The sequence below is a fragment of the Emydura macquarii genome, unplaced genomic scaffold (genome assembly GCF_026122565.2).
Source record: "Emydura macquarii macquarii isolate MOO-44397 ecotype Brisbane River unplaced genomic scaffold, CSIRO-AGI_Emac_v2 contig_1692, whole genome shotgun sequence".
Classification (NCBI taxonomy): Eukaryota; Metazoa; Chordata; order Testudines; family Chelidae; genus Emydura; species Emydura macquarii.
The window spans coordinates 1,198,997-1,340,612 of NW_027131829.1; the positions used below are offsets into that span (position 1 = coordinate 1,198,997).

Consider the following 141,616-nt stretch of genomic DNA (forward strand, 5'->3'; position numbering starts at 1 on the left):
CCATGCCAGGCAGAGCTCATTCAGACCCTGCTTCCAGGGCATCCTGCTGTCCAGGCTGGGGGGCCGGGAGGAACCGGTGGAGATGCTGGCAGGCTTCCCCCGGACACGGTGACGGTTCGTGGAGAGGCGTGAGGCTGGCCGTCAGCTGGCACGGGCTGGGTTGGAAGATTGCAGCCCTGGGGTTTCCTGTGACGCTGAGGCTCCGGTGTGTGGTACTCATTTCGGGTCAGTAACCAGGCCCACGGTCTCCAGCCCAGCCCCCGGCTGGCTGTGAACCTCACGGCTCTGGCCCAGGGCTGGGGTTGTTATGGCCCAGCCAGGTTTGCACCCCAGACTCAGCCCAACTCACCTCACAGAGTCTCTGGCATTTCCCACAGGCCTGGAAAGCTGCAGGAGCCGGTGAACGATCAGGAGGAAAGAACCTGCCCGTGCCTGCTCCACGGGGGGCCTCAGAGCAGGGAATGGTCTTAGTTTAGCCCCCATGTAAGCCAGTGCTTTGGGGAGGCCTGGCACCCCTTGATCCAGAACCAGCGCCCTGGGCCCAGAGCAGGAAGGGGCCCATGCAGTTGGTGGGCTGGCCCTGATCTCAGCCCTGCAGAAGGGATGGGGTGATGGCTAGGGGACAGGATTCCTCTCTGGCAGAAACGTGGGAAGTCCAGCTCCTCGCCAGAGATCCCCACGCTCCAGGCTCTCACCCAGGGACTGTGCTGGTGGCTCATCCAGGGAGCCAGTGGGGAAGTCGCTCAGGGCGGCAGTGATCGGCCAGAGGCCAGAGAGCGTCAGCGATAAGGACTCTGCTCCCAACCCACTGAGCAGCTGCCAGCCATTTCCACGCACAGCTGCCTCGAGAGCCTGCCCCGTAGCGACGGGACACCGATCCCCGGAACCAGCTTCTCCCGCCAGCAACCCGGCGGCTGCGCTGGGAGCGTGGCGCAGACGCTGAAGGCACGGCTGGGTGGAGCGGGAGCAGCTCGCTCTCAACCAGCGTCCGCGCCGGTGCTGGCCGGGGCCCACATTCACGGCGGGGAAGCCCTCCGGCCCGAGTCTGGGCAGCCGCAGGGAGTTCGCAAGGCTCCTGGTTTCCAGGCAGGATGCTGGGAAGGGCCAGGTCTCCTCTGTTCCCTGGTGGAGCTTTCTGAAGATGGGTGAGATGCCAACTGCATCATCCGAAAGTTGCTGAGAGCGAGCTGGGCTTTGTAACGTAGGCCAGGCCCAGCGTCCTGGGGACCGTGCAGAATGGGGGTGCAGGTCACACCCCTGCCCCAGCAGGTCGGGGTTCGGGTGACAGCTGGGCCAGCATTCCCTGCTCTAGGAGCACAGTGACGTCCAAGGAGGGAGGTATTAGCCTTTTTGTACAGGGGGGCAAACTGAGGCACAGGGCAGTGACTCACTCGGGGTCAGAGAATGACTCGGGCTCAGCCCCAGCGCCCTGGTCTGCGAGTGAGACGGGCGTCTGTGAAGGGTCCATGGTGCCAGGCAGAGACTCCAGCTGGCAGCTAGATGGCAGCAAATGACTGTGACAGTGACACGCTGGGCTCGGGGAGGCCCAAAGCCCAGGGGAACCCAGGCTGTGCCCCGCGGGGCTGAGGAGAGACACGTCAGCGCCCCGCACGCGGGGGAGGGAGAGCTCCCCAAACTTTCAGAAAGGAGCTCAGCAAAGAGCGACAAGGCCTAGCGGGGCGGGACATGCTCGGCCCCTCCAGAGCCAGGGAGGGGCAGCGATGGGTGTGTGGTGTGCGACCCCCTCCTGGGTCAGTCAGCCCCCCACAGACGTCTGCGGAGCAGCCTGGTCCTCTCACCCTGGCAGGACTCGTCCAGCGCGCTCTGCCGCTCGCGTCTCCCTCAGCCGGGCTGAACTGACGCTGTGACTGGGGCTATCACGGTAGCACCGCCGAGCTCCGGGCCTGACCCCATTGTGCGAGGCAACCGGACCCCCCCGCTGAGTCCTGAGTCAGGGAGCAAGGCCACGCGCTGTGGATAGACCAGGAGAGCAGCCGCGTGGCTAAAGACCTGGCTAGAGATCTTTCTGTAACTAGATTAAACCTCCTGACAACCCCATGGACAGGTCAATAGCACACCCATTCTACAGGTAGGGAAACTGAGTCACGGAGTGGTGAGGGGATTTGCCCAGGATCACACAGCTGGAAACAGAACCCAGGAGTCCTCACTCCAGATCTACTCCTCCAGCCCCCTCTGCCCACGCAGAGAAGCAGATGGAGCAGAAATTCAAAGGCTGTGTACAACTGCTGGAAATGTGGCCACGGCACTACGGGCCGGGACTGTGCAATGCCGGCGCTGGTGCGCCTGCCCCCACGGTTACAGGGCGCTGAGAGAGGCATGGCGTGGAATAACTGCCAGCGTAATTGCTGCCATGCACGGGAGCCGGCAGGGACTGCGGAACTTGACTGCTCCACTTGCTCACTAATTCTGGCTAAAAGAAAAGACTCCATTGATTTGTTTGCTGAGCCTTGACATCGTTAGAGCCCTTAATTGCCTCTATCGCTGCGCTGTGCATTGCTTAGAAATTACTTCCACTCGAGTGAGCTGCTGGGCGGTCGGATGACATGCCAGATGATTAACCCCGGAATAGTTTTCTGCAGGGCCGTGCCGCGTGCTGGCACACAGGGTCTATGGTAGGATCCAGGTTATTTCACTGGCTACCTGAGGTGGACCCACCCCAAACCCGACTTTGTCTAGACTCGACCTCTCACTAGACTCACAAGCTCACAGATTCGTCCCCTCTGGAGCAGGCAGCCAGGAGCAGGGGAGGGCTGGGGAGAGTGGATTTCAGATCAATTCTCTAATTTGTCAGGACAGGAGACAGGCCTGGAGCAGAGAGGTAGATCTGTGCGCCATCAGCATAGAGATGGCGGCTGGATTGCTGTTTGTGGATGAGAGTCTGTAGAGATAAAGGGCAGAGGGAGCAGAGAAGGGACCGGAAACAGCCCCGTGGAGCCCCGTGGAAAGCCGGCGGGGCATGAGGAGATCCTGAGGGGGAGAAACAGGAGAGCACAGAGTCCGGAGGATGAGGCTGGAGCAGCGGGTCTGAGCTTTGGCTAGGAAGAGGTGGAGTGGTTCAGTGGCACCAAGGGGAGGCAGCTGCATTGGAGGGGGTCTGGGCTGACACGGGAGGGGAGGGACGTCAGACAGCAGGCTGGCTGGGCAGTGGGGAAGGGAGATGGGGCAGTGGTTCGAGGGCTGGTGGGCCGGGATGTTTTTCTCAGATAAGAGAGAGGAGGGCAGGTTTGTGTGGGAGGCGAGCGAGACGGGGGAGGGTGAGCGTGGCCTGAAGCGATCTGCAGCTAGGATGGGGTGCGAGGGGCAAAGCGAAGGGTTAGAGGAGCGTGGATGAGATGGGGAGGAGGGGGAGGCGAAGAGGAAGGTCACCTTAGAGTTGATCAATTTGCTCTTGGAGGAAATTGGCAAGACCCTAGGCAGAGCAGTAAGAGCAGGAGGAGGGCGAGTCGCAGCCGGCGTGACGTGGCTGGGACTCTGGGCGCGGGACCCAGTGACGTCGGAGATGTCGATTGTTCAGCTTTAGGAAGATGTCGGAACTGAAGCAGGGGAGAATACATCTGCAATGAAATAAATCAACTGCAGAGCCTGGGGCATGGGCAGTCAGGCCTAGTGGTCAGACACCAGGACGCCACGCCAGAGGCAGAGCTGGATTCAGCGTCAGGCTTGCATCAAAGGCAGGACCGGAGTCAGAGGCAGACAGCCGAGCTGGCGCCGCACTGGATCCAGGGACCAGCATCGGGGCCTAGCCAGTGTCAGGACCAGGGGAACGGCGCCGGGGACCAACCCATAACCTCGCAGCCAGAGGTTGTGGGTCTGTTACAGAAGAGGGCGGGTGAGGTTCTGTGGCCTGCGATGTGCCGGAGCTCAGACTAGATGCGTGCTGCCCAACCCTATCCCACAGGAGGGCCACATGAACCTCAGCTCACCCTCGTGTGGGCCACACAGATTTCAAGTCGCCTGTATTGAGTTATAGTTCCAGTGCTGCTTTTTTTGTGTGTATTTAGGTGTTGCTCTGTCCAGAATTGTCTATCTGCACACCTGTGTGAACGAAACATGACGCCAAAACGCTAATGAATCGGCCGCCTGCCTAGTGTGCTGAAGCAGGCTGTGGGCCGCGTGAAATGCTCTGGTGGGCTGTGAGCAGGGGTGGGACTAGATACCGCCTGAGGTCCTGTCCAGCCCACATCTTCTAGGGTTGTGTGATCAGTGAGCGTGATGGTCCCTGCTGGCCCATCCAGCAGCAGGGCAGGGCTTTACTCAGGTGCTCAGACATCTCCCTGTGCCTCCATCCGGCTTATGTAGTGCATCTGGGCCAATCAGTGGGGGCCGGACATTTGCTCCAATCAGGAGCTTTGTGGGTGGAGTCTCTTTGGGCCAGAATTCCGCTAGCTCCTCCCCTGCTGGACCCAAAGAGCTGCTGAGCAGCGGTTGTGGTCTGGGCACCACCTGGGGACCTGCAGGCCCGGGTTCAAGAGCTGCGATCCCGCACATCAGCCTGCTCGTGAAATTTCCAGCATTGACACTCAGCAGAGCTGGCGCGCAGGGAGTGGCTGCTGGGCGTGAGCCAGGGCCGGGGGCTGGCGGGGCAGGGACCGTGTGAGGTGCTAAACAGTCAAGGGCGGAGCAGTGTGAAGCCTGGAGAGTCAACAACCACCTCGCTGGAAGAAAGGACCCACAGGAGAGAGCAGAGAGGACGCCATCGTGGCTGGTGGGCTGGAAGGAGAGCAGGGGCTGAGCAGAGGGGGAGACAGAGTCACGTGGCCAGCCCTGGCGTGAGTTAAAGCAGGGCTGCGAGCCCAGTGCAGAGGGCAGGGCGAGGAGCTGTGCAGCTGGGGTCACATGGGCCTTCACCATGACCGTGACAGCCCTGAGGATGTGTGGGAGACCGTGTGGGCTCAGCCCCAGGGCAGATGTCTGTGCGGGTGAGGAGGGTGTGGATGTGAGATTTGGGGGGACCTGAGATGTGGCGAGGAACAGCTAGAGCGGTGGGAGCTGTGGAGGGATGAGGGGGAACAGAGCAAGAGGCGCTGGCGGGAGGAAGGGGGTCGGATGCCGTGATTACTGGGGGCAGTTCATGGCCTGTGCTATGCAGGGGGCAGACTAGGCTAGTGCTTCTCAAACTTGTTGTCTTGGCAGCCCCTTTCACACAGCAAGCCGCTGAGTGCCACCCCCTGAGAAAGTAAAACACGGTTTTTTATATTTAACACTGTTTGAAATGCTAAACGTATAAGCCTCTTGTTTAAAATGAATTTACCTTTTCTCACTGCTTTTAATTAAAACTAAGGTGCATTCTTATCGAATGATTGGTATAAGCAGAAAGGGTTTTTTTAAATCGTTCCTGTTAAGTAGAATTTTATTTGAATACTTGACAGCAGTTAATCACCATAGCAGCAAGAAGATCAGTGAGCTGGGTGGTGCTGTTTATTTGACACAAGAAGTTTTATTCTCGGCGTTGTGTTGAAAAGGGCGCATCTGATGTTGTCCGTCACATCGAGCCAGGTCCGGGATTTTGTCTTTCTTGTGAGCAGGCTGGAGAATCCGCTCTCACATTTGTAGGTGGTGGGAAACGGCAGGAGGAGTCTCGGGACCTTTTCAGACACCAGCGGGTATTCACTTGCAACTGAGCACCAGAACTGGTTTGGAGGCAGCTGTGTGAATTTTGCTTTCGCTTCATCATCACTGATTATGTCGATAAACTGTTCCTGTGCGTGAATATCCTCAGTAGGAACTGCTCAGCCGTCACACACGCTTCAGCAGGGAATGAAGTGCTGCTGGTAGCGCGAGAACTCTTCATGAAGGGCTCTCAGATAGCTGACTTGAGAGCACTATCAGTGGTGACTTCCTCCTCTTCGCTGAATGAGGAAAGTGTCAGAAACATGCCGTGTCTGTCTGTGTCCAACTTCCCGCACCACAGATCCAGCTTCATCTGGAAGGCTCTGACTTTATTAGTCAGGTCTATTAATGTTGAACATGTTCCCTGCAGCAACAGGTTGAGGTCATTAAGGCCATGAAAGATACTGAGTAGCTATGCCAAGCAGAGAAGCCATTTCTTCTCGCTGAACTTTTTGTTCAGCTCTTATTTCTCTTTTTGCAGGAAAAACTCGGCCATTTCTTCACAAAGTATAAAAATGCGCTTTAATGCGTGTCCCCTAGGAGGCCATCGGACTTGAGTGTGGAAAAGCAGAAATTTGTACTCACCACCCATTTTGTTGCAGAGCTCTCGAAAGAGACGACAACTCAGAGCATGCGCTTTAATGAAGTTCCCTGCTCGGATAACAACATCCACCACAGCATTCAGGCACATTGGCAGCGTCTTTGCAGCTAGGACTTGACGATGGATTCCACAGTGTGCGACAGTCACGTTAGGTGAGACACACTTTGCCTTCTGCTGAAAGCCAGACCGTGCTCCATCATGGCTGACGCGCTGTCAGTGCAGATACCACAGAGATTTTTCCACTCAATGCCATTGCTGTCAAAAAAGGCATCACCTTATTGACAATGGCCTGTGCTGTTGTGGTTAGCTCAAGTTGTTCACAAAATAAGAACTGATCCTTAACGGCCCCGACGTTACACACCCTACAAATACTATCAGTTATGCTTGGTTAGTCACAGCAGTAGTTTCATCAAGTTGCAGGCTGAACAGACTGAAAGCAGAACGTTGAGTTTTGTTCACCGCTTGTTCTTGGATATCTTCAGACGTCCCACAGTCTGCATTTCACAGGCTCATTCGCCATAGGAAGCATATTAAGCTTCTGGGCCGTATCACTGCCATGCGTAAGTGACACGCTATCTTTGCACGCTGGCAGAACAAGCTTCTCACCTATTGCATGCGGCTTCTTGGCACGGGCGATCGGCAGCGACACAGCATAAGAGGCCTCCACAGCTGGGGACGTTTGCTACCGGAAACTTTCATCTGCATCAAGCCTGGCTTTCCCTGTCACTTCTTCTCCGGGCTTGAAAAAATCCATGTTTTGATTTTTATGCTCAGGACGTCTGGTTCCAAGACGTTTGCATGGGTTCATCGATTCAGCAGGCAAACCTTTGCGGCAGATGACTCATTGCCGTTTTCCAATGCCAGTGGCAACGATGCGGGTGAAACCGTGTCCGATGTACGACTCAAGCTACTTTCGCTTTTTAGCGGTTTTAGCAGTAGGGGTGGCCAGTCGAAAGAATGCGCTGGGGTGTCTGAATGTTACATTAGAAATGCCTTGGTTTTGCCAAGCTTCGTGCTCTGATGGTCTGTGGTTTAATACAGTTCTGCAGCTGCTGGGTAGTCAAACCCTCTAATGTTGTCTCACTCCCAGGGCAGCTTTAGGGAAAATGGTACCCCGGGTGAGCTTCTATTTTGATGCCCTTTCTTTGGAGGCGGAGCAGGGCAGGGGCTGGAGCTGGGCTGGTGTGGCGGGGGCTGACGCAAGCCCCAGTTTGAGAACCCCTGGCCGATCACAACAGTCCTTCCCTTCTGACCTTGGAATCTCTGACTCTGTGCACAGCGGGGCGTGCTCAGAGCACGGGAGGGGGCGGATCGACACGGGTGCACAGAGCCAGTTGGACGCACACACACACCTGAGAAACGCGATGCTTGCTCTCCCTCGGCTCTGTGGCCTGTGTTGCCCCACCCGGTTAGAGTAGGGGAGGGCCGTGGCTGGGCTCACCCACTGGAAGGATCTGGGCAGGGAGGGTTACACCCAGGACAGGTGTAGGTCCCTGGCACTTGTAGATGTGTCTTCCCCCTCCGCTGGCTGGAGCGCGCTGTCTCACCCTGCCAGCTCCAGGTGATAAGGTCTCTGGTGCGACGGGCTTCTCGACAGCCGGCTTTCTGCCCCGTACATCGCCAGCTCCCGGTCCCGTTTCTCGTGTCTGATAGCGCTGCTTCTCTGCAATGCTGGCAGGACATTGCAGCTGGCTCCACAGGGCAGCTGGACTCGAGCTGGTCCTTGCCGTGACAGCACGGCTGCAGGCAGGGCGGGTGAGTGGCTGGCAGCCTGCTTCCGCAGCGGGTGTGCCACGGAGAGCTGCCGGAGAACACTCCAGATACCCGCCTCTTCCCTGGACGTCTGAAAGTGCTGCTGCTTGCGTCTTCCTGGGGCGGCTGCAGCCTCGGAACAGAAAGTGCTGCTGCTTCCCACAGCCCAGGCATTGTTACCCGGAGGCTGGGCGTTTTCCTGCTGCCTTTCCTGCTGGGTTCTGCGGCATACACCGGCCCATGAGGCCTGCATTCTCTGGCCTGCCTCCTGGTTCTTTTAGCTGGAGCTTACGTGCTTGCTCTGCACTAGTGGCTGTTACTGTTTTGAACCTTCCCCTGGACAGTTCAGCTGCCGTTCTTCTGTACAGACATTTCTCTCGGGTTTGATTTGTTTCTCAACATTTCCAGCATGTCCTACAAACAATCCTGTCTTTAATCAGGAATTGTTCATGTCGCCAGAGTGAAATGTGGACTCCAGCGGTCTCATCTCAGTAACGTAGCTGTTCCCTCTTCTGCCGCTTGGTTTTGGGGAAAAAATCAGGATCTAGCATCTCCGTGTGTCTGGAGTCACAATGCTCGTCAAACCCGTAGACATGTGTGCGCCATGAACCACGAGCGCTGCAAGTTATATTGGCATGCCACTGACGTTAGCATATAGCCGGTGCACGTACATACCTGGCTGCTTGCGCCAGCTCTGCATGTGTTCGCCCGGCACCCTTGTGACGGTGCAAAGTGCATTGCACCATGGATAGGTATCCCAACCTGCCACATGTCGCTGTCCAGCACAATGCACTCTGGGACATTTTCACAATGTGTTGCAGGATAGAAATGACTCACCCAAGGATCTCTGGAAGCTAGAGGGTCAAGCCCCCAGCATTCAACTTTCTCCAGCCCAGAATGTTGGCCATATCCCATCATTTGTGTGTCTTTTAAGAAAAATTCCACAAAGCTGCACAGCTCTTTTCAGTGTCTGCCATCTCCGAGAGAAGCACAGAGCCTGCAGAGTGTGGCTCTGGTCTCAGGAACCTTGCAGATACAGGCAGTCGAATTCTCCTGGACTTGCAGACCTGCAGGAAGTACAGCAGCGACAGGGCACAGGAGGATTTCATGGAGGACAGTTCGCTGAGGGACGTAGCACAAACCAATGCAAGGCTGTTGGTGGAGCTGACTGGTGGGATCGCATCATAATGCAGTTGCGGGATGACGAGCAGCAGCTGTGGAACTGTCCACTTCAAAAGGCCACGTTCCTGGATCTGGGCGCTGATCTCGCCCCAGGCCTCCCGTGCAGGGACACCCAAACGAGAGCTGCACTGACAGTGGGAAAGCGAGTGGCGCTCGCTCTGTGGGAACGCGCAATGCTGGATTGCTACCAGCCAGTGAGAAATCATTTTGGATTTGGAAAATCCACAGTGTGTGTAGGGGGTGGGGGCATTCATTGTTTCCTGCTACACAGGAGTGTGACTCTTGACAATGTGCAGGCCGTGGGTGATGGATTTGGCAGCAATGGGGTTCCCGAATTGTGGTGGGGTGATAAATGGCACACACAACCCTATTTTGTCACCAGCCCAGCTTGCAACAGAGTACAACAACAGAAAGGGCGACTGCTGCGTAGTTCTGCAAGTGGTAGTTAATCAGTGGGGGTGCAACACCGATATCAGAGACGGTGCATGACACTTGCATCTTCGAGAACACAGGATGGTTCAGAGAGCTGGCAACTCAGCCACCCTGCTGGCTTTAAACGCCGGGACCGAACGCCTCGGCCACACTGCTCCGAGGAGAACCCAGCGCGGGAGCAGGGACGCCTCGTGCAGCAGACGCTGCCTGCCCGCCAAGCCTCAATGTCCAAGTGCCCCCCCGGCGCAAAGCTGGGCCCAGCTGCAGCGCTTTGCTTTGCTTTTAAAAATACCTACATAAATTACTGGGGTGTGTGTGCGTGTGTGTGCGTGCGTGTGTGTGTGCACTGCCCGCCACTGGATGGAGCCAGAACAGTGCACGAGTGTCCCCGGCCCTGGAGCACTGACAGCCAGGGGAGTTTCTCCTTTGGCTCGAAGGGCTGGGCCTGGAGCAGGAGGGTTTGCATTCTAGCCCCAAAATCTCATACTCCATGAGTTCAGCCAGTCACCAGCAGGGATCCGAAAGAGACACCCTCCCCTGCCCCCAAAGATGTAGTCGGGTTTTGAAATCACCTTCCTCTGAAGCATCAGGACGGCCACAGGTGGGATCTGGGCCACTGGCCGGGGAGGGCCAGGGCTCCGAGGTGCCCCTGCGCATTCGCTCGCTCAGTGTGTGGCTGGCTGGTTCTTGCTCGCATGCCCAGAGTCTCACTGGTTGCCACATGTAGGCTGGGGAAGGAATTTCCCCTGGGTCAGATTAGCAGTGGCCTTTGGTGGGGGGGTGTTCACCTTCCTCCGCAGCGTGGGGTGCAGGTCACTGGCCAGGATTTTCCGGGTGTGTCTCACGTCATCATTTCCCTGCCATCACGGGGCCTCAGGCACTGTGTTCTGTCTGGCAGAGCAGTCTCGGCTCCTGAGGGCTGTGATGCTTCGGGGGATGTGCGGGGGCTGGGTGGGGCTGGTGGTGGCCTGTGACATACAGCAGGTTGGCAGACGTTGCGGATAATTTGGACGGCTAATGTTAATATTCATGGCTATTTTACAGCATTTTCCCCCAGTTTGTATCCATTTAAGGTATCCCAGTTGCACTAAATTCTGGTTGGGCCAACATCACGTCATCATACACCAAGTCAATATCCGGCAAGCCAGCGCTGAGAAAGGCGCAGGCAGCGCTTTTCTGACTTTGCCGCTGCGCACGTGTCGATTACTGGCGAGGTTTGGGATGTGTTTACCAACTGGAAGGCCGGCCCTTCCACACCTGGCTGTACGGGCGTCAGGCCAGCTGAGCTGGGCTCCCTGCTGGCTTTAAATGCTAGGACCGAACGCCTCGGCCACACTGCTCCGAGGAGAACCCAGCGCGGGAGCAGGGACGCCTCCTGCAGCAGACGCTGCCTGCCCGCCAAGCCCCGGTGTCCAAGTGCCGCCCCGGGCGCAAAGCTGGGCCCAGCTGCAGCGCTTTGCTTTGCTTTTAAAAATACCCACATAAATTACTGGGGTGTGTGTGTGTGTGTGTGCGTGTGTGTGTGTGTGTGTGTGTGTGTGCACTGCCCGCCACTGGCTGGAGCCAGAACAGTGCACGAGTGTCCCCGGCCCTGGAGCACTGACCGCCAGGGGAGTTTCTCCTTTGGCTCGAAGGGCTGGGCCTGGAGCAGGGGGGTTTGCATTCTAGCCTCCTGTGCCCCAGGGAGCTGCCAGTGCTGCTGCCCTGCAGCCTGGGGACCTGTGAAGCACCAGGTGGCTTCAGGTTTGTTACAGGATCTGCTCAGCCCTTCCCAGCTCAAAGGGGGTAATTTACAAAGCCGTGTAGGTGCCTCTGTCCTGTGTGATGCTCCACAAAACCCTGGCCTGACCCTGTAGCCATCCACACTCACAGGCTAGATGCTCTCCTAGCACCTGAGTTTTCTGCCTCTGGCCACATGCCTGGCTGCCTCCCTGTCCCACCCAGGTGCGTCTCTCACCTCACTCCTCCACCATTCACAGCCTGCGAGTAGTCAGGCTCTCAACGCCTGTCACACTCAGGGCCTGCTCTGGTAAGTGTGCCCAGAGGCTGCCTTCCAGCCTAGGTCCCAGTCAAGGTCTGACCAGAAGAGGAGGTGGTGGCCACCCCCTGACCTTTGCCCCAGTGGTCGGCACACTCCTCCGGGATGCTGGACGTCCACGTTGAATCCCCCTCTGCCTGAGCAGGAGACAGGTGTGAGGCTGGCTTAGGGGGACTATTTAACATCAATATGTCAAAATCACAACAGTTCTTGTGAGCTCGGCCATGTCCGGTACCGTTAGAAAGGTGATAATGTGCTAAGGATGATGATAGTGTTTATGTGCATGTGCCATATTTGTACTGGAAGTTCTGGAGGTGTTGGATGTGTCTGTATTTCAACTTGCGCTGTGTTTCTGGGCGACACCCCAGGCAGGATGGCAGCAACACTAGCCTGGTTAATGGCCCATTAAGGAAACTCACAGGTACAATGGGCCCAGAGGAGAAGCTGGGGCTGCACCTGATGAGTCACCAGGACTTACTCATGTGACCCTGGACTCCATCTTATTTCTGTACATTTCCACAAGCAGCCTGGCACAGGCCAAGGGACATAGAAGGCAGCTGCACCAGTGACCACCACATCCCTTGTCTTCAGCCTCCTTCACCTCCCCCTGCTAGATCAACTCATCTGCAACTGAAGCTGTGAATGAAAGGACTGAGACCCAGCCAGGTACGGGGTGTAACCAGAGGGACTGTACCAGCCTGCAACCTCCACCATTCTGCTGAGATCTGCTACAGACGGACTTTCAAATCATTTGTATGCATGTGATTGCTTTAATCCTTTAACATTTCTCTTATACTTTGTTTCTCTCCTTTTATGATAAACCTTCAGTTTTAGTTACTAAAGGATTGGCTGGCAGCCTGGGATTTTGGGTAAGATCCAGACTTACATTGATCTGGTGCTGTGCCTGATCCTTTGGGGTCAGGAGAACCTTTTTGGTACAGAGCATAGAGTTTTAAATAACTGGTCTTTCTACTGGATCTAGTGGCTGAGTGGGAGCCAGACACTGAAATGCAGTAACGGGGGCTGTGGATATTTTTGTTTTAGCTTCTTGCTAACCAGTGTGGGGAATCAGAAACATTGTTTGGGGCTAGTTGGGAAGTCTGACTTCAGTGTCACCCCCCAGTGCTGGGAGAAGCTGCTCTCCTTTTGCAGCCTGCCCTGCCCTTGGCATTTTCAGATGGTTACCCTAGGCATGGACGGCTCACAACAGGATTTGAGCAGAGGGTTTCCACTTCTCAGGAGTTCCCTAACCAGAAAGCTAGGAGCTCTCCTGAGCCAGGGGCTCCCTCGATCTCTCCTGCTGAAGCTGTTCCATTGTAGACGGAAGAATGAATCATGTGGGCCAGCGTGAGAATGTCTGTAGCCCTGGGGTGAGGGCACTGAAACGGGAGACGTCAATTCAAATGTCTCCCCCCACAGTTACCCAGAAAGATGTAGGGCACCGCACCTATACCCTACCAAGGGCTCCAGGAGTGACCTAGTTAATGTAGGTTTCCCCCCCCCCCTTCCCTATTGAGGGCTCAGGGTGTAAGGCACCCTGGGGCCTTGGCACATCACATGCTGGCTGCCAACGCTCATCCTGCCTCACTGCCTGTTCCTCCTCTATCTTGTCTACAGACTGAGCTCCTGGCTGCAGGGGCTGTCCCTCCTGTTGCGTTTGCACCAGGGGACCTCAGCCCTTATTCAGGACCGTAGAGCAACCCAGGAATAAGTAGTAATGGTGTGACTGGCACAGCAAGTCTAGAACAGAACCCAGCGACCTGCTCTGGCCCTTTGCCCACGCTGCCCCGTTCTGAACAAGCTCGCTCCCAGGCAGCACAGATCTCACCTACAGCTGGGCACAGGTGGGGGGGATCTGGCTGAAGCAGCCAGCTGCACCCGCAACCCCATTTGATCTCCAGGAGAACCGGACCCAGCAACCCAGGCCCTTTAAAACAACAGCAGGCAACTCTGACCCACAGCGACACGTTTTAATTGCTTGTCTGCCTCACCTTCCCAGCCTGCGAGAAAGGAAGGCAGCGCGGCTGTCTGCTCACTCTGTGAGCTTGTTAGCCGAGGCAACGGCTTTTCCTAGGCGCAGGAAGGACGGATTGAGTGCGAGATGTTGCAGAAGTGTATGCAGGGAGGGGGAGGGAGGAAGGTCTTTGGGGTGAACAGAAAGTCTTAGCTAATCTCCCCAGATATTTATTTTTTCCCAGCTCCCACGCAGATGGGATCAAAGTGTTAACATCGCTGGTGAAAAACGTCAGTCACTGCAGCTGCAGGGAGGCAAAGCTGGGTCCCCCCCAGCCCCCTTCCACCTCTTAATGAGAGGAACTAACTTTAAGGGAGCTGAAAGTTTTAATTATAATCTTCCAGCCTCCAACACTGCAAAGCTGGGTGCACAGGAGCAGCTGCCTCTGCAATCCAGCTCTCTCCAGCCTGACACCAGAAGGGTCTGAAATAATTAGGTCAGTGGAAGTTTGTAACCCCCCCCCACACACACACACACTTCCCAGAGGGGAAGTTAGGAAGCAGCAGATCTTTAACCAAACCCTGGGCTGGTTGTCAGGAAGGGTTGCATCAGGAGCAAAGAGGACAGCTCACTGGGGAACGAGCCTGGCATTAGCACACGCCATAGATTGGCATAGCTAAAATCCTGGGGGTTTTGCTGCGCCCCTCTCAGTGGAGTGGAACATTTTTGTGAATCTTCAGCTGGATTGTCTGGGCCCAGGGCTTTGTGCAAGAAAGTCTCTCCCCCAAACGTATGCAGTGGTATGGAGTCGGGCTGGTCCCAGGATGTGGAGAGACAAGGGGGGTGAGGTCAGATCTTTTATTGGACGAACTTCTGCTAGTGAGAGAAACAAGGTCATGAGCCGCACAGAGCTCTTCTGCAGGTCGTTCGCCCTCCGTGGGGTCCCAGAGTCCAGGCTCCAGCTGGAGCCCAAATGACTACACTGCACTTTTATAGCACCACAGCTCGAGGCCGCTGCCAGGCCCCCAGGGGAGTTTTATTGCAATGCAGACATAGGCTCAAAGCCCCCTGTGCCAGCACCGACGTGTTAGAAGGAAAAGAAAACCAGGGCCCTGGAAAGGTCCATGCGGAGCTATGGGAGGGAGGCCCAGTTGGACTGTGCTGGGTTCTGGGGCACAGAGTATGTCAGGGAGTCGCTAACAAGACTCGTTCCCCCCCCCCCCTTGGCCGAGGCAGCGCAGAGTGCTAGTGCCGGCATGCTGCGAGCCAACGGCTGGAAGGGGCCGGACACTGACGGCAGATTGAGCAGCAGCAGGGGCGGCTCCCATAGAACCAAGCGGCTGGAACATTTCCCACTGCAATTCCCAGGGAAGATAAAAGGCCCAGCCGCTTGTCCTTGCTGAGCCCCCCCCGATTCGGGTTAGCAGCAGCCTGGCCACTTGCACCCCATTCGCTCTTGCCTCATGTTTGCCCCAGCGGCCCCAGAAAGGTTCCAGCTGCAGCATTAAACAGAGCAGGGGGCAGAGGCCGTGGCTGAGCTTTTCAGAGCGCCCGGATCCTGGGCAACAGGCTCGTTAAGGGCTCATGTGGGCACCCACATGCCTGGCCATCTAGGGAGACGCAGCAGGGCCCGTACACTAGCAGATCTGTGACAGGCTCTGCCTGGGGAGGGACGTGCGAAGTATCACACCTCAGAGCTTTATTAAAAATGGAAGTGCTGCAGCCATCTGTTAGCACTAGACACCGCCGAGGAGTTTACAGGGGATCTAGAGACAGAAGGGCGATAATCCATCTGTATAAAAATATACGGCTCTGTCTGACTGGAGGAGAGCGACACGGCCCAATTGTGCGCTCAGGAGGCTGCCCAAAGCCCAGCTAAGAAGCTGGCCACAGGCTGTTTCCAGTAGTGAAACCAAGCCAGGCGCACCGTACATCCACAGCAACTCCAGTGACGGCGCTGGTGTAAGAAGTCCCGTCTCTCTCTGTAAATGCGGAGATGAAGAGCAGGATGGTCCCATCCTGCAAAGCGGGGGAAGGATGAGGAGACGCTAGGGACAGGGCTGCCTTCAGCACCCTCATTCATTGCTAGGCTGCCAAGAGAGGCAGCAGAAACAGGGAAGCAGGGAGGAGACTGTACAGAACAGCGGCTCAAAGCCGGAGGGGAGAGTGGCAGCTGAGGGCCAGGGGAGAGGGCCAGGAACATGGCCGCTGAAGGGGGCGTGTGTCCATCTGCACCTGGGGAGGAGAGGAAGTCCATGCTCCAGGCATAGAGGGTTAGATCCACTGTACGTTCAGTCCCAGGCCTGCTCTGGCAGGTCGTGCTAAGCCCACACAGCCAAGAGGCCCATGCATTGACCCTGAGCTCCAAGGACACTTCAGTAGAAAAGCTTCATGACCTGGGATCTGGGTGCAGCCAGCATTTTTCCACCCACTGCTTCTAGATTGGTTCTGCTCCTTTTGCCGGGAGCGCAGGAAGGATGCTCTGGAGCTGAAAACACACAAACCAGGAAAAGAAAAGCAGAGGCCTGAGCATCACTGGCGGGATCGCCGGCACCGGCAGCCTCAGAGCTTCCCAGACCCGCAGCAAGCCCCCACTTCTACAACGGGAAATGCCGTTGGGGCCTTCAGCAAGTGGCTCCGTCCCAAGCTCATGAGACAACAGCAGAGCCACAAACAGAGGCCTGGACCCCAATTCCCACCCCCTGGCTCCAGCCAGCAGATCCCACATCCTTCCTTTATAGACATACTGCCTTCCTCCCCTTGTGCTACACAGGCATGAAAGCCCCAGGGCAGTGCCAGAGCTGCCACCGAACACAGGAGGAGGAAAGGACATCTCCTCCCCTCCAGCCCGCCAGGACCCAACAGTGCTGCTCCCACAGACGGGCGGATTCAGTGCGGCACGGCACGCGGCAGCCTATGGCTGACCATGCTCTAGGAGCAATGGCTGTGCAGTGGGGATGGGTGCAGGCACCCAGGGAGGACACCCAAGGGTTTGCTTACATTTTCATCGTTTATGAAGCCTAAACTTCCCCAGTCCAAGAAGGGGTCCTTATCACGGCAGCACCGGCATCGCAGGCACTATTCCCTGTACCCAGCCTTGAGCAGAAGGGCTGCTGCTCAGATGTAGCAGGGGAGTTTCACTGGGCACCTGTACTAGCCAAGGCCCCGAGGTTACTCCCATAGCATATCCTCATGACGGAAGGCACGTGGGGCAGACTGGGGGACCTCCTTCCCCAGCCTGTCTAGCCAAGCACTGAGGAGAGAAGGGGTTACCTGGGATACTCGGGGTCTGCAAGGACTTCACTGAGCTGCCCTGGAGCCTGGCAATTCGGCTCTGGCTCCGCAGCCCACCCAGTGAGCGGGAAGCAGTGCTGGAATGGAAGACAAGGGCAATTAGCGACACCCACTGAAGAGCAGGAGTCCATCTCCGTCCCAGCCCCCAGAGGCAGGGGGATCCTGGACAGAATCAGTCAGTCTAGGCTCTGGGGCAGCATTTACCTTCACCCTCCCCAGATCCTCAAGATCAACCCTGCAGCCCATTCCCCTGCCTCAGCACTGGGGGGAGAAGCCTGTTACAGGAGAGGGAGAGCAGGCAGCTTGGAGCAGTCAGGCTCAGAAGGCAAGCACAAGAACAGCCAGCGTTGCACTGAATGCTCCAGTGGTCTCTCAGACAGCTGCTCCTCCATGGGCTTCCCCACACAGCAGCTGGGGAACCAGAGAGGGAGAATATGGATGCCCACAGTCCACCAGCTGGTCTGGGGCTACCTACCTCACGGAACGCCGCTTCTTCTGTCCCATTGCTTTAGAGACCGATGAGGATGGCTTCGGGATGCTGCCGGGTGGGATGGAGGTGCCCTTCATGGGGAACACTGGCATGGAGGATCTGAATCCAACCAGATAACAAATTAATACACATGCAGTGAGACGTTCTCTCCTAGACAGAATCTCAGGCCCATCTCCTCTGGTCTGTAATTGCCATGGAGAAATGGGACATTCATCGAGGGGTGAACTCCATGAACATTCAGGGAATTGGGATCTCACTCACCAGCTAGATGGATGAAATGCCCAAGCTTTATAATCAACGTTTCAAGCAAGACCGCAGTCTCTATAGATTTCAGTAGGAGACTGAAGTCAGGCTTCCTGGGCTCTATTCCTGGCTTGCAAGGTGACCTCAGGCAAGTCACTACCCCACTGGGCCTCAGTTTCCCCAGATTCTTCATAAAGGATATTCTGGAGTGCCTACTTTGTCACCAAGCAGGTTCCCAGCCAGCATTCACAGACCAATACACATTTGGTTTATACAACCCAGCACAAAGCTGAGTCATTTCTGAAGTGCACATGCAGGCAGGAGTTAAAATAAAGATGGTCGAATGGAACAGTCTCATCCCTCGTCTATCCGTATTTGCTAAATGCTTTAAGAAGCATTCAGCGGAGAGGCTGGTACTGCTGATTCTAACAAGTGTTTAGTGCTGGACAAACTATTTGAAGAGGCGATTCCTCTAGGATCTCACCAGGAAAAGACAAGGAGGAACTGATTTTTCAAACACTTTCCACTTCTGCATAAACCATGCATTTACAAGGTGGGATTGGTGTTTGTTCACGTAGCTGACTGGGAGTTTTGGACACACGAGCCTATAAGAAAGAATTTCCTTGTAGCATTGTGACTCAAAGCCACAAGAAAATCCTACTAGGGCAGATGAACCAGAAAGTGAAATCGACTAGAAGGCAGAATGAAATTAACCAGCCCAGTTGCCCATGGAAACCCGCCTGCACAGTGAGTGGGTTAGTCAGAGGTGTTGAGCGATGGTGGAACTCTTAGATAGGCGCGTCCCAGCAGCACTAACCTGGGCATGAAGGGACCTTCGGGCTTTTGTAAGATGCACTGGACGTTTTCCCAGCCAGGGAACCCTGCGGCACTGAACTTCACAGGATTGGCCACGCCAGACGAACAGTTGTCTTCAGCAAGGTCGAAGGTTATATTCAGGTCTTGGATGGTCAGCGTAGCTGGAGTGCAGCAGTTCTGGGCAGCAGATGTTGTCAGGGGCATCCGGCTTTTGGTGACAGTTGATGGGCAGGGTTTTGGGACGCAGTAAGACGCTAGTCGAGGTGGTGTAGCTTCCTTAACAGTGGGGGTGCTGTTATTGGTTGTCACCGTAGGAGCAGCTGAATCATTTGAGCTTCTTCCTCTTCGCAGGGCAGGAAGGGAGGATTTCCGCTGGCGCTTTGCCTGCATTTTGGGGGTGGGAGAAGTTCCTGTTCTGGATGGGCTGCTCATTTCTGACCGCTTCCTCTTCTTCGTTGGCAGGCTGGGAGTCTTGGACAAGGGACTGGGGAGCAACACCAGCTCCTGAAAGGATGGCGTCACAGACCTGGGCTTCGGGGCAGCATGCTCTGTGGCCGGTGCACCCTGCAGCATGGCGGTGAAGGGCACCGCTATCACTGTGGGTAGGTAGAGTGTTAAGGGATATAGCCACACCTGCCCTTATCCTCTTAAGTACCACCCTCCAGAGCCGCCATCCAGGGCACTCGCTAAGCAGCACTACAGTAGAGACTCCTGTATGCCCCCCATCCCAAAGCAGGTAAGAATGGTCATGCTGGCAGTCATAGACTTTAGGAGTCAGGTCTTCCGGGTTCTCTTTTGAGCTCCCAGAGAGACGATGCCCAACTCTCTGGATATTAGAAAAAACTTTTTCCCTAGGAGGCTGGTGAAGCACTGGAATGGGTTACCTAGGGAGGTGGTGGAATCTCCATCCTTAGAAGTTTTTAAGGTGCAGCTGGACAAAGCCCTGGCTGGGATGGTTTAGTTGGGGTTGGCCCTGCTTTGAGCAGGGGGTTGGACTAGATACCTCCTGAGGTCCCTTCCAACCCTCATCTTCTAGGATTCCCCAGTGATTCTAAGGCATTGTCATGGCCTGGTGTGCTTGAGCTTGCTCTGTGAAAGCAGCTCTCCGGTTGACACTGAAGGGGGCTGCTAGCAGGCCGGTCTCAGTGAGGGGCACTAGAGGGTCACATTTGCTCCCTCCCCACCCCACAATCCAGAGACCAGGCATGACAGCCTCTTCTGCCCAAGCCAACCAAAAACATTGCCCTAAAACAAGTCAGTCTAAAAAGAATAAGTTTAAAAGAACATTAAAAAAAACCCTTTATTCTCCCAAAGCCGAGTTGTCACCTTGAAAAGGGGGAAGTCCCTGAGACTCTGAAGTCCATTAGGGACGTTGCCATTGATATTGATTTTACAGGGCAGGTGCCTATGGAGATGGGCGGCAGTAGCTAAGATAGCCAGATAGCTAAGATGCTCTTTTCCCACCCTGTTCCTGGGTGAGGGGAAGACTTTCACAGCCAGCAGCTGGAAGAGCTCTGATGTCACTGGGCTGAGTTTTGTGCACACCAAGGGCACTGAAGTCTAAACATAATTAAAAATAAACTCTGTCAAGTCTATAAGCCTCGCTTCCCTGATCTGTACAACCAGAAATACTGACCTTTCGTACAGCAGAGAGCAGCCTGCAGCACCTCCCATGTGTGGCGCTGTGCACATTGGTGTATAATTGCACTGCTGGATCTACAGGTTTGTTTGTTTGTTTGCAACAAAGAATGCTCTGCCCCTTACAGAGAAAGCTTCAAACATGACCCAAGTGTAACCAATGCTGTGACCTCCTGCGCTCAGAACTCTTCTGCTCACAGCTGCAATGGTTTATCTCAAGTGTGATTTTCAACAGATGTACTTAGCTGGGGGAGAGGCTGCGGGGACACATGATTTTGGTTTTAAACCAGTGCAGGTGTGTGTGTGTGTGTGTGTGGACAGACGGCATGAAACAATAACTGGGGAGTGTTCACTGCCCCCATTTAGTCCAAAAGGAATGTTGCTTCTACAGCATTGATAGGTGGAGACACAAGCCCTGGGTGGGATGTGAGCGTGGCCACTGACTGCAGGGATTTTCGTAAGCATTACACTGCAAGCAGCAGGTAACCGAGTCTGCAGCGTCTGGCAGCGCTCTCAGTCTAGGGGAGCCCTAGGAAAGTGATGGCAGTACCACGCCTGCCTCTGGGATGTCATCCGTTCTGCTCACGATCTGCCACTGCACCAAGTCCGAGGGTCCCCAGTGCTGCATCCACTCGGTTGCCCACCCACCTTCAAGTTGCCTTTGTCCTCAAAGTGCATTTAAGTTGGATCCCAGTTGCTGAAGCCCGGGACTGCACACTTCTCATCCAGCTGTGCTCCCGCCTGCTGGGGAGTTTGGGCAGCAGGGGAGGCTAGGGAGGAGCACCAGAGCTCTGAGGCAGGCAGGCACTCCCACTGGGAGGGAGGAGAATAACAACGGCCCCAGAGTGTGAGCCACTGCACGGAGCGTTCCAGGCTCCTCTGCCCCGCACACACTTCAAACCCTGAGGGGAAGGCAGAAAGTAGGGTCAAGCCCCAGCTGTTCTGGAGAGCACCCCCTCACGAGCTCACCGTTATCCGACTGCTGCTGCACCGCGTGGGCTGGGGTGCTCTCGCTGGCCACCTCGGATCTGCCCAGAGGCCCAGCTTGCTCTTGATTCCTTTGCACCAGGTATTCCAGTTCCGCAAACTCTGAGATCATGTCCGGGGTTAGCAGGTTGGCAGCCTTCAGCAGAGAGTATTGCCTTTGTGCAACGCGCAGCACTGCATTTACCAGCCTGGGACGGAAAGTTTCGCCGATCAGATGAACACTATCACCAATAGTCTAGCAGCGTTGCATGCAAGAAGCAGTTAGTAAATGGAAAATAGTGACCTTAGCCTAGGCGTTAAGGGCACAGCCAGCACCTCTCACCCACATACCACCTATCCGCATTGTGCCCAAGAAGCCCAGACATGCCTCTTCCATTCCAGGGTGCCTCTCAGGGCCATGCAAGAGCAGAGACTGTTACTGCAAGGGGTGGCCAAACGTCACAACTCAGCTGTGTTGCAGCTCGCTGCCAGGCCAGGCCTGTACATGAATCGGTCAGTGAAACCAAATCCAAGGTGGTAAGAGCTGGCCAGACTCTTCAGACTGCAATAGCAGAGGAGGAATTGCTGCTTGGTGAGTTCTCCAGCAACAGAACTCTGTGGTCACCCCTTGGTTCCAGAGCTGGTATCAGGGGGCACTTGGGACTCTGGACTGGGCGTTTGGCTCCTCTGGGCCAGGCTGGGAGTCAGACTTTGCCAGGTTTGAAGCTAATTTGACCCAGTTCAATATCCGCCTCCTACTAAGCGTTACTTTCCAAAGGGACCCATTCTGGCAAGCTGCTTGGGGCGGAGATCGCAGCATATTGTGTCATGGGACCCACCCCAGGGCACAACCTATCGAAGCCCAGTACATAAAGAGAGCTTCTTTGGATGAATTCTAGCACTCTGAAGTTCAGGTTCATATACCATTTGCCATACTGGGAATTCTGACTCTGATCTGCTGGCAAAATCTGTATTATTGGGATTCATGGAGAAAGGACAGTTACAGTGGAGAGAGAGTCCCACGAGTACCGTAATATATACCTTACGTGGGCCAGATCGTTATTGTTCCTAAGCACCATGACCATCTATGGCAGCTTTGGCACAGAAAAAAGGAGTCTCCCGCCGCCCATGGCACATTAGCCAGGACCTTTGGTTTGTCTCCCCCTGGAGCATTTAGCAGAGATCACCTGTTATGATCAGGTCGGGGTATCCCATATGATCAGTTTCCAGTGGGCTATGGTAGGTGCTGTCTTTACAGGGCAGGTAACTGTTTAAAAGCAGAGCTCCCATATCCCTATTAACTGCTCCTCCACCTTTAGGATCGCCAGGAGGAACACAAGCATCCAGCAGGCTGGGCACTGCCCAGTACTGCCGCACAGTTCAGTTCACCGCAGAGGAAGGAGCACGTCCCTTTTCCTAGGTGCACATGTGTGGGGGAGAAGGTGAAGGAATACTGACCGCTCTATCTGCTCGCTGGCCAGGCCCTGGAGCAGAGAGTTTGGGTTCCTGGCTTTCCGCTGAAGATCTGTGGCACGGTCAGGAAGTTCCTTCTCTGGAGTCTGAGTGGATCACAAGGAGGCATGTTAGAATCTAAAGCTTTTGCTCAATTTTAATGGAGGAGAGAATTTACTATGGAGCAGGAGAGGCCACGGCTTTAGTACAAGCTGTAACTGGCCTCAGACAGTCAGACACAGAGTGCAGAGGGGGCACTGCACATCACCCTTGCACCGCTCACTGAGCTCAGGACCTGGTACTGCATTACGACGCGGAGAGCTCCTCGGCTGGACCCTCGTCTTAACATGCAGAACAAGATGCCCTTGGGATGGCCAGGAGCCAGGTGTCCCTAGAAAGCAGTCACCCCGTGGGGCTGGGCACAGCTTTAGAGCAGCCTCTTGTCCTTTCCCCATGATGATGCTCCTCTTTCAAGGCCATAATTCACAGCTTCTCTACTTCACCTGCTGCTCACGCCTCCGCCGAGTTATTGCCATATCCCTGCTGTTCCTCAGCAGTGGCTCACTACCTGTGGGCTCCCCTTATCTCCCCCATTCCCTCCAGACCTGCCGAGCACTCCTCTGCCAAGCAGCCCCTTCCCTTACCTGTCCCACTGCTCCCAGCTCCTGTTGCTGAAAGGGGGGTTTCACTTTCAGCTCCTGCTGCTGTATCCCCATTTCCTGGATTCCCTGATCAGGGACTTCATGATCCAGAGACACCTCTTCGGCAGCCTCTGCTGACCTGTAGCAATCCAGAGGAAGAAGCAGTCATAATAACACAGAGACCAGCTTTTTAAGAGCTGTTGCCAGAGCAGATTTGGGTGGAAAGTTGTCACCACTTAAAGACTTCTCTGGGGAGGTCAGAGGTGGAGACCCTCACAGAGACCTTTCTGTTACAGTCAGATTTTGTAAGTCTTTTTTTGCACTTAATTTGGCAAAAGGCCTCTGTGGAACACCTTCCCTCTCGGTGAGTACTTTGCACATCTGGGCTCCGGGGAGAAGCTCTGGTCAGACCAAACTTGAGAACCTCTGGCTGCATGACTGACATGCTAATGTGCTTAGGGAGTGAGGAGGTGTGGCTGCATTCCCGTCCGCTCTGCTTTCAGACACATCGTTTGGGATCCAATCAAGAGTCAAATAAACCCTACCAACCCTTGGTGGGGGAAGCTTGGGGGATAGGATGAAGCATCCAGCACTGTCCACGCTCTCAGGACGAGATTCTGATAGTCAACAAAACATACCTGCGCAGCTCCATCTGCTGAGGGCTGGAGTGTGCCAGAGGAGCTGGCACCTGGTCGTTCCTCTCGTAAGCTTGGAGCTTCTCTTGCAGATTTGCCACCTACAAGGTAAATTCCACCCATTTAGATCCGATTCTTCCACCCATTCACCAGCAGCTCCACAAAGCTACACCTCCCGTCTGAGAGCAGCAGGCTACACACTGCAGGAGCGTGGCACTCAGGACTTGCCGTGTTCGTCCTTCACCTGAGCCCCTAAACAGCAAGGGATGCCACATAATGGTCCCCAAGCACGTCTTCCGCTTGCTCGTGAGCCTTAGTTATGCTCACTACAGAAACAGCAGCCGGAAGTTAGTGCATTTCCAGGAGACCCCTCCCCAGCTCCTCCCCATGACACCTGGAGTCCTTGGAGAGCAGCCAGGCACCAGCCCTGTCTTCCCCCAACAGCAGTCTGCCAATGGCACGCTTGTAGCAGACTGCAGACCCTGCAGCAGCTTCAGGGCCAAGTGTTCAAAGCTGGTAGTTAGCAGAATCCAGCCATTGCACGATCCCCCCACGTGGTTTTAACGTTCAGTTCAGTCTCACTCTGCCCAACATTTCTCAGTGCTGTGATGCTGTCTAGCAGATTGCCAGCCCAGGCTCGAGCAGCACAGCAATTTACTTGTGTGTATAGCAAAGAAATGCTAAAAGGTCCTAGTGTCTTCAAGCCTATTCACAAAGGGAGATGTTATCACGTTACATTTACATGGCATATGCTCCAGTAACTATATTTGCTCTAAATTCATGAAAACTAATGAAATGCTAATGTTATTGTCTTCACTTACCTATAACCTTTTGTTTACTATCACGTTACATTACGTGTACCCCTCGATCAAAAATGTGTGTTAATGAGAATTTACTTGATGGGTAAACTGCATGAAAACTAATGAATGATACTTGTATTGTTTTCACTTATCTATCTTTATTAGAATGTAATGTCATGCAGTTATGTATGTCAATGGCTCTCAACCGTTCCTGACTACTGGATCCCTTTCAAGAGTCTGATTTGCCTTGGGTACCCCAAGTTTCATCTCATTTAAAAACTAGTTGCTTACAAAATCAGACATAAATATATGTCACAGCACACTATTACTGAAAAATTGATTACTTTCTCATTTTTACCATATAATTATAAATCAATTGAAATACTATTGTACTTATATTTCAGTGTGCAGTATATAAAGCAGTATAAACCAGTCAGTGTGTGTATGAAATTTTACTTTGTACTGACTTCGCTATAGTGCTTTTATGTAGCCTGTTGTAAAACTAGGCAAATATCTAGATGAGTTGATGTACCCCCTGTGAAGACCTCTGCGTACCCCCAGGGTATGTGTATCCCTGATTCAGAACCACTTATGTATGTCACTGCAACTAAATTACTGTGAATGCAAAAGAAGTAAAAAGCTAACTTTAAAGCAAGGATCGCTGAGTTCAACAATGGGAATAGAAGCTGTCAACTAACTGTCTGTGAGCGAGGATCTATAAATACTTGTGCAAGGGCAGGATCCTGCACCTCTCAACTGTTCTGGATTCTCACAGGGGGAACACTGAACAAGTGGACAGTGACCCCCAGAGTTATTGTGGGTAACCCTGAGAGACTTATGGAAATCTAGCAGATCACTACTTCTCTGCCGTCATACTGGACTTACAAACTTCAACTCACCTGCTAATGTACTTTACCCTCTCAATAGCTCTGATTTCTTTGTCTTAGCTAATAAATCTTTAGTTATTTACTAGAGAAATTGGCTGTCAGCGTTGTCTTTGGTGCAAGATCCAGAGTATCCATTGACCTGGGGTAAGTGACCGACCCTTGGGGTTGGGAGTAATCTGAGATGATTTTTGGTTTTAATAACCTTTCATCACACAGTCCAGTTTGTCTGTGAGGTAAAGAAGGGCTGGAGAACCTAAGTGGACTGTCTGTAGCTCCATGGTAAAACTAATATAGTAATCCAAGAGCACACCTTTGTTACTGGCTTGGTGAAATCTAATTATAGACTCTACCACCAGTTTGGGGTGTCTGCCCTGTTTTCTGACAGTCTGACCTGAGACTGGCACTCTCAGTTGTAAGCCATGCATTCTTACTCTGCCCCACCATTTTCCAGTGTGCTGTCGGTTTACTGACCACTTGGCTTGTAGAAGAGGCTGGGGGAAGATGGAAACTTGGGCAGCGGGTAGGGGACACTAGAAGCTGTGGGGATCAATTGGGCAGTTCACACTTCAATGCCACTGTTTTTGGCTGTCCTCCTGCAGATTTAGGCAGGCAGGGCTACAGCAGTTACACACCATTCACATCAGGATGCTCTCTTCACAAACAAGGCAGAGAACGATTTCTTACTGGGTTCTGGAGCAAGTGCTGCAGGGTCACAGAATACATGGGCCCCTGGATAAGTCCAGCAACAGAGCTCTCTTTGCAGCCCCAGAAGAGTCTATTCCAGTCCTCTGCTCTTCCTTAAAGAAAGTCACAGCCCACTGACTGGGCTAAGCAGTTCTCTGGCAGCTCCAGCAGCACAGCCAATGCTCCGAGCCTATCACAGAACTCCTGGTACTTACAGTCCCAGCGTAGTGCTGGTCTCTGGCAATGGCTACAGAGAGAACTGCTCCCTAGCCCCCGGCAAGGCACCTCACCTCTGCTTTCAGCTGCTCACAGATAGCTGCATATTTACTGATGTGGCAGTCCAGGCTGAGCACGTTACTCTTCAACTGCAGGGTGGAAAGGGGTGGGAGGGAAGAGAGAGGGTTAAAGAAACGAGTGGAACAGCACTGGCTCTGTGGGAGAGAACTGAGAGGCCAATATTTTGCTGTAACATTAGTTCCAGCCATTCTCTGGGTTAGTTTAAGCAGATCTGTTGGGATACCCTGTGATGCAGGGAATGCCTTTAATGGACAATTTGAAAGGAGAAATCTCCTTTCATGGTCACTAATGCTGCTCATGAAGTGACACTTGACTTTAGCCAATGCTCCACCTTCCCAGTGCAGCTCAGTGTGGAGCTGCATCACCATCAGCAACCCCAGCTGTGCTTGTTCCCAAAGCAGCACCCACTCGGCATAGATACAAGGACTAGAGAGCTCAGAGATCTAAATGAGCATCTACCCGTGGGATAACTGAATCAAGACCCCTTTAATTATCCAGAGGCACCACAGTAGGTTATGAAACTCACTGAGCCAGCTCCTGGCCAGCCCACTCACCAATGGCCTCTCAACACAGTGGCACCGTACAGATACAGGCCTGTATACAGATGTGTGGGACCCACCGACAGTTTGATCTCCTTGGCCCGATTGGCATATTTGAGCGTGTTGTAGGTGTCCTCATAGGCGAGTCCAGACGGACTGATGGCAGCAATCATGATGGTCCGGCAGTTGCCCCCAAGAGAGTCCTTCAGCAGCCGTGTGAGCTTACTGTCTCTGTACGGAATGTGGGACTTTCTGCTCTGTAGGGAGAGATTCATCTCATTTGCCAAGCATCTCTAAGAATCCTAGTGTTCAGATGTCCTAGTGCTCAGACTCATTCCCATAAACCTAGGCCAGGAAGCAGGTGCACTAAGAGGCAGTTATTCCAGCCCTGTTTTACCACAGTTAATGTCCGAGGCTACTCATAATCCTAGGAAGTCTTCCTAAACTTGATGTGTCAATATCCTGCAGCAGGGAGTTCCTTAGGTTTGTTAGACAAGGAAATACCTTATGTCAAGTGTCCTTTTAAACATATTGCCCTGTGTACTGCAGGAATGCAAGGTGGTTTTCCAAGGAAGGTGTGCTGTGGAAGGGTGGAGCAGGGGATTACCTTTGCATCAGCCAGAGCATTGATGACATTAATCAGGGCCAGCAGTGAACGGTTGATGTTGGCACCCTCTCGGAGCCGTTCCCCCTTGGCGTGGGTGGTTGATGCTCGCTCTGAGCCTGCCAGGTCAATCAGGCTCATCTTGGCCACCTGCAGGTCCTGAGTGAGGCCAACGACACGGTCCTGCTGCTTGACGTAGATCTGCAAGGAGAATGAGGAAAGATAAGGCAAGGTCTGAAGAGCGGCTCAGCCCAGTCGGCAGGCAATGTCACATGGTAGGGGACAGCCCAGAACTGAATAGGAACTCCCTGGGGTCGGAAAACGCTGCCCCCCAAAGGACAGGGAAAGTTAGTCACTTTCCTAAGGGAAAGGCAAAAGCCACCAGGAGGAGGGGAGGGTTTTCCATTGCGGCCAGCTGGAAATCCAGGCCCTAATGACTACACCTTCCTCCTGGCAATGTGCCCTAACCAGGACTGGAACTGGCTAGTCAGTGTCCTAGGTGCAGCACAACAGCAGATTCAACCTTGAAAGATGCAGCTAATCTATCTGAGGAGAAACATCCCAAACATCTATGCTTACTGTGGATAGAAAACTCTGGAAGCAGGAGTGGGGAGAGCTGGAGCGAATGACAGCAAGTCAGAGACAGTGTGCAGTCAGAGAGATCCCAGTCCCTTTGCACAGTCCGGGAGTTACAACGCTCTGAAGAGAAATTGGAAGGGTTCAGAGAAGAGTAGCAAGTGACCGGTCGGCTGCAGGGACTGATTTCCAGGAACAGATTGAGAGCTAAGGATGTACAGCTTGGCTAAACGCTGACGAAAGGGAAGGTGGGGAAAACTACCTACAAGTAGGCCCGTTGTTCATTGCAATACACAGGGGCACAGGGATAAAACCAAAAAAAGGAACATTTAGGCCAAGTATTACAAAAAGCTTCTTGACCGAGATCTAGTAGACAGTGAATGAGTCTCCCAAAGGAAGGGGTGGAGTCTCACCCAGCACTTGAGACATTTAAAACTATATTGGCTGCACTGCAAGAGAATCCTGCACTGGCAGGGCAGAGAGTAAGTGGATGACCCGATATGTCTTATCTAGCTGCAAGAACACACTAATGGTCCAGCCCAGGATCATGTCTGACAGTAGCTATTGCCAGATTCTTCAGAGGAAGACATCCTCCTCCTGCTTCACATGCTAAACAGAAGAAGTAACAACAGGAGACCCTGCACGACAAGACTGCAGGAGCTTTCTTCCTTGTTTCTTTATCTGGCTCAATTTAGGCAGGAAAGCCTGAAGATACTAGTCCTGATAACATCCTAGTAGATGTTGCTGCTGCCACTTGCCTGGAAGACTGCATGTGAGCGTGAGGAAGTAGCATTGGCATCCGTGGGGTGCTGCGTGCGGTTTCTGTTCCCACTTGCCAGCATCTCCAGGAGCTGCTCTGCTGATTTGGGCTGGAAAGGAACACAGAGAGTAACGTTAGTACCATACAGTGCTTCAACGGGGAAGTCTTTGCAGCTCACACCTATATGGGGAAGCTGTGCCTCCCTCCTCCCAAAGGACCGGTGTCCACTAGTCAGTGCATTCAAACTTTGGTGGGAAAGGTGCGTATAGGGCTGGGAAAAGATGACACACTAATATCCCTTGAGACTGAAGCCCTATTTATCCACAGCATGGCGACAGCATGGGCAAAAGCAGAGCAAGCTTCCCCCATGCTGCTCTGCCAACGTACCTCAGCTCTAATCTTGAGGGATCATCTCCATGACAGTCCAGAGCACTCTCCATGGCTCATTCAATCGTTGGCGCTCTGATGAGAGTGCCAACAAGCAGGTCAATTGTGATGAAGATTATTGTCCACTGGAACTAGACTAAGACCAATCTCATTTCACACACAACTGCCATCAGATGGTAACGTTGGTCAATTACTCTGCAACTGGGCTGGCTCCAAACACATATCCTGTGTGAATGGGGCTCCATATCCTATTATGGATCTCCTGAACCACGTGTCTTAGCATGACACAGAGTCAGGGACCCATTGGTGCCAACTGCCAGAGGTATAGGGAACATAAGCATTACAGGTACGTCTGGTATCTACACACTGGTTTGCCAAAGGCTGTCAGGTAAGGTCTCTGCGGAAAGCCTGTTACACTGGTCCTCGTAACCATTGTGAAATGAACATCTGGAGTTATGTAAATACACTGAACAGTCTATACATAAGGTCTGTGACGTGGGGCTGGTCACCAGATGAGAAACAGGTTTCTTTCAGGCCAGAGATGTTTATCTTTCGGTCTGTCTACGTGTAAATTGAGTACTGTGTACTTCAAATGAAAGCTTATTTACAATCTGAGCAAAATGCTAATCAAGTGATTGTAAAGGCTCTAGGGGAGATTATAGACAGGAAAACATATTCTTCCAGGGTTATCCTGTTTCCAAGTACAGACACTGGATTTCTGGGACTATAACCATAGGTAACTTAGGAAGTAAGATGACAGTATGCTTGTTTCACAAACAGAAGACCACAGCCAAACCTGACTGAAGTACATTGGAAGGACTTGGGTGAGATTTTTCCTCTATATGACATGACCATGTCTTGTTAAGTTTAGGCGGCAGTATGTGTGCTATGATTTTAGTTTGTATGTATATCTTTATTTCCAATATTTGTGCTTGCTACCTTTGATCTTCTGTTTTCTAGTAAATAACCAGAACATAAGCACGGCCACACTGGGTCAGACCAACTGTCCAGCTAGCCCAGTGTCCAGTCTTCTGACAGTGACCAGTGCCAGATGCTTCAGAGGGAATGAACTGAACAGGGCAATTTCAAATGATCCATTCCCTGTCCAGTCCCAGCTTCTGGCATTGGGAGGTTGAGGGATATGGGGAGCAGGGGGTTACATACCTGCCCATCTTGGCTAACAGCCAGTGATGAACTGAATTCTTTTTTGAATCAAGTTATACTTTTGGCCTTACCAACATCCACAGCAAGAAGTTCCACAGGTTGACCAACTTCCTTATGTCGGTTTTAAACCTGCTGCCTGTTAATTTCAGCAGGTGACCCCTACTTATTGTGTTATGTAAAGGGTAAAAAACACTTCCCTAATTCACTTTCTCCATACTATTCATGATTTTTTTGACATCTCTCATACCCCTTAATCATCTATGATGAATGGGCCCAGTCTTTTTAATCTCTCCTCCCATGGAATCCGTTTCATACCCCTCAACATGTTTGTTGCTCTTCCTTTTCCAATTCCAATACATCTTTTTTGAGACAGGGGCAACCAGAACTGCACACAGTATTCCCGCTGTGGGTGTATCATGGATTTATATAGTGCCCTATATCAAATAGGCATCATTTTGCACTTATCAACGTTAAATTACATCTGCATTTTGTTGCCCAGTCATCTAGTTTTGTGAGATCCCTCTTGTAACTCCTCCCACTTTGCTTTGGACTTAACTAGCTGAATAATTTTGTTTTGTCCACATACTTTGCCATGTCACTGTTCACTCCCTATTCCTGCTCACTTCGCAATAGGTTGAACAGCACTTGGCCCAGTACTGATAATGGGAGAGCCCCGTTTCTCCTCTCTCCCTTGTGAAAACTGACCTATTATTCCTACCCTTGGTTTCCTATCTTTTAACCAGTTATTGATCCATGAGAGGACTTTCCCTCTTATCCCATGACCACTTACTTTGCTTAAGAGCCTTTGGTGAGGGACCTTATCAAAGGCTTTCTGAAAGTCCAAGTACACTCTATCCAGTGGATCATGCTGGACAACATGCACTCAAACAATTCTAGTCGATTGGTGAGATACTTCCCTTTACAGAAGCTGTGTTTACTCTTCCCCAGCATATCATGTTCATCTAAGTGTCATTTTGTTCTTTACTACAGTTTCAACCAATTTTCCTGGGGCTGAAGTTAGGTTTACGAGCCTGTAATTGCCAGCATCACCACTGGAGACCTTTCTAAAAATCAGCATTACATTAGCTACCCTCCAGTCACGTGGTACAAAGGCTGATTTAAGGGAGAGATTACATACCACACTTAGTAGTTCTGCAATTTCATATTTAAGTTCCTTCAGAGCTCTTGGATGAATCCCATCTGGTCCTGGTAATTTATCAATTACTCAGTTTGTTCCAAAATCTCCTCCACTGACACCTCAATCTGGGACAGTTGCTCAGATTTGTCACCGAAGATGAAGGGCTGGGATGTGAGGAGTCTCCCCCCCCCACTTTTGCAGTGAAAACCAATGCAAAGAATTCATTTAGCTTCTCCACAATGGCCTGGTCTCTCTGAAGTGCTTCCCTTAGCACCTCGCTCATCCTGTTGCCCCAACACACTGGCAGGCTTCCAGCTTCTAATGTACTTAATTTTATTTTTGTCTTTAGCTCTTTAAATTCTTTCTTGGCCTGCCTAATTATACCTTTACACTTCACTTACCAGAGGTTATGCTCTTGTCTATTTTGCTCACTAGGATTTGAGTCCCAATTTTTAAAGGATGCCTTTTTGTTTCTAACTGCCTCTTTTACTTTGTTTAGCCATGGTGGCAGTTTTTTGGTTCTCTTATTGGGTTTTTTTTTTTATATATTATTTCAGAGTAAACATTTAGTTTGAGCCTCTATGTATTTTTAAATAGTTTACATGCAGTTTGTAGGCACTTCACCCTTCTGACTGTTCCTTTTAATTTCCATTTTAACTAACTCTCTCATTTTTGAGTAGTTCCCCTTTTTGAAGTTAAATGCTCCTGTGGTATATTTCTTTGACGTTTTCCCCCACTTTAACAATGTTACATTTAATCACGTCATGGTCACTATTACTGTGCAGGTGAGCTATATTCACCTTTTGGACCAAATCCTGTGATCCACTTCAGACTAAATTAAGAATTGCCTCTCCCATTGGGATTCCAGGACTAGCTGCTCCAAGAAGCAGTCATTTGTGGTGTCTTGAAATTTTCTCTCTGCCTCCTGTTCTGAGGTGACATATACCCAGTCAATATGAGGATAGTTGAAATCCCCCCCATTATTAATTATGTGTTTTTTGCACCTTACTAATCTGCCTGAGCATTTCAGTCATTATCATCAGGCTGGTCAGGTGGTGGTAGGATATTCCAACTGCTTTACTTTTAATTGTTCAAGCATGGAATTTCTATCCATACAGATTCTATTGTACAGGTTGATTCATTTAAGATTGTTACTTTGCCTCTGTGCCTTCTGTTACATAAAGTGCCACTCCCAGTCAGTATGACCTACTCCATCCTTCCTGTATATTTTGTATTACCCGATGCCATTGATCATTCTCATTCTATCATGTTTCCACATTTCATTAATATCCTCATTTAATGCCAGGCATTCTAGTTCTCCCATCCAAGTGCTGTGTGTAAGCAGAGCTGTGTAACTAGTAAGCTCTGATGTGCAGTTTTTGGGAACAGAGGAACTGGAAATTCTGTGAGTGCCCAGTGGATCAGGGGCTTCCCCAGGAAGACGCTCGGAGGACTTGGGAGTGGATGTGTGCCTATCATTAACTTCTAAAGAAAGAGTGGGGCCTGTGGAAGCCTGGAAGGCAGTGCTTGTGTTGGTGAACTGATCCACCACAGGAACAGACAAGACTTCCTCATGCTATGGGTGAGTGGTAGCAAGGTCCCTCAACCCTGCGTATCCCCAGGAAGCATTGAAGATTTGCCTGTTCCTGAAGAGCTGGTGACTGGGTAAGGGCTTACGCAATGCAACTTCTCCTCTGCTATATTTCCTTTATTGAAGCCCAATTAGACCTGTAGGTGGGCCTAATCCGTGCACTCATTTGTTGTAAGGAGTCTTTATACATACCTGGTGGAAGGAGAGACCCTGTACCACTACCCCTTTCTCTGGATCCTCCCTGATTGCTAGAGGGCCCTTCGGCTCCAAGAGGTCATGAATCTGCTCATTGTACACCTAGAACAAGGAATCAAGAGTAAACATCCTCCCAGCATCCCTAAGTAGCTAGGTGCAGAAGACCAGAGAAAGGTCTTTTCATGGGGGGAGACAGATTACAATAGGAGGGGAGAGAACTTCTTCCAAGGGAGGAAGAGCTGATTCTCTGGAAAGGCTTTACACAAGTTCCACGAAGAAGAAAACGTAATGAAGCGCCATATATGCAAGCACCTAGTCCCAAGGACAGCGTGAGATGGTTACAAGATCTTGATCCCATGTCACTTCCACTGCCCTTCTAGAGCCCCTTTCATCCAGGAATCTCAGAGTGCTTTACAAACAGGAAGCCTCACACCCCTTAAATCATCCTTGTGAGGAAGAGAAGAGTTGCCACATTACAGATGGGGAAGAGAGGCACAGAGAAATGAATCAGCTTCTTCAAGTTCACGTAACCAGTCAGTCGCAGAGCTAGGGACAAACCCTGTTCACCTGTTATCACTGGCTATTTCTAGAGTTTCTGTGAGCAGTCAAACTGGAGATATTAGAGAGAAACTGCACCAACAAGAAAGCTCCGTATAGACACAATACGCTGTTCTGGACTCAGTAATGGTCTAGGGAGAAGGGACTACACAAGTGAAAATTTCCCTCCCTAATGCACAAGGGAAAGCACAGGAGGTCGTTGTAGAGTATTTGTGGAGTAGTGCAAGGAAGCCAAAGAGCAAGTAGGGAAATTGAGACATAATTTCTCCTTTTCCACCCCAGGAGATGATAGCATTTCCAGGAACAGCTGAACAAGTCAGCAGCATAGCGTTATGGAATCTCAGTGGCTTGCTGGCACCATATTCACCCTGTGGGGGAGAGTCATGCATTCCTAACTACTTCACCCCAGACACTCCTCCTTTAAGATGGTAGCAGATGGAGGGATAGCCTGGAGCAGTGTCAGACACACAGTACCTCCTGGTAGGAGATGAGCACCTCGCAGCTTTTCTCCTCCTTCCTTGCCTCAATCCTTTTATAAAGCTCCACCATGGTGAGGTACATGATGCCTGGGCTCTTCTCAGAGCCCAACATGGTGTAGGTTTTCCCTGCACCTGTTGCACCATAGGCAAACACTGGAAAGAGAAAGACAAGATGCACTAGGAATTCAAAGGCCAGAAAAGACCATTATAATCTCATCTGTCCTCCTATATATAAGCCAGAGAATTTCACCCAATAATTCCTGCATCAAGCCCTCTGTGGCTGAGCCAGAGTCTATTATTTTTTTTAAATAAGATGCTCTGTATTGATTTAGATTTCAAGTTACAGAGAATCATCCAATGCTTAATTACCCTCATTGTTAAAAATGTGCACCTATTGTTTAGTCAGCTTTTCCACAGCTTCAGCTTGCAGCCACTGGATTTCGTTATACCCTTTGTCTGCTAGATTAAAGAGCAATCTAATATCAGAAATTGTGCCCCATGTAGAGAATTAGACATGATCAAGTCATCTCAAACCTTTTCTTTAATAAACTAAACGGATTGAGCTTCCTAAATCTTTCACGATAGGCAGATTTTCCAGACCTTGACTCATTCTTGCAGCTCATCTCCGAACCCTGTCCAATTTTTCAACATCCTTTCGGAAGTGTTGACATCAGAACAGGAGATGGTATTCTACTGAGTTCTCCCCCGTTAACAATACTTTGTACTTCTACAGCCTCTTATTACAGGATCTCAAAAATACTTTGCGCAAGAAGGGCCTATTGAGAGAGAGCCAGTCACAGGTCTGTGCTCACAACATACCCCAAAGAGAGCCAGAAATAGAACCTAGGAGTTCTGATGCCTAGTCCCATGCTCCAATCACCAGACAACTCCCCTCCTGTTTTTACTTTTACCTGCACTAATGTCTTCACCTCAAAGGAGAGCTCCATGTTTAGTGAGTCCTATACGAACTCCTTAGCTCTTGAACCACTGCAGTGCTGCAGTCTGCAGAAGGTTACAAAATAACTAACTAGCTAAAAGACAGGAACATGGGGGCAAGGGAGAAGAACCAAGTGAGTGGTTACATTGCTACTTCACCAGGTTTTAGACAGGGCTCATTTGTAGGCTGCTCACTATAGCCTCCAGGAATACAGGACTGGCCAGGCCCAATCCTCTACGGAGCCAATCTAGACTGGGTTCTGTCTCAGGCATCAGCTAAGTCACTAAAGTTTAATTGTGCAGACCAAGCAGTGGGGAGGTCACTCTTTCGGGGGAATCAAACGAATGAAAGAGTGAAACAGCCTCTTCTAAGGGCAGCAGCTCCCCGCAGATTACAATGCTGAATGAGACAAAGATTCTTTTCTCCCCTCCAACTGCAGGCAGTCAGCACAGGCCCTGAGCAATGGCATTTGCCAGTCTTCACTGTATATTTAACCCTGCAATGGATGCAGTTAACTCTATGATGAAGCCAGATAAAATGCTACAGCGGGGCTCCTTACCAGAGCAGTTGTATCCGTTCAGCACCCCATTCAGGATCTCTTTAGTTGTGTGCTGGAATACTTCCTCCTGTGTAGCACTCTCACCAAACACCCGGTCAAACACAAACTTCAGGTCTTTGCCCTTCCGCCTGGGTGCATCATGTGCCCGGAAGCCTGCAAAAACTCCCGATAGGCTGGGTTCCTCAGGGTCAAACACCAACACGCTGTCATCAATCACCTGTACCACAGCATGACGACTCCCTTCCTGCTCCTGTTGATTCTGGGGCCGTACCCGCACCACCACTGCCACATTGCCCTCTTCTGTGGGCAGGACCGACACCATGATGGCAGAGCAACTTCAGTTATAGTCAGCACTGCATCCAAAGAGGGAAGGAAAGCCACAGTCAGAGGCATGACACTGAACTCCCATCACTGATCATTGGATTCACACCCTTTCAACAATGCAAAATCACAAATGCCCTTCAAGAAGGGCTGGCAAGATGAAGGGATCCAAATTAGCAACCACTTTGGGAACAAACTCTCTCCTCCCACGTCAATAGACTCCTTTGTTTAAAAATACTGGATTGCTGTTTGCCACCATATGTTCTTGACTATCCACCTATCTGAGAATGAGGGGGATTTGATAGCAGCCTTTAACTACCTGAAAGGGGGTTCCAGGGAGGATGGAGCTAGGCTGTTCTCAGTGGTGGCAGATGACAGAACTAGGAGCAATGGTCTCAAGTTGCAGTGGGGGAGGTCTAGGTTGGATATTAGGAAAAGGTTTTTCACTAGGAGGGTGGTGAAGCACTGGAATGGGTTACCTAGGGAGGTGGTGGAATCACTATCTTTAGAGGTTTTTAAGCTGTGGCTTGACAAAACCCTCGCTGGGATTATTTAGCTGAAGTTAGTCCTGCTCTGAGCAGGTGGTTGGACTAGATACCTCCTGAGGTCCCTTCCAACTCTATGATTCACCACTCACACACTAGATAAGGCTCTAAAATGTACAGATCTAATGTACAGTCCTGCAGACTGAAGCCTGCCTACCCCCACTTCCACATGCTCCTCTACCACTGGTGCTCAACCACCGCAGGGGAAAGGAGTTCAGTCCTTGGCCTTTCTGCTGTGGCTATTGATATAAAGGTGCTGCCAATTGCAATGATATTTTCTGTACAAGGTCACCTGTCCAAACACTGGACTGAAATCTGCCCAGGTCATTTCACATACGAACAGCCATACTGGGTCAGACCAATGGTCCACGTAGCCCAGTGTCCTGTCTTCCTCTGGTGCCATCACCAGATGTTTCAGAAGAACAGAACAGGGCAATTATTGAGTGATCCAGCCCATTGTCCAGTTCCAGCTTCTGGCTGTCCAAAAGTTTAGAGACACCTAGAGCATGGGCTTGCATCCCTGACCATTTTGGCTAGTAGCCATTGATGGATTTATCCTCCATGAACTTATCTAGTTCTTTTTCAAACCCAGTTATTCTTTTGGCCTTCACCACATCCCCCGGCAAGGCGTTCCACAGGCTCACCATGCATTGTGTTGAAGTACTTCCTTTTGTTTGTTTTAAACCTGCTGCCTATTAATCTTACCAGAAGATCTTTATTTGTTGTGTTATGTGAAGGGATAACTAACACTTCCCGATTTACTTTCTCCACACAATTCATGATTCTAGAGACAATCCTAACCTCACCTTACTTGTCTCTAGAACAGTGCCAGACTTTTCCTCTCTCCTCCTATGGAAGCTGTTCTGTATCCCTCCTCATTTTTGTTGCCCGTCTCTCTACTTTTGTGATTCTAATACGTCTTTTCTGAGCGGAATGACCAGAACTGCAGGCAGTATTCAAGCCGTGGGCATACCACGGATTTACACAGTGGTACTATCATCTCGTGTCTTATTATCCAGCCCTTCTCTCATGGTCTCCCTTTCCAAGGTCAGGCAGTCACCAGCCGATCGCTATTTGCTGGTTTCTGCCACTCGGGGCTGGATTCCGACTAACAGCCTTGAAGACTGCACCGGAAGAGGTGTCACGTGGAGATGTTCCTGCGGATCCGTATTAGCGTCTCCACAGAGCAGGCACCGAGCAGCAGACTTCCGAGCACGACGGGCCCTGGCGGGGCTGCGGGGCACCCCGAGATCCAGCGAGGTGGGCGGGGGTTGCGGGCACGGCCCTGCAGGGCAGGGCGCAGCGAGCACCCAGCGAGCGGGGAAGAAATACCGAGACAGGCGGATGTCCCGGAGGTCCCGGCTGCAGCCGCAGGCGGCCCGCACGCACGGTCTGCCGGGCAGTGACGGACGGACGGACTGACTGACTGACCCCCCGGACACCGGCCCGGCCGCCTTGCAGGCGTGACTTCCTTCACACCCGCCGCGCCGCCAGGGGCCGGGCCGGGCTCCCGCGGGTTTGCGGAGGGGCTGGAGCGCGTCAGGCGGGCCCCGATCCCGGCCGACCCAGGACAGCGCGGCCCGGCCCGGCCCGCCGGAGCCCGGGGAGGGCAGGAGGGAGGGGATCGGCGGCCGGGCCGGGGCCAAGCGCTCCGGCGGCTGAAGGCCGGTCACCGTCACCCCGCGGCGGGCTCCCCGCACGCCCGGCCCCTGGACGCGCCCCCCACTGCTCCGGGCCGGTCGCACCGCGCGGCGGAAGGCCCCGGGCCCAGACCCGGCTCCGGGCGGCAGAGGCGCGGCGGCTCTTACCGTTGGGGCCGGGGGCGCCCGGCGCTGCCTCCCGCCTGACTGCCGTTCAAATCACCCGGCAACGCCCAGCCGCGCTCCCTATTGGTGGCCAGCCGTCTTCTGATTGGCCCCGCCCCGCCAGGGGGCGTGTCCCTCTCTCTCACACACCCAATAGGCGCTGCGGCGCAGGGCACGCCGGGAGTTGTAGTTCTGGGCGGTGGGGTCCTCCGGTCCAGCTGCCAGCGCTGCAGGGAGCGGGGGAAGGAAGCGCTGTGGCCGTGAGCGGGACAGAGCCTCCCGGGGACGGGCTGAGCCGGCGGAGGGACGGGGACGGGGTTTGCACAGCCAGGGCTGCCCGGCCCTGTGCACCAGCCGGACACAAGTGCTCGGCGGGGGGCGGGGGGCCTGCGAAAGCCCAGCTCCAGGTCCTGTGAGGGGCCAAGGGTTCGCATCCCCTGGATGGAGATAGCCCGGCTGGGATGTCCCTTGTATTTGGATCGTCCAGGGAGTGCGCTGGCCACAAAGCCCGTCCAGGGAGGCAGGGCCAGACACTGTGTGTGGAGCTGACCCAGAAGTGAAGTGGGGTGAACATGCAGCCCAATAACGCGCACACTCTGCTCTCCATCCTCCCAAACTAAGGCAGGTGGGTCTCTGCCACTGGCTGCTTCCGCAGCAAGTTTTCTTCTTGTCTTCCTGCCCCACGTGCTGCTCCACTCCTGCTGCACCTTCCCTCCACTCCCCTCCGGTCACTTCCAAGCCCTTTGTCTCATTCTCCCACTCCCAGCTTCATGGCGCTGCCCAGGCTACCTTCTTCTCAGACCAGTCTCCCTCTTTGCATGAACCAAACAACCACATTCATCCCTGGAGTCAGCAAATGCAACCACAGTGAAGTCAACGGCTCTGCTTCAGAGCCAGGAGGGTTAGAAAGACATGATGTGTTTGACAGGGGCCCTTTCTGCTCGGTATAATCCTTCAGCCAGGTGTTACTAGTGGCAACACGGGCCTGTCTAACAATATCTTGAGGTTCCACTTAATCTGGTGAAAATAAATAGCTCAGACCCCCCGCCTAAAACTTTTTCTCCTATTAGGTTTTAGGAATTAAAAATGTAAAGCACCATTATCACCTTCCTGCACGTGCAGCACCTGAAATACTCAAGACCAAAACCCCTTGTTTCAAGTAGCTTTAATACATCCAAGACAATCAAGAGAAGACTCCCTGAAGAAACCCTACCTAAAAAGATTGAAAAAGAGCCCAGAATTCCCTGGTAAGTGTGACCTGACTAGCCAATCCGGGCCCACGGCTGTCCAGATTTGGATGTGCCACTTTCCCTATTGGACAACTCCCGGATGTTTTCACACTCCATTCCGCTGCCAAGTATCTCCACAGGCATGGCACAGTCAGAGTGCAGAATTCCAGATTGTTCACATCTGGGGACATTAGGCAGCCCCTGAGCTGCATGGAAATTATCCCTGCCTCAGTGTTCCCCATTTACCCAGAGAGCAGAGTGTGCAAATTAGCCCACGGCAGGTGCCATTTCCTCCATTTTCCCACTTCACCTGTCGAGGGTGCCAATAACTTTGGTCTTCACGCCTCCCAGGCCTTGTGCCATATGCATGGTTTGAATTCTGTATTGGTGGAGGGGGGGGGGGGAAGGAAGCTTCAGTCAGACTACCGGGTCCACGTGTGGGGGGCAAGCAAATTCCATGCCTGCCTGAGGCTTGAAGTTTGGGGGGGCAGCAATGCTCCCCCAAACTATACCCATGCCTTGAGCTCACATCTGCTAGAGAGCACCTGCCATGCACAAGAAAGAAGCATTTCTTAGAGTCATAGAATCCTAGAAGATGAGGGTTGGAAGGGACCCCAGGAGGTATCTAGTCCAACCCCCTGCTCAAAGCAGGACCAACCCCAACTAAATCATCCCAGCCAGGGCTTTGTCAAGCCGCAGCTTAAAAACCTCTAAGGATGGAGATTCCACCACCTCCCTAGGTAACCCATTCCAGTGCTTCACCACCCGCCTAGGGGAAAACATTTTTCCTAATATCCAGTTAGTTAAAGGCTGCTATCAAATCCCCCCGCACTCTTCTCTTTTGCAGACTAAACAAGCCTAGTTCCCTCAGCCTCTCCTCATAAGTCCTGTACTCCAGCCAGCAAGAGCCCTGGGTCTCCCGGCTAGCCCTGGCTTGGATGCTGCGTGCCCACATGCCCGGCTAGGCCTGGCTCAGTGAGCCATGCAGCCGGCAATGAGAAAAATCAAGGAAAATATTTGGCTCAGTTCTGACAATGTTTGGAATGTGTCAGCAAAGCAACAACATTTTGTTCCAGGTCAGCAAATGTGTTCCTGTGTGATTGTTATCCCTGGAGTTAGGTCACCTGTACGGGAGACCCCGGTTTGCGTCCCTGCTCTGGTGCAGGGATTTAAACTCAGATAATCCTGCTTCCAACCCACCAGGGTGCAGGCCTGGCTGGAGCAAGTAGCTCTCAATCTCACCTGTTGAAGCTGCTCCGCTTTAAATAGCCACATCAATATTCACTGGGCCAAACAGAGAGAAACAGCGAGTCTGTGGCCTGGTGATAGAAGCACTCACCTGCGAGGAGACATAGATTCAGATCTCTCCTCTGACTCAGGCAGAGAGAGGATGTGAATCCCACTGCCCACCTGTGTGTTTTAAGCACCAGTCTGTGGCATTGTTCTCATTCATGCACTCTCTGGCCCAAGAACTATTTAGTATTAATACAAAGTAGAACCACTTGCCAGGAGAAAGTGCGAGTCCTCTCCTGTAACACAGCCTATCGCCAGCGGTCACGCTGCTCATCGAGCAGGGGGTGGTCTCAGCGATCAAGTCCCTGCTCCAGCATGGAGTCAAACCTGGGCCTTCTCTGTTCTGGGCAAGCAGCCTAACTGGTGTGAGGCTATAATGGGGGCTGGGGGTATCCTTTTTTACTTGTCTCAAACAGCCCTGAGAAACATCTCCCAGCCAAACCGAATCGGGTCAGATTTGCAAATGGTTTCAGGGGGACAGAAATTGCATTTTTCAGTTAATAAATTATTTGTCTGAAAAATTTGCCCAGCTCTACTCATGACCATGGTCCCCATGTCCTAGGTTGAGGAGACCATCAATCCTAATGGGAGTGCTGGATCTGTACCAGAGATTTTAGCCCCCTCCAGCGCACACTATCACAGCAGGAGATGCCTCTGCGGTGGGGGAAGGGGATACAGATGGAGAAGTGTCATTTTGGCAACAGCTATAGCTTAGCTCTGCTTTTAACATGCTCCTGCTGTGTGTGCTTCTCTCATTATCACCTCGTGGGGAGAGTTAAAGGTTTGATACCTGTCCGTGAGATGACAGCATCTCACACCTCCGATTCTGGAGCGTCAAAATATCTCTTTCCATTGCCAGTGAAAATCACCCTGTAAGGGAAGACGCGTCTCCGCAGCCAGCAAGCGTGAAGGATAAATTTGGAGCGGAAGGAAGGGGAGGCACCATTTTGGAGAAAGCTGTTCGTGTTCCACAGCAGAGCGGTGTGGATCGGGCTGCCTGGTTCCAAAGTAGCTCTCGTTTTGGGTCTCTTGAGTTCTGGGTGCCCAGCTTGAGACGTCGTATTTGGCGTGGAGGGTCAAGGTCCGTCCCTGGGCCTCCCTTACGCTGGAGCCAGCTCTCAGGATGAGTCAGAGCAGCCTCAGAGGTTCTCGAACTACATTCAGCTGCTGAGGCTTCCAGATTTCCTTTCAGCAGCTGGAGAACAGCTGGAGTGCAGCTCTGGGGCGGGGCCAAATGCCAGGAAGTGGCACAGAACCACTGTATTGATTTAGGTCATGGGGGGAGCCAGATCCACTGGCTTTGTGGCCAGGCTGTACCACAGGGTCTGTCTACACTGTGATTAGACGTCCGTGGCTGGCCTGTGCCAGCTGACGGGCTGGAGCTAAGGGGCTGTTTCATTGCATTGTGGAGCCTGGGCATTGGGACCCTGTGAGGGGGAGGGCCCAGTTGCTGTGGAAGTCCAGCTCCGGGTAATGATTGATCCTTTGCATTCCCCTAGGGCTTTTATTCTGAAGAGGTGACATTGCTGCAAAGACTGGGACTAAACTCCTCTCATCTTCCTTGTGCAGTAGGGCGGGATGATCACCTTTGGTTCAGAGAGGAGCTATGACTTGCCCACAGTGTCAGGGCCAGAAATAGAACCCAGGAGTCCTGACCGCTAAGCCCCTGCTGTCACATACCAGCTGACCTGGCGTTAGTTTGGCCGTCACCTTATGTTCAGTGTGCATGGTGCTGGCTTCTCTGAATAACATGCTGAGCGGTGCCGCCGGTCGCCTGGCAGTGGCAATGCGTGTGCCTGGCAGTGTCTGGGGACGGTGGTGCAGCATAACAGAACACAGGGGACCGAATGACACACAAACACGTCTGCAGGCTCGGCTTGCTCCAGGCAGCAGTGTCTCACTGGGGCTGTGTTCCCTGTGAGCTAGTCACCAACCCACCATGTGTTGTGTGTGCCAGCTCACCCAGCCTCCATGTCTGAGTCTGTGCTCGGGGGGGGAATGAACCCATCCCCCAGGACTGGCCCAAGCACCTATTTCTAGGTGTGTCTTGGCTCCATTTGGGGAATACAGCTGAGATTGCTGTAACTCACTTGGGGTCTGGGGCCAGAACAAGGGAGGTGCAGAGATATCTCACACCGGAGCGCGTCAGAACTTTCCCCAGAGAAACCTGCCTGGATTCCTGCTGGACTGCAGCGGACCCGCTCCGGGACAGCCCTGCCAAGCCTGGCTTTCTAGGCTCCCTGTGTGGAGCAAGGGCTCTGAGGAACTCCAGGGTCCCAGCTGCATGGCATCCCAGCCTGCAAACCTGGGACCCTGACTCTAATCGGGGCTGGGCTCTCGGGTCTGCAGCAGGTAGTTTGGAAGCCCACGCCTGTGCAGCTGGCAGCCTGCAGTTCTGGGGTGGGCTCCCAGGGTCGACGGCTCTGGGCAGGGGCAGAGGCAGTCTAGGCTGGCCTGGGGGCCGCGTGGCAGGGCTGCCCTGGTGCTGCAGACAGGAGCTGCTCAGCTGCTGAGTGAAACAGACCCGTCCTGCTGGCAGCAGTGCTGGGGAGCTAATGTCCTTTGGGAAACACCCTGCAGCGGGGACTGTGAAACAAACGGGTGGGTGGGGACAGGACCCAGAGCGACCCAGACAAATGGGGGAGTGGTAGATACACTGGAGGGTAGAGACAGAATACAAAATGACCTAGACAAATTGGACAATTGGGCCAAGAAAATCTGATGAGGTTCAACAAGGACAAGTGCAGAGTCCTGCACTTAGGATGGAAGAATCCCATGCACAGCTACAGACTGGGGACCGATGGGCTAGGCAGCAGTTCTGCAGAAAAGGACCTGGGGGTAACAGTGGATAAGAAGCTGGATATGAGTCAGCAGTGTGCCCTGGTTGTCAAGAAGGCTGATAGCATATTGGGCTGCATTAGTAGGAGCATTGCCAGCAGGTCGCGGGAAGTGATTATTCCCCTCTATTCAGCATTGGTGAGGCCGCATTTGGAGTATTGTGCCAGTTTTGGGCCCCCCACTACAAAAAGGATTTGGACAAATTGGAACGAGTCCAGCAGAGGGCAATGCAAATAATTAGGGGGCTGCAGCACAAGACTTATGAGGCGAGGCTGAGGGAACTGGACTTGTTTAGTCTGCAGCAGAGAAGAATGAGGGGGATTTGATAGCAGCCTTTAACTACCTGAAAGGGGGTTCCAGGGAGGATGGAGCTAGGCTGTTCTCCGTGGTAGTAGATGGCAGGAAAAGGAGCAACGGTCTCAAGTTGCATTGAGGGAGGTCTAGACCCTGTCACTGGTTCCGATGGGGTCTGTGTCGTCCGTCTATCCCAGCTGTCGGCAGGATCACAGGGCTGTACCAGGGCAGGTCTCTTGGGCACCTCTCCTGTTGCTCTGGTTGGAAAGTCCAGCCCCGGTGGGTCGGAGAGGGTGAAGTGCTGCTAGCCAAGTCTGTCCCCCAACAACCTCATCTCACCGCCATGCTTGCACCTGGCAGATTCCCCCGTCCTCCCTGGCCCTGCTCAGGGGAGCGTTCTCAGCGTCCTGGTGTTGCCCGTGGCTCTGCACCGCGGTGCCAGGAGCTGGTCCTCCTAAAGGGACAGGGATGCTCGTCTGCACTGGATCACTGCAGTGTGCACATGGGGCCAGTGTTGCAAACCAGCCAGCAGGAGTCTCCTGCGAGCCCTGGGTCTCCCGGCTAGCCCTGGCTTGGATGCTGCGTGCCCACGTGCCCGGCTAGGCCTGGCTCAGTGAGCCCTGCAGCCCCTGGGGAGGGAAAGCTAAGGGGAGGGATTCACTAAGGGAAAGTCATGCCTGACCAACCTGATTGCTTTCTATGATGAGGTGACTGGCTCTGTGGATGTAGGGAAGGCGGTGGATGTGATATACCTTGACTTTAGCAAAGCTTTTGATACGGTTTCTCACAGTATTCTTATCAGCAAGTTAAAGAAGTATGGGTTGGATGAATGGACTATAAAATGGATAGAGAACTGGCTAGAGCATAGGGCTCAACGAGTAGTGATCAATGGCTCCATGTCTAGCTGGCAGCCGGTCACAAGCGGAGTTCCCCAGGGGTCGGTCCTGGGGCCGGTTTTGTTCAACATCTTTATTAATGATCTGGAGGATGGGGTAGATTGCACCCTCAGCAAGTTTGCGGACGACACTAAGCTGGGGGGAGTGGTAGATACCCTGGAGGGTAGGGATAGGATACAGAGTGACCTAAACAAACTGGAGGATTGGGCCAAAAGAAACCTAATGAGGTTCAACAAGGACAAGTGCAGAGTCCTCCACTTAGGAAGGAAGAATCCCATGCACAGCTATAGACTGGGGACCAACGAGCTGGGCAGCAGCTCTGCAGAAAAGGACCTGGGGGTAACGGTGGATAAAAAGCTGGATATGAGTCAGCAGTGTGCCCTGGTTGTCAAGAAGGCTAATGGCATATTGGGCTGCATTAAGAGGGGCATTGCTAGCAGGTCACGGGAAGTGATTATTCCCCTCTATTCGGCATTGGTGAGGCCGCATTTAGAATATTGTGTCCAGTTTTGGGCCCCCCACTACAAAAAGGATGTGGACAAGTTAGAGAGAGTGCAGCGGAGGGCAACCAAAATGATTAGGGGGCTGGAGCACAGGACTTATGAGGAGAGGCTGAGGGAACTGGGCTTGTTTAGTCTGCAAAAGAGAAGAGTGAGGGGGGATTTGATAGCGGCCTTTAACTACCTGAAAGGGGTTCCAGGGAGGATGGGGCTAGGCTGTTCTCGGTGGTGGCAGATGACAGAACAAGGAGCAATGGTCTCAAGTTGCAGGGCGGGAGGTCTAGGTTGGACATTAGGAAAAAGTTTTTCACTAGGAGGGTGGTGAAGCACTGGAATGGGTTACCTAGGGAGGTGGTGGAATCTCCATCCTTAGAGGTTTTTAAGCTGAGGCTTGACAAAGCCCTAGTTGGGATGATATAGCTGAGGTTAGTCCTGCTTTGAGCAGGGGGTTGGACTAGATGACCTCCTGAGGTCCCTTCCAACTCTAATATTCTATGATTCTATGATTCTATGCAGATGTGAGTGAATCCGTCCCCTGGGTCTGCTCCCCTTCCCACACCCTCACATCCTCTGCTCAGTCACAGCCCAGACGAGCGCCGCTCCCCAGTGTCAGGCCATGTGGGAGGAGGAAACAAGGCATATGGAGGCAGTGACTGGCCCACAATGGCAGAGCCCGCTCTGGCTCCCAGTTCCCTGCTCTAACCACTAGAACACACTGCTTTCCTGGATCAGCCCCTGCGTCCCATTCCGTGCGCTGACTGCAGCAGCACACCGTCTCCCGGGGCCGGGATCCTGGCCCCTATTGCTCCAGCCACTGCACAAGGCTTCCTCCAGGCCTCGAGCCAGAAACGACCTCCCAGGGCCCTGCGCTGCCCCCCCCAGCACTGCTACAGTGGGGTGCTACAGGAGTACGCATGGCCCTCTTGTTACTACACCAGGGAGCAGCGTCCGGGCCGCTGCTGGGCAAGGTGCAGCAGAGGAAGAGCTTTCCATCTCCATGCAGTCCTAACAAGGGAGCATCTGAACCCCGCAGGGGTCACGCCCTCAAACCCAGAATCCTCAGTGCCTGGCCTCTCCTTCCCCCCAGTCCTTGAAGCCTCTGCGTGGGCCCCCAGCTGGCCTGCGCCTGCTCAGGAAGCGTCTGGCAGCCCGGGGCTCCTGGGGACAGCTGGCGAAGCCTAGGCTGTCTGGTCTGTTCAATATCGGGCAGGCGCTGCTGTCGGATGGACTGCTGCGTTCCCCGCCCACGCACCTCTCCCTGCACCCTGGCAGCAGCGAGGTCCGGCCGCGCGTTCCCCGGGCAGGGGACCTGTGTGCAGACACTGAGCTGCAGGCCACAGGGGAAGACCATTTGTCGTTGCCAGTTGGAGGAAGGGGCCCAGTGACGGAGCAGCCAGTCCATCGGGCAGCATTGCCCAGTGGGCAGGGCACTGGCAGGTCCCCAGAGATGTGGAGTCTGGTCTGGCTCTGCCACTAACTGTCTGTGTGACCTGGATTGAGCAGGGGCTGAGAGCCAGGATCTGGTTCTTGCCCTGGCTCCGGGAGGGAGCACGGTCTGGTGGCTGAACGGGGAGTCAGGACTCCTGGCCTTGCTGTTGTCTCACTCGGTGACCACGGGCAAGTTGCTTCCCTCTCTGCACAACAGGCTGATGCTTTCCCCACCTCCGCCCCATGCTTTGGGATCCCTGACTGCAGCTTTTCCAGCCCAGCTTCGAGGATTCTCCTTTGTTTGCCATAACCGGGGCAGCTCTGCTGCTTTGCTCATTCTTCCCTGCATCTCCCAGGCCGTGTGGCAGGACCAGCCTGAGCTGAGGCGCTTGGCCCTGACAGGGGCAGCACCACCCGGTGTGGAGGACACTGGTATGGCAGCCAGGAGACTTAGGTTCTGTTCCTGCCACTGACTCATTGGGTGACCATGGGCAAGTCATTTTGCCTTCCGTATGATGGTGACAACGATCCTTCCCCTGAGATCTAGGAAGCTGATGGGAGGAGAGGGACGTGGGGAAAAGCTGGAAGGGAGGCAGATTGCCCTGCTGCTCTGGTGTGGCAGGTTGCAGGGGGGGGGGAGTGGAATGTGGAGGCAGCTACGCTCTGTATGTTCCCATCCCCGAGGAGCAGCTCGCTACCTCCAGCCCCAGAGGAATAACAATAAAAGAAACAAGCCAGAGCCCCCGGCTCCACTCACCTCCTCTGGGCCACAGCCGCCTGCCTGCAGCGCTGCAGCCTGGGAGATGTCAAGGGGCAGGACACCCAGAAACAAAGGCACGCCCGTTAGGTAGCTGAACGTGGAAGAGCTGGGCCCAGCCAGTGACCCGAGCCTGGCTGTTTGGTCTCTGCGGGTCCATTTACACTGACTCTCAGAGCTTGGGTCACCTGACGGGTCCGCGGGACTGTGGCTGCAGGGTTAAAAATTGCAGTGCAGACATGCGGGTGGGGCCGGGGCTCTGAGACCCTCCCTCTCACGGGATCTCAGAGCCCCAGTTCCCGCCCAAGCCCAAATAGCTACACTGCAATTTTTAACCCTGCAGCTGGAGCTCCGCGGGCCCGAATCAGATGGCCCGTGGCCATGCTGTGGGTTTTTCATTGCAGTGCAGATGTACCCAGAGAGTCCAGGGTACCAGCCACGGGGCCGCAGGAGTGAATGTGGCCATTCGAGAAGGACTAATCCTGGCTCGTGAGTCGGTTTCGTTGCTAACTGAGGGAGTCACTTACATATCCGAGGCCTGCTCTTGGCTCGGTCTAGGCGGGCCCCGGGCATAATGAACCCATCCGCGATTCGCATGGTGCTGCGGCGTGAGCCCGGCCCTCCTGGGTCAGTGGGCTAACCCTCCCGCTGGAGGACGGCCTGCTTCATGCTCTTCCATTCTGAGCAAGCAGGGCTGCGCCGGCCGAGGCTGTCCTGCACCTCCCTTCCAGGGCAGCTGCAGGAGGCCTCCCTTCCCAGGGCATCCCGGGGACCCATGGCAACGATGCTTGTTCCAGAGCAGCAGCGACGTGGAAGGGTGTTTGGCTGATTAAGGGCCAGGGCGACACTGTCCAGTTATGGAGCGAACCAAAAGGGTCGGGAGGTCAAGGGATAGCTACGGATTGACAGCTCGCTACGGATCGCCTGGCTAATTCGGTGGACATGATCTCAGCCCAGCGTGGTGATGGGTGCAGGAGGAGAGGACTGCCCAGTGGCATGGACCAAACAGTGGAAGGGAGAGAATTCCCAGTGGCTACCAGGAGACCTGTTCAGAGTGATGACCCCCATGGACAGAAGCGCTACCTCTACGGGGCAGGCTGGGACAGGCAACGGGAAACGTGCGGAGGGGGACTCACTAGATCCCCTCATACAGCCCGCTAAACACGATTTTATTGGTTAAAAATCGACTCTGCCCTGTTACACACTGGCTCCCTCTTGTGACTGAAGGGAAGAATGCATTGACTGGCCACATTGACCACCGCTACGCATAGAACAGCTTCAGTGACCTTATTAACGTCCGTGGTCTGCACCTGCATGCACCAGAGCTGGTTTGAGCTCCTAGGGTGAGAGTTCCAGATCTCAGCAACCCATGAAGACACTCGCCCCTCCCCCAGGCGCTTAGGAAAATGAAATGGGAGCTGACCTCTTGTGACAATCCAGATTCAGCAGCTCAAGCTCTGAAGGCCCCAGGAAAGCCAGGCCACCAGGTCTTGGGATTTCACCATGACTCTCACAATATGTCGGATTTTTCTTAAAGCCCCAAATGCTCGATTGCCGGAGAATCTTCGCTGAGAACATAATGCAGGTCTCAGCCTTTGTGGCTGCAGAAGGAAGCTGGAGCCGTGACCCCGCACATCCTACAGGCTCTGAACCAGAAGCAAAGAAAAGGAACCCCGCACCGATGACTTGTAAGCCAATCTCCTGACTCCTGAGTTTTGACCGTCGCGGGCTGGCAATACTGGGGCTGTTGTGGCTGCTGATGACTGATGACCGGGAGCACCATGGCAATGGGGTCTGCAGGCCCCACGCTGAGCCTGGGCGGTGCTTAGAGCCATGTACACCCATTGGCCAGCGAGGCCCTGCCCCTCAGCAGGCGCAGGGCATGGTCCCAGTGGAGGGATGCTGGCAGCCCAGGAGAAGGGAGTGAGCTGCATGTGTCCCCGGGAAGCCAGGTGATGCTGAGAACGGTGCCCAGTGTGGCAACAGCCCTGTGAGGGCCGGTCTAGTGTCAGAGAGTCAGACTCCCCTCCTTTCTAGGGGTGAAAGCCTAAGGGAGATTGACTCATTGAACAGGACACTGAGAGATGGACTGAGGAGCTCCGGGTTGGTAGGAAGTGGCCCACGGGAAACACTTTGGGGTAGCTCATTAACTGAACTGGACACTTGGATAATCTCTAGGGCTGGGACCTGGTGGAGTGGATGGCCCAGGTCCCTCCTCCTTCTCCCACTTCTTCGTAGCAACCAAACACTGGGAGAGCAATCAGAGCACCAGGGGCGACTGGGGCCGCAGCTGGGGCCCCCTCTGGGACTACTAGGCCTGCAGAAATTGTAAGGCCAAGAGCTAACCACTAGGACAGATGGTCATCAGACCTTCTGGCTACAGAACTGGCGGAGAAGGCGGGCAGTGTAGGCTCTTGATCTGGAAAAAGACCTTAAAAATTGTAGCGATGGAGCTGGACACGTTGCTAAAATGGGTTGTCGAGAATCAATAACAGCAACAACGACAACAGACCCGGTGCTGCTGCAGCTGGTGATGCAGCAAAAACAGGCTCTGTAACAATACCAGCAGGTGCTTTGGGAGGTGGCTACACAACCCAGGGAAGAAGAACGGCTCATGCAGCAGGTGGAGATGCTGCGGAAGCCTCAGCCAGAGCCATCTACCCCGCTGGAGGCGTGGCTAGACCCAAACCAGCTCCCAACCTTTCCCTGATACTGACAACAATGGGGCCAGGCGACAAGCCCGAAGCATCCCTGGTGACAGTGGAGAAAGTTGCCATGGTGGCCTGTTGGCCAACAGAGCTGGGCAGTCCTGCTCGCACCGGACTGACAGGGCTGGCCCAGGCTGTGTACTGGAGCCTAGGTACAGTGGGTGTGCAGGATTATTCCCAAATCAAGCCAGGCCATCTTGGATGTCTTTGGCATCTTCAATAAGACTCACTGCCAGAGATTTCAAGGAGAGAAATTTGCACCTGGAGCCCAACCAAGGGCAATGCACAGACCCTAGAGGAACACAGCTGGTGGTGGCTGCAGCCCAAGGCAAAGACGGGAGTGCAGGTGGCAGTGAAGACTGTGTTAGAGCCGGGTTCCCAGCCTTTCTGGCTCGAGGGCCACAAATATCAATTTTACAGCCCTGAAGGGCCCCCAGTCCAGCATCTCAGAAAACATATTGACATATACACCGCGAAGGACTGCAAATAACTACAGCTGGAAAGGGAACATTTTGATACTGCTCTGCTCATTTCTACAGTCACTATTTTACACCTAGAAATTACTCACGGGAAGTCACGGTAGGCAGACCAAACCGGAAAGCGCTGATTCTTAGCGTCCGGCCCCTCCTTAAGCATGGTGGGTCCTGGCTGCTCTGCCAGCAGCCTCCCCCCACTCCCGCCTACAGCCAGATGGAAGGAGTTCAGCCAGGAGGCTGCGTCCTCGCTGATCTCCCGTCCCCTTGGCTGCAGCAGGGAAACCGCACACGTCCTGTAGCCCCGTGCGCTCCACCTGGGTCCCTAGGCAGTGGCTCCCTTCTGCATCCGGGGGACGGGAGATCAGAGCTCCCCTCCCTCTGGCTCCAGCAGGGACCCAGTGCCTAGGGACCCAGGCGCAGTGCTTTGCCGTGCTCCCTGCTACAGCCAGGGCAGGGCAGCGCCGATCTCCCATCCCCTTGGCTGCAGCAAGGAGCCTGCACCGGTCTTGTAGCCCCGCAGCAATGCGCTCCGCCGGGTCCTTAGGTAGCAGCTCCCTTCTGCAGCCAGTGGGAGGGGAGCGGCGGGCCACCTTGAAAGACCCCACCAGCCACTTCTGGCCCATGGACTGCAGGTTGGGAAGCACCGCGTTAGAGCAACTCCAGATCTTCCTGCCCGGAATACTGGAGTGGGTGATATGACATTGACTGGAAACTGGTTGGAAGCAGTGACATTGGCTGAGAATGCTATGCTGACTGATGGGCCTGCCCTCAAAACACCAAGAGAGGGCTCAACGTAACAACAGCCAACTCAGATGACCAGGGGAGGAGTGAAGAGGGGAAACACGAGAGAAACCTGACTGCCCATTCTAAAGGGGATGGGACCAACAGAGCAGGATCGACCATGGAGGTTTATCCCCATGGACAGATGGGACAGGAAGGTGGTTTTTGTGTGGTCTGCGGCCTCCTCCACTGACCCATGGGAATACTATTAAACATGGGAGCCCAAACAGTTGAAACACATTCCCAGTCTAGCAGCTCCTTCGTGTGCGGTCAAGTGGACCACTTCTGACAAGAGCGTCTGTATATGGCCTGCAGCTATGGACAAGTCTTGGTAGCCAAATCCAGAGCTCACAAGAGGGTATTGGAGAAACTAGTGGTTCCAGTAAAGGTTAATGGGATCAGGGTCCAAGGCGTAATAGACATGAGCTGTAGTGAAACAATGGTCAAAGAACACCTGGCCAGGGATGAGGGAGAACTTTCAGGCATCATATTCCTTTAATGCATCCATGGGGATGAGTGACTGTACCCATGAGACAAGTCCAGCCAACAATACAGAACTGCCTGGACACCAATCACGAGAGAGTAACCAAGAATTTAGCCTACCCCACCCCATGATAATTGGGTGAGACAAGAGGTACGTCCAAAAACTGATGAAATTAGGACGAGAATGCATCCCCAGAGGGAAAAGAGGGAGAAGTGAAAGATGCAACAAAAAGAGACCCCACCAGAGGATGGTCAAATGTGGAGAGACGATGACTATGGGGAAGGATCATCAGCATCCTCAGGTAATGGCCCCAAATCCAGTAACGATGGAGTTGCAGCAGTAATTCCCGCCCTTGCTCAGCCTCTCCCCTGAAATGTGGGGCGAGGGTGGGCCAGCCGTTGGTCTGGGACTTGGGGCAGCTGGGGCAGCACTTGGACCACTCAGCACTCTGGGGTGGGGCCACCCGGCGCTGAGGCCACCTGGCCAGCACTCCGGGGCCCGATGCTCCTGGGCTGGGGCCACACCTGGCCGGTGCTCTGTGTCTGGGGCCATGCCAGGCTGGTGATCCAGGTCTGCCCAGTGCTTAGGTTGCTCGGGGCTGGGGCCAATGGCTCGGCTGGCTGGCAGGCTGGGTCTCAGGACGGGCTGGGGCTGGTGGCTCAAGCCAGCTGGGGTGGGGCTCCTCCAGCTGCAGTAGGGGGGCTCGGGGCTTTGGCGAGGGAGTGGACGAAAGCAACGTGGTCTCAGGTGGAAGGGGCGGGGCTATGGGCTAGCCTCCCCGAATGCGGGATTCATGTGCCCAGGTCAACGATGAAGTACAAGAGCCATGATCATCCAAACAATTGCCTCACTTTGAATAGCAAAGGGAAAAATATACTGGGTGGTGAAAGACGCATAGACCGGGGAAGTCAGGGTGCAACGCCTTGTTCCCAAGCGAGGTGTTAAAGCTAGATCTCACAATACACTGCAGAGGACATCTCAGGCAGAGCCAAACACCGTAACGGATGCCCCTGAGAAGCTGTTGGCCGGGTATGCACAAGGAAGTGTGGGACTATTGTGCTTCATGCCCTGAATGTCAGTGGACGAGCATAGGGAAGGTCCCTAAGACCCCCGCTAGTGCCCCTCCCTGTTGTACGGACCTTATGCCAATGGATCAGGATAGATTTAATAGGCTTGCTGGAAAAAAGCCCAGCAGGGCACCAATACAGCGTAGTGATTATGGTCTATGTTACACACTACCCCTGCTCCCCCAACGTGATACTCATCACACCGAGTTGGTGGAAGGATTCGCCTGGGGAGGGATTCCTAAAGAAAGACTGACCAGGGAACTAACTTTCTGTCACGCCTGCTGTAATGAACTGTGTAACGTGCTGAAGATGAAAGCCCTCAGACATCTGCTTATCATGCACAGGCTGGTGGAGCATTTTAATAATCCCTTGGAAGGGATGATAAGAAGTTAGTGGCCTCCAGTCCTCATTACTGGGATCAGCTCCTACCCTCTCTTCTGTTTTCCATATGGGAAGTTCCCCAAGTTTCTACCGGATTTTTCCCCATTTGAGTTATTGTGTGGGGGACAAGCCCGGGGAATAGCAGAGCCGATTCCTGAAACGTGGGAGGGCTGGATGGGAGTCAAGGTCCACCAGCACAGTACAGTGTGTGTTCTGTTGAAGAGAGACGCTCTGGGTGAGTTTGCAAAGGAGAACTTGCTGAAGGCACAAAACGCTCTTTATAACAGGGGTGCCTGTTTCTGAGAATTCCAATCGGGGACCATGTGCTATTTCTTCTGTCTAGCCTCAAGTCCGAGCTGTTGCCCTGGTGGCAAGGGCCCTTCAAAATAGTGACCACAGATTAAGACGTTTGCCAGGCCAGGAAGAGGAAAGTCACCCAAATATGTCAACTTACTGAAGGCATAGAAAGAACAGGAGGGACTCTTCGTCTCTCCGTTCCCCTGTGAGCCAAAGCTTGGTCCCCATGCAACAGGGGCTCCCCAGTCAGGGACCGTATTGGTTGGGGAAGGTCTATGACCAAAAGAGGGGCAGCAGATACACAAACCCTTCAGCACATTCTCCTCCATGTTTTCAGCACCACCAGGCCAGGCGCACCCAGCGTTCTATTGCATAGAGACGCGACCCCACCGGATCGTGTGCCACCGTTATCTGGAAACCTGCAGGAGCCTGTGCCACAAGAGCTACAGAACACGCTGGCTGGGGGTGCGGGGGGGGTCGCCGAGGAGTCACCCAGTGAGTGGGGAAGTCCGAGAGCGCTTGCACCCAAACAGGACGGCTCAACGCGGTTCTGCATGGCTTTTCGAAAAGTGAACGCAATATCCAAATTGGATGCCTATCCCATGCCGTGGTTCAACGAATTGCTGGAGAGGCTGGGCGCTGCCAGGTGTGTATCCACTCTTGACCTATCCAAGGGGTACTGGCAGATTCCCATTGCCCCTGGATCCAGGGAAAAGTCACCCTTCTATACAGCCCTGGGCTTTTTCCAGTTTAGAAGCATGGCCTTCGGGCTGCTTGGGGCTGTGGCTACATTCCTGAGGTTAATGGATAAAGTATTGCACCCACAGTCAGTGTACAGCCGCTTACAATGATATCAGCATCTACTGCGAGACATGGGACAACCACATAACACAACAGGCCTACAGGCACTCCCGTGAGGGCGGGCTGACAGCTAACCTGGATCAAAGTCAATTAGCCAACCTGCACGAGAACTGTCTGGGGTGCATCGTGGGTGGGGGGTGGCCATTAATAGGGAAGGGAAAGGCCTTGTCAGAATGTCCCATCCCCTCTATGCAGAAACAAGTGCATTGCTTCCTGGGTGCTCTAGGCCACAGTTTCTCAACCTGTGGTACGTGTATCCCTGGGGGTACGCGAGACACAGGCAGGGGGTACCCGGGGAAAAACAGGGTGAAGGGGAGGCAGCTGGGAGGCGGGCGGCAGCCACTAGCTTCTGGGGGAGGCGGGCAGCAGCCCCCCGTTTCCTGCCAGGTCCCAGCTCCGAGGTAGGAGCCCAGTGGCAGCCTCCTGCATCCCGCGAGCTGGCCTCACAGCTGGGTGGCAGCCACCTGTGACCCAGCTCCGAGCCGAGAGACAGCGTCCAGCGCCCCGGCTTGAAGACGGGCAGCAGCCGCCTGCCCACATACCTGGGTCCCAGCCGGCGCGGAAGCCTCCTCTGCCCCAGCTCGGATGGGGTGGCAGTCGCCCACCTCCCGGGCTGGCAGCCAGGCAGCAGCCGCCTGCAACTTACCCAGGTGTCAGCCTCCTTCCCTGGCTCAAAGCCCAGTGCCCAGAAAACATGTCAATTTCACGGCTCTAGCTGATCAGTGACATTGACAACTATGACAGCCCCAGATTTCACCACTTATCCTCTTTTCCTGTCTCTCTCTCACCCCTTCCTCCTCTCAAATCTAGGGCATAAAATTTGGTGCGGCGCTTTATATTCCCCAGCATTGGCATGCCGCTCAAAGCCTCCAGCTTTGGCCAACGTCACCTCTAGCCCAGGTACATACTTGAGTTGCGCACTCCTGGTGTAACGGTAGTAATCTTACCCACACTAGATCTGACATCTGTCCTATCACGGCCTTGTGTGCGCAGCCCTTCTTCCAACCTATGGCTCACATCACTCTGTAAATGTAAGATCCCGTGGAACACTGAGTGCTGGGCACTTATTCAAATTTCAGAAGTTAGGGGGGACTTGCTACTTAAAAGGTTGAGAACACTGCTCTCGGCGATTCGCGCCCGACTGCCATGATAGCTGCACCCTTAACAGACCCAATGAAAGACGCTGCTCCCGGGAGGGCCTGTGACAAGGCCCCTGGGCACTAAAGAAAGGCTGCTCCAGGAGCCCATTTTATTTCACCCCAACTTTTCAAAACCGTCTATTTTACAAACGGCCACGTCAGCGCCACGCTGCCGCAAGTCGCGGGGGGAGAGGTGCACCTGTCCTTGTCTAAGCAGGGCCCTGTTTCCCTGAGCAGTCACCTACTCAGTGCTACAGAAGGAGGCTCTGGTGGCAGAGTGGGCTGTGGAGGCCTGGGTTACTATCCGTGGGGCCAGCCATTCCAGTTAGTGCCGGGCCGTGTGACCCCACAACGGCTACTATCCAGGAAGGACCATGACCCCCAAGTCATGTGGTGGGATTTGTCCCTGCAACCGTACCGCTTTGAAGTACTACATCGACCCGGTGCAGATCATCCCAGTGCAGATTGTGAGGGCATGAGAGAGGTGACAGATGTGTATGCAGATCGGTCGGTCGACTGAGGCAGTGTGCGCAGCCTGCTGGTTAGGGTGAGGTGGGCTTGTCCTGAAGGGAGCTCACTGAACCCCAACTTCACTCCACTGTCGTCTTAGAGGCAACACGTTCAGTGCTGGTGTGAGGTGCCCTCCTGCTATCTCGGGAGGGAGAAGGCCCCTCTCCGTCCCAGAGCAGATGCAGCAGTCTTGTCAGCCTGCCCCGCAGGGGAGCACCTGGAGGAGCACAGAGGGAGCTCTGTCCCTGTGGCTAATTCCCTCGAGTGCCTCTCGGCTGGGCCTCTCAGCTGGGGCCCATCGGTGCTGACGGCTTCTGTGACGTGAGCCCGGCTCAGGGAACAGCACGACAAGCCACCGGCTCATTTTACAGAGGTGACCAAGAGCCACCGGATGGAGCCACCTTCAGCCGCTTCCAGCCCATTCAGAGGGCCAGAGACTGGGCCAGCAACCAGCAGCGATAGGCCACGGCCCCTTCCTGCTGGGATTCGTCCTCTGGCTCTCCCCAGGGCGCTGGGCTATTCGACTCGCTGAGCGCGTCTCCCCACCAGTGACCCACTGCCTTTCCTATGGTGCCTGAGCTCACAGGGAGGAGAAATCAGCCCCTCTTGAGTGGTTCGAACACACGCACTGATTGTCAGAGCTCTGGGCACACGGGATCCCAGTAACGAGCGAGTGCTGCAGGTAGCGGAACTGGTCAGCGCTACACGACTCATGGTGTCGGACGCCATCAGGTGGTCAAGGCCCATCTATTTAGAACACATCACCGGGCATCGGCCACGCCAGGAGAAATGAGCCATTGAGGAGCGATGCCAGGAAAGGACCCGAAAGACTTTTCTGATGGATTGGATTTACTGAGAGACAATCTACCCTCAAATGCGCCATGGCTGAGGGACAGCCCACACTCATTGCTAGACTGGCTTGCCACAGGCTACTCTTTGGAACATTTTTATGAATGATGAACCTGAATATTTGGACGCTAACGTTTTAACGCTATTGCGAAATGTATTAACCTTAATTGGGGCTATTGTAGACTATGGACTATATGACTTTTATACCAAAGTCTCTGCTCTTTTGGATAATTGAAGCATTATACCCAGATGTTCAGAAACTCTTTCCTTAACCTGGGTATTAGATAACTTAACATTAGCTTTAATAAACACTTTTAAACCTGGTAATGGGGCTGCTCCTGTGGGGCTCAGAAGAACGTTTTGTACAGTGAGCAGAGTTTCAAATAACATCTCACCTCACTGGACCTAGTGGCAGGTTCGGAGCCAGAGAGTGAAATGCAGTAAAGGGGCTGTGTAACTTCTTGTTTTAGCTTCTTACTAACCAGAGTGGGGACCCAGGAGCACTGGTTGTGACTGGCTGGTGATTTAACTTCGGTGTTAGCCACCACTTCTGGGAGCATCCGCTCTCCTTTTTGCAGCCTGTCTTGACCTGGGCATTTTCAGTGCGAGCTAGTCTAGCCCCATCGGGTCACATCTCTCCTCACCCAAGCCCTCGGAGATCAGCGTGTAGAAGAAGAGACCAGGCTCGGGAGAGGTCACAGCTCTTATTTACCACGGATTTGCTCTTATATTGGTAAGAAAATGATTCTCCACCCCCCGCCTGGCCCCCAGCCCATACCCCAGCACTGGTGACAGGACGGGCGGCAGTGAGGGGATTGGCACGGCCGGGACACGCGCCGGACCTGCGATGGTTTGTGCCGAAGGGAGGCTGGTACACTCCATTCTTTGGGGGCTGGGCTGCAAGACCCAATACCCTGCAGCACTCCCCAGGAGAGGCCCCCAAATAAATAAATATACACACATCTGGTATATATATCTGTACATGCTGGGTGGGGGGCCCAGACCCCCCAGCAAGGACTGTAACACTGGGGAAGGTCTGGGGAGACCCAGCATCCGAGCCAGTGGGAGGGGATGAGCTGCTGGCTGCCCACCAGGCTGGCGCCGGTGCTCACCCCTCTGCCCTCCTGGGACCCAGCGAGGATCCCGCCTGCTCCCGGGGCCCAGACGGAACCAGCGAGCAGCAGGGATCTGGGAGCACCCTGCAGCCCCCCACCCGGCTCTCCCCATCGCAGGAGGAACAGCAGCCAATGGAAGCAGGAGGCAAAGTAATAGCACGGGCGCCGAGTGGGAGGGAAGGGGAGGGCACAGGTGCCCGGGGCAGGGGAGGGCATGGGCATTGAGTGTAGGGGAGCGAGGGCACAGGTGCCGACTGGGATTAATACCCAATGTGCTGGTCAGGGATCCAAGGGGTCAGGCTAGTGACAGGACAGGTTCTATTACAGCGGCTCATTCTGCCCCTCTCACCCCCCCATGGCCTTTCCCTAGCATCTTCCCCTCAAACCCTCCCCCCCTGATTGAGGGCTGTGAGTGACTGGGGCTCAGGAGGGCTTCGTGGCCACTGGGAGGGCTCATGGAGGGCCAGGTGGCCCTCAGGGGGGTGCAGTGTTCACGGGGGGCCGTGTGGCCATTGGGGAGGGTCATGGGGGGCCGTGTGGCCCTTGGGGGTGTGGAAGGGGCTCGTAGGGAGCTGCATGGCCATCGGGGAACAGGGTTGGCGGGGGGCCATGGGCCTCAGGGATGGGGGTGGAAAGAGGTTCATGGGGGCTGCGTGGCCATTGGGAGGTTCACGGGGGCTGCGTGGCTGTCAGGGAGGGTGGTGGAATGGGGCTTGGGGGGCCATGTGGCCATGGGGAGGATGGAACAGGGCCTGCGTGGCTACCAGAGGGTCATGGGGGGCCGAGTGGCCACCAGGGGTGGGAAGGGAAGGGAAGGGGGGCAGGCGTATGAGTCTCAGTGTCAGCGGCCAGACGCCCTCCCCAGTACTCCGTGTGGCAGGGGGGCCGTGGCCAGCCCCCCTGGCCCAGGCTCTAGGGATGGGCCCCGCCCCGGGCACCCTTCCCAGTCTGCCGGGTGGTGGCGCGGGCGGCTCAGTCCGAGTAGATGATGAAGCCCGAGAAGGTGCTGTATTTGTTGCTGTTGCCCCCGTGCGCTTTGCCGCCGTCCAGTTTGACGAAGACCTCGTCGCCGGCGTCCAGGTGCAGGATGACGCTGTTGCTGGCGTAGTCGTAGTTCTGGTCGGCGTCCTGCGCGATGGCGCTGGCCCGCACCTGCGGGAGGAGAGAGAGCGCCGTCATCGCCTCGCCCACGGTCCAGCCCCAGCCCCTCGCTGCGGGGGTCGCGCTGTGTCAGGCCGGTCACCTTCCCTTCCAGGTGAGGTCGATCAGGGCCCGGACCCCTGGCCTGGCTGCATCCCTTCCCCGAGCCTGAGGCCGGGCCCCTGCCTGCCCAGCACAGTCTGCTCCGGCCATGCACTGCTGGACCAGCCCCTCACACTGGGGCGGGGACATAGCCCAGGGCCAGGGGAGGCGAAGAGGCACGTGGTGTTTGCACACCCGCGGCTGGAGCTGGAGACCTGCAGGCGCTGGCACAGCTGCCCGAGGGCAGGCAAGGGGGGACTCTCCACCAGTGACCGGTTTTCAAGCAAGGCTGCTCTGGCGATTACTGGGGTGGCTCTGCCTGAGCCAGGCTGCAGGGGGTCAGGCCGGACGATCTGGTCTCGGACTCTCTGAAACCGGCAAGGGGGAAAGCGGGCGAGGGAGCCGCTGAGCCGAGAGAGCAAAGGAGAGGCCAGGCCAGGCCAGGCCGGGCCGGGAAAGGGAAGCGGTGAAGAAGAGCGGACAAGGCTCCTTAGAAGAGCAGGCGAAGGAGCAGCGATGGGCCCAGCCCGGCCAGGAGAGGGACACGTTCTAAATGGGGAGGGAGGCAGAGGCGGCAGGTGCCTCTTGCGTTTGGGGAGGCTGGTTCCACCTGGGGGCCCCACCCACGCACCCTTCAAGGCCCCGCCCATGCTCCGCCCCTTGGCCCCCCATGCCAGACCCCCCCCGTTCATGCTGGTTCACCCCCTTCCCTGAAGACACCCCCGCCTGCCACTCACGCCTCTCGGCCCCCCACCCTCGCTCTGCCTTCTCCTGGAGCAACTCAGCTAGGGTCAGCGACAGTGGGGATGAGAGGTGTGGGCGGGGCAGGGGGGGCCGAGAGTTGTGAGAGGGGGGGCCAAGAGGAGCAAGAGGTGTGGGGGGCTGAGAGGTGAGCGAGTGGCGCATTGGGAGAAGAGGCGGGGGGGGGGCAGGCAGAGGCAGAGCAAGGGGGGGCCCTGGCGGGAAGAGGTGGAGAGGGGAAGGGAAGACGAGCAGGGTGGGGGGCAGAGGCCAAGCGGGAACTTCCGCCGGTGGCACCTCCCCAAGCCTCTGGTACCCGCCACCCATGGGGGTGGCGAAGCCAATGGCGCTGCGGGAGGCGCTGGCGCAGTGGAGGCTGCTGTTTCTGCAGAGGGATGCCGGAGAGGTGCCATGGCCCTGGCCCTGCCCCGGCTCGGCGTGCAGCCTGACCCCGGCACAGGCAGGGGTGGCAGCGGGAGAGTCTCTGCCGAGAGTGCAGGGCCATGCCCCGCACCTGCGTGTGCTCTGCTGGTCACTTGGACCAGAGAGCCTATTCTGAGTCCATGGAGCTGCCGGGGCAGGAGGGGCACGAGGGCGTCCCATCCACGGCCCCAAGCCCAGCTCCCTGGTGGGAATGGCGGTTCCGCTGTACACGGCCGCCCGTCACCATAGCACCTAGGCACCTTCCACATGGAATCAACAGCGAGAACAAAGTCGCTAGGCATCGCTGGCCCTGGCACGCTTCCCTTCCTGCCTGTGGGGGGCGGTTTGCGGTTCACATTTGGAGTCGGGCGTTATCTATCTCCTGTTTCAGTCGCTGATTGTTTTTCTGTTGAGATGGGGGCTGGCTGGGGTGTTGTGGGGTGTCGCTGTTGCGAGGGTCATGAAAGCTTTCTGTGAGACAGACCCAGCCCGACAGCTCCCAGCTAGGTTGTCGTGTGATTTTTCCAGTAGCGCCTAAAGGGCCCAGCCCAGATCAGGGCCCTACAGTCCTGGGCCCTGCACACAGACACAGTTAGATACAGTCCCGGCTCCAAACAGCCTACGGTCCAACACCAACAAGCCAGGCACAGGATGGATCATGGACCCCCTGGGATAGACGGAGACTGAGACACATTTGCATGCTGGCTACCAAGCTGCTTTGAAAATCTGGCCCCTCTGGAGTTGCCCAAGGTCACAGGATGAGTCTGTAGCTGAGCAGAAAACAGAACCCAGATCTCCTGAGTCAGAGAATCATAGAAGATTAGGGATGGAAGTGACCCCAGGAGGTATCTAGTCCAACCCCCTGCTCAAAGCAGGACCAACACAAACTGAATCATCCCAGCCAGGGCTCTGTCAAGTTGGGTCTTAAAAACCTCTAAGGATGGAGATTCCACCACCTCCCTAGGTAACCCATTCCAGTGCTTCACCACCCGCCTAGGGAAAAAGTTTTTCCTAATGTCCAACCTATACCTTCCCCCCCTGCAACTTGAGACCATTGCTTCTTGTTCTGCCATCTGCCACCACTGAGAACAGCCTAGCCCCATCCTCCTGGAGCCCCCTTCAAGGTAGTTAAAGGCCGCTATCAAATCCCTTCTCATTCTTCTCTTCTGCAGACTAAACAAGCCTAGTTCCCTCAGCCTCTCCTCAAGTCTTGTGCTCCAGCCCCCTAATCATTTTCGTTGCCCTCTGCTAGGCTCTCTCCAATTTGTCCACAATCTTCCTGTAGTGGGGACCCAAAACTAGACACAGTACTCCAAAGGAGGCCGAGTAGAGGGGAATAATCACTTCCCTCCATCTGCTGGCAATGCTCCTAGATACGCAGCCCAATGTGCCGTTAGAGTCTCAGTCTGGTGCACAACAGCGTCCAGCAGTGGTGAGATGAGAGAAGTCCCCTGTAGAAATAACATCTGTTCGCAGACTGAGAACCGCAGCAGGAAGGCTGCGAATGTATCCCTGTACAATATATCCCTGTACAATATATCCCTGTACAATGAGGCTAATAAAACACGGGCGGCTGTCTTGGCTCGTTGATAAATACAAACCTTTGCGCTACAGTTTGGTTCGAATAGCTCCGTGCCCTAGTTCTTTTAGCGCCGTAGTGCATAACACTTCGGGGGATGGGGGGAGGGAATGTCATTTTAGTAGTGGACCAAAATAAAAGTGAGGATAATTTTCAGTAATTAAAAACCCAGCAGCTCTGGAGAGCAGCAGGTGGCCTGGCTAACATGGCTGCCTGACGCCTGAGCTCTGAGGGGTGCAGTAGAACGTGAGAGCCTGAGACAGGAGGCCTAGTACAACAGGCCGCGTATGAGGCCTGAGGCTGGAGCTAAAGCAGAGTTAGGCCCTGCTGCCATAAAGCAGAGTTAGCAGGAGTCAAGCTGGGAGCCGGCTTGGAAGTTCCCAGAACTGGCAAACCCCACATTCCTGAGAAGCGATAGGCACAGAGCACTCAGGCAAGCACATTCCAGAAAGGTGGCACCAGAACACCCTGACGCCAGGCATGGTACAAGTGCACTCCCCAGAGATAACAAGGACATGCTCCCCCTTCTTTTAGCTAAGGTCAGGATGACAGGATGATGGATAGAAATGTTTTGATCGAACCATCTGGCACAAGGTGATATCTCACCATGTCAGAGGGGCACTACGTAACTTGTTTGTATCAGTGTCTAAAAGAGGGTCTCAAAGGGAGTGTCCTTATCTGGCCTAGGGGAAATGGGGAGTCCAGTCATTTTCTGAGCCATGTCCATTGTCACGGGCAGACATGTATTAAGTGTACTTGTAGCATGTTACGGGCACTTTTTACCGTGCTGTGTTGGCAATAAACCTGGCCTGGTGCCTTCGTTACTGAAATGGATCTTGGGCCTTATTGGGCAATCCAGTCATGGTCTGCTGTATCGGCTATCTGCGCAGCATACACACGCAGCTAACCCCTGGGATAGCAAAGTCAGCTGCCTCCAACGATCCCCTCAAACCTAGTAAACTCTCCAAGAAAGGGTGCACAGAAGTGCAGAGGTTGGATTCTCCAAAACATCTGAAAATTGAAAAAGATCCCTCCCTCAGAAGAGGGTTTCCAGCTGCCACGAGGAGATGGGAGAAACGCTAAGTGAACACATGGCAGGCAAATCAGGCAGAAAAGCCAGGGCTGAAGAAAACCAAACGGCTACCAAAGCAGACATGTCTGAGTTTGAGGATCTGACAACCAAGCGTTTAGCAGTAAAGAAGGGAGTTACTGACTTGGAAGAGCGAGTCACTGTGCCAGCAGAGACTGGCCTAAGAGAAGCAAGTGAGGGAGAGGCAGAGTTTCAGAGCCCCATGGCACTATGGAGCAGAGAGAGAGATGCTGCTGAAACTGAGTGAGAACGAACAAATTCTCTGAAGTTATTCAGCTATATCTGGAAGTAGCAGGCTTGCCAAAGATAAACAAAATTGATAATGGAATGTTAGTTAACAAAAATAACAGAAGAAGAAATCTTAAAGGCAACAGCAAATATGCAAAGTGGTAAAACTCCAGGATCTGATGGCATTCCAGCTGCATATTTAAGGAGGTATTTGTGGGTCCCTTGAGAAGTACCTTCAGTGCCATTCATTTAGGGGAGGAACTTCCACAGCCTGTGAAAGAAATGACTGTTGTTCTCCCTGACGTTGGAAATTAGCCTAGATTCATAGATTCCCAGGCCAGAAGGGACCATTTGTTGATCATCTGGTCTGACTTCCTGTATAGCACGGGCCACAGAACTTACCTTGTCTAGCCCATAGGCCCATATCACTGCTGAATCTTAACATAAAGATTTTAGCAAAAATACTAGCTTTCCTATTGCAGTCCGTGTCCTCAGTTTATATAAACTCAGATCAGACCAGGTTCATTAAGGATAGACAAATGTCAGACAATATTCGGAGAGTACTTGGAATCATCCATAATGCCAGCACAAAAACGGATCCATTTCTTTTGATATCACTTGATACAGAGAAAGCTTTTGATACAAAAAAGTGGAACTTTCTATTTCAAGTCCTGTCCCATATGGACAGTGGCCACAGTTCTGTAAATGGATAACTGCTCCTTACGCCAGGCCAGAAGTAGCAGGTTGAGGTAACGGGGTGAAATCTCCCTGTTTGACTCATGCAGTGGGACGAGGCAGGGGTGTCCATTGTCTCCTTTACTTTTTGCACAGAGGATGGGGAATGATGAATCCATCAAAGGAATAAAACGTGCAGAAACACATCAGAAAATAGCTTTATATGCAGATGATGGAATACTATCTTTATTTAATTTGAAAATTTTCCTAAAAGTCATACCGAAAGAAATCCAGGACTTTGGGAAAGCATCTTATTTTAATGTAAATTATGCCAAATCTGAACTGCTAGCTGTACACTCCTCCCGAAAACATCTGAGTGCCAATAGGCAACAAATTCTAAAAGATACCTGGGAATTCAAATCTTCAGAAGACATCTATGATCTGTGTCAGCAAATGAAAAAAGATCTAAAGTGCTGGGGAAAGTATGCAATTCCTTAGTTAGGAAGAACAGCCACAATTAAAACGAACCTTTTGCTCTGTCTTTCTTGATTTAAGATTTTTTGTAGTTATCCCAGATAAAATCCTACCAGGGACTCAGAGGATGTTGTTAGGATTTATATGGGACAAGAAAAGACCAAGAGTGACTGTGGATACTTTGTGCAGACCTATCAGGTAGGGTGGACTAGGAGCTCCCAGTATTCGATGGTACTATCAAGCCAGCCAGTTCAATGTGGTAGCGGATCGGGGGACGTTCTAACCCAATCAAACACTGGGTCTTTACTGAACAAGGAAATTGTGGCAGTGTAAACAAGGCGAGGCTACCATGGCTGAATTAAGAAATCATGCCCTCCAGAAATGTATACTGTCCTTTAGCAAGGCTCCTCTCTGGGTTTGGGATAGCGCTAGAGACAAAACAAGTTCTTTTCCTTTGCCAATAACAACTACTGCAGACAATCCAGATCTCCAGGCTTTGTCTATATCAGTGCTTATGCTGGCAAAACCTTTGTGAAAAAACACACTCCTGAGCGACATACATTTTGCCGGCATAAGCGCTTGTGTGGCCAGTGCTATGTTTGCGGCAGACGCTCTCCTGCCAACAAAGCTACCACTGCTTGTTTATAACGTGGCTACACAAGCGCTCTGACAGCGGCACAGCTGTACCGATACCGTTGTGCCGCTGTAAGTTTTAAGTGTAGACTAGCTCTAACCCAAATCACAAAGCAGAGAACTTTAAAGTCGTGGAATACAAACAGCTAGCAAGCTATCCGGTAAAGAAACGCTTCTAACTTTAACTGGCTGCTCTCCCACGGTACTAGGACTTTAAAGCTAGGCATTACGTTTCTCAACTTTCTAGAAAAGCTGTTTTATACAGAAAGCCAACTCCAATAGAAGCAATAGCACCTGGTCAGTTAGGAAACAAAACAAATTACAACTAATTGATATCAATGCTTGCAGACAACTTTCTTAACAAAAAAATGTCCAAACATGACACACGGGGAAAAGGACCTGGCTAGACAAATTATCCCAGAAGAATGGGGTTTGATTTGGAAAAGAGGACCAGCAACCTCAGTCTGTAGCACAAAAAAAGAAAATGTCTTTAAGATAGTGTTTCAAGGGTACTTCTCATCTGTCAGATTAAAGCTAGCTAGATAGATAGATTTAGATAGATAGATAGATTGTGTTAAAAGAGGAGATTTTACACATTTATGGTGGCCGATCATTAAAGAGCAGTGGGACGCAATCTGTAACCAGATATCACAAATGGTTAGAACTTTATTACCAACGATCATTTGGTAATGCTTCTGGGGCTTCCCAGCGAAAAGGTTACAAGGGATAAAATTAAGAACTAATCTCTCATCTGCTAATAGCTGCTCAGCTGCTGATAGCCTCCCCTGGAAAAAGAAAAATAGTTCAACCCTAGAGGAATGATTCAAATAATATGGGAGGTGGTTGTTATGGAAAAATGAATGCACCAGTTATGTTCTCAGCAAAATAGACAGAGGGATTCTTAGAAATCTGGTTACCGTTTATTCAGCGCTCAGATAAGATACATTCACCTTTGCAAAAAACCCAGCACACCTGTCCACCTTTTTTAAATATTAACATTTGCTAGGTTTGTTAAAATAAGTGTAATCAGAGATATCACTCCATTTAATAAAATCACTAGAAACAACATGTCATGGGTGCTCACCCTATAACATGGCAACACCCTGTTAAATAGAGCACTCCAAAGATGATGTTGCTGTGCGTCGTTTCTCTAAACCAAAGCTCGCTGTTGTAATTAGTATTTTTGTCTGTGATAGTTACATGGCTGGATTTTTAAACTTCCTAAATAAAGACATAGTTTTAAAAAAAACACCCCAAAACCACAGCACTGTCCCCAAAGTCTCATGCCTCAAAGAGAGGCATCCAATTACCCACAAAACAATTCTCTGTTGGGCTTGGATTGCAGTGTGAGAGTGTTTGCAGAGAGGAGACAAATATTTATATATTCAGATGCACAGTGATGTGCACAGCGACGATTCAGGTATAGAGCTGTGTGCAATGCATGCATAGCGATGATTCAGGTATAGAGCCGTGTGCAATGCATGCACAGCGATGATTCAGGTATAGAGCTGTGTGCAATGCATGCAGCCCCTGCAGCACTGAGATGCCCAACGCACTAGCGCCGCCCTAGCACAGAAGATCCAGCTACTGAAACGGACGAGCACCTTCAGACAAACTCCACCAGCCCATGTCCACTGCCGAGCACAGGGAGATGCACAAGATACAAATGAACAGGGCAGAGGAGTTCTCCCACCCCTCCCCGGGCGAGAGTTTTAAAATGATTTTTATCTTGTGCCCTTTTCTTGACAAATGTGCATGACAAATCTGCACCTCGCTGGACTCTCTCAGACACACAGAGTGCACGGCACTATTAAGTGTCTGATTCGCCACCCACGCTCATTTTACATTTACACTGCTGTAGCCCCCTGATCTCAGCAGCGTTACTCCCCATTTACACCTATGAAACGAGGGCGGAATTAGGCATCTGGGGCCACATTTTCAAAAAAGCTTGGGCAGGTTTCCTCTGAAAATCTGGCTCTGGTTTCTCAGATAGCTACAGACACACACACTATTATTTGTGTTACAGCAGTGCCTGTGTCCGGGGCCCTATCCTGCTAGAGGCTGCACTGGTCCCTGCTGCAAACAGATTAGAATCTAAATGACAGGGCAGACAAAGAGGAGGAGTAGGAAGAATCATTACCCCCATTTTACCAGTGGTGACCCAAGCACAGAGGAATTATGGCCAGGATCTAGCAAATCCCTTAAGCCCATGAATTCAGTGGGACGCTTTATGTGCTTAAAGTTAAGCACATGCTTAAGGCCTTTGGATCAGGGCCTCAGGATAGATTCACAAAGATTTCTCAACACCTAATGGGCGGGATTTACCAAAGCACCTAAACTGGTTAGGTACCTGTGTCCATTGATGTCAATGGGAGTTAGGCACCTAACTTGTTTATATGCTCCCTAAATCTATCTCACCTGTCCTTACTGAGGGGTATCTCACCGGACGGAGCTATGAGCAGGGACTGCAGTGGAGGGTTGACATAAGGCAGGAGGGGAGGGAGGGATTTAAATTGCAGCAGGAAAATATTGAGGTTGCCTGTTAGGCTAAGGACCAAGAGCCAGTTCCAAAGGCGGTGTAAGGTGGTGTAAATTACAAGCCAGGGAGCGGGTGGAAGGGAATCTAATTTGTGTAACCACCTGGCCGGGGGAATGAGGGAACTTGCTCTAAGAGCAGCTGGGCAGTGGCAGCATCACAGCTGAATATTGGGCTACCATCTTGAGCCGCCTAGTCCCAGGAAGCCAGCCACACACGGGAAAGGATTCAGGGGAGGGCGATTCAGTGATCCGACAGCTGATGGGATGGGTCCCAGGGGAGAGTCGGAGCACTGAATAGGCAGAATGTAAGGACATGTCAGGAAGGCTGTGATACCGGCATGCAGGGTAAACAGAGGGCTAGTTTAGTGTGTCCCGGGGGCGGATAGCTGGTACTAATGGAATGAAACTGAGCACAGGAAAATGTAGAGAGGCATATTTCCTGGAAGTGAGAGCTGTGGCCACTGGAGTCTCTATCCCAGTGGACGCTCCATTACGTGGGACATTTAAAGCACGCAGGGATATGACCCAGTCTGTATTTTCCATCTGTGCTTTCAATGGACCTAAGAAGCCGCCAAGGTAACCTGTGGAATTACAAAGCAGCCAGGCTTTGAAGCATCCCAAATTAATGGCCACTTTTCAGAATTTGAGCCTTAATTTCTATTTCAGTTTGTACCCTCCCCCATCGAGAACCTCACATATCGATCTCACGCTGAGTCCATGCCAAGGGAACGCCCCATCAGCCAGCCCCCGTGTGGCATGTTAATAGTCCTCAGACTGTGCAATAGCAGACATAGGGAGGGGACAGAAACTCCTGCACAAAGCTGTGACAGTGCATCCCCGGCCCGGGCAGTCCAGTCCACAGCCGCGCACGCAGTGGCACTGCTAATGGATATGCCCCGGGTTTTTTTCTTTGCTCTTTTATTTTCAATCAGCAAATGCTGCTGTCACCTTGCCCCGGGGTGCACATGATTTTACAAAGCAGGCAAGACACGAGCAGAACTTGTCAGCGTGAGCACAAATGATCTCATGGGAGGGGGAGAGCAAAGGTCGGACGAGCTGATGCCCAGCTCACCAGGGACTCCAGGCACCCGGACGCAGAGCAACCGCCAAGAAACGAGCACTAGCTCATCCAAACAGCACCCCCAGCACTGGCTTAATTACCAGTGTCACGGCTGGGCTCAGAGCTCGCCCTGCCCACAACAACTCCAAATGCCAGAGACGCAGGGGGGCAGAGAGGGGACAGCATGCAGTGCTCGCCAGAGGGACACAGCCCGGCTGAGTGCCCAGAAACAGCACCCGTGGAAGCCAACTCTCACCTCTCTCTAATCAGTTAGGCAGGGGAAATGGGCCAGATCCCTCCCCGGTGTAACCTCAGTTTGGCCCCACAGCAATCACTGCACTGTTCCGTGGAGCCAGACCTCGCATCCAGCTGCAGGCGGGGCTGCAAGGACAGGCTGGTGAGCAGAGCAGCAGGCAAGGCTGGGGGAGTTGGGGGATGAACCACTGGAGTCGGCCACAAGTTCCCCTTTCTCTGGCACATGGGGGGGGAGGGAGGTTCTGACCTGGGTCACCTGGACAGTCCCAAGGGAGCCCAGGCCTGGGGAGCAGGGCTGGGCCATTGGAAGAGCACCGCAAACATCCCCTCCACGGAAAGTCGTTGTCCAAAAGCATCTGTGAATTTTTCCATCGACGAGTAATGAAGCTGTGCACAACGAGCAGTGTGCGTGTGCGCGTGTGTGTGTGCGTGTGTGTGTGTGTGTGTGCGCATGCATGCAAAGGGGGGAAAATCACAGATTTGGAGGTTTTACAGCCAGAAGGGCCGATTATGGTCTCCTGAATAGAACAGGCCAGAAACGCTGGGGTTCCTGCAGCCAGCCCAGAACGTCTGGCCCAGCTCAGCCTTTTAGAGAGAGACGTCCCGTCTTGGTTAAAGGGCTCCAGTGACAGAGAATCCCCAGTATCCCCGGTAGGTTGCTCCAAGCCTTAATTACCTCGCGGTTAGCGATGTACACCTTGCACAGGAGCGAAGGGTATCCCATGGCCACACAATACACCGATGGTGCAATGGCAGTTAACAGCTGCTGCCAGAGTGGAAGGCCGGCTGTCACAGAACGTGGTCCCAGTGTGCTGTGAGTCCAGAGGGCCCAGGTATAGGGCACAGGCCTGCACTCACTGTGGAAGGGGAATGCATTAGATCACCTAACAGATTCTTTCCATTCCTGCTTTTCAGGGATTCCTGGATCTAGACCTATGACCGGGTCTAATGGTTAGTCCTTCTGTGTCAAACGCTGGCAGGACCCATCAGCGCTGACTGTGACACTGATGGCTGCAAAATGCCATAAAGGATTTGACCGTGCGGTGTGGCTGGGGGTTTTCAATCCCCTCTGGCAGCGGCTGTTTAAAGTCAAGAGGACGTGGGGAACCAAGATTTAATAAAGGGCTCTTCAATCTAGCAGAGCCAGGGGTAACACCACCCAAAGGCTGGAAGTTGAAGCCAGACAAAGTCAGATTGGAAATAAGATGCAAATTCTTCACACTGAGGTTAATTAACCACTGGGAAAACTTTCCAAGAGTCGTGATGGAGCCTCCATCACTGGCAATTTTGAAATCAGGCCTGGCTATTTTTCTAAACGATCCGCTCCAGGAATGATTTGGGGCAGGTCTCTGGCCGGTGCTATAAAGGAGGTCAGACCGGATGATTGAATGGTCCCTTCTGGCTTGGAATCTATGAAGCTATGAAAGCGTGGAAGCGGGCAGCGATGTACTTGCACCCCTACCAGTGCCCCTTCCATAGTCCTGGGTGACGCTGAGAGGCAGAAAAAGGGGGTAGGGACCCTCTTCTCCCACCCCTGGGAGGCATAAAGCTCATCGGGGAGATGCCAGCCCAGCTCTGCCTTGAGGGCAGGGCTGAATTAGCACAGGGGCTTTAGGGGCTGCAGCCTGGTGTCTCAGATTTTGAGCCCTTCCCCCCCAGACTATATATCATTTCCTGCATTCTTATTCAGTTGGCGGCTGTGGGCCAGATCCGGCTGCAAGGGCTTCCTGTTTGGTCCCTGGCACCAGATGTGAGCCATCACCTCCTGGGGAGCAGAGCTCCCCCTCCCCGCAGGAGCCCAGCCTATCCTCACTGGGAGGGTGGGGGAGGAGGGAGCAGAAGGACTCTGAAGCTCAGGGCATCTCTATTCCCTCATCCCTCCACCTCCTGTGAGCAGAGTGGGCTAGGCTCACCACCCTCCCTGGGAGAGGGAAGCGGGGGACCTCACAGCAGCTTCCTTCCCTCCTCACCTGGCAGACAGGGGTGAAAAGCCCATGGGGGAGCAGATGTGAAGCTGCACGGACTACAGCTGTTAAGGGCTGGGCAGATGAGGGGGCTAGAGGCAGAATCATGGGGACTGGGGCGGGGAGGTGAATTCACGGGGCTGGGCAGATGCACTTCAGTTCATTTTCCCTATTTACCGTCATGCCATGTATTTAATCTGGAACCTTTTCATCTACATTCAGACAGATTGGAGCTAGACTGTGTTGATACCTGGCAATTTACAGGGGTACACTTTTAATCAGGCACTTAATCTGATGCTTATGCAACATAAAGGGATCCATAATTGACACGCTTTCATTAGCTTACTTGCTGGAGTGCTGTACGCTACCTTTCTGGAAAAAAAGTTGGGGTGAGAGTCAAAATTTTAGGCCAAAAGAAAGGGAAGTGAGATGTCCTTTCATTTCTCGTGAGTGTAATTTCTAATTTTAATGTCAGAGTTTTAAGAGAATTCATATTAACAGCATGCTGTTTTAACAGCATTACCATGTATCTGTATAATGGTTTGTTTACAAGATTTCACTGGAACATTGTCTCCTGGAACATTTCACCTTTTATTTTGAGACTGATATACACAATCCATCACATCACTCATGAAAAGTTATGACCCCCGGCTGGTGGCAGGCCCACTAGAGAACAAACACCTGAGGAGCCTTTTGGTCCTAGAGAGCACCCCTTTGCTTGCCAAGATTTGCTATTGCCTTATCCAAAGCACCAGAAATGTGACTGGATAGCACAGCTGAACCCGAACAGTGACACCTACTTCCTGCAAAACATCATCCCCAGTGGCCTCTCCATCTATTACCCTCTGACCATTACCTACAACTCCAAACATGCTGAACAAGTCCAAAAATGGACTTCAGAAAAACTGAGGAACCACTTACTACACCTCACATCGTCCAGAAGGGACCACCTCAAACAAGAAATGATCGCAAGCTGGAAGAAAAAAATCAGGAAAGTCACCTGGAAATCATGCATGAAATCCAAAAACAACAATCAGAAGAACTTGGTGACAGCCATCCAACACAACAACCAAAACCAACTACAACGACTCCATAATCCACGGAACACCACCTCTAGGAGAAACCATGGCACCAGTGCCCACCACCTGGACACTACACGACACCCGAACATCACTGGTTTATCTAGACCACCCCTAACTGGAGCTGAATTATCTGAACGGTCTACAGGACTGAACTTCCACTCCACCACAGAACCTGGTGCCATACTAACTTGCGGAGAACTAGAAGAATTCTTCTGCCGATTCCACTACAAATAATTCTTTCACAACAGTGACGACACCATTCACAATCACCACATCCCCACCAACAATCGTAAGAAAAAGGAAACCTCTGACCGGACACCACAGAGCAGACGTAACCACACCATTGATCATTACGTTGATTGCTTCAGGGAAAAATTGACGGTGAAATCCTTAACAAACATCACATCCATCACAATCTCTCCACCAGTGGGAGGAAGCTATACTGAAATCTAGCCACCAGAGAGTGATCAAACCAGCAGACCAGAGGGATGCCATTGTAGTCTTCAACTGTGGTGAGGTTAATGAGGCAACTGACAACTCTCCAATACCACCTACTTAAAGAAGACCCACCCCACACTTTACCCAGGAATTTAAGGATATGATCAAATCCTTCCCCAGACAACTCCAAGAGAAACTCTACAAATTCATCCTCCACAAACCCACCCCAGGGACCTTCTACATGCATCCCAAGGTACATAAAGAAAGGAACTCAGGCAGACCCATCATATCTGGCATAGCACTCTTACTGAAGGCATATTGAGACTCATAGAAACCATCCTCAAACTGCTCTCCACACAAAAGGACAGCTTCCTCCAGGACACAACCGACTTCCTCCACAAACTACACAACATTAACAGCCTCCCTCAGAACACTGTCCTCGCCACCATGGATGTCTCCTCCCTACACACCGACATTCCCGACAATAACAGCACCACTGCCTGCCTCAAATATCCACAAGACAATGGACAATCCTCAGCTATTCTCCCCAAACACATCACCAAACTCATCCATTTCATCCTCACCCAGAACAATTTTACATTCAACAACAAACACTGTGTCCAAACCATGGGAACAGCCGTGGGTACTAGGATGGCTCCCCAATGTGCCAACCTCTGCATGGGCCACCTTGAAGAAGAATTTCTGGATAAATGCACCACAAAACCAGCGATATGCCGGTGACACACAGAAGATATTTTTATTCTCTGGACAGATGATTTAAACTCCCTCATAGATTTCTACTACAACTTCAACAACCACCACTCCTCCCTTAAACTCTATCTGGGACACCCCCACACTAGCATCAACTTCCTGGACACCATGATCAGCTTTAACAATGGATCCCTACCGACAACTAACTATATACAAGAAACCCACAGACCACCACACCTACCTTCACAGATCCAGAAACCACGCCAAACACAGCAAGAAATCTGTTAGCTACAGCCAGGCACTCAGATACCACAGAATATGCTCCGAGGAGAAAGTCGGGGGTACAGTTGGGGTTGGTCCTGCTTTGAGCAGGCAGTGGGACTAGATACCTCCTGAGGTCCCTTCCAACCCTCATCTTCTATGATTCTAGATATACACCTTAATATACTCAAAACAGCCTTCACCACACAAGAGAGACAAGGTGGATGAGGTAATATCTCTTACTGGACTAGTTTCTGTTAGTGAGAGAGACACGCTTTCCAGCTACACACAGCTCTCCGACAGGGCTGGGAAAGGTACTCCCTAGCTGCTTGTAGCAACCCACTTTGCAAACCATCCTTTGTCCCTTCTTGTCCATTCCCCCTTGCCTCACCTCTACCCTTCCCTCACCGGTGAACTCACCATATTAGGGACGTGCGCCAAGCTGTGTGCTAGCCAACGGACGGTGAGAAAGAGATGTGCGTAACTTTTGTGATTCACGGCTGTGAGCGCACTCACAGTACTGTCTCTGTTAGTTGTTTGGCTTCTGCAGATGTGCCCTTGAGGACTCATTCCTCCACACCGGAGGAGCACCTCAGTCAGGTAATGCAGCGAACCAGGAGGAGTAAGGAGGATATGTTTTGTGAAGTGCTGCAGTCAACAGATACAGCACACAGCAAAACAAGATTGTGGAGGGAGACAATTAATGAAAGGCTGAGGCTGGATAACCTGGAAAGGACACAGAGGCAGTAGCAGATGATAAATGGACAGGAGTGGATGATTAAGCTTCTGGAGGGCTAGACAGAGATGCTCAAATCCCTCATTACCCTACAGTCTGAATACATCCATGCATGACTTCCCCCGCAGTCAATACAGAACTCTGACCCAAGCTCTTGCCAATTTCCACCACCGCTTTCCTTGCATGTTCCCAGTCCCTTACAGAACCCCATGCACTCCACGCCCAGGGACTAGTTTCCCAACAAAAACTGGAGTTATTCACAGCTGTGAAAGCCCTAAGTGAGAGCCTGTTCCTCATTGCCATGGCCTGTTTGACAAAAAATTTGTGTTTTGTTCTGTTACGAAACTTGAGCCTTTGACATAAAATGAATCTCTATTTGTGTCATACCCACGTCAGTCAGTGCTAGCATTTAAACACAGTGACTATAGGAAGGAATATTTGCTCAGTACAATTAATGCTCAGGAAGCAACCACTGCAGTGGTCATTCAAAGGAGCAAGTAAACACTGCCTGGCCGAATGCATCCCATAAAGACACATTACTGGGAATCATTGTCAAAATGCTCCTCCCTGATTCGAATAGCCTCCCGCTGCATCTCTCTAATTACCCTTGAATCTGACTGTTCAAAATCAACAGCCAGTAGATCTGCCTCTGTGCCCACCCCAGGGAAACTTCTCCCCCTTCACTTCACAACTATTATGCAGAGTACAGCAGGCTGCAATGACCATTGCAATATTTTCCGCAGTGAGGTCTAACTGGCCAAAAAAAAAAAAAGCGCCAGCAACCTTTTAATTGGCCAAAGGCACATTCATTGGCCAGTGTTCAGAAAGATGTGTGCATCATGCACCTTTCCTGACCACCCCACACTGATGTCAGTGAAACAGCCCCGCTGATCCACCATCGCCTGCAAGACCATGGAGGGGTAGCCCTTTAGGTTGATGGTCAGGGACCATCTATCACACTGCCACAGTTAGGGAATCCCATTGCCTCAAAGCCATCAATTATTTCCTTCGCCCAGCGTGAGGCGATTAATGGACCTGCCCATTTGCATCACTGCAACCCCCACGATGGATTTTCCAACTCCAAACTGATTCGCGACTGCCCAGCAGCAGTCTGAGTTGCCAGCTTCTACACGAAAACAATGAGAGTCCTGTAGCACTTTAAAGCACTACAGAACTCTCGTTCCTTTTGCTGTATACAGACTAACACGGCTACCCCTCTGGAAAGCTTCTACACAGTGATCACCACTCACTTTTCCACAGGGAGGGCAGCTCTCATTCTGGTATCCTTGTGCCGCAGGGCAGGGGCAAGCTCCACACACAGTTCCAGAAAGATGGATTCACGCATCCGAAAGTTCTGCAGTCACTGCTCGTCATCCCATACATGCATTACGATGCCATCCCACCACTCAGTGCTTGTTTCCTGAGCCCAGTACCGATGGTCCACCATGTGCAGCTGCTCCACGAATGCCAGCAGCAATCTTGAATTCTTTCTTTCCATCAACCTTAGTCTGGACCAGTCCACACAAGAAATCCACTTCCTGGACACTACAGTGTGAATAAGTGATAGCCACGTAAACACCACCTTTTACTGAAAACCCATCGACCTCTATATATACTTACATGCCTTCAGCTTCCACTCACGACACACCACACGATCCATTGTCTACACACAATCCATTGTCTACTGCCAAACCCTAAGATAGCTGTTCTCCACCCGTGCATTTTCTCCAAAAAAGGAAAGATGTCCTTTAGACAGAGACAAAACTAGTTGTTTGTATATAACTTACAGGTAAAAATACTCCATCAAGTTCATGTGGCCTGAGAAACACGGCCTTAGACAGAGACAAACACTTACAGAATCTCTATCAAGCATTCTTAACACTACAATACCCACCTAGGGAAGTGAAGAAACAGATTGACAGAGCCAGACGGGTACCCAGAAGTCACCTCCTACAAGACAGACCCAAGAAGGAAAACAACAGACACCACTGGCCATCACCTACAGCCCCCAGCTAAAACCTCTCCAACACATCATCAAGGATCTACAACCTATCCTGGAAGATGATCTCTCACTCTCACAAACCCTAGGAGGCAGGCCAGTCCTTGCCTACAGACAGCCCCCCCAACCTGAAGCAAATACTCACCAGCAACCATACAAAAAGAACACTAACCCAGGAACGTATCCTTGCTATAAACCCCGTTGCCAACTTTGCCCGCACATTGACTCTAGTGACACCATCACAGGTCCTAACCACATCAGTCACACCATCAGGAGCTAATTTACATGCACATCCACTAATATGATATACACCATCAAGTGCCAGCAATGCCCCTCTGCCATGTAAGTTGGCCAAACCTGACTAGATGACCTCCTGAGGTCCCTTCCAACTCTAATATTCTATGATTCTATGATTCTATGAAAAGAATAAACGGACACAACTCAGACATCAGGAATGGAAACATTAAAAAACCAGTCAGAGAGCACTTCAATCTCCCTGGACACTCCGTAACAGACTTGAAAGTTGCCATACTTCAACAAAAAAACTTCAAAAACAAACTCCAGCGCGAAACTGCAGAGCTGGAACTGATCTGCAAACTTGACACAATCAGACTGGGCGTGGCTAGCCCACTACAAGAAATAATGTTCCCTCTTTTGACATTCACACCTTCTCATCAACTCTTGCGAACGGCCTCATGCACCCTGATTGTATTAACCTCGTTAACACTCACCCTCCTCACTGTGATGTAACTCACCCATCCTTGCAGGTGCATATCTACCTACCAAACTGAAGTTTCCACTTCATGCATCCGACGAAGTGGGTTTCTGCTCACAAATGCTTATGCCCAAATAAATGTGTTAGTCTTTAAGGTGCCACAGAACTCTCGCTGTTTTGCTAAAAATGATGAGGGGGCTGGAGCACAGGACTTATGAGGAGAGGCTGAGGGAACTAGGCTTGTTTAGTCTGCAGAAGAGAAGAGTGAGGGGGGATTTGATTGCAGCCTTTAACTACCTGAAGGGGGGTTGCAGGGAGGATGGAGCTAGGCTGTTCTCAGTGGAGGCAGATGACAGAACAAGGAGAAATGGTCTCAAGTTGCAGTGGGGGAAGTCTAGGTTGGACATTAGGAAAAAGTGGAATGGGTTCCCTAGGGAGGTGGTGGAATCTCCATCCTTAGAGGTTTTTAAGGCCTGGCTTGACAAAGCCCTGGCTGGGATGGTTTAGTCAGGGTTGGTCCTGCTCTGAGCAGGGGTTGCGGCTGGACGACCTCCTGAGGTCCCTTCCAACCCTCACCTTCTATGACTCTAGGATGCTCTGCTGGCTGGGGCAGGAACTCCGAGCTAGCTCCACCGAGGGGATTTAGACCTGCACTGCAACACCTGACGTGGAATCCACAGCCCCGAGGCAGGTGCCTTGCCGCTCTGTACCTGCATGCGGAGAGGTAGGCAGCTGGGGTGGGATTCACACAAGCCAGCAAGCGGAATGGGAACCACCTACACTAGCCAGTAGGAAACACCGAGGAGAGGGGGGTGGCCTAAGCCCTGCACCTCAAAGAGACTGAGGCAGCTAACTGCGGGCTGGAGGGAGGTGTCTCCCTCGGCTTGTGACTGTCAGCCAGGAACCTTCTCCTGCAGCTGGGAGCCAACCCGAGGGGACGATACCCCAATACCGACACCCAGAGAGCGGCCCTGGCCCAGTGGTTCGGGTGCGCGCGAGGAGCTGGGAAATCCACTCTCAAGAAGCCCCTTCTGCACATTAGAGAGAGGGGGAAGTGACTGCGGGTCCCCCGCCTCCCAGGTCAGCTGCCCAACCGCTGGGCTAAGTGGCGGGGGGGGCACCTCCTGCTCCTGCAGGCCCTGAACCAGTCGACCTCAGGCCCGCAAGTGAGAGGCAGGGATGCCTCGTTCGAGGGTCCCCCGGGGGCCCGGAGCCCGAGTGACAGGCTCCCTGGCAGACTGTTAGGCACCGAGGGGACTTCACCGCTGGCAATGTAAGCACCTAGGGGACCGCAGGCACCTGCAGCGTTCGGTGGCAGCTGAAGCTGAGCAGAGGTTTTGAGGATCTAAATTCTGGACTTAGGCAGGGCAGTCGGCTGCCTAAATCCCTGAGAGCGAGGACTCCTGGGTTCCATTTAGCTCCATCCTGGCCACGCTGGGCAACCTTGGGAAAGTTGCTTCCACTCTGGGCATCTTTGTTTCCTTCTCTGTAAAACGAAGGGGATGAATCTTGCCCCCTCTCAGAGCGCAGCTTGGATTTGTTAACACTCACAGAACACGTCGAGAAGGGCCAAAGGGAAGCTCCCGACCAGCCCCACTGCAGGTGCTGTACGTCCTCACAGAGCTAACCAGCTCTGGGCTGCTTGGCAGGAGGAAAAAATGCTGCCCCCGCCCCCTGGCCCTGCATTCAGACCAGAGCTTCTGCAGAATCCTGCCTTCGGGAACCTTTGCCAGCTACCACAAACCCTGCAGGGATGAGGGATGAAGGAGGATGGAAAAGGCAGAGAGCAAGTGCTGGCCAGGTGAAGCTCCGAGCCCCCAGCTGCTCATGTCCACCTTCGTACAGCTAGACAAAGGGAACGGAGTCAAACCCTGCTGGTTTGCACAGTGCCCTGGGGAAGGAAGCCCTTGTGGTGCATCCTTGCTTCAGAAGTTCCTTCCCTGTCCTTACGAGGCTGCTGTCAGCACTATGGCCAGGATGGGCAAAAGAGCTCAGCCCCCACAACTGGGGCCAGATTTTCCAGAGCTCAGTGTGGTGGGTGCCGAGCATTTCTGAAACTTGGCCGTGTGCACCCAGGGGAGCTACAGCCTCAGACCTTTGGGAAATCTGGCCCTGACTTAGGTGCGTGAATGGGAGCTGATCCCGTCTGGGCACTCGGTCTGGGTCATGGCTTCTGGGCACTGAAAACCTGGCCCTGGGCCCGGGGGAAGATCTGTACTCACATGACTGCAGAGACTTTGGAGGCTTAGTTCTAAATCGGCACCTTCCGTAGCCGTAGGTGTCACAACACAGCAGCAGGGTTTGCGTTAGTGGAAATCTGTCCTTTGGCAGTAGGTCAGCAGTGCTTACAGATCACAAACCCAAACCGGCGATAAACGAGCGGTGTTAAGATTGCAAAGCCAGGCCCTCAAAAGCAGGAAATGTCAAAATGAAGGTTCCTGTGCTAGCTTACGGGCCCCCCGTCCATATGTGGCATGCTAGGCTTTAATTACAGGGCCACATACTGCTTGTTCTGCAGGACTCCTGCCGCAGGAGGGCACAGGATGGACGTCTGCAATTTCCTACGTGGTTGGTTGGTTGGTTGGTTGGTTGGTAAAAAGGAAACTGAAAAAAATTGAAATTCCACCATGTGGCATCATATTGACCCTGCGTACGGATCATTAGCAGGGTGGGGACCTGGAGCCCCACAGACCTTCCTCCCTCAAGCTACTAGAGTTATCTGTGAGAGTAGTAGGCTGTTATCATTAGGGGTATGATTCTGTCATGGAGGCCACAGCTTCCAGGACCTCTGCGACTTCTTCCCCAGGGCAGGACTGGAGCAGCTCCAGGGCCACCAGAGCAGTCAGCCCCGGCCCACTGTAGTAGGGGCTGGGGTTGGCCCCCCAGAGCACAGCCCCCGGCAGCTGTTACTCCACGCACCCCCTCCTCCCCCCCAGGATATTTTTAGTAAAAGTCAGGGAGAGGTCGTGGGCTTCCGTGAATTTCGATTTGATTTTGTTTAATGCCCGGAATTTTACTAAAAATGCCTGTGACCAAATCGTAGCCTCGGTTATCATTTAAGTGCCCACTCCCTGGAGGGGGATGCCCGCTTTGCCAGTGGTGCACAGCTGTTTGCTGACTGCAGAGGTTGGGACCCTGAATTCCTGGGCTCCGTTCTAGGTTCTGGAAGGGAATATGCTTTACTGGCCACAGCCCCTCCTGGCCCTAGCTTGTCCCCTCCAGACCACCCCTTTTGGACCTGTTCTGTCTGTATCTATCCCCACCCAGCCTCGCCCTGTCTCCTGCACTTCCCTGCCTTCCACTTAGGTAGCGTCTTGCTCCTCGTGGCCTGGGCGCCAGCAGGGGGAGCACAGAGAGCACAGGTGAGGCAGGCTCCCTGCTCTCTGTTCTGGTGCCCGGCACCAGGAGGATACCCGACAGCCGGGAGGAGTCGTTACAGGAAAAGACCTGCTCAGCACTGCAACCCGGGCTGGGGCACGCTCAGTACATGGCATCTTCAGATAATCTATCTGCCAAACACTAACAAACCTCTACTGCGCATGGGTAAATGCTGATTTCTCAGAGGCTTTATCATTTGACCAAATTTGGGCAGATTTTCACAGGGGTGGCAATCGGCACCTCCTTGACCCTGCAGCAACCCCCTGCCACATTTCAAGTCCCTGTTCCAAAGCCTGGAGACCCAAGAGCATCTCAGTTAAATGGTTGTGGGAATGTGTAATGTGGGCAGACTCTGCATTTCCCTCTCACTTCGTTCTCAGAAACAGCTGAATCATTTTTGCTGTGACTTTCCAAAAAAATTCAGCCTGAGGCAGACACCCAGCATAGGAAATTTCAGCCCCAAGGAACAAAACTTGGCAACATTATCAGCCATTGAAAACAGGGGTTTACAATGGAAAAGGTTAGGCAACCTTAACTCCAGCTCCACTGGCAATAATATTTTATGGTGATATTAACCTACAGTGACTTAATGATCACTATTAAAAGTTTGCATAGCAGAACTATACAGCTTTTTTCTATGTAATTGGAGAGTGAAAGATATATCACATGAACTGAGAAGAGCGCTTAAAAGAGAACTTCCTCACCCATTAGGAATCACGGGGGACTATGTTGCATTTGCATAAAACCAACATGATTTGGACTAAGGACGTCTTGGAGAATTGTAGGCACCGAGAACCACAAAGGAAAAGGAAATTAAGGGAAATCTCAAAAGCTGGGGATTGGAACAAAATATTTTATGTTGTGTCCTGACTTGGCTTCCGATCATTAATAGCTGAAGCTTTCGCTAAAACTCCAATGTCCTGAGTCTCCTCACGTTTGAGTGGGGGTAAATCCAGCATAATTCCCCTGAAGTCAGGCCCAGCGCTAGGAGTTGGGATGGTCTGTGTGCCTGCTAAAACCACCTACTCAAACAGGGAAGATGAGGGTTATAGCTGCCTACGGCTTGATATATTTCAGGGTAAAAGCTGTGCAAACATTTCAAGCTGGCTCTGTAAATGACGGGCTTTAATTTCAAAGTATTTTACCAAGATCAAAGTTCAGGTTCTACACACGGCACAGTCCTTGGGAGAACATTTGCTTTTAATTAGCAAAGTCCATTCACGGGCTGCCTGGGCCGAACTCCTTCCCTGAGCCCCAGGAAGCTAAAAGCAATGCTGCCCCAGCCCACACCGCCATGCCTGAGTTAACACACTTGATTCAGTTGTGCACTTTCATTGTGGCCAGCAGCTTCCTGGCCACCGGGTTGGTCCCTATTTTGCAGAGGGGAAGATCAACAGCAGGCAAGCATGCAAGGGTTAAAAAAATAACCAACTAGCCACAGCAGCAGGAATGTTTCTCGCTCTGTCCCCCTTTAGCCTCTGGTCTGGGGGGTGCGTTTGTCAGCAGCACTCAGCAAAGCCAAGATCTTTCACTCCTGCCATCTACGCCAGGCCCAGGAGCTGGGCAGGAAAGGTCCAAGCTTCAGTCTGGGGGCCCAGGTTTGATCCCCGCTGCCAATGACCCACCCCGGGGGGTAACTCTGCCCCTCCCCCTCCCTGTGCAGCACTGTGCTCCTCCAGCAGTGCTGGGTCACGGAGACAGCTGAGCCTGCTGGCGCCTCCCCCACCAGAGCTGCCTGCTCTAGCTGAGGCTCACAGCTGCTGAGATCTTGGCTTCCAACCGTCACTGCCGACAGTCCAGCCCAGGGCATCACCCTGTGCTTTCTGGATGTGGATAAATACCCCTGCCTGCAACCCGGCTGTGCATACCAGCCGCAGCCCACGAACCAGCTCCATCTAGCAACAGCTGCGTGCGCACCCGGCTGCTCTGCCTGGGCCCGATCGGCCTGTAGACTAGCTCCCAAACGGAACAGCTGAGCAGGCTTGGCATGACAGACGCCCAAGGGAAGCAGTGCAAGGCGGGGCTGGTTCCTCTGCGCCGTGGCTCAGTGGGCTAGCGGGGGAGCATCGGACAGTTAGACCAAGGGGACTCCTGGCTTCTGTTCCTGGTGCTGCTAGAGACCTTGGGCAAGTACCTGCCCCCCTGTTTCTTCTCCTGCTGTGTGTGTTTTGTCCGCTTGGGGACAGGATTTCCAAGCGTGCCCGGCTGAGTAGGGAGCACAAGTGCCAGTGACTGCCCCTGGCTTAGCGCAACACTGGTAACAAGAGGGGTCCCTCGGCGCAGAGGTGTCGCTCAGCTCCTTGCTTTCTCACCTCTAAGGAGCCCGTGGAGCCGGGCTTCCCAGCCTTTTCGGCTCGAGGGCCACAAATAGCAATTTTACAGCCCTCGAGGGCCCCCAGTCCAGCAACTCAGACAAACACGCTGACGCGAACACCGCGAAGGACTGCAACTCGCTACAGCTGGAAGGGAACATTTTGATGCTGCTCTGCTCATTGCTACAGTCACTGTTTTACACCTACAAGTTACTCACAGGAAGTCACGGTGGGCAGGCCAAACCGGAAAGCACCGATTCTTAGCGTCCGGCCCTCCTCAGGCATAGTGCGTCCTGTGTGCTCTGCCAGCAACCCCCCTCCCCATACCCCCGCCTGCAGCCGGACGGAAGGAGTTCAGCCAGGAGGCTGCCTGCTCGCTGATCTCCCATCCCCGTGGCTGCAGCAGGGAGCCGGTGTGCTCCACCTGGGTCCCTAGGCAGTGGCTCCCTTCTGCAGCTGGGGGACGGGAGATCAGAGCTCCCCTCCCTCTGGGTCTAGCAGGGACCCCAGCGCCTAGGGACCCAGGCGCAGCATTTTGCCCTACTCCCTGCTACTTCCCGGGGCAGGGCAGCGCTGATCTCCCGTCCCCTTGGCTGCAGGAAGGAGCCTGCACCGGTTTTGTAGTCCTGTGGAAACGTGCCCCGCCCGGTCCTTAGGTAGCGGCTCCTTTCTGCAGCCAGTGGGAGGGGAGCCACGGGCCACTTTGAAAGCCCCCGAGGGCCACTTTTGGCCCCTGGCCCGCAGGTTGGGGAGCACTGCCGTGGATACTCAGTGAAAGGATTAGGGGGGTAACTCCATTGCCAGGGCAAATTTCAATTGGGGTAATTATAACTGCCCCTCCCCCAGCATCTCAGCTGGGCACAGCTCTTCGGCAGCGTCGCTGCGGGATGTTGAACAGCTGCTGGGCTCCACCTAAGAACTGGGTGAAACGATGTCTCTGAATCTCATCTGGTGTGTAAAGCCCGTGGGCTGAAAGCGGTCAGATGACGTACTGCTGCACAGACGGGTTCGTTGTTACACAGGCGGCGCAGAAGCTGCATGGGTTTCGGAAGTGCTGATCTTTGTAGCATTCACATCACACCTGCTCAAAGAAGTGCAGGAGACGAATCAGACGCCACAGGCCAGGCTGCTCAGAATGCAGCATGTGCCATGAGAAAATCTGGCCCCGATCCTGCGTGCTGGGCTCTAGAACAGTCGGCCCCACACTTTTTTGGTCTGCGCTCCCCCCTTAATTCTTCCAACTCCCCCCCCCCAGAGCCATGGGCCAGAACTTCGGCCGGGTTGAAGCCAGAGCGGGAGCCGCGGCTGGAGACAGGACCAGGAGCAGGATGCAGGCAGGGCCAAGGGAGGGGCTGGGAGTGGGAGTGGGGCTGCGGTTGGGGCCAGAGGCAGGAGCGGGGCTGCAGTGGGGCCGGGAGCCACAGGCCAGGCTAGGGCCGGAGCTGTGGCTGTCTGCTTTGCGTTACCGGAGCACACCAGAGAATCTGGGCAACTGTATCTGAGCAGAGAATGAGTCTCTGCTGCGTAAACTGGCATCACTCCACTGCAGTCAGCTGTGCTAGGCCAGTTTGTGCCATCTGAGGCTCTGGTCCCGTGGCCTCCTCCCGGTAAAGGGCCTGGGTCACCGTTCTCTTACACCCATGTCACAGCTGATCTCAGGGGAGGGACCCTGGCATAAAACTGGAGCAGCACGGTGAGGACTCAGGTCCAACCCCTGAGCCGGATCCACACCTGGTGTAAATGGGTGTAATGTCATGGGAGTTATGCTGAGGCGGTGGCTTGGGATGCATTTCATAACCTCACCCGAAGCTTCTCTATAAAGAAAATGAGCGGCTAGAACAGCAGCAAACGGTGGCTGGTGAAGCAGCCTGTGTGGGAAATTGAGAGTTAAGGCTGAATTGTGCTGACTCTGTGCAGTGGGTCTCTGCCCTGCTGGGCCTTTCACACCAGATGTGCTGCTGCCATCTGCCAGGCAGAGCCAGCCAGGAAATGCCTCACTCTGTTTTGTGTCTCTGCTACAAAGGGTTTTAGATGGAGTCATGAGTTTCCTAATCAGGGCTCTGCGCACTCCACAATCCAGCACCCGCTGCAGAGCCGGGCTCCACGCTCTGAGCCTTTCCTGCAAAAATACGGCCCCGGGCCGTACGGTGGCAAAGGACAGAGTGAGCTGAATGTAAGTGAGGCAGTGACATCTGCCTGAGTCTGCAGCCAGCCTGCAATAACAGCTCTGGGAGTGTGAACAACCCCAGGAAGGGTGACCAGGTAGCAAGTATGAAAAATTGAGACACTTTTTTTTCCAGGATGGGTGTAGTTGCTTATATAAGACAAAGCCCCTAATATCGGGATGGTCCCGACGTCTGGTCACCCAATCCCCATGGGATGTTAGCTCAGAAACCTAAAGATAATTGAAAAAGTAAGACTGTCAATTCTCTCACGATAGATCAGTGACAGAAAGACCCACAATCCCTAGCAGCTTCCCACACCTCCCCGGGGCCAGAGGCCCTGCCTGCTGCCTACCCCTCTGCCAAAGGCCCCAGCTTCTCCTGAGAATGCCCATAAGGCAGTTGTTTGCAGAGCTGGTGTAGCCGTGTCAGTCCAAGGGTATCAGAGAGACAAAGTAGGTGAGGTTATATCTGTTATTAGACCAGCTGCAGTTGGTGAGAGAGAGAAGCTTTCGGGCAGAGCTCTTCTTCTGTGGTATGTAACCTATCATTTACATCAGCTTCTGTACCAGATGGCTGGAGAACAGCTAATTTTTAACAAAGGCTCCAGAGGCGATCCCTGCAATTACAGGCCAGTAAACCTAACTTCAGCACCAGGCACATTGGTTGAAACTATAGTGAAGAACAGAATGATCAGACACGTAGATGAATGCGATTTGTTGGGGAAGAGTCAACATGGTTTTTGTAAAGGGAAATCATGCCTCACCAATCTACTAGAATTCTTTGAGGGAGTCAACAAGAATGCGGACAAGTGTGATGCAGTGGATATAGTGTACTTTGATTTTCAGAAAGCCTTTGACAAGGTCCCTCACTCAAAGATCTTAAGCAAAGTAAGCGGATAAGAGGGAAGGTCCTCGCCTGGATCAGTAACTGGTTAAAAGATAGGAAAGGGTAGGAATAAATGGTCAGTTTTCGGAATGGAGAGAGGTAAATAGTAGTAAAAACGAGAGTCCTGTAGCACCTTAAAGATTAACACATTTCTGTGGGCATAAGCTTTCGTGGGCTGCAACCCAGTTCGTCAGATGCATAGATAGTAAATAGTGGTGTATCCCCCAGAGGTCTGTACTGGGACCAGTACTGTTCAACATAGTCATAAGTGATCTGGAAAAAGGGGTAAACAGTGAGGTGGTAAAATTTACAGATGATACAAAATTAATCAGGACAGTTAAGTCCAAGGCAGACTGCGAAGAGTTACAAAGGGATCTCAAAAAACTGGGGGACTGGGCAACAAAATGGCAGATTAAATTTAACGTTGATAAATGCAAAGTAATGCACATTGGAAAACATAATCCCAGCTATACATATAAAATGATGGGGTCTAAATTAGCTGTTACCACTCAAGCAAGAGATCTTGGATCATTGTGGCTAGTTCTCTGAAAACATCTACTCCATGTGCAGCGGCAGTCAAAAAAGCTACCAGAATGTTGGGAATCATTAGGAAAGGGATAGATAATAAGACAGAAAATATCATATTGCCTCTTCATAAATCCATGGTACGCCCACATCTTGAATACGCGTGTAGATCTTGTCACCCCATTTCAAAAAAAATTATATTGGAATCGGAAAAGATACAGAAAAGGGCAACAAAAATAATTAGGGGTAAGGAACAGCTTCCATATGAGATATTAATAAGACTGGGACTTTTCAGCTTAGAGAAGAGATGACTAAGGGGGGACATGATAGAGATCTATAAAATCATGACGGGGGTGGAGAAAGTATAAAAGGAAGTGTTGTTTACTCCTTCTCATAACCCAAGAACTGGGGGTCACCAAATGAAATTAATAGGCAGCAGATTTAAAATGAACAAAAGGAAGTATTTCTTCACCCAACGCACAGTCAACCTGTGGAACTCCTTGCCAGAGGATGTTGTGAAGGCCAAGATTATAACAGGGTTAAAAAAAGAACTGGATAAGTTCATGGAGGACAGGTCCATCAATGGCTATTAGCCAGGATGGGCGGGGATACAAAACCATGCTCTGAAGTGTCTGTAGTATCTGTTTGCCAGAAGCTGAGAATGGGTGACAGGATGGATCACTTGATGATTACCTGTTCTGTTCATTCCCTCTGAAGCATCTGGCATTAGCCACTGTCGGGAGATAGGACACTGGACTAGATGGACAATTGGTCTTACCCAGCATGGCCCTTCTTATGTTACGTTCTTCTCTGGAGCTTGAAAGCTCATCTCTCTCCCCAGCAGAAGCTGGTCCAGTAACAGACATTCCCTCGCCCACCTGGGCTCTCTCCCAAAGCAGTTACATATTGTCAGGCCAGCCGGGTAATGAACCTGGGGGATGGCATAAAATCCACTGAACTGAAGGGCTGAGCAAACAGCACAGAGGCTGCTGCCCTGCCTGGGTTACTCATCTCCTGCGGGATCAGGGAACCAGCTGTTTGCCCTGGGAATGAAGCATTTCTTGTCTGCCACGCAGCAGAATGCAGGGGCCAGGCTGCCGAATTTGAGGCCAGCTCGCGGCTTCAGAAGAAACACAGACTGGCCTGGTGCTTTCAGAGGCCGCGAGAGGGAAAGGGGCTGCATGGGTCAGAGCTCCAGGAGCAGCTGCTGGTTTGGAATCCGCCCTTCGGCTGCTGCTCTCTGCCCTGCTGTCTCCACACAGCAGGACAAGGCCCCGACCCGGCAATGAGCTGCCCACAGGTGGAGCCATGCTGGTGCTAACCTTGCCGAAGCCTGTGGCTCTGGGTGTGATGCTCATGAGCTGCTTCTAGCCCAGTTCCCGGCTGGGGGATCTTGTTAGCACCCGGCAGGCCAGGTGCAGTTCCCAAGCCTAGGAGACACGCGGTGCCGGCCTCGCTGTCGTCCTAACCCTCCAGGCCCGTGGGCAGCCCCTGGCAGGCAGTGAGCAAAGCAGTGCCTTGCTGCACCCTCTGCCTTGGAGCATCACCCTCCTAGGTGCAGTGCCACCGGGGCAGGACTAAACGAGACGTGCAGCTGGGCGAGGAGGGCCCTGAACGACCCCCCCCCCATGACCCCAAGGAGAATCAGCCGCAATAGGCTTGGAAACGGTTTGCATCCACTTGGCATGTGCTCCGGAGGGGTAGGCAGCGACCATGTGCACACAGCCACCGAGGGGCCAAAGGGAGGGAGCGTCAGGCCTAGGGGTCAGAGCACGGGGCCCCCTAGGTTCTGTCCCCAGCTCTGCCTGGACGCCCGGTGAGCACCTGGGCCAGAAGAGCAATGCTCCAGCCCAGCAGCACCCAGCCCAGCCCCGCGGCTCCCGGCCCAGCCGTGACACTCACTTGCTCACGAGCAGGGCGGTGCGGGGCAGGGCGTCTCCCATCACACAGGGGATTGTCAGCACAGGCCTCAGACTAGTCCCACTGAAGGCAACGTGGATTTGACCTTCACAGCCCCTGGGAGCAGAATTAGGCCCATGGTGAGGCTCTGGAAACCCAGCCCCTCGGGCATGAATTACTGTCTTGTGACCAATGAGCGTGTCGCTACCAGTGGATTGGCCCCTCCCTCCACCCGCGGCTCCCACGCCGAGAAGGACAGGGCGATGCCCCCCGCACAGGCGCCCGCACTCGTGGTGCAGTCACCCGCTGAGCAGGAAAGGCTGTGACTGACGGGCTGACAGCCCAGCACGTTGCAGGGGGGGCCACAAAAGCACCCGGGACAGCGGCTGAATAACGGTGCCTGTCCTGGTAGCACAAGGACCTGCGGTCGCTTTCCTCCGGTCCCCTGGAGTCACATGGGTCACCGGGGACCCTTGGATGGGAGGGGCTGTTGGAAGGAAAATAAGCGTCTCCCTAGCCCACAGTTTCTCAACCTGTGGTACGTGTACCCCTGGGGCACGCGAGACAGAGGCAGGGGGTACCCGGGGAAAAACAGAGTGAAGGGGAGGTGGGCAGCAGCCCCTTCCCACCCGGGCACAGCTCCCAGCTGGGAGGCGGGTGGCAGCCACCATGTCCCGGGACGCCGGGCTGCAGCCACCCGCTTCCCGCCCGGTCCCAGCTGGGAGGCAGGCGCCGACTTTTGGGGAAGACGCGCAGCCGCCGCCTGCTTCCCGCCTGGTTGCAGCTCCCAGCTGGGAGGCAGGCGGCAGCTGTTAGCTTCTGGGGGAGGCGGGCAGCAGCCTCCCCCCCACTTCCCGCCGGGTCCCAGCTCCCAGCTAGGAGCCCCGTGGCAGCCTCCTGTGTCTTGTGAGCTGGGCTCGCAGCTGGGTGGCAGCCCCCGCACCCCGGCTCTGAGCAGAGGGACAGCCACCTGCCCACATCCCTGGGTCCCAGCCGGCGCGGAAGCCTCCTCTGCCCCAGCTCGGATGGGGTGGCAGTCGCCCACCTCCCGGGCTGGCAGCCAGCTGGCAGCTGCCTGCAACTTACCCAGGTGGCAGCCCCCCTCCCTGGCTCAAAGCCCAGTGCCCAGAAAACGTGTCTGCTCAGCCCTTCTTCCAACACATGCTCACATTCGTCTGTAAATATAAAATCCCGGGAACACTGAGTGCTGGGCACTTAGTCACATTTCAGAAGTTAGGGGGGCCTTGCTACTTGAAAGGTTGAGAAACACTGCCCTGGACCACCTGCTCAGCTGGGAGCTCTGCCCCCACCCCCAGGGTCTTGATGCTTCTGTTGCTAAATGAACAGGGCCCCATCTAGAGCCAGGCTGGGGGCAGGGCTGTCCCGGGGGGCAGAGCTGCAGAGCAGGAACGAGCATGGAAGCGGCTGAGAACATTGCACTGCGCAGCACACTAGCACACCCAGGGAGCCAGAGGTGGAGATTGCTGGGCGGACAGCCCAGCGCGGAGGCCCGTGCCAAGCGTGCCTGCGCCGTGTGATCCCGATCCCGGAGAGGGAGCCCCCGTCCCATCCCAGGGTCAGCCGCAGCCCATGGAAACGCTGAAGCCAGGGCAGCAGACATCAGGGCAGGAACTAGAGAGGGCTCAGCCGCCCTGCCCACTGCTACCCTTTCATCCTTCGCCTCCCACGGCCCGTCCAGCTGAACCCCTGCACCTCCCTAGCTCGCAGTGCTCATCGGGAGCCTTTCAAACAGCCTGGGCTCAGCTTTGGCTTGGTTAAATTTAGCTCCAGATCGGCCCCTCGCAGCTCCCAGACGCAGGGCTTTCGGGGCGAGGGCGGCAGCGTCTTCACGTTGAACGTGGTGACTCCCCGAGCAGCGAGTTACTTGCTGAGGGTTGTTTTAGCCCGGATCACAGCAACGGGGCAGATTGCACATTGCTTCCTTTCCTGCCTGCCAGGGCTGCTGTTGGCTCAGCCTTATGCAGGTCCCGCATTGGGGTCCATGGAACATGGGCGGCCTGTGCAGAGCCAGCTGATCAATTACGGCTGCGCTCCCCTGAGGTCAGTGCCCACGGCTGTGCCCAGAGCCCCACGCCCACTCACCAGGAGCTTCTTTCACAAGTCTGCCCCTCGTGCAGGGAAAGGAGGGGTCCAGAGACAATCTCCCCCTGAGGTGTGTCCCACGCTACAAATTAGCTGGAGACCCCCAGAGTAACCTACTGGCAGACAAGCTGTCCCCTGGGAAAAGACGGGGAGATGCAACTCCTCTGAGCTGGGGCATCACAGGCATTGTCTGCACTACAAGTTGCAGGCGATGCAAGTCACCTCGGTGTACGGCCACCCAAGCGTGTGTCTGGCTTGGGCGCATGCATACGTGGCTGCTTGTGTTGGCGCTGCTTGTCCCCGCCAGCAGTGCCTGTGTTGATGCAAAGTGCAGTGCATCGTGGGTAGGTATCCCCATGTGCTCCATGCCACCTTCTGGCACAATGCCTGGGGGGACATTTTCGCAGTGCATTCTGGGATAGAAATGACTCATCCAGGATCTCTCAGCAGGCAACTTTTCCCATCCTATAATGCGCTCCACAGCCCATCATTTTCATGCCTTTTTTAAAAAAAAATCCCACAAACCTGCACAGCACTTTTCGGTCTCTGCCATCTCTGAGAGAATCCTAGATTAGGGCTGGAAGAGACCCCAGGAGGTCATCTAGTCCAACCCCCTGCTCAAAGCAGGACCAACCCCAACTAAATCATCCCAGCCAGGGCTTTGTCAAGCCAGGCCTTAAAAACCTCTAGGGCTGGAGATTCCACCACCTCCCTAGGTAACCCATTCCAGTGCTTCACCACTCTCCTAGGGAAAAAGTTTTTCCCAATATCCAACCTTGACCTCCCCAAATGCAACTTGAGACCGTTGCTCCTTGTTCTGTCATCTGCCACCACCGAGAACAGCCGAGCTCCATCCTCCCTGGAACCCCCTTTCAGGGAGTTAAAGGCCGCTATCAAATCCCCCTCATTCTTCTCTTCTGCGGACTAAACAAGCCTAGTTCCCTTAGCCTCTCCTCATAAGTCTTGTGCTCCAGCCCCCTCATCATTTTTGTTGCCCTCCGCTGGACTCTCTCCAACTTGTCCACATCCTTTTTGTAGTGGGGAGGCCCAAAACTGGACACAATACTTCAAATGTGGGCCCACCAATGCTGAATAGAGGGGAGTAATCACTTCCCGTGACCTGCTGGCAATGCTCCTCCTAATGCAGCCCAATGTGCTATTAGCCTTCTTGGCAACCAGGGCACACTGCTGACTCCTATCCAGCTTCTTGTCCACTGTAAGCCTGGAGCCACAGAACTCTGCACTGTCCTTGTGCGCATTGCAAATACAAGACGCATGATTCTCCTTTATTTGCAGACCTGCAGGAAGCACGGCAGCAATGGGGGACAGGAGGATTTTTTCTCGGACAGTGCAAAACAATTCATGGTTGTAGCTGGCGTTCACAGAGCAGATGCAGACGGTGGAGCGCCAGTTCTGGGTCGGAGAAATGAGCACTGACTGGTGGGATCACATCCTAATGAAGGCTTGGGATGATGAAAGACCACATTCCTGGATGTGTGCTGAGGCCGGCCCAGCCCTCCATGGAAGGGACACCAGAACGAGCACTGCATTGACAATGGAGAAGCGAGAGGTGACCACATTCTGGGAGCTTGCAATGCCAGATTGCTACCACTGCGTGCAAAAACATTTTGGAGTTGGAAAATCCACAGTGGGCCGTTGTCAAGCAAGCATGCAGGGCCATTAACCGTCTCCTGCTACGCAGGGCTGGGACAGGACATAGTGCATGGATTTGTAGCAATGAGGCTCCTGAACTGCGGAGGAGCCATAGATGACACCACACCCCAATTTTGGCACCAGCCCACCTCGCCACAGAGCACATCAACAGAAAGGGCAACTCTTCCATGGTCATGCAAGCGCTGACGGACCACTGAGGATGCTTCACTGACCTCGCGGTGGGCTGCTCAGGGAAGGTGCGTGACGCTTGCATCTGTCAGAGCACAGCAGTGTTCAGGAAGCTACAAACAGGGGCTCTCTCAACTGGCGGATTCCCACGGACAGTGTTGCAATGCCGGTAGCGATCCTGGGGGGCCCAGCCCACCCGTTGCTCCCCCGGCTCATGAAGCCGTACACCGGTCACTTTAACAGCACCGAGGAAAGACTCATCTGCCAGTGCAGCAGGTGCAGAATGACAGCGGAATGTGCCTGCGGCAGATTGGAGGGATGCTGGCAGTGTTTACTCACTAGATTGGATTTCAGTAAGGAAGCTATTGCAATGTCATAGCTGCCTGTTGAGTCCTGCATAATATCAGGGAGGCAAAGGGGGAAAAGCTGCTGCCAGAGTGGAGGGCAGAGGTGGAACGGCCGTCTGCTGCCTTTGAGCAGCCAGACACAAGGGCCAGTCTAAGAGCCCGCGGGGAGGCTTTGAAAGAGCCCTTTAGCCGTGTTGAGCCCTGCTAGCGTTCTGGGCTGGCGCGTTCTCTGGCCTGGAACTTCCGGTGCTGCTCAGAACGGCGCCGTGCATCCTGTACAGTTACAATGACGAGGGGTCTGTGTTCCTTCAACTCTGAACTATGTGGCGCTTGCTGCACATTTATAAACATGGCTGGGCGTTTTCCTGAAGCTGTGAATTCTGCGGAGCTTGGTGTGTCTTTACAAGGACGGTTTGCTTTGATTACTGCTATCCATTCTGCAATATTTGTTGTGATCTAATAAAGATAATTTGATTCGCAAAAAAAAAACCCGAAAAACTATTGCCTGGGGGAAAAACGCACAGAAAGTCAAGGTGGAAAAGCCCCCACAGGCAATGCCATGAAAATTGTTAACATAACTTAATGGGGTGATCATTTAAAATTAGAAAGAAAGTAAATATCTGTGTCCATTTCAGTGCACAAATGCAGTCCGTTATGGCTATACATGCACCAGCCGTGGTTCTCACAGGCGAGTCTCTGTGAAGCTGTGGTTTTCCTTACTGTCCCGTGGTGTGGAGTGGGAGGGGTACGGTGTGCTGTGGTGCCATGTGATATGGGATATGATATGGTGGAGCCATAGATGACAACCGATGGGGAATCCTGGATTTTTGGACCTGATGGTCAACCAGCAGCTGCAGCACTTGGGTTTGCTACTTGAGAAGACCCATTATGTCCTCATGCATTTCCTGTGTGTGTCCTGTGGGACTCCTGGGCCTTCCCGTCTTCTCTTTTTCCATGTCATTGGTCACGTCAGCCCTCCAGGGTCTTCGTTAACAGCCCAGTGCAGCGCTGGCTTGCAAGATTTCACAGAACTAGCCCTCCCTCGTCCTCTTCTGCAGGAGTTACAGTCACAGCGGAAAGGGGGGGGAGAAGTCTCCAAACTCCCTTCCCAGGAACACTTTTAATAAGAAATGCTTCTTGCCACTGCAGCTGTGGAGCACGTCGGCCCAGCCCCGCTCTCCAGCCCCAGCCGCGGTAGCATGGCCTGCCGGTTGCGAGAAGCTGTGAAACGCTGGGCCTGCTGCACAGGTACACGCACAGGGCAGTGGCCCCAAGAGCTGGCGTTGCTTCCCACAGGGCGGTGCGGATTCTCACTGATACCTCTCTCCTGAGGGTCACAAAGGCACAGACAGCCCGCTGCACGGTTTGCTGCAGCGGTGTCCGCAGACCAGCGTAGGAACGAGTCCTACCACGGAGGAAGACAGACGGCTGCCATCCCTACAGCCCGTCAGGAGAAGATTGCAGCACGGCTCCACGGCGGTTTAATCGAGGTCTCCCCGGAGCAGTGCCCGTTGGCTGTACCTCCGGCAGCTCTCCTCGCCCACGGGAAACAGCGAAAAGTCAATGCCTGGGTCTTCGTAACCGGGGGATGGGCCGGGCTCCCCCTTTACACTTAAACATGGTAAGGAAAATGCAGGCACCCACTGAGCCGAGCTCCCGGCCCCTCCGTCAGGTCGAGCCGCGCACAGCTGGCAGGACTGGTTAGCCTGTGGCGGAGCCTCGAACGTTCCTCGCTTGTGGCACGGCTGGAGTCATCTGCCTGTCTCCCTGTCTCCTTCTCTTCCTCCTCGCTGCTCACAGCTGGGGTCTCCGTCTCGGGCTGCTGCAGGGTCTGCGGGGTGCTGGAGGGGTCTCCGCAAGGACGGCACGCAGCTTTTTGTACAAGCAGCAGGTCTGCAGCTTGGCACCGGATTGACCGTTGGCCACCCTGACCTCGTACGCCTGCCGCGGCTCCTTGGCTCTCAGGCGGCTCTGCCGCTGATCCCTGCCGCTGATCTCCTGCGTCCTCCGTGCAATCTGCTCCTCGCTGGCCACCTTTTTATGGCTGGTCCGTAGCTCTGCTTGCAGAGCCTCCTCTCCCCACAGGCCCAGGAGATCCAACAGCTCCTGTCTACACCAGGCAGAAACGCATCTAGTGCGTGGAGCTGGCATGGTCGGCCGGAGAGCTGCCAGGTGTGCAGTCAGGGAAAGGCTTTGCCCAGCCACACGGCGGCTTTAAAGGGGTGTGTGGCTTCCAGTCTCCGTGAGCCCCGCACAGTGGAGTTCACAGCAGCAGCCTGGGCTCTGTCCGCAGGTGTGGCGTGGGACACTGCCCGAGGACTGTTCGGTTGACACAGGTCATGCAACGCCTCCACTCGTGCCGTGAGGACCTCAGGAGGTCGGCCACGGCCCCCCGCTGCTCAGGGAGGTGGTTTTACCATGTGCCGCAGCGCGGCGCGTCCGTCATCTGGAGACGCCCTGAGTGCAGACAGGTCAATGCAAGGCAACCCCTGGTGACCTAACTTCGTAGTGCAGCCAGGGGTCGGGTGGTGCCCCTCCTTCCCTGCCTACCCTGGCTCGTCTCCACACCGGTACATCGGCAGCCAGCCTTTCTCCAGCCAGCCCCGAGTAGCTGAGGGCCACAAGGTTGGGAGCTGGGGCCAGAGAGAACTGCAGGGGCCATCTGCATGCAGCAGCTTCCACAGAGTCACAGCCCAGCCCTGTCTCCTCTCGGCTGGGAAGAGACTTCAGGATGGGCTCCAATGAAAGACCCCATAATGTCCCGGCGCCCTCCTGACCCTGGATGAGCAGCTTATGCCCCAGAGCCTGATGACGGGTTCTGTGACAGCGGTTGGGACCTAGGGGGTTCTGGCTCCCGGGGAACTGTCCAGGGGGTCTCTGGGAATTACCCCACCGATGGTGCCAGTATCTCAGAGCACATGGAGCTGTCCTGGCTCCCCAGGGGCTGACGGATTGCTCTTTGCTGGGCGGGCGAGTCTGCAGCGGGGTTCCTCCGTTAGCCAGCCAGCTGGGTCCCCCGGCGCTGCTCTTTTAAAAGTCTGGCCCTTATTTAGGGGCCTGAACGGGAGCAGAGCTCTAGGGAAGCTGCCCTTCAACTTCCCAGGGCCTCAACTCCCCCCTGGAAACGGGGGATCATAATCTTTCCTTTCCCGCCCTGCCCTCGCCGGGCCGGGCGCTGCCCCTCGCTGTGGTCGTGCAGGGCCCAGCACGGTGGGGCCCCGGAGCAGAACCCTGGTAATTGCGGCCAGCAGCCGGGAGACTCCCGCGGGGCTCTCGCTTTTATCAATTCTCCAAATGTTCTTTGCCGCCTCTTGTTTTCCTTCCTCAATTTCCTCCTCAGCCTGTCTCTTGGTCTCCCTCTAGTGCCCTCTCGTGTGTGTTGCGCTCCCTCCCTCCGCCTCTCTTCTCCCAGCCATGGCGCTGGACACAGCACGGCTGCCCACTCAGGCGCCAGCCTCCTGGGCCACCAGCGGGCCACTGCCCCCCTCGCGCTGCGTGACAGGGCTGCTTTTCTCTGCCTTGCACGGTCCCTTTAAATCTCTCGGGCCTCAGCTGACAGTGGCGAGGGGCAGCCATTTTTGTGCGGCGCTCCGTGCAGATTGTCCCAGAGCAGCCAGCCGCGGCGTGCTCACTTGACAGGCCGCCCTGACGGACGCTGGCTGTTGGCTCGTGGGTGGGGAGGACTCAGCAGATGAGCTGCTGCCATGTTGGCCTGCAGAGCACTCGCCAACTCATTGCTCCTGAGAATGCACTATCTATCCTGAGCTAACTAAGCCCGCATCTTGTCCTAGCACGGCCCACCGAGTCTAACCGCAGGCCACAACAGCCCCCGCTACACCCACCCACCCTGCTTAGACTGTGACCTCTCTGGAGCAGGAACTGCCTGAGCTCTGCATTTGTACAGCACCTAGCACAACGGGGCCCTGCCCCTAGACTCCCGCAACACAGACAAGCCACAGTAATCCCTCTGTGATGGGGGCAAGTAGCTGAACACTTGCCGAGATCCCTACGTGGGCCAAACTGAGCAGACGCGTGGTTGAGGACTGGAGTATTAAATCATGTATCAGGGGATTCGACTTGTCAGCGGAGGGCAGGTAAGAGAAGCAGGTAAAGGAAGGGCCAGAGAAACCCAGGATCTTAGGCCTGGTCTACACTCCAGAGTTAGTCGACGCACGGCAGCTTACATCACCCTGTGTAAGGCCAGACCTACACTGCACACTCACTTGGGAGGAACCGTGTCACTCGGGGTGTGAAAAACCCACCCCTCTGAGTGCTGCACTCACACCGACCGCAACCCGCGTGCGGACAGCACCGTGTCGGCAGGAGAGCTCTCCCTGGGCTTAGCTACAGCGGCGCATCGACCGGGGCCCGGCACCACGCGGGGAGTGAGGGTCGATGCAGCGGCAGAGCAGACACCGCGTGGCTTTCAGCTCCCACAGCCAGCCAGTGCGCTCGGTGCAAGCGCTGCCGGGGAGGACGTGCACCCCTGACACAAGCAGCCTCCTGCAGACGTGCTCAAGCCGGGTCACTGCTGGCCTAAGTTAGGTCCATGGAATTTTGTGGTGCAGACACGGCCCCAGGCAGGGCAGAGCGCCCCCCCACTCTTGCCCTGGGCTCAGGACGAAGGTAAAAGCCTTTTGTGCAGCCCAGCGGAGATGAAGGCTGGAGTCGTGAGGACTGGCTGCAGAGAGGGACGCTGCCCTGGGACGCCCGCTTTCACCCATTTGCCCTCCCAAGTGCTGGCGAGGGGGCAGGGCAGCGCTTGCTGTTGGAGAGAGGAAGGAGCCGATACATGTGGTCGAGGCATAGCTCACGACTTTCCCAGTGAGGCCTTTCTTCTCCGCGGCCATCAGCGGCAGGGCCCGGCCGTCGGCGGGAAGACAGTTCCATTGCCAGTGCAGGGCACTTGTCAGAGCCCCTCCACGGGCTGGTGCTTCAAGCTCCTCCGTGTCACCTTACGATCGAAAGGAGGCGGGGGGGGGGGGGCCCGGAGAATAACTCCCTGCACTGCACCGACCCTGCCACGGCCAACAGGCCTGTGTGAGTCGGCCACAGGCGTGAGGGTAGAGGGTAGCTGGGGCTGACAAGCTGCGCTCCTGCGTTCTGCTCCCCACGCTGCTGTGTGATCTTTGGGGAAGTCACTGACCTCCTCTGCCACTCGCTTTTCCCCATCTGTAAAGTGGAACAAACACCTGGGAGCACCGAGACCGGAGCCCTGTCACACCAGGCACTTCCCAGACACACAGCATGAGACAGGCGCACAGCCTGGGCAGACAAGAGAGACACAGGGCTTGTTTCACCCAGGGGGAAACTGAGGCCCAGGCACATTAAGGCCAGGCACCAGAGTCACAGTCAGGGCCAGGTTTCCAGAGAGCGCTGCTCCGGTTTACACCCGGAACGAAGGGCCAGATGGCCAGAGATGCTCAGTACTTTGGGTGCAGGTTGGATGCCACGCTTTGAACATACCGGTGCTACCTGACATGCCGTCACACAGGTTGCAGAGGGGGAATTGAGCCCAGTCCCCAAAGGGGCCCACGGCCTTACCCCCATCACCCCACCCTGTGTGAAGTGCTTTGAGATGACGGGGCTACAAGTGCCAAGTCTCTTCTCAGTTGCTCTCACAGCCGGCGCGCACGTGTGAACTTCCTCTGATCCTGCTACGGCTCTCACACGGCTCCCATCCCCGGGGGTTGAACTGAGGGGCTGATGAGGTACAGAGCCATTTATTCCGCGGCTTTGAGCCTCCTCAGCGTTGTGACTGGCAGCTTTCCATCCTCCTCCTTCCCAGCCCGCCTGCTGGATAAACACGAACGCAGCGAGATCAGCTGCATGCCGGCGCCGCGGCCATTCATCTTCACTCGTTAAGGAGATGCCTTGTCACGGCACTCGCCAGTTATGACATTATCCCCCAACTAGTGAAGATAAATGGCAAATTCAAAGCCAGGCTCTAGAACGTCGCTGTCTCCTGCGCTGTGCGTGTCGCTGATGGGTCAGCCTGGAAAAGCTTGGGGCGAAGATGGGCTCAGGCCACAAACCCTGGCTCCAGGGGGAGGCTGTTTGGGCCTGGGGTTCTAGGACAGAGTCTGAGTAATAAACAGTGACACTCAGCCCTTCCTCCCGGAGATCTCGAGGGGAGTCGGTCCAATTAGCCCCATTCTGCGACTGCAGCAGAGCGAGGACGTGACACAGCCAATCTTGCTCAGGGTCACAGAGCCAGTAAGTAGCAGCAGAGCCAGTTGCAGAACCCAGGAGTCCTGGCGTCCCAGTCCAGTTTCCCTGCCCGCTCTGTCACGCCGCATCTCCTTAGACAGGCTGATGCTAATCCAAACCCCTTGGGCCTGCGAAATAGGGTTGGAAATCTCAGGGGAACAGCTTTCTGGCAAGCAAGGGTGGCAGCGCGCTCCAATGGCTACAGCAGCAGTCAGAACGCCGGCTTTGCTGCCGACCTGCTGGCTGATCTCATGCAAGGCACTGCCCCTTGCTGTGCCTCGGTTTCCCCTCCTGCCCTTTGTCTGCTTTATTTAGCTTGTCAAAGGGCTGTCTCTCACTGTGCACATGTACAGAGCCTTGCACAACTGGCCCTTGATCTCTGCCGGGGCAGCAGGTGCCGCCGTATGCACACAACACTGCTGCCCATGAGTCTCACCTGGAGTGGGCGTTACACGTGATACAGACCAGGAACACAAGAGGGCGCTTCGGCTAAAACCAAGAGGGTGGGGCTACCATCTGCTAGTTTGATTTCCATTAAGGCTCCCATCTAATCCCTTTGATTGTTTATTAGTACATAGCCTCCTCCTTCCAGGACCAGCCCATGCGCCCCAAGCCCTTCCTCCCTCGACATTGGTGCTTCGGGCCCTGGCAGGAACGAGGAAGAGCAAACTCTGCTGTGAAAATGAAAACACTGAGGCACGGAACAACCTTGCCCAGGTCAGCTCTGCTCCGACTGGTGTTTGCTGCTCCCCGCCCCTTAGAGGAAGAGTGCAATGAACTGGCACCGGTGCCCTCTACTGGCTGGAATCAGAACTAATCTGCTATGTGTCAGAAACCCCATATTGCTAGCAGCTAATGGAGATTCTCAGACGGGTAGTGGGCCTGGACTCTGGAGGCTCTGTCCCTGCTGTAACTTCCAAGCGGTCATGGCATGCTGCAGTGACAACTGTAAAGTTCCTAGGTGGCCACAGATTTGTTACTAGAGATGTCAAATTACCTCTAGGTGGATGAAACAAACACAGAATGATATTGACAGACAGGCACAGGAGGGCCTGAACACTTGTTTTCTCAGCCTCTGTCCCTCCTGATGTACATGCACTGGATACTAATAATCCACAGCCTCCTTCCCCATAACACGAAGGGCCTTGCTCAGCTACAGACAGAAGCCAAATGATTTACAGCCCAGACCATCTCGCCTGTAGTGGCAGGGCTCTCACTACGGTGGAGGAGTTTGCCAGCTGGAATGCCTGGCTAGAACGGCGGAGAGTTAATTCAACTCTTATAGCCACGCTGCAAATCTAGTGACAGTGACAGACGGGGGCTAAAGAAGATTGAAACAGGTGAGGGGAGGGGCTCTCACAGAGCAAAGGAGGAGAGAGGTGCTATGGGGGGGGGGCACTGCTCCCACAGCCAGGGCAAGGGGGCACATCTGTCCTCCACGCCCATAACAGAACCTGGCCAGGAAGGGGAACGGACTGAGCAGGAGACCAGAAGCCAGGAATCCTCGAGCCCTATTCCAGCTCCTGCACTGTTCTGCAACCTCAGTGAAATCCCTTCCCCCCTGTGACTCAGTTTCCCTATCCCCACTTCACAGGGCTGTTGTGTGTCATTCAGACAGTGCCTGGGATATGTGAAGGCCTGTGTATTGGCACTAAATCAAGTGAGCATTCATGTAGCTACAGGACATCAGTGCAACTCATGGCTGAAGACCCAACAGCAGAAGTTTCTCTCCTCCTCTTGTCTCTTCTAATTCATTCTATTAGAGCACAAACACATGGCAAGAGTGGCCCTGCCCCAAAGAGCTCCCAGGCTGACTAGGCAATGGGGGGGAAGTGAGTCACCCCAACTCACCCAGCAGCAGAGCTGGGAATCGAACCCTGGTGTCCTAGCGCCTAATCTCATGCCCTGGCCACTAGGACGCCCTGCTGAGCCACATCCAGATGTTTCACCCAGGTTAGTCAGTTTGCTGTACAAAGAACGGCTCTGAGAACTAGCCCAGCCAGCTACCAAAGCATGTGCCAATCCCGTCTGGTGTCTGCTCTGCATCATCCGAGTTTGATGACAAATCAAAAAACCAGCCTTGTGCTGATCAAGTTAGCAGTTTGTCTGGGGAAACGAGCGGTCTCTCAAAGAGCCAGGATATAAATTCATCCGGAGTGTGTCAGCAAATGCAGCTGGAATGCAGCAGGCACTGCTCAGCGGGAACTTTAAATGATCTCGTCAGTTACAGAACCAGCCTTTGAATGGCATTTAACAAAGATGATTCAGTTAAAACACAGAGACCGGGATAAAGCCCCAGAGCGAGGTGCTGTTCGGCTAATGCCCTACTGCATTCAATCAGAACTAATCTGCTAAGTGTCATGGACCCCATATTGCTAGCAGTTAATGGAGATTTATTTCTTAACCTAACTGACTGAAGAGGCAGCATGGGCTAATGGTTGAAGCACAGGACTGGGTCCCCTAAGTTCTGATTCTGGCTCTGCCACTAACTTGCTGTGTGGCCCTTAGCATGTCACTTTCTCTCTCTGTACCTCAGGTTTCCCATCTGTAATACAGGGGTAACATTGACCTACTAAACTGAACTACTGTGAAGTGTCACTGACCTTTGTCAAGCAGAGGGACTCAGGAAAGGACACTGGCCCAGTAGCTGAAGCCCCGGACGAGGACTCTATTCCCAGCTCTGCCACTGACCTGCGGGGTGACGTGGGCCAAGTCACTTCCACTCTTATGCCTTTGTCTATTCAGATTGTGAGTTCTCTGGGGCAGCAGCCGCCTCTCACTGTCTGTCTACCGCACCCGGCATGTCAGGGGCTCTGGCAGAACTGCAATATAAATAATATCATCACCATTTTACAAATACAGGAAACTGAGTCTCAGGGAGGGCAAGTGCCTTGGGAAGGGGAACATAGCAAATTGGCCACAGAAGTTATTGTAACAAGGTGGTGGGATATCCCTGAATGCCACCCTCTCCACCCTGACAGCAGGTATTAATCCCACTGGGAAAGGGTTAAGTGGGTCCCACTGACTTGCAGAAGCAGGTGGCTCATTTGCCCATCCATATGCAAGGGTGATGCGTGTGGTTCTCTGGGGACAGAGGATCTAGGGTGTGGGCTGAGCAGTCCAGAAGGAGGAAATATAGGAATATACCAGCCTAGATAGATGATTTGAGCTGATCTTTATATTGTGCTATTATTAATTTCTGTGTTAAGTTCAAACCCCAGGCATGGGCTGAATTTGGACTCTCAACAGTGGGTGGAGTGGGTTCAAGTGCCAGTTGGAACCATCTCCCAGTTACATGCTTGTCTTGCAAACCTGGTATTGCTTCAAAGATAGAGGCCTTCTGCTGGGGGATTGTTGATGGGTCAGTCCAGAGTGGCCCCAAAGATCAGTCAGGGAAAGGTGAATTTGTTTCTCCCCAGGGACTGGAATAGCTTTGATCTCCCCTATATGGCAATGACATGGGATGTCAGAGCTCCTGAGCTGCTCCCGTGATGAATGACAATAACGATCTGGCACCCGTGAAGCATCTTTCTGCCAGTGTGACTTCAGGAGGCATTTCACTGACTGTACGAGCTACATAGGTGAAGATTGCTGTTTCCACCACCACTGCAGTGCAGCCACCTCTGGGGTGAGACCTGGCAGCTGCTTGCCGTGCATAGCTATACTGCACAACAATTTGACACAGGAAGGGAGAAGAATCCTGTGTACAACAGAGACAACAAAGTACCTTAGACAGAAGCAGAGCTATAGGGCCTTAAAACCTGTGTAGATCCTTCGATTTCATAAAGTTCTAAAGGTCTCTTCTGGCCTTGATCAGCTGTCAACAGAGGTCATTACTTCTCACCCAGTTACCCCTGCGCTGAGCCCAATACCTCGAGTTTGACTAAAGCATCTTCCAGAAAGACTCTGAAGACACCAAGAGACGGAGAATCCTCCACTCCCCTTGAGAGTTGGTTCCGATCCCCCTGCCTGTTAAACATTTGTGCCTTATTGAATTTGGCTGGCTTCAGCTTTCAGCCATGGGTTCCTCTTCTGCTTTCGTCGGTTAAGAGTAAAGAACCTTTAGTGCCCAGTATTTTCTCCTCATGAAGGTGCTTACACACTGCCATAGACGCATAGACTTTAAGACTATCATGATCATCTAGTCTGACCTCCTGCACATCGCAGGCCACAGAACCTCGCCCACCCGCTGCTGTAATAGACCTCATCAAGTCACCGGACAATAAATACAGGGCAAATGCAACAGACCCTTAAAAGCTTAAATATTTGAAGACTTTCTTTCTCTGTGATTTACTCCTGCATGCACACACCTTTCCCGGTCAGAGGGGCTAGGACATGATCCGGGACACACAGGAGTCCTACATGTTGGACTGTGACATCTTGACCTGGAGGTTCCCATTCCTCTTCACATACAGGCAACACGTCCCAGCATGCAGTATTCCTGTATCGGTCAGGGTGTGATCTCTGGAGACCACAATTCCCAGCATGCAGTGCTTTTCCTTGCTCTACATGGCCCATCTGCATTGCAGGCTAGGGGCCGAATATTGCATCAATCGGATCAAAATGCCAAGACCAGTGCATGCTGGGAGTTTTCGTCTCAGTGAGCTGCACCCCCCTATTAAAGACCAGTAGGCTTGCCAGGATTTGATTTGTAATCGATGAATATCGGTAAGTGGATTTCACCGCGCACACAAACAAACCAAGGAAGAAATATTTCCATCGGTAATAACAGAAATTGACACAGAGGCAAAGTAGGAAAAATGCTGCTTGAGAACTTCATATTGGAGTTTGATTTACGGATAGTTACACTGTATGTTTTGACATGTTGTGTTTTACCCATTATAAAGCGTTAACTTTTTGATTCTCATGGTCTACTGTCATTAAATAATTAGTGTCTGACCCTCCCTGTTTCCTACACCTGAGAAAACTTGAACGGATAAACATTTTAAAAATGCTTTAAAATAAACATTGATCGTATCTGTCAAAATTATAAAAAAATAAAAATTGCATTTTGCCACGCCTGCAGATAAGGTCAGGCTGCAATCGGCTCTCTGCAGAGCCCTCTGGATTCGGAAGCCCTTGAGTTTTCATTGGCCCTTTCACCCCCTAGTCATGAGAAGTCATTTGGTCCCAAACTTTCGGTCAAAGTTTCTTTACCACCCCCATTCTCCTCCCCCCCATTTAACCACCTGCTCTCCCAGTCCCCAGGCAAGTGGCATTTGCTGATGGATCTAAAGGCCATTTTGGCTTCTGATGACAATATCAGACATTTATCTCACCCCTTGTACCCAGATCTGAGCACACGGCACGGCCAACTGCCCATCACGGCATGGAGAGCAGAGGTCAGGCAGCTGGTGTGCTGAGATCACAGCCTGTCATGCTCACCAGCAGTGACTGTCTCATTGTTTCCCTGTGCTCCCCGTCTGCATCCACTTGGTGTCTCGTCGGATACTCAGGCTATCACCTCTCTGGGGCAGGGCCCATCTCTTCTCTGTGTCTGTACAGCACCTAGCACCCTGGGGCTCTGGTCCACAACTGCGACTCGTAGGTGCCACCATCAGTTGCAATCTGAGTAGCCATGGGGAGAAGGGAAACGAGGTTCCCATGGGATCTGTAGGGTCTGTGCAGCACTGGCAGGGCCTGTGCCTGTATGAAGGATTTCTTTGAATGCCCTCCTGCCTGGGTCTCCCTGGACAGCCATGGAGCCTTAACCCCGTCCTGCAGGGTGCCGTCCATTGACTAGCACTGAGCGCCTGTAAGAAGGGCATCTCCATCCCACACCACGGGGAGGTGTTCGGCTCTGGGTTGTCCTGTGCTAAGGCCCAGCTGAGATGAGGCCACAGGGACCCGGAGCTGCACAGACCCTGGGAAAGCCGGGTCCCCCCCAAAGAGCTCCCAGTCTGAACAGTCAGGACAGACACGGTGGGGAGGGACAGGGCCTTGCTCGAGTCCCCCAGCAGGCAGGGCAAAGCCAGGAATAAAATCTCCTGAGTCCCAGCCCAGCAGTAACTGCCCCCAGCTCCCCCTGCCTCCAAAGGAATCCAAAGGCTTCCAGCAGCTCACCGCAGTTGCTCAGCACCTTGCAGAATGGAGCCCTTTCCTCCCTCCCCAGGCTGGCTGCACACACACAAGTCCCTCCCCAGACACAGGCTGGGAGGGTTAATCTAACCCGCCCCCGGCGCTGGGCACGGGTCCCCTCCCTGCCACACAAGAGACCGAGGAGGCATCTCTCTTCCAAAGAGGCTGCCACGGAAGTTGTTCATGAATATTTCATTTCAGGATAGCGCCTGATGCGCTTTTATTTATAGGCTGAGCCATCTCGAATGTTCCCCTCAGCTCCTCATTCCCAGTCCCGCAAAACGCAGCACTCCTCCCCCCCCATCCCCCCCGCTGAGCGAGCCAGCCTCTATTCAAAGAAAAGAAGAACAATGATGCGAACAGGGCAGGCCAAGTTCAACCCTGGTCCAAGAGGACCCAGCTCCGTGGACAGCCCCGACGTTGCCTCTGCCACAGCAGGCGTGTCTGAGGCTGAGGTGAGCATGTGCCCAGGGAGTCTCTGTGCGGGGAAGGTGCAGCCTGCCATGGCCTTGCTCCTAAAGCGAAGGGGAGCAGGGGTGGGGAGCAGCGTTTGTCTGGTACCAAGGAAGCAAAGGAAATCCTAGGAACAATTAGCCCTTATCCAGCCCTCTTCATCCATAGAGCTCAAAGCAGCACATAATCATTATCCCCCCGCTGCAGATGGGGAAACTGAGGCAAAAGGAAACTCCCAGGTGGCCTCTGCTGTGCTCCCCATCTGATCCCCATCTCTGTAAGCAGAAATCTTCATCTTCTCCCACCCTCCTCACCTAACAGACAAGTGTCCTCACAGGATCACCCGTGGCTTTGAGCCTCTTCTCTTTACAAGGGACGCCCCACGCTTCAGAGCCTGACTTCCCCGCAGAGTCCCGCGCTGCCCACCTCCTTTACTGCAGGAACGTGGACTGTGGGCACTGCCCACCTGGATCAGACCAGGGGCCATGTAGTCTGTGGTCCCGTCTGGTCCTGGCCAGTGCTGGAGGTTTCAGAGGAAGGCCCAACAAACCCCCTAGTGAACATGAATGGCCCCATCTACCTTCATTAACCTTTTTGTGGCTGTGTCCTTCTCCCCAGCCCCTCTCCTTTGTCTCCACTCTAAACAAGAGTCCTAATCGTTTCACCCTCTCTTCATACGGAAACCTTTCCACCCCTCCAATTCCCGGTACCTGTCTCTGAATCTCCTCCATTTCGGCCATGCCCTTTTTGAGATGGGGGCCCAGAAGCAGACGCAGGATTCAAGTGAGGGCACCCCACTGAGTTATCCAATTACATTCAAATTGTTCTCAGTATCGTTCTTCCGTCCCGTTGTGTTTGCTGTGCGTGAGCCGAGGGCTTCACGGAGCCGCCCACGCTGCTGCCCAGGTCCCTGAGTGGATCCAGTTAATTTAGAAGCGAGCAGCCTGTTTGAACAGGTCAAACGAGCCTGTCCGAAGAGTATTCTGCTTGAAATGGTGAAACTCAGCCTTGCCCATTCTCACCATGTGGATCGTAAGTCTTGTGATATTTGGTGTCTGTCTCAACGTTTCGAGCATTCCCTGATTGCAGGGAAAAACTCGTAAATGTGCCCCAAGTGCATCCTTATGGCTCGGACACCAGGAGGCAACAAACCCCCCGGTTTGGTTTTTTTAAATCTCATGATTTTACGTCAGTTTCATGGTTCTGGCTCTTGGTTCCTGAAGACTTGGGGGTGGCCAGAGCTGGAGACCAGAACAGGCAGCGCCAGTTCTTTCTAGTAAGTTTCACTCGCAGGGTTTGTGCACTGCGCCTGTTCGGCTGCGATTACATTTGTCTTCAGGGCGCTGCGGGACCAGATTCAAATCCAAAAATATTCTGCATGTTTTGAAATTCAAAGGAATTCACAAAAACGCGGCTAGTCACACTAAGCTCTGTAAACCCCCCTCCACTCTCCCCACTCAAGAAAACCTACATTTCCGGGCTAATTCCCTACTGCGTTTCATGCCAGCGTAACTCCACTGGGTTCATACCACTGAAGGACGGCTGCGGTGAATCAGGGATTTTAGACTGAAATGAAATTGACTGAGCCCGGCTAAGAAAGGGATCCACGTCTAAGACCCGTGATTATCTATGAAACACAAGAAGAGTAAGGGATTCAGAGCTGACCACACAAGTACCCGATTCATTCTGGGATGATTACATACCCTCTAACATCCAGAATTAATCACTGGGCTCAATGGCTCAGCTCCGCCAGCACTGAGAGATGTGATTCCTTCAGTCCTACTGTACCATGAGTGGAATGTCCTGCCCCAGTCGCTCACTCCAGAGCGAGGTGATACAGCCTCAGTATGTAACAAAAAGCACAGCACAGACTCTGTGCGGTTGAGCTGACCACAGATTATATTTTTCAGTGTGAGATTCACCCACAAATCTCACCAGGCACCGGGGGGACTTCCGATCTGTGCACGAGCCGATACACACCCAATCCGCTGCACACTTCCTGCCCTTTCAGATTCCTGCAGTGAAACTTTCACCCGCTTTTCCAAGGATCCTTCTACAGCGTGTGTGTGCACCTACTGTCATGGTTGCTCGTGTAGAATGGGGATGGCATGCATCGGTGCTCATCTGCACATGGGTTTATTTCGCACGGACAAAGTGGTGCATATGCAGACGGCCATGTGTGATAGAGGAAGCACCTTTGAGGTCTTGAGGTAAGGGACTGGCTCTGGGTAATACACTGGTTTGCACATTGACCCTGCTTCTGCTAGAGGCCAGCTTTAGCGGGGAGAAGGAGCTGCCCCTCCCAGCTAAAGAGGCTGCTGCTTTTGGAGCTAATGGTCTCCGGTTTGATTCTGCTGACAATAGAGATGCCTAAGGGTATGTCTACACTGCAATCAAACACCAGGGCTGGTTCTGGTCAGCTAACTCGGGCTATAAAACTGCTGTGTCGCTGTTTTGGCTTGGGCTGGAGCCCGGGATCGGAGACCCCACAAGGGGAGAAGCTCCCAGAACCAAAGGTTTCAGCCCAAGCCTAAACATCGACACTGCAGTTTTACAGCCCCGCAGCCGGAGCCCCACGAGCTGGAGTCAGCTGACCCAGGCCGCTGTGCCTGCGCGTTCCACTGCAGTGTAGACACACCAAAACTGGCTGTGGCTGGAATTCATTCCACAACGATTGCTGGAAACCTATCGGCTTCAGAGCATCCAACCCGCTCCCAATCCTCTGAGCTACTTTGCGAATCTGCGCCCCACTGCCTAGAACCCCACTGTGCTCCTCCTGACTAATCACCAATCTCCACACACACAGCCCAGTAAATACCCCGCAGCATGTTATGTGTCTGGGTTGTGCCATTCACACTCCCAGCAGCTCCCAGCACTTGGTAATAAAGATGAGTCTGAAAGTAAAGCTCTGGAGTCCCCGAAGATGGGATGTCTGGAGACTACAGCTCTCTCTTTACAAGAGAGTCTGGGACCTCCAGCATCCCCCCAGAGCGCTGGAGTCCCGAATCCCTGGCCACTGGATTGGATTCCATTTCCTGCTTGATTGTGCTGTGCATTTCTGTGCAGACACCAGCTATATTGCGGTCCCCGGGCTGTTCACTAACATCACTACAGCATCATAAAAACAATAAGGAGAATAACTAATAAGCAGCTGAATCTCTCTGCCCAGGTATTTCCAGAGCCCTCCACACCAGGGTATGAGAGCCCGTGTGAATACGCAGGAACAAACCGCCAAAGGAGGAGACTCCGTCTCTAGCCAGCACAAGATGCTGGTGTTTTACAACCAAGAGGCAAACAAATTCCCCAAGTGAGGGGAGAGGAGGAAGCCTCTGCAGTGGGAATTCAGTTTAAAGAAGAGACAGGTCAGCAACCCCCGAGCTGGGGTTAGTCGGAGGAAATTAAACTTCAATGTCCAAGAGCAGGGCTGGGTTTGGGTTTGGGTTTTTGCCTGTTGCAAGCTAAAACAATTAGACTGCAGCCTCCTAGGGGCACAGAGCCATGGGATGGGCAGACCTTGCCCTGCGATGAGCCCCTGCCGGGTCGGAAAGGCAGGCGTCCCTGGGGCGCGTGTGGGAGGGCTGTGAACACAGCATGAGGCCCGGGAGGTTGGATCCTGCGAGGTGCTGGGATCTCCTAGACCCCAAGTGGAGCATGCTGAGCACCAGGCACGAGCAGACCTCTGGCACCTCGCTCAGGGGCAGCTGCAGCTCTCCCCGGGGGGCTGAGCGCTAGACCTGGAACGCCCACGCTCCATTTCCTCCCAGTTAGCTCCGGCTCGGGGTCTCAGCCGCGCGGCCTTCTTCTTGCTACAGGTCTGTAACGAGGCAGGAGGTGCGGGTGGCGGGCTGGCCCCAGGCCCTGCCTGACTTTCTCCTCAGCCCCGCGTGCCTCGTTCAATCAGACACGTCCCAGCGTCCCGGGCCCCACCACTCAGTGTTCTCGACCGTGACAGGAGGAGCGGGGATGGGGCCTGCTGTGGTCTATCTACATTCGCATCGGCCCCCTCAGCCCCCTTGCTTCGGAGCGCCTTCCCCTGGCCTCCAAAGATCCCAGCACCTTTTGCACGGGAATCGGATTCACCCACTGTCCAGGCCAAATGCTACTGTGGGTCATTATGCTCGGTCACCTGCACTGTCCTAGCAGCATGCCACAGTCCTGAGGGCCTGCTCCGTCACGGCCTGCCCTACCGCCTCAGCGCCAGCGCCCTGCTGGTGGGTGGGGCGCGGGACTTTTTAAAGGGGTCTCATCAGTTGTCCGATTTCTGCCTTCAATCACACAGCATCACGCTCACTGAACTGCAGCCACAGCCCGCCCCAAGGGAAGGGCCAGGAAGGGGCCGGGGGAACGCGAGGTGCCTGGAACGGGGCCACAGGGGCAGCACGGAGGGCATGGAAGCCAGACTCTGAGGAGTCAGAGAAGTCAAATAGTAAAAGGTTCGATAGCCATATAAATAGGAAGAAAACCAGGAAAGCCGACGTGGGACCGCTGAGCACTGAGGATGGGGTGGAGGTTAAAGATAATCTAGGCATGGCCGAATATCTAAACAAATACTTTGCCTTCGTTTTGAATGAGGCGAATGATGATCTTGGGGATAGTGGTAGGGAGGCTAGTGGGAATGAGGATATGGAGGTAGAAATTACCACATCTGAGGTAGAAGCCAAACTCGAACAGTTTAATGGGACTGAATCAGGGAGGGAGAGGCAGATAATCTCCATCCAAGATTATTAAAGGAACTAGCACATGAAATTGCAAGCCCATTAGCAAGGATTTTTAATGAATCTGTAAACTCAGGGGCTGCACCGTATGACTGGAGAATTGCTAACATAGTTCCCATTTTTAAGAAAGGGAAAAAAGGTGATCCAGGAAACTCCAGGCCTGTTAGTTTGACCTCAGTAGTATGCAAGGTCTTGGAAAAATTTTTGAAACATAAAGTAGTTAAGAGCATTGAGGTTAACGGTAATTGGGATAAAATACAACATGGCTTTACATAAGGTAGATCGTGCCAGACCAACCTGATCTCCTTTTCTGAGAAGATAACAGATTTTTTAGACAAAGGGAATGCAGTGGATCTAATTTACCTCGATTTCAGTGAGGCATTTGATACGGTTCCCCATGGAGAATTATTAGTTAAATTGGAAAAGATGGGGATTAATATGAAAATTGAAAGGTGGATAAAGAACTGATTAAAGGGAGACTACAACAGGTCATACTGAAAGGTGAACTGTCAGGCTGGCGGGAGGTTTCTAGTGGAGTTCCTCAGGGATCAGTCTTGGGACCGATCTTATTTAACCTTTTTATTACTGACCTTGGCACAAAAAGTGGGAATGTGCTAATAAAGTTTGCGGATGACACAAAGTTGGGAGGTGTTGCCAATACAGAGAAGGATCAGGATATCATACAGGAAGATCTGGATGACTTTGTAAACTGGAGTAATAGAAATAGGATGAAATTTAATAGTGGAAAGTGCAAGGTCATGCATGTAGGGACTAATATCAAGAATTTCCGCTATAAGCTGGAGACACATCAGTTGGAAGTGACAGAGGAGGAGAAGGTCCTGGGCGTATTGATTGGTCACAGGATGACTGTGAACTGCCAATGTGATGTGGCCGTGAAAAAAGCTAATGCAGTCCTTGGATGCATCAGATGAGGTATTTCCAGTAGAGGTAGGGAGGTGTTAGTACCATTATACAAGGCATTGGTGAGACCTCATTTGGAATACTGTGTGCAGTTCTGGTCCCCCATGTTTAAGAAAGATGAATTCAAACTGGAACAGGTGCAGAGAAGGGCGACTAGGATGATCCATGGAATAGAAAACCTGCCTTATGAGAGGAGACTCAAAGAGCTTGGCTTGTTTAGCCAAACCAAAAGAAGGCTGAGGGGAGATATGATTGCTCTCTATAAATACATCAGAGGGATAAACACCAGGGAGGGGATATTTAAATTCAGCGTCAATGTGGACACAAGAACTAACGGATATAAACTGGCCATCAGGAAGATTAAACTTGAAATTAGACGCAGGTTTCTAACCATCAGAGGAGCAAAGTTCTGGAATAGCCTTCCAAGGTGAGCAGGGGGAAAGGGGGAGGGGGCAAAAAGTGAGCTTGATAAATGTATAGAGGGGATGGTATGATAGGACAGCCTAGTTCGGCAATTGACTGATCTTTGACTACTGGTGGTAGATATGCCAATGGCCTGTGGTGGGATGTTAGATGTGGAGGGTTCTGAGTTACTACAGAGAATTCTTTCTTGGGTGTCTGGCTGGTGAGTCTTGCCCACATGCTCAGGGTTTATCTAAACGTGGGGGCAGGAGGCAGACTGAGGGGGGTAGGGGCTGTGGGGGGCAGGAGGCAGACATGGGGGGTGCAGGAGACTGGGGCAGAGCAGAAAGGACACCGTGATGTCAGGGGAAAGGGAGAGCACAGGCAGGGCTGGTGACTGGTGGGGGCTGACGTCCCACTGCATTTTAGCAGGTGTTTCAAATGACGCATATGCTGATGTGCTGTGTGAATTGGGACTATAATGCAGAACTGGGACCCCCGGCTGATGGGCTGACCCTGCTGTCTCCAAGTCAATGGGGGGGGGGGGGGGGGGGAGGCGTTCCACTTGACAAAGCAGCATCAGCCCCACGTGCTCAACACGGGGATTTTGCAGAAATGGGAGCAAGCCATAAACTGGCTCAGGATCCGGGTTTGGCTGCCCAGCCCAGCCCAGCCCAGATGGTGCAGTGGGGGGAGGTCTAGGGCTATGGCCCAACCCAGCACCCAAATGCTAGGCCCGTCACTGCCGTAGAGTGGTGAGCGTCTCAGTGCCACAGTCAGAGCCTGGCTCAGACACGTGCCAGGAACATCTCTGGCTGCCTTCCCCCTGCTGGAAGTGCAAGGCGGGCAGAATCCGGCCTGCTAGAGCCATAGGAAATCAATGGCTCCATGGCCCCTCGGCACCTTCTTCCCCAGGATCAGGCGATTTACAGCGGACTCCAATCATGTCAGCAGCAATTAGCAGCGCTTTGCTTCACTGGAACTTTCTCTCTTTCTCGAACGCGGGCTGGCGTCCAGCAGATGCTATCACAGGGAACGAGCCGGCTAATTAGGATTCCCACCTTGCTCGTCACAGCGAGGTTCCCATTGCTAAGAGAAGTCCTCATCCCCCCTCCTGCCTTCTCACAGCCCCCTGCAGCCGAGCCCTTCGCAGACAGTAACGAGTCTGGCAGCATAACACAGGAGGAGGCAGGTCGATGTTATGAACCCGGTGTCACAGGGAGGTGCCCAAGCTCAGAAAACAAATGGGAATAGGATCCAAGAGCCCTTCTCCCCCCCAGTAACCACTAGGGTAAACACCCCCAGAGCTGGGACTAGAATCCAGGAGTCCTACCCGCAGGCCACTGTTCTGACCCCTGGAATTGCTGCCCTCTGCTCTGCCCCGTTCAAAAGGAATGCAGCCACACAGACAAATAACGAGCCCACCTAGATATGGGAATAAAACCCAGGAGTCCTGACTCTCTCGCCCCCGCTCACTCATTCTCCCACATGCACCACTATAAAAGAGGCTGACGGGAGGGGGGATCCCACGCTGGGTACATGGGGCTGGGGGACCGGAGGTTCCCACACTAAACACCCGCCTTCTGTTCCCATTCAGGTTCATCTGGGGGATTTTGCCATTTCTTTTAATAGGAAAACGAATTACTGTGAATATTTCTTTTAAAGCGTCTCAGCCACATTTTCCACTCAAGTGCTTGTCCCAGAGATCATCTAACCAGCACTGTTCACCCTCCAAGCACTTGCCGCCCTTGTGAGTTGTATTTATAAGTATGTTAACAGCGAGATGCGGTTAGTAATTAGTAAGCGACGCATGGAAACTGGCATACCCCGTTATTAAAAGACGATTACGCTGTATTCCACATGCACACGCAACTGATGTTATTTGCCCTTGCTTGACTCTTTGTAGCTGCTATAGATATATCCGAGCATGCCTGGTCTTGCAAATACAACCCCTCAGCCCAGGCCCCAATTCAGGAATACCTGGACCTCGTGCGTGGGAGTTAGCTGCTAAAACTTCCTGACCCTCTGGGGCTTCCCTCCAGTAAGTGTGGGCGGGATCCAGCTCTTCAGCATTTAGCAGTCGTTCCTGGGTTATGGGGTTGCAGGAAGTAGCAGCAGTTCAGGGACCTGATCCAAAGCTCGTTCAAGTCACTCAAAAGCCCCCCGTTGAGCTCAGTGGGCTTTGGAGCCGGTTGTGATAGGGCAGGAGAGAGGTCACCGCGCAGCCTTTGAGGCCGGGTTCAGTGCTGACTTTAGCCTTCATCCCCGTGCCCCGGAAGTTCAGAGGAGTTTTCCTCCTGATCTCAATGGGAGCAGCCGTTCAGCTTCGTTCTGGGAGCCCGTACGGAGCATAAATCAGTCCTTAGAGTGAGAAAAATGTCTAGCTATTGACAAAGGCTGGGATTGTCAATGAAGCCGAAGGGAGCTCAGCGCCTAAATCCCATGGAGTGCAGGTGCCTAACTCCGGTAGGGCTCTTTGAAAATCCCCACCCACTAACTCCAGTCACGATTGTGCCCTAACACATCTTGTAACAGTCGGGGGCGGCCGAGACGGGCACCTGAGGGAGTTGGATAAGAGCAATGATACTTTTAATAGGAAAAAAGCCATTTCTGTTACTCCCAGGTTGTTGTTATCATCATTCACACAATGCAGCAGCAACAAGTGCACGCGCTCATGTAACCGTTCCCCTCTACGCCAGAGCCGTGACTGCCAAACTGCAGCTCAGAAGCTGAAGCTGGCTAGGTGTGTTTTAACCGGGGAATTTTCCAGGGAGAACATGGGTGAAAACACAGGTAACATTGGTCAGATCCTGCCCCCACTGCAGTCAGCGGCCAACCTCGCCTGAGCTGATGGGGGCAGGAATACATCCTCCGTGTCAAACAGCACTTGATCCTGCTAAGCTGGGAGCGCACTGCCTCCAAACCACGCAAGCAGATGATTAACTTTAATGACATGACTTCAATGGGACAGCTCACATGCTCCCAGTTAGGCACCTGCTTCAGTGCCGGGGTGGGCTGGGGCCAGAGTGTTCAGCACCTGGCCGAGGTGCTGAGCCATCGACCCAAACTGTAAGCCTTGGATATGACAGAAACCTCTGCAAGCCTAGTTCCAGCATCTCTGGCATCTGGCACCTCTGAGCGCGCTCATGGGAGCCTTTAGAGCGTTTCTCTGTTCTGCGAACAAAACCAAAGCATCCGAAAGCTGTCTGCAGGAGGGGTGCTAAAGGGAGGGATCAGCGCCCAGGGAGCAGGGCAGGGAGCAAGGAGCCAGCAGTGCTGGGTTCTCATCCTGGCTCTGACCTGCTCAGTGACCATGGCAAGTGACTGCCTCTCTCTCTGCCTCTGTTCCCCTCCTTGCCCCGTATCTGTCCTGTCCACTCAGACTGAGTTCCTCGGGGCAGGGCCTGTCTCTCGCTATGTCTGTGCCACGCCCATCACAACAGGGCCCTGAGCTCAGCTGCGTCCTCTAGCTGCTACTGCAACACAAGTAACATGAGCCATTTATCAGCATCACAGCAGGGAGTGTGGCCCAGGGCACAGAGTAAATCCTACACCCTCAGCCAGGCTGGGGTCTCGGTGGCATGCAGGGCACACAGGATCAGGCCCGCATTTAACAAATGATAAGGGAAACCACAGGGGAAAAAACTAGAGGAGAAAACCCACTCCCTGGCTGGAAGTTGGTAGACATGGAAAGCCACAGCTAGCACATCCCCTCAAAGGGGAGGGTGTGACGCTCAGATTTCCCTCCCCTCCAAATGAATCACTGAGACTCATCCTTAATGATGGTGGCACGACTGCACCACTACAATAGCGGATGACACCAAAGAAAATTAAGCTCAAGTGACATTTCAGGTGTGACTGGAAAGTCACTATTAGAGCTGACTATCTGTGCCTTAAATCACAGGCAGTTTTTCTTTGGGAGGGAAGGTTTATAAAGATCCGGCAGAGAAAGGTGGATTTCAGTGCAGAAAAGAGCCTTTTACATTTTTGTAAAGTCTTTAGTGCATTCAAAGTGGGATCTCCAGGAGCCTTATAAATTAGGGACACCACCTCCCTGCAGCCACGTCTGGGGTGGAGGGGGGCAGGACACAGACAGTGGGTGAGGGCAGAGGACATTTTGCCAGGTACAGGAGAAAACCTCTGTGAAGAATGTTTCAGCGTCCATGTGGCAGGAGAGAATGAACATTTTGAAGGGAATTTAGTGCTGGTAAAAGGTGCTGGACTGGCAGCCCCGTGACTGGCGCCATCTGCGTGTGTACACAGCTGGTGCTGCACAGGCACTGGCAGAGCACACTCCTCCACACACTGCCCCTGCTGACCGGACGCTGCCCTGGAGAGAAGTGGACTTCATCAATTTTAAAGCCAAGAGAGACCATTCTGATCAGCCAGTCTGACATATGTGTGACACAAGACAAAGACCTGCAGCCAGCCCACAACCTCGTCTAGATTTAAGATCCAGTGTCCATGGCCCCGCCGGCCTTTGGTCTCCTGAGACAGCAAATCAAGGAGTCGATACCACAATCTAACCAGTCATCTCACAGTGTTCCTGCTCGGCTCTCAAAGCTCCTGACTAAGGAGGGCTCTGTTCCCCCATGTTGCAGATGGGGAGGTTGAGGCAGTGTAAGACAGAAGCGACGGGCACGGTCTCTATGGGCCCTGTTTTACAGAAGGCAGTGGGCGCCAGCAGCTAGTGCACTGGACTGAGAGTCAGGTGACCTTGGTTCTATTCCCAGCTCCGGCAGTGTGACCTTGGGCAAAACCACTGCCCCTCTCTGTGCCTGTTTCTCATCAGCTCCTTTGCTTGTCTATTGAGCTTGGAAGATCCTTGAGGCAGGACCCGCCCGTACTCTGTCTGCACAGCACCTGTACCGTGGGGCTGAAGCTCAGCTGGGACCTGTAGACTCTACCACTGGGGGAATGAATGAATAAATATCCTAACAAAGGAGGCCAGATTAGATGATCACAGTTCCCCTCTGGCCCTAACGGCTCTGGTCTGTAAATAAGCAGGCCGCTGTGGTGTGGGTGAAATGGACAGCTCTCTGCCAGGAGCTACCAGAGACCCACCAAACTCACTGCATCTCACAGGTTAGCTTTGTGAAAGGCAGCGGCATACGAGCAATGGCCAACTGAATAAGCAGTGGCAGACAACAATTAATGTTAAAAAGGACCCAGATCCATCACACCATCTATCCCTTGCAAATTTCCCTGGGGAAATCAAACACCATTGTGGAGGTCAGAGAACCAACCACAGCACAGGACCTGTTGGGATCTAGGGAACTTCCCTGCACTCAGCCCCATCACATGGAACCTGCTCTCAGCCCGAGCAGCCTGGCTCACGATCCAGCCTGAGGAAGGCTTGTGAGAGGCGACTCTGAAAATAAGTTTTTCTCCTGAAGACCCCAGTAACTGAGGCATCCGCTGTGATTAAATTACCCTGCCACCCAACTGCTTCTCGCTTATCAGCTTGTGAAACTGACGCTCTCTTCCAGGTCCTAACCCAGCAGGGAGATGAGGTGCCACCCGCCTGCGCCAAGGATGACAGACAGACAGACAGCAGCACCAGAAGAGACAATCAGACACCGAGGGACCCACCGACAAGGATGTGCAGTGGGTCAGGCAGCACCAGATCAGCTGGACACTTTGTTCAGCTCTGGCTTAATTAGGAAACGCAATTAGGGGGCTGGAGAGTCCTCTGCCGGCATCATAACCAGTCACGGCTGTCAGGGGAGGGCGGGAGGAGGGGAAGATTTAGGAGGCGAGTGTTTCCTCCTGTGAATTCTTTTCACTGCAAACAAATATCTATCGCCAGACATGCTCCCTGCCCCCCACCCCGGGTGCAGAGGGGCCGGGCTGGGGAACAAGGCAGAGAAAGTAGCAGGCCCAAGGCAGCTCGCTGCTCTCTGAAACCCCCCAAACTTCTCCCTGCCTCTGGGGATCCCCAACCCCCCCGGCCTCCACCCGCCCCCAAACCCGACCTGGAGCGGAGACTCCAGCTCTTGGAACAGAAACTTTGCATGGGGGGGAGCGAGCATCAGTCCGAAAGAGACTCCCCGGTGCAACTTACAGCTCCCGGGCTCCGGCTCGGTTCCTGCTAAGAGATGGGAGCCTGGGGACCCGTTAGCAGCGGGGTGCGGGCGCCCCGCGAGGGGGGAGGAGGATGGGGGGGATGGGATGCCCCGCGAGGGGCAGAGGGTGGAGGGGATGCGGTGCCCCGCGGTGGGAGGAGGAGGAGGACGGGGGGATGGGGTACCCCGCGGTGGGGGGAGGGTGTTGGGGCGCCCCCGGCCCCGCACCCACCTGGCCGTTCTTGCACAGGTCGGCCCACATGCTGGTGCCGTCCCCGCCGCGCATCAGGACGTGGTAGGTGAAGAAGTAGGTGCCCGGGACGCTGCAGGTGAACTTGCCGGTGGCCGCCTCGTAGCTGTTGCCCAGGTTGGTGACCACGTCGTCGAACTTGAGCACCTCGTAGCCCTCGTGCGGGTTCTTCAGGCCGGCGTAGAAGGCCACCCGGGGCACGGCGCTGTACGTGGCCGTGCTGATGGCGCCGCTGCCCCCCGCGCCGGGCAGCCCCGGCGGCCCCGGCTTGCCCGCCTCGCCCTTCTCCCCGGGCGGCCCCATCGCGCCCGGCGGGCCGGGCTCCCCGGGCGGCCCCGGCTTGCCCGGCCTGCCCGGCTTGCCCTGGGGCCCCTGCACCAGCGTGGAGGGCGGCGGCGGCTGGCCCGGGCTGGCGGCCTCGGGCCGGGCGCTGGCGGCCGGGCCCAGGTAGGGCTCGCAGACCATGCGGCAGGTGCCCAGCATCTCGTAGCGGCCGTCCGTGCCCGCCGAGCCCACCAGCACCGGGATGAGCACGACCAGCGCCAGCAGCATCACCACGCCGAGCGCGGCCGCCGCCAAAGTTTTCCTGCCGACGCTGAGCCGGGCGCGGGGCTGGGCCGGGGGCGGAATGGTGCCCGGTGGGGCGGCCACCTCGCAGGGCAGCGGGCCGGGGGCCGGGGGGCTGGCGGGGCCCCTCCGCGGGCTAAGCCGCCCCAGGTCGGTGCGGGGGGAGCTAGGCGCCCGCTGCCCTGCCCCGGCGCGGCGGCGGCGGCCCCCAGCCCGGGATGCGCAGGGGGGAGACGCCGGCCCGGCTCGGCTCCGCTCCGCTCCTCGCTGCCTGCCTGCTCGCCGGAGCTGCGGGAAGGAAGATGTTCCCTGCCCATTGATCCGCCCCCCCTCCCCGCCCCACACCCCTCCGCCCACCGCCGGAGCGCGCCGGTGATAGGGCTCCCCGCGCCGGCTCCCCGGCCGCGGCGTGACGGGCTGGCCCCGGGCTGATCGATGGACCGCGTGATTGATCGCCCGGCTGATTAGGGAGCTTCGATTCCCGCCCCGAGCGGGGCCTGCCGATACCTGCCGGGGGGTGGCCGGAGGGGAATTTACTGCCCGGGCCGCTCCAGCTCCCGCCCCGGCCGAGCTGCCGAAGTTGGAGGGGGAGAAGGCGGCTCGGATTCCCGCCCCTCAACTTGTGGGACGGCAGGGGCTGAGTGCGGGACCCTGCCCAGGCCAGCCTGGCCCCCGGCGGGAATTGTCACCGGCTGGCGCTTTGTACACAACCATTCCGAACCTGCCAGGAGCACAAAGGTTTCCAGGAACCCTTTTTTCCTTTTTCTTTCAGCTCTCATGGAAACAGCCGGCAGACAAAGAGCAGATCCAGCGTCCCCTGGGTGCCTGGTGCCAACCCCAACCCCCAGGAACGGGCCGGCGGCCGGCTGGCGTGAAGGAGGCAAACCGGCCGGGTCCTGACCCAAAGTCTCCGGCTGAACGACTCCGTGTCACCGGCCGGAGGGGGGTGTCGCTGTGTCTTGTGCAATGATCTATTCTTTTCAAAGCTGTGGCCCTTCAGGTCCCTGGTCAGGCGACCCAGGCCCAAAGGTACAGACAGAGTCTGGGGAGGGGTCTCTGGTTATTCTGATGGGGTGATTTGGGGTGAGAGACTTTTTCGGGGGGACCCACCACATGTTATTGCTAGTCCAAGGCATACGGTCCTGCAACGCCAACAGCCTTGCTATGCCGTGGCCTTTTATTTCTCCCCTTCATTATTTCTCTCTCCAGACTCGGCTGCCAGCTCACAGCCCCCCTCCCCCCAACCCTTTTGTACTGTATTTGTTCTGGCTGGAGCCGCTGTGGGATCCTGTCCGCACTTGGGGGGCGGGAATGGGGGAGGTCGCTGGCCAGCGCTGGGGTTGAACCCCTGCTGTTCGGCCTGGCCTGGCCTGGCCTGGCCTGGCCGCCGTTTCCCCCTTTGCCATGGTTGTGGTTGGTCGCTGAGCCACTGCTGTGCTGGATTAAAGTGTCTAGGTTGCAGAAAGTGAGACGCGTCTCCTGCCACCGAGATATTTGTCAGACTGTTTGAGGCCGAGCCTCCTCCTGGCTCTGGCCACCACCCCCCCCCGTGCTCAGCCCAGAGTGCTGCGAGAACGCAGCCTGGGAACCCAGCGGGCTGAAGGCCGTGTCTCTCGCCCCCGGAGCGTTAGTTTAACTCCAGCGGCCCGGACTTGGGGCCGGTGGGTGCCAGGGAGGGAAGGTGCGACTCAGAGGGTAAGTAATAGACAGGAAGTTTCTCCCCTGGGTATGCAAAGGAGGAGAAGCTGCCCAGTTTCCCTGGGCCTAGGCCTCTTCCCCTAGCCCAGCTCCCTGGGTCTGTAGCTAAGCAGACCTGGGCCAGCACTGGGGGGACTGGCGCTGTTATGGGATTCAGATTGGGGGGCTGTGGCTCTCCTTGACCTTTCTTCTCACCCACCTGTTCAGGTGAGATCCCCCTGGCTTTGGGCCTCTGGCAGCACCCAGGCTTCAGGCATCGGGGCACCGCCGGAGGGTCCCGGTGAGAGTCCCAAACTTCCTCACCACAACCCTTCACTCACCTCTCCCTGAAACCCAGGGCCACCTGTGCCAGGGGCCGCTATTAGCAGGGAGAGAGCTTTCCTCAACTTGCCCCCCACCCCCGGGGGGTGCTCCCTTCCCCACCCAAGTGTCATCGTTGTCAGCCCCAGATGGATTCTCCACGCTTCGCTGGAGTGGAAAATAACAGCTTCAAACTTTGCAGAGGAGAAGGCGCCAGCACTTTAATTAACAGCCATCTTGGCCCGTGAGCTGCTGCTGCTGCTGCTGCTTCCAGTGAGTTTAACAGGAAAGGAAAGGCGGGGGGAGATTGTCCTCTCCCTCGCCAATAATTACAAGGAAAAGGCGCATTCACTGTGTCTTAGCCGTGAATCACCCCAAGGGAATGGAGCAGACTGCTACTGGCTGCGGCAGGGATCTCTGTGCTGCCTCGGGGGGCGGGAGGGAGGGAGGGGATCGGGGGGAGGGTGGGGGCAGCGCTCTGACTCCTGGGCCCTCTCGGCCATTGTGGCAGCATTTTCAAAAGTGGCCTCTGAGTTTGGGTGTCTCCATTTGTGATCCCAGCTGGCCGTTGATTCTCGGGGGGGGGTGGAGCAAAGCATCCTGGCTGCACTTGGAATTAACGGGAGCCGTGGTGCTCTGAGTCTGTGAGGATTCCAAACCAGAGGCACCTCTAATCTATAGCCACCTCTGAAGGCCTGGCAGTGGTGTATTTCCCCAGTCAGAGCCTGAAATGTCCCAGATTCTGCTAGAGATCCCAGACCAACCCTGCCCCCATGCATGCCTTAGGTTCATAGATTTTAAGGCCTGAAGGGACCACCAGCTAGTCTGACCTGCAGAGCGCAGGCTAGAGAATTTCACCAAGTAGGTCCCGCATCATCCAGCCCATCGCTTCTGGTCCAGCTAGAGCACTGAGTTCTTCAGCCCAGCCTCAGAGCTTCAGCTGAGGTCATGAGCCAGAGGAGCCTCCGAGCGTTTGGCTTGTGGTTGGCAAAGGCATCCAGACGCTCTGGTTCTGGTGCTCCTCCGAGCCGCTTGAGCTGCCCAGTTCACCTGCGAATCTGGAGAGAACAGGGTTTCCCAGGAGATGGCCAACATTTCGGCTTCCTGGCCCAGCTGGAGAGGGGCTTTCCTGTGACTCCAGGACCCTCTTCGCAGAACTTGTCAGGCGAGTTCTTTCCAGCCATCACAGTGGGGAAGGTTTGGAGCGGTGGCAGGCTGGGGACTTGATTCTTCTTTTGCTGATGCCGCTTTCACGCCAGTGTCACTCCGTTAACTTCAGCAGAGTCGGCCCTGGCCCACCCCGGTGTGAGACGGGAACCAGGCCCTGCAACCCTGCCCCAATCCCAGTGGCCTGGTTCACTCTCCTGATTGCCCGTGCCCTGGGGATGGGACCCCAGAGATGAGACTAAAGAAGCAAAGCACGCTGGGGCGTCTCTCTGCCCTTTCCCTCTCCAGTCAACGGAGCGCACTGCTATGGCCAGGGATCTGCCTGAGTCCCCGGCTGCTGCTCTGTGCCTCAGGTACCGAGCGCCAGCAATTCCCTGGAGAGCCCATGGGGTTTCTGGTGCTCCGCCCCTTTCAGGATCCCAATGCAAGGGCCGAATCCATCCCTGGTGCAACCCCATTGGTTTCAGTGGGGTCACACCAGGCTCTTCATTGGGGACTGTAAAGAACCTACGGTTGGTTCCAGCCCAGACTGTCCCCAGGTTCTGGGGGAAGTGGGAAAGGGGGAACACTCTTGGGATCCCAGTGATCGTTCCCCAGCATTGCACTAGTGGCAGTAACTGAGGGACAACTTCTGGGATGGGGCAGGCTCCAGTGGCCAGAGCAGGGTGTTCACAGAGCAGGAGGGAGGCTGAAGCGCTTCCTTTTGTGCCGGTGGGACAGGATGTGTGGTCCTGCCTCATTCCCATTCACCCGACCAGATCGTGCTAGGCCCGGGCCAGCTTTAAGGGAGGCTGCCCATGCAGACGAGCAGCGTGATCCCAGTCCCCACCCTTGCTCCAGAGCAACTGGCCCAAAGGGGAGGTGAGCCCCGTCCAGCCCCTCTCCCTGCCGGCCGAGAGAATTTCTGGCCTGATTCCCTGGCAATCTGAAGCCAGCCAGGTTGCAAAGTGGGCTCAGTGCTAGGCCTGCGGAACAACAAAGGGTTCCAGTATCTGCTCCTCTCGTTAGCCTCCAGAGAGGCAGGATGCTCTTGTCGCTGCGCTGTGCCCCGGTCAGAGCTGCAGTGTAGCCCTGTTCTCACCCAGGGGCTTTACGCACGATATTGACTAGTGCTCTGAATGGGAGGTGGAGCCTTATTATTTATTTCTGCAGTGCTGTGCGTTTGGGGGGGATGACAGGCGTGGTTACAGCACTGGGCTGGGACTCAGGAGATCTGGATTAATTTCCCAGCTCTGCCATAGACTCCCTGTGTGACCTTTGGCCAGTCTGTGCCTCAGCTTCCCTTTCTGTGCAATGGGAATCGCACCAGCCCGAGAGGGGGCGTCTGATAAACGTCGCTGAAGCGCTCGGATGCTGTGCTGATGGGGCCAGAACACCAGTGATTAGCTGTGTCGCAGTGGCCCCGTTGTGCTAGGAGCTGCATAAACACAGAACAAAGAGCCAGTCCCTGCCCCAGAGAGCTGACAGGCTCTGGTTAAGATGAGAGGCAGCAGGTGAAGACAGACAGATGAGGGAGCTAGATGATTCGGACAAAGTCTCTTTCCAGCACTGCAGGGGGCCCGAGGATGGGAGAAGGCGGAGCCAAGTCCCTGATTATGTTAGTCCATAGAATTTTCCTTTCTATTTACCTTTTCTGTTCTCCCACCCCTTAATTGCCTGGGCGGCTGCACCTTTTGGAGCAATGGGCTTATTTGGGTTTGATATAGGAACCGTTCTGAATACATCCCTTTCTGCTGGATAATTTCATTCGACACCCTCTAATAATCAGCACCAGCGGAGGGGAAAAAAAATCCCAAATCACCATCTTCTAACCCAATAATGCTCTATTAAGGCCAATTTGGAGAACAATGTTATGGCTTTTTAATACTCTGTAAGTGAAAGACACTAAATTAGAAAATGTAATAATCAAAAGACCCCCCTTCTTCGCCATCCCCTCCAAGCGCCCAGCACCGCATGTATAAATAATAAGGCTTCGCTTCCTTTCAAAGCACCAGCCAATATCATGCTTAAAGCCACTGGGTCAGGCGCAGAGATAGATAGCAGCTCTGAACGAGTGACAGGCAACCCAATTATACATTGAAATAGAAGGGACAAACTTATGAAAGGAATATCCAGTCCTTAACATGGCAAGATGAATGTAGATATAAAAATATTACTGCACGCGCCTTCCCGGCAGGCAGCATTTAGGGGGCTCCCGGGCCAGCGTCTCCCAGTGCTGCAGCATCCCCAAACTACTAATCAAGAGCCCAGCAGCAAGCAAACATTCCCAAAGCTGCTGCCTGAGTCACTGGGAGCTGGGGGGGGAGTGCTGCTTGGGACACCAACCCCCCACTGAGGGAGGTGCCTGCAGGCTTGGTGCAAAGGCAGACAAGGATCCTTGGCTCACCCTGACATAGGGCCCCTGCGGTGTGCCCCTAGCCCTGCCCCACCCCCCACTTCTACCCCCGAGGGGCCATGGCATGAAGCCCTTTATACTCCTCAGGAACAGGAATGGCTTTAGAGAGGGCCCCTGGACTTCTCCCAGCAGCCAAGGTGTATCTGCAGGGATAGGGGACTGGGCCTGCTTTACTGTTCTTTTCTGCCACACACAGGGTCCTCAGCTGGGATTGGCGGGTCCTCCAGAGTAATGGTTCGTGGAGCTAACACCCCACTGAGACACACAAGGCAGTCCCTTCTCAGAGCAATTGTCTCAGGCTTTCTGCAGACTCAGGTAGACGTGGCTGCAGCAGTTACACTTGGGGAAATGCCCCCTCTCAGAGCAATAGTTGCAGGCAGACAGTGCTGCATCTGTTACATGTGGGGCAGCTCGCACCTCTCTGAGCAATTGTTTCAGGCTCTCTGCAGACTCAGGCAGCCATCACTGCAGCAGTGCCACTCAAGTCATGTTTTCAAACTTCCCCTCACAAGCAGGAGGGCTAGAAATTTACCTTTTAAATGAAAACTTAGACCCTGCTGTGATCTTGTGATCTGAGGAGCCAGGGCTCTGAGCACAAGCCTAAGCCCTAATCTGATCGTCCCGTTTAAGTGGTTGACTTTAGGAACTCACTTGTGAAAGATCTGGCCATACCTTCACATGGATCCACTGCGTAGCTGTGCCGGAACCCTACAGAGAAATGGGAAGACAGGTGACGAAATACAAGGAAGTTTTTAAATGCAACAGCCCATTTCCCAGGGGGTCAAGGGATTAGCCTAACTTCTGTAACGGTGTCAGGCCCCCTGCTGCAGAAGACACCACCTCTGCCCTGTATTTCGATACTGCCTCGGATCCCAAAGAAGCCCAGTGGTGCAAAAACTGGATCAGCCACCCTACAGTGCAGCTCCCTCTGTAGTGGGACCAGCAGCCGTTTCACAGTGCACAGCCGCCTTCCGCAAGTGGGTGGGACAGGACTTGGGGAAAAATACTGCGCCCAGGTGAACCGCCAGTCAGGGGACGGCAGGGAGACAGACTGCAGCTACCGTGGGTGAGCTGGGCAGAGACAGTCGGGTTCACACACAGACTGGTGTGAAAAGTGCAGCAGACGCTTTACTAATCACAAGTAGTTAGGAGCCTGGTTCCGCATCTCAGCTGTAAGAGCCTCCATGAACCTGGCCTGGGCTCCGCGCTGACTGCCAGGGATTCCTGCAGGAGCTGCGGGGTTCTCCTGCAGTTGCTCCTGCAGGCTCCGGGAGCTGCTGGAATCTGTTGTCTTCTCTTTCCCGGCCGCTCCTGGCCCCGTGGTCCCACTGCGCCCCTGTGCAGGGCAGAGTGGAGAGGCAGAGACAGACGGAAATCAGCCCTGGCTGCCTGACCCTGATGTCTCCAACGCCTGCCGCCGGCTCAGGCCAGGGCGACAGACAGCGCTTGGGTCAGGGGGCAGGACAGGACTTGGGGGGGGCAGGGCCTGGGGTGCAGGAACAGGCTGAGGGGAAGGGGTGGGGCACAGCAAGACCTGTGAAGGGAGAGCAATGGGGAGGGCGGGCAGGGTGTGTGGGGGTGAAGGAGAAGACAGGGCAGAGGGAGGCTCAGGCAAAGGAATGTCCTGGCCTCCCAGCCCAGCTGCTCGGCTCTCTGGGCCTGGCTCCTGCCCCGCCCAGCGCAGAAGGCTGGCAATGCCCTGCCATTGCCCTGCGCTCTGGGAGCCGAGCGTGCAAAGTGCATCGGGTCCGGCTCCGACCGGCCAGGGAGCCTCTGTCAGCCCAGGAAGGGAGGTGCCCTGCTGACTCTCCCTCACTTCCCCGCTATGGATCTGGCTCCGCTGCAGAAGGGCGCCTGGTCCAAATTGCTGTCTTGATTTGCTCTCTGGGCTCAGTGTATTTAACCCTTTCCCTGCTGAATCCTGCTCCTGCTCATCAACATTTTTATTTCCAAGCGCCGTGGCCCGTGGCAGAGCCGGCTCAGTGTCTGAGCGCCTTACACACAGCACCAGCAGATTGGATCGGAGCAGAACTCCCCCTGGCCCAGGCGTCTGCCTGCAAGAACGCCCTGCATCAGCAGCTTCAGAGGAGAACCTGCCACCAGGGAAATCGCCACTGGGTAGGGCAGATTCCCAGTGTCACGGGGGCAGGGAGATTCCCAGTGTTGCTGGAGGGCACAAGGGAACGGCCAGGACTGGAACAGAGCCCAGATGTTCTTGCTTCCTTTATGTAGCCCAGCCTTTCCCCTGCTTTCTTGCTGTTCCCCCCTCTCCTCAGAGCTCCCCCCCACCTTTAACCCCAATGAGGGGGAGCGAAGTGAATATTCTCAGCAAAGGGCACTCCGGCTCAGAGCCCCGGGTCTGGTATCTACATCCTGGTTCACCCAGGAGTGCCATGTAAGGTCTCTAATGAAGCCTGCGTCACACTGGTTCTCATAGCCATTGGGAGCTGTGTGGACAGATGACACGGAAGGAGTTATGTACTGACACTGAACAGAACCTTCTTAAGTCTGTAACTTGGGGCTGGTCACCAGAAAAGGAGAGAATTGGGAACAGGTTTCTTTCAGGCCAGAGATGTTTGTCTGTCTGTCTATCAACATATAAATGGAGCATCGTTTGGTTCACAATAGAGCAAAGTGTTAACCAGGTGATAGCAAAGTCTCCAGGGGAGACCCCAGACGGGAACACAAACAGTGGGGGACTTACCCTGCTTGCAAGAGGGCTGTGGCTGGTGATTTCAGGACTGTAATTGCAGAGCCAGAGACATGCTGGGCATCTCTCCATGGACGAGGCGAGTGGGCAGCACACTCGGGCCATGGGCAGGAGGTCACAGCCCAGCCTGGCTGGAAGATGCGGGAGGGATTTGGGGTGAGCCTTTGTGACATGATGTCTATTAGTTACGCTAAGGGTCTAGTCTGCATCTTATATGTAATCCTTTGCTTCCAGTATTTCTGCCTGCTGTCATCTGGATCTCTGTTCTGGTAAATAAATTGATACTTGCTGTCTCTGTAAACAGTGTGTGTTAAGCGGTGTAACTAGGGTGCGCTGCTCCTTTGGGGCTGGGACTTCTGTGGGTGTCCGGCGGCTCAGGGCCTGGGCACGGTGGGGGGACACTCGAGAGAGCGAGCGAGGCCTGCGGAGGCCCGGAAGGCAGGGCTTGTGCTGCCAGCGGCTGGCCAAGTCGGGAAGCTGAGCCCCAACAAGCACAGACAAGGCTCCTCACGCTAAGGGCAGGTGGCAGCGAGGTGTCTCACAGCCCCGGGGACCCCCAGGGAGCATCACTACGGCACAGTCAGTAGGATACACGCCCAGTTCCCTGGGTAGCTCAGGGTCATGCTCCAGGTCCCAGCTAATACAGAGACTGAGAGATTCACAAGCAGGAAGGTTGGAGATAAAGGGAAAAGGCGACAGTTTGTTATTTTCTGTTTGTTTCGAGTAAGGGAACTAGAGAACCAGAGGACGCCAGGATGAGTAAACCAGAGACATATGCTAAGCTTAACAGGCAGTATTTGGAAAGCCTGTGCACAGATCGTGGCGTGAATGCTGCAGGGAGAAATGTGGCTGGGATGAGATCTCTACTCACGGAACATGATAAGCAGCAAGAGGATGAGAATGATCCATTCACAGGGCCTGAGATGGAGGGAGATACCAGCGAAGAGAACCAGCCTGCCACGTTCTCAGCCAGGCAGCAAGAAAGTGAGAGCTGGCGGAGATTCGAGATCGGCAGGCTGGACCTGGAGGAGACAGCCAGAGAGTGGGAAGCAAGGAGGCAAAAGCTGGAGGCAGAAAAACAAAGACGGGAGCAGGAGAACAGAGCAGGAGAAGTCACCAAGCAGAGAGCAGCGGAGCTGGGGAAAGCGAAATGTGTGGAGCCCGGGAGCAGCAGCTTGAAGCAGAGAAGTGACAGCCGGAGGCAGAAGCCCTCACTATTGTGGATTTATAAACCCAGCTCCCTCCGCCCTGGCAATCCCCACCAGGGATCAGACGCGGGGACAAATTGTGCCCTGGTTACGTAGAGACTGATTGCACTGAAGACTATTTAACCACCTCAAGGCAGTGCAAACAATATCCCTGATGGCCAGAGAAACGCTGGCTCACTCTGCAAACTGGCAGGGAAAGCTCTGCAGGTGTTTAAGGAGATGGCTGGGAAGGACGACATTTCTAAAGTACCTGCATTCCAAAGGTTTCAAATCGCACCAGTGGCATAGCGCTGAACAGCGAGAAACCCCACAGAACTGGCCAAAGCAAAGGCCCAGGATTCTGTTCACAAACTAGGGGTTTATTTGAGGAACTGGGTAAAAACTAAAGGCACAACATTACAAGAAGCAAATAGATCTGGCGGCTCAGTAGCTGTTTGGCAACGTCTGCTCAGCTGAGCTGAGAGCGGCTTGGGGAAGAAAGCCCAGCCCCTGTGGAAGAGGCAGCCCAGGCTACTGAGTGATCCTTACTAGACCTTTCACCGAGCACAAGTCCCAAAGGGACGGGCAAACGCCTGTAGTAAAAGGGAGGGCCCCGGTTTGTTGCTGGGGAAAGGAGGGAGGAGAGGAGACTAAGCACCCATCACTCTGGTCCCGGTCATCTCCTGGTAACCCGGTGATCAGACCCAGACCAAGGAGGTCCCACGTGGGGATCCAGACACACTCCCCACTCCGGCCAGTTTCACGCCACAGATGTCAGCAGCAGCAGCGGGAGTTTCTAGTTCATTTGCCATGACACAGGTTCAGGTAGATGGTACACGGCTGAGCCGGGGAGGTAAGAGCCTGGAGCACTAATGTCTCTAGGCAGAAGAGACATGAAAGGAAGGCGATCTAACCCCGGGGAGGAGGTCAAACTCCTGGCCTGGGGGCAGTTGAAAACCACGGCGTCTTTAACCTGCATGGAGTTGTTACCTGTGAGGGGTACTTTCAAGGGGGCCGTGCTGGTTGGAAATGACATAACCTCGCTGCCCAAAGCCGTGAGCACAGTGACCCGCACGCAGCACAGGGGACGTGGCTCTGAGTTCCCAGAGGTGACCCCTGCGGGGAAGGGACAGCAGTGGCGGGGCTGGGGAGCAGCAGCTGTGTCCTTAGCAGTGGAAAGCAGCACTGTGGCTCTGGGGTTGGGGAGGAGGCATCCCCCTTACGTGAGACAACCTCAGAGCATGCAAAACCAGTGGCATTTGCTGCAGAGCAAAGTGCAGCCCCTCCCGGGAAAGCCTAAGGAGCCCTCCACGGCAGTATCCGATACGCCAGCGGGGCGGTTCTTCCTGGAACAGGGAAGGAGGTGCGGCAAAGAACAGACGTCTCGGGGAGCCCAACAAACACCTCAAAGCCCCGTGTGGTGTTAATGTTACTAGCCCAGGCTGCCCTTCTACTGCTCCCTTGGGAACAGAATGGGTGTGAGAAAGGTTGAGCGGGGTGCTGTCGACGGGAGGGGGTGCCAATGTAAGTATGGCTCCCCGGGCGCCAGAGACCCGCGGTACACCGCTGGGGTGGCCAGGGATATCCTAGAGCTGTTACCCCAGCCAACCCGGCAGGCAAACCAACGTCTGCCAGTTGTGGTGGATTTTGCCAGCAGGAACCCAGAAGCAATCTCTGTCTAATGTAGAAGCGGAATTTGTTGCTAAGGCATTCTTTTGTGTATTCAACAGGGTGGAAACCTTGTCAGATTTCATGTCCCAGCTATTTAGTGAGTTTTGGATGCTGGGTGGGGTATGGCAAAAAAAATCAGCCCCACATCATCCAGAGACAGACAGGCTATCTCGGAGAGTCGGCGAGAGGAACTCCAGAATCTCTGCTGGTAACCAATGCAATAAATGCAAGGGCAAGTGACTGGGATGTAACGTTACCCTGCCTGTTATCTGCTTATAGGGAGGTACCCCAGGAGTCCACAGGATTCCCCCCATTTGATCTCCTCTGTGGGGGAAAGGTCAGGTGTTCCCTGGATCTCGTCAGGGACTCCTGGACAGGGGCACTGAGGTGGAAGGGTATGTGTGCAAAGGTCTAGGGAGGATTTAAAGACTGTGGTGGGAAGGGTACAGAAAAAGTTCACAAAAAGCCAAGCAGCTCAGAAGGACCGGCACGAGCACAGCAATGGTGAGCCAGCATTTGATGTGGGTGATCTGCTACTCCTGTAACAAACCCCAAAATGCAGGCGGCAGGGGAGGGGCCTTTGAGGTGGTAGAACGGGTTAACGAGGCTATTTACGACGTACTAAGGACCTGCAGCAGGGCTGCACTTCAGACTGTCCAGATACACAGGTTAAAAGTGTGTCACGGTGCGGAAGCCATGGTAAACATGCTATGCCGTGCAGAGGGGGCGTTTAAGCCAGCCCCTGTTATTGATTTGATGGCTGACACCTCCCTAGAAGGCTGGGCGGTATGTAAAGAGTTAACGCTAACAGAACAGAGGTTAGGGTTGTGCTGAAAAGGCAGCAGGTGTTTTCCAGCTGGCTGGGGCCGACTCAGAAAATGGGCCGTAAGATTAACACTGGGGGATCACACGGCCCCCAGCAGAGCACACTGAAGAACTGGCAAAATGCAGGAGCAAGCTCCCAAGACGCTAGCCAGCACGCTGGACAGGGGTAGTTACTGGGAGAGCGCCTGGGCTTCGCCAGGTGTTATGGTCCCCCAAAACCATGAGGCCAGAAGGTTTTGTGCTGAGTGCAGAAAGATCACGATGAATGCTGTCCCAGCGCCTGATGCTCACCCCTCTGCCCGGAACTGATGACGTGGTAGGCAGGGCAAAATTCCTGAGCCTGTCTCACAGTGAAAATGTCCAAGTGTAAAACAGGGGGAGCTGACGTCTCTTACTTAGGACAGTGGGGAGGAGGCGGCAAATTTGCCTGGATCCCTTGAAAGTGGCATCCATTGTTAAGTGGCCTTTACCCAGAACCAAAAAGCAAGTCCAGTCGTTTGGAGGCTTGGCTAATTACTGCTGCAGATCTGGTGGGGGCGGGGAGTTCTGTGGCATTGGATCTGCTAGCACAGACTTGTGCAGAAAGTCCCAGCCCACCCAGGCAGTGTGGAGAGCAGCTTGTCAGGAAGTCCAGGCCAGATTTTGACAAGGTGTGTGACCTGTGCACTGATGACGCTGACGCAGGGCTAGGCGCAGTGCAAGCGGGGGACGGTAACTAAAAGCTTTTCCGAGTAAAACACTCAAACCGCACTGAACAGAAGCACTCAGTGAGAGAAACGATGGCGAGGTGGCCGCGCGGGTAGTTATGCCTAGTAAATAGGAGCTTCAGGGGCCTCACCGCCCACTCGCCTTGTGTCTGGCCACACAGAACCAAAGGCACCAGCTCCAGACTGCTCTGCCGGAGAATCACCCTCCACGAATATGGTGTGTAAATTTGTTCGCATGAAGGGTAAAGAAAGCGTGGCAGAGGCTGGCTGGCCCAGGCAGAGGGCCCTGGCACAACGCCTGCACATCAGCCAGTGGCTGCCCCGACTGAGTCAGCACAAGAGGGAGGATGGAACTAGGCTGTTCTCAGTGGTGGCAGATGACAGAACTAGGAGCAATGGTCTGACGTTGCAGTGGGCGAGGTCTAGGTTGGATATTAGGAAAAAGTGGAATGGGTTCCCTAGGGAGGTGGTGGAATCTCCAGCCTTAGAGGTCTTTAAGCTGCAGCTTGACAAAGCCCCGGCAGGGATGGTTTAGTTGGAGTTGGTCCTGCTTTAAGCAGGGGGTTGGACTAGATGACCTCCTAGGGTCCCTTCCAACCCTCATCTTCTATAATTCTTCTATGATAGGTGTGACCGAGGGACGTCTTGGGCCAACCAGCAGAGAGCACAGGGGGGCATAAGAGTTACAGGGATCCCCAGGGTCTAGTATCTACATCCTAGCTCACCAAAGAGTGCCGAGCACGGTCTCTAATGAAGCCTGTGTCACACTGGTTCTCCTCATAGCCATTGGGAGCTGTGTGGACAGATGACACGGAAGGCGTTATGTACTGACACTGAACAGAACCTTCTTAAATCTGTGACTTGGGGCTGGTCACCAGAAAAGGGGAGAAACACGTTTCTTTCAGGCTTGAGATATTTAGCTGGCTATCAACGTGTAAATGGAGCATTGTGTGGTTCACAATGGGCACCCACTGCCGGGCCGAAAAAAGTGCTAACCGGGTGCTAGGGAAACCCAAGCAGCGGGGGGCGTTACACTGTTTGCAAGTGCGGATGGTGGATTTCTGGGTTATAACTGCAGAGCCAGAGACACGCTGGGCCCTTGTTGGGGAGGGGGTGATACAGCCGGATGTGTACGTGGGAGGAGGTGGAAAGCAGCATCCAACATGTGCTGAGTCTTGGAAAATGTCTATCTGGGAGAGCCCTAGACCAGCATGAACCACAAAACTGTCCCCCGTGCTTCAGGCCTGGGGAGACGGACACCTGCCTCAGTCAGGCGTCAGTAGGGTTTGTGTCCCAGTGGGTCAGCTGGGATCAGGGCCCCGTCATGCCGGGCACTGCAACCGGTACAGAGCGAGCGCTGGGCCGTGACCCGAAGAGCTCACCGTCTGAGCGGCAGGGCAGGACCGGGGCATGGAGAGGTGGAGTGTCGGGTTCAGGCTGAGTCTGTACCTGAGCTGGGAATAGAACCCAGGAGACGCGAGTCCAATACCAGAGCATCATTCACCAATTCATCCTTCCTCGGGAACTCGTCACAGAACCGCCCGCAGGGGATCTCAGCTAAACCAGGGGGCCATCCCCGTCCGAGGCAGCGCCTAGTGAGGGGCAGCTCACACTCTTGCCGGGCCTTCCGAAGCAGCATCCCAGTAATGCTGGAGATGTTCTGAGTGCTGCAGGCCTGTCTTTGGAAAGCTCAATGTGCATCCTCCTGAATGCCTTTGCATCCTCCTCCTCTGAGCTGGTCCTGGTTCCGTGTCTGCCAGCTGCCTGCAGCGCGCTCTCTGGCTGAGTAATGGAGCACAAATCAGTCCTGCAGCATGCGCACCATGTAGTGAACAATAAGGGTGAAGGAGGTTGCATGGGCCCCAGCATCACCTGGTGGGGCATCTCCAATGGGACCAACCCTCTGGGCTTCGTGAATGGAGCTGGAGCCATGTAAGCCTCATCCACAGGATCCCAGTCCCTCGCAGCACAGCCAGCCTCAGCGCAGGGCGAAAATCAGCTTCATCTGGAGTTTCCCAGGGGCAGCGCCCGCTTGGCGTGCAGTAAAATCAGACAAAATCTCTAGGGGCAGAGGCTTTGCTTTCCCAAGGAAGCTAGGGGAGTCCAGATCCCAGGGAATACTGTAGGCTTTGAGCACCTAGCTCCATAAGGCACTTTTGAAAATATCAGTCAAACCTTTTGCTCACCACTGTGGTGTACTGAAAACTGTATTACAATTGCAGGCTATCACTGTCAGAATAAAGGGCTTCCTGGGCCTGTTGGCAGGCTAAGGGGCCTGGGATCTAAGTCACTCTGAAAAGACCCAGCCTACAGTAAGGTGGGGTGAGGTCACGAGCTTCCCTTGTTCAGGGAGCAGCCGGCTTTGTCTCTCTGGCTTCCCGTTCTCGTGTGCTACCGTTCTGCATGCTACGCAATAAAGTCGTGTTACGTTACATCCTTCCAGCAGCAGGAGTTCACGGGGTTTATCCAGTTTCTCTGTAACAATCCCAGGACATCCCACCAGGTTTCTTTAACATGCATAAGGTGACTGAAGCTACTTGGAAAGTCCTCATTTAATTCTGCAATGAGAATGAAATCCATTCTGGCCGGGAGTGTCCCCTGGCTCTGTGCATGGAGGAACAATACAGCACCAAGGCGAAGTGGCTGTCTTGCCTGGGTTGAAAGCAGTCAAAGCTAAACCAGAAGAAGGCACGTTCCTTCGGGAATGAGCTGGCCACGTGGGAAGCTGTAGCGTAGAACCCTAGTGGGATATTATTCCCGGGGAGCTCTGCCGGTAAATTTCCCTGTGTACAGAAGCCCTAGGGTCTGGAATGAGGTTTACAACTCTTTAAAGCTCTGATTTTCATTTTGCCATGATTCATTTTTTCCCACAGCTTCTTCCTCACCCAGCTCACTGCATCTTACACGTCCATGGATGTCCTGATCCCAGGCCCCAGAATCCTGCTGACTGCCACCCAATTTGTATCTTCTCACAAGCCTGCCGGTTCATCAGTAATTCTTTCTTACCATAATCGCTCAAATCACTTCTCTGGTGCCTTTCATGTGAAAGGATCTGAATTTACTTTCTAAGCATGCCATCCCCCCTCACCCCCCAGAAATGCAGCCACCTCTGGAGTGCAACACAGCAGCTAGAATGGAGTGTTGAGTTGAAATTGCAGAAGTGCTTTCGGTGGGCAGAATGGCATCACCCCGGTGGAGATCTGGCCAGGACATACTGCTGACAGCTCCATTCTGGCAGAAAGTGCCGCGGGGGCTTGTGTTTCATGAGCACGGCAGGGGCTGTAGCATCTAGCTTCTCTTGCAAGCGACCCCGGTTCCTTGCTGGCAGCTGTACCAGAGGACACCTCCAGGGCTGCAGGCTCTGGGCCTGGTGCAGTGTGAACAGAGGGGTGAGCTGCAGTGGAGCAGTGCAGAAAGGCACATGCTGCAGGAACCCCTACCCACCGGGAGGGGCGCAGGGGGGGAGTGCAGGGGGAGGGCTGTTAGGTCTGCCCCTGCCCCCTCTGCACCTGGTGTTGCCATTTGCATCCGAGGAAAGAAGGCGCAGGCTGGGAGCACCAGTGCGGGCGGGAGGTCTGGGTCCTGGCACGGGGCAAGTGCTGCAGCCAGGCGCTTGGGCTCCAGAGAGGAAATCCAGTGGGGCGGGAGCGTTTACACTAGACCCCTGGAGTGTTTGTGGCTCCCCTCCTCTGCTTCCCACTCCTGAGGCTGGCTTGAGGCAGGGGAGGGGATGTCGCAAGGACTGGGTGGGCTGTGCCCCCTCTGAGAAACCACGGGCCAGATCCCCACTGGGGGCATGGACCCCCTGGGCTTCAAGTCACGCTGGCTGAGTGTTTGGGCCGTCACACGCCCTGAGGAGCCGACCCGTCCTTGCTCTGTTTTACTTCCAAGCTGTGGGCCCAGTCCTGCCAGGGGCCGCGCCCAGCGGACGGCGAGAGCCAGCGGCGCTCAGCACTGCTGCCGGTCTCCGCGGCCAGCCCCTGAGCGGGAAGGTTCCCTTGAGTCCCGCCAGCCCTGCGAAGGCCCCAGCGGCGGGATGTGGGTCGCTGAGCTCCTGACTTTGCCGCCCGTCTCTGCTCTGACCCCGGCACGTCTCCACTCCCTTGATTTGCTGCCACTCTCCCCGCACTGGCAGACAGGCCCCCCGGCACGGATCTTAGAGCGAGGACTGCACTGATCTGCAGGCACCTCAGCCTTCACCTGCCTCCAGGGCCGGGGCCCATCTGCAGGGCCCAGGAGGACTGACCCAGGGTAGGGGGGATGGGAAGCGGGTTTACTGCCTCTTCCCATCGCCCGGGCTGGGCGCTCCTGCCCTGCCCTGCCTTGCCGAGTGGAGGTTTCTGCTTCGCGAGCCCTGGCCTGGCCGGCTCCATCGCTTTCCTCCCGCCAAGGGTGAGCTGCTCGCCCCAGGGAGGCTGCCAGAGCGATGCCAGGCTGCAGCGTGCGGGGAGCCGCTGAGAGCGAAGCCTGCACGGGCGACAGCTGAGTCCACGGCACAGCAGACAGACAGACGTGGCAGGAGCTGGAAGCCTCTCCCCGCACCAAGCAGACACACCCCGGGGAGCTTTGTTGCCCCAGCCAGCACAGCGCCCGGGAGGGACCCATCCCCCAGGGGGGGCTGCACGGCCCCTCGCCTTCAGCTGCCAATAAGTGCGTGCACCTTTTCTGTCGGTTTCATGCCAGGAGCAGGGCTGAGCTCCCCCGTGTGTGGCCCACCAGCTCCTCCCGCACACAAGCTGGCCACGGCTACTGCCTGCCACTGCAACCACACCAGCGGCTCCGTCTTCCACTCCCTGGACCCTCCCTCTCCGCAACCAGGCCCCCATGGTAACCGGGCACGGCAAGAGAGGCCTCCTCCTCCATCCCCTGGACTGGGAGAGCAACTGGGATTGCTGGAACCCAAGGGCCGAGCCTCCATCGCCTTCCCGCACTGGGGAAGACCTCCTGGTCTGCGCTGGGCGAGGGAAGCCAGATGAAGCCCTGCACTCACCAGCCCCTGATCCGAGCCTGCAGATGGCATTTGAAGACCTCACGTTCCTCACCAGCTGGAACTTGCTCCTCGCCTTGGTTTGGTCCCTCCACACTGGTGCTATTCCCATGTGACCTGCCCCTCCTTCCATTCCCTTTGTGGGTCCCTTTGGGGCTTCGGAAAGCCAAAAAGCTCCTTGTGTGGCCACATTGGCTTCCTCTGGCTCTCCTCATCTTTCCTCTGCATCACTGCCTCCACTTCAGTGGTGCTGCACCAAGTCACTGCTCTGTGCCTCAGTTTCCTCATCTGCGCATTTCAAGGCTGCGGCGGGGGGGGGCGAGATTATGATGCTTAATGCACGAGTCTTTGCCAAGTGCACCAAGGTCCTTCCTCGGCAGGCGCTAAGGAAGAGCAGAGTATTTGTATTGTTAGAAGAGCCTTAGCAGCCTCCTTTGGCTCCAGTGGGCTTTCCCCGAGGAGGACAGCTCCGTTTAATTCCCAGGCCTGCTGTGCGGGGGAAGCTGGAACTGGAAGTGTGCGAATCAGCCCGTGCGCTGCAGCCTGCGTGCACAGACCTGGCTTGCAGGGGCTGCCGAGGGCCCCGGCTCTCCCCACGAGTGGCTAGTTCAATTTTTTATTTATAATTGAATCCCTGCCCACACAACCTTTGCCCCCTCCCCAGCCCCGGGCTCTTCCTCGCCCCTTCCAAACACAAAATGTCCCTGGCTGGGGGAAGCGCCCTCGCGGCTGCCCCAGAGGAACTCCTTCTCCACCCCATTCCCCGGGAGGGATCGCGGGTGAGTCATGCTCCCATGCTTGGCTGCTCAGCAAAGTGACTTGAGATGCCCTGCAGGACACGGCTGCCAAGAGGGGCTGGGTGTTAAAGGAGCCGCTCACAAGCACCACGCAGGCACCGGCAGCCCTGCCAGAGCGCCCGTGTTAATCCCAGCGCAGCGCCAGCAAACAGCAGGCGCCGGATCCTCAGCTGGTGCGAATCAGCACAGGTCCCACTGACTGCAGTGGCGCTGGGCCCAGTTACACCAGCTGGGCATCTCCCCCATTGACTCCAGTGGCGCGACACCCATTTACACCAGTGGGGGAGGAAGTTCAGTACCCAGCTCACCAGCGGCGTAAGCAGAGGGGGCGACCGGCACTGCCCTGGGGCGACGCCAGGCTGCGCGGGGCCCGTCAGTCCAGTGGGACGCTCCAGCGACAGGTACTCAGCAGATCCTGGGGAAAAGGCCTTGGTGGAGGGTCTGGAGCTGAGAAGAGCCTTCTGCCCCCATTGCCCACCTTGGTTTCCAGAGCCCCGGCGCTCAGGGCTGTAGCAATCGGGGGAGGAGACACCAGTGTAGCACCGACCCCACAGGGCCCCGGGCGTGCTCCCTCCAGCCCAGGCTACAGAACAGCACCGGCGTTCCCTCTGTTGGCTTCTGCCGGTTGCCCCAGGCCGGGTGGGGCTGGGAACTGGTCAGAGAGCTTAGCGCATCCCAGAGACAGGTTCCCAGGGGGTCCCCTGCTGGCGCCCAGGTGGTTGGGGCAGAAAGCCGTCTGATTGCCATGGGGAGGGACAAGAACCAGCCAGGTCCTCGGGGAGGGAAAAGAGTAAATTGGGACAAGGAGTCTGGAGAGGCTGGGCCTGGAGAGGGGAGAGAAAGTGAGACTGGCCAAGGAGCAGGGCTGGGATGAGAAGCCTGGCATGGGATAGTCAAGGAGCTGGCGGGGGGAGAGTCAGGGCTGGGACGGGGGCAGGTTGGAGGGGATGAGGTAGAAAGGATCAAGCTTGGGGGAAACAGGCAGAAGCCTCTGTGCCCACTAGAGCACGCTTCCCTCCAGAGCCTGGGACAGAACCCCGGCTTCCTGCGTCTCGCCGTCCTGCGCGTGTCTGTGAAACCCACAGGCAAAGGGTCCCTGCTACTGTTCTCAGCGTCCCGCAGCAGGGCGGAAAGGCGCCACTGCTGATGGCATTGCTGGTTTTTCAGTTCGCTTCTTGAAAAGCCTAGGGCAGCACATACAAAACCCCCGGGTACAAGGACGTTCGGCGGGTGCCTGCAGGCAGCTGTCGCTGTGCAGGGCCCAGGCTATTCGGGACAATCGGTTCCGCCTTGCCTTTCTCCGGGATGCTTGGAGCACCTTCCCCAGCCCTGAGGAAGAGCTCGGTGTGGCTCGAAGCGTCTCTCTCCCCAGCCGAAGTTGGTCCAGTGCAAGCCATTACCTCCCGCACCGTGTCCCTCCAGTCGTGAGGTTGCAAAGTCAAGCCCTGGGAGGGCGGCGATGGCGGCAGGGCGGGTGGCTGTGCAGTCTTGCTTCAGCCCCTTGTGCACACGCACCATGCTACAGGCTTTCTTCAGTAACGCCCTCGTAACACAGTCTGGGTCCTCAGTCATGGCTGACATCTGCACCCACAGCCTCATGAAAGATCAGGGCCAGGCCCAGGCCCAAGAGACGGAGGGGGAACAAAGGGGCAGCACCTTGCCCAAGGGACCCAGCAGCTCAGTGGCAGAGCTGGGACTAGAGCCCCCACCCCGGTACCCAACCCACCAGCCCCAGCTGCCTGCTCTGGGAGATGGGCTCCCTGCTCCCACCCCCACGAACCGCTCAGTGGGTCCAACTCCTCCAGGAACCCCCCGGATGTTTGCAGGTTTGAACCCGGTGTCTGAATTTCGTGCCAGCCTGTCCCACGCCCGGCGCAGGACATTTGGGAAAGCGCTCCCCTCCCTCGCCATCAGCCAGGGAGGCTGAACTGCATCGCCCACCCCCTCCCCTCTCCTGCGGCTTTAGGGTCCCGGCCAGGGTGTCCAGGAGGCTCCAAGGCCGCCCCGCCTGTGCTGGACAGCCAAGGGTTAAGCATTCCCCGGCCTGCGTTCTTATTATCGCTAATATCTCCTCTCCCGACAGACAGTGCCCTGCAGCTGCAGAGCCGTCAGAGCAGGGCTCCGAGCCACGCCGCCTCCCCGGCGAATCACATGCTCACTCCCGCTCGGCCCCAGACGCGCTCCTCACCCCCTTCCACTCTGGATCTTGTCACTCCGTGTTTATAGTCTCCAACCGGGGGGAGCCCAGGAGTGGTGACAGCGCAGGAACAAAACAGCTGAAGGCAGGAGAAACAATGCCATCCTGGCCTGCTTCGCAGCCCGTCCGTCGCTCCCGATCACATCAGCGTGCTGGGATCAGCCCAGGCCCCGCGAGCAGGGGTCGGCATGGCACCAACGATACCTTGGGGTGACCCCTGCTCTCCCCGCCCACTGGAGGCCGAGTCAGCGCCCTCCCCAAACTGCGCAGACCACCCCGAAACCTCCCTTCTCCCTCCCCGCGCCCAAGCCTTTGCCCCCCTGCACAGATGAAGTTCTCTAGATGTCACCTGGCAGCATCTCAGCCCGGCCCTGCCTTTGACACGGGCATCGCAGAGCGGCTTTGGGCGGGAGACCTGCTCACAGCACCGGGGCTGAGCCGTCCCCACCACGCCCGGCCAGGAGCAGCTGCTGGTGCGGCGCAGGGGTTGGGACAGCCTGAGACAGGGCAGAGGGTGGGCAGTGCCCGGAGCCATGGGTCCCAACCCCGGAGGGACGTGTTTCAGGTGCTAGTTTCAAACTTGGGCCGCTGGCTTGGCTGGCCTCCTGGCCCCTCCCCTGCTGCCCCATGCTATGGCCTCCACCCCACAGCCCCACTCCCCATTGCTGGGCTGGGACACGGGCGCTCTTGCTGCTGCCTCCTGTGCCGCTGTCGATGCTCTGACCCACTCACAGACGGTCCCCAAGGGAGGCCACAGGGCAGCCGCCAGCAGTGATCTCTGCCAGAGGCTGGATCCCAGCTCCCACACTGTGGCAGGGGGAGAGAAGGGGTCAAGGAGCCTGCTGGGGCAGGGAAGGGGACGAGGCGCTGTTGGCTGGCACAGCAGTGGGCTGAGACCCAGAGCCCGGTGCGAGCCGCCTGGGGTCCGTGCATTGGGGGCTGTCTTTCCGCTCCTCCCCCTCGCATGGCTCTCACCCCAGGAGGATGCACAGATTTCACCGCACCGCCATTCCCAAATGCCAGGCGAAGGGATCCTACCGTCATAGGAATGTGGGGCCGGAAGAGACCTCGGGAAGTCATCAAGTCGAGCCCCCTGCACTGTGGCAGGACCGAGTACACCTAGACCAACCCTGACAGGTGTTTGTCCAACTTGTTTTTAAACACGTCCCATGATGGGGACTCCATGACTTGCCTTGGAAGCCTAGGCTAGAGCTTGACAAGCTTTATAGTTAGAAAACGTTTCCCAATATCTAGCCTCAATCTCCTTGCTGCAGAGTAAGCCCATTGCTTCTTGTCCTACCTCCGGTGGAGACAGAGAACAATTGATCACCATCCTCTTTACAACAGCCCTTAACACATTGGAGGATCGTTATCAGGCCCCTTCACTCGTCTTTTCCCACAACTAAACGTGCCCAGTTTTTTCAGCCTTTCCTCACAGATCAGGCTTTCTAAACCTTTGATCATTTTTGTTGCTCTGTTCTGAATTCTGACACAATATTGCAGCTGGCATCTCTCCAGTGCCAACCAGAGTGGGACAATTAGGTCCCGTGTCTTACATAAAACATGCCTGTTAATTCACCGCAGAATCTTATTAGCCTTTTGTGCAGCTGCATCACACTGAAGACTCATCTGCAGTTTGTGGTCCACTATAACCCTCAGCTCCTTTTCAGCAGTACTACAGCCGAGCCAGTTAGTTCCCATTTTGTAGCAGTGCATTTGATGTCTCCTCCTCAAGTGTAGCACTTTGCACTTGTCTGTATTAAATTTCATCTTGTTGAATTCAGACCAATTCTACAATTTGTCAAGGTCGTTTTGAATTTTAAACCTGCCCTCCAAAGTGCTTGCAACCCCTCCCAGCTTAATGTCACCTGCAAATTTTATAAATATACTCTCCACTCCATTATCCAAGTCATTGATGAAAATATTGAATAGTGCCGGACCCAGGACTGACCTCGGAGGGACCCCACTAGATACGCCCACCCCATTTTACAGCAAGCCATTGCTAATTACCCTTTGAGAATGGTCTTTCACCCAGTTGGGCACCCACCTGACAGTAATTTCATCTAGACCATACTTCCCTACTTTACTTATGGGAATGCTGTGTGGGACTGTGCCAAACGCCTACGCTTCCCCCATCCACTAGGCCAGGAACCCTGTCAAAGAAGGAAATGAAGTTGGTTTGGTGCGATTTGTTCATGACAAGTCCATGCTGACTATTCCTTAGAACCCTCTTATCCTCCAGCTGCTGACAAACTGATTGTTTAAAAACGTGCTCCAGTATCTTTCCAGGGATTAAAATTAGGCTGACTAGTCCATCATTCCCAGGTTCTCCTTGTTCCCCCTTTTAAAGATAGGCATGCTATGTTTGCGCTTCTCCAGTCTTCTGGGACATCTCCTGTCCTCCAGGAGTTCTCAAAAATAGTTGCTAACGGCTCTGAGATTGCTTCAGCTAGTTCCTCAAGTACCCTAGCATGGATCTCCTCAGGCCCCGCTGACTTGAATACATCTGGTATCTGGTCAA

General features: G+C 54.4%; 2 protein-coding genes across 2 annotated transcripts; both read right to left on the bottom strand.

The window, feature by feature from the left end:
• Positions 1-13,266: 13,266 nt before the first annotated feature.
• On the bottom strand, positions 13,267-38,628 carry KIF18B (kinesin family member 18B). The gene is made up of 16 exons (XM_067556241.1): positions 38,595-38,628; positions 35,921-36,273; positions 34,420-34,577; positions 33,385-33,489; positions 28,911-29,021; positions 27,580-27,777; positions 27,053-27,229; positions 26,427-26,501; positions 23,769-23,866; positions 23,134-23,269; positions 22,496-22,596; positions 21,041-21,246; positions 18,435-19,029; positions 17,360-17,473; positions 16,864-16,961; positions 13,267-16,072 (listed from the first exon to the last, which is right to left on the bottom strand). Exons 2-16 carry the CDS (start codon positions 36,240-36,242, stop codon positions 15,966-15,968), a joined length of 2,601 nt encoding a protein of 866 aa, XP_067412342.1. The 5' UTR covers positions 36,243-36,273; positions 38,595-38,628; the 3' UTR covers positions 13,267-15,965.
• A 20,606-nt stretch (positions 38,629-59,234) lies between these two features.
• C1QL1 (complement C1q like 1) lies at positions 59,235-118,454 on the bottom strand. The gene is made up of 2 exons (XM_067556238.1): positions 117,870-118,454; positions 59,235-59,645 (listed from the first exon to the last, which is right to left on the bottom strand). The coding sequence occupies exons 1-2, from the start codon at positions 118,437-118,439 to the stop codon at positions 59,466-59,468; spliced, it is 750 nt and encodes a 249-aa protein (XP_067412339.1). The 5' UTR covers positions 118,440-118,454; the 3' UTR covers positions 59,235-59,465.
• Between the last annotated feature and the right edge of the window lie 23,162 nt (positions 118,455-141,616).

Excerpts from the sequence above, each read along its gene's own strand:
- KIF18B (XM_067556241.1), bottom strand. The coding sequence starts at position 36,242 with ATGGTGTCGGTCCTGCCCACAGAAGAGGGCAATGTGGCAGTGGTGGTG. Across the intron at positions 23,270-23,768 it reads CAGCAGATGGAGCTGCGCAG|GTCAGCAGAGGCTGCCGAAG; the intron begins GTATGTTTTGTT and ends GGATTGCTACAG. Across the intron at positions 16,073-16,863 it reads GCAGACCCCGAGTATCCCAG|AGCATCCTTCCTGCGCTCCC; the intron begins GTAACCCCTTCT and ends TTTCAGCTCCAG.
- C1QL1 (XM_067556238.1), bottom strand. The coding sequence starts at position 118,439 with ATGCTGCTGGCGCTGGTCGTGCTCATCCCGGTGCTGGTGGGCTCGGCG. Across the intron at positions 59,646-117,869 it reads ACCTGTGCAAGAACGGCCAG|GTGCGGGCCAGCGCCATCGC; the intron begins GTGGGTGCGGGG and ends CTCCTCCCGCAG.